This window comes from Brachypodium distachyon, chromosome 2 (genome assembly GCF_000005505.3).
Source record: "Brachypodium distachyon strain Bd21 chromosome 2, Brachypodium_distachyon_v3.0, whole genome shotgun sequence".
Lineage (NCBI taxonomy): Eukaryota > Viridiplantae > Streptophyta > Magnoliopsida > Poales > Poaceae > Brachypodium > Brachypodium distachyon.
This window is the reverse complement of record NC_016132.3, coordinates 38,327,979-38,460,441: the sequence shown is the minus strand read 5'-3', so window position 1 is coordinate 38,460,441 and position 132,463 is coordinate 38,327,979. Positions and strand designations below refer to the sequence as shown.

The window sequence follows — 132,463 nt, the reverse complement described above, 5'->3', positions numbered from 1 at the left end:
CGTGATGATAGGTCAAATCGTGTCCATGCAAATGGGGCGCACGCGTGTCAGACCATGGGGCCGGGCCGCCTCATGAGCGAGTAAAGCTTTGCAAGTGTAGGGTTTTGTGTGCAAGGTTCCATCCATACCTATGCTAGCTATAATTCTCTCTCTCCTCTATGTCTCGAGTCTACACTCTAGAGCCTAGTGGTAGCTGCTGCAAATATATGTAGACTTTGCAGGCAGGCCGGGCCGGTGATGGAACTTGACTTGAGAGGGAGCTGGAATGGGTGGTGGCTCTTTGGGAAAAGAGTGAGAGAGAGAATCTTGCTCTTGCATGCATGTTGGGTAAATAAACACCGGTGCATGCCCAATGGTGAAGTTTCTTTTTTTTGGTGGGGGCAAATGTGATGTTATCGAAGACTTATTTTGCTGGTTTTGCAACAACAAAGAAAGAGAGTGCAGATTTTGCTGTGGTTTAACGCCTATTTTGTTCCCACACAATCTCCATTTGATATTTTTGTAAAGCTATATGTGAGCTCTTGCTTGAATTAGTTAGTTCTGCTAATTATTTTTTGCGGTCTGTGTTTTTAGCAGTTTTTTTATGTGTTGTTGATTGATTTAATTTTTCATCGTCGAACATTCCCACAAAAATTAATTAAGATTTTTTGTGGCATTTGTGTTGCATACCTCGTGTAAATGCAAATGCAGTTTTGATCCATCGTCATAGGGTTTTAGGTTGGACTTTTGTCTAAAGATTAAACTGATGATCGAGTCAAGGTGTTAACAATGTTTTGTTCAAGTAACAACCATTGATCTGTCCAAGACTTTCGAGCACAAGTAGTCAGATCCAGACTTTTTATAAGCAAAAATGTTTATAATAAATTAAAATTTTGTGAGTTGTGGAATGCATGCTTAACGGTGGGGGTTTCGTGAATTATCATATGCCGAGATATAGCATAGTTGTGTGGTACACATTATTATTCTTACTAGCTAGGGTGTCTCTGTAATCTGCATTATTATTTTTGAGGAACCTTGGATTTGATAAGTTCATTAAGATCAGGTGTTATTGAGAAATGTACTACTAGCTCTTTCCATCATGCATAGATGAGTTTGGACTTTGGAGTGGTGAAAGCACACATGCTTTTGGAAACTTCATGTGTTTGATAAAGTCCAAAAGGACATTTGTTACTGTGAAGACTATGACATTGTAAACATGCATGTGCCTGGCAAACAGTGGTGGTTGTGGTCAAAACAGTTCATGTTTTGTTTTTCCTGCCTTACTTCTGGTATGTTTGGTCATACCTAGCTAGTGGAAATGTACTGAGTGCTACAAAGGAGCATGCAACATGATCATTGCAAAGTAAACTTCTGTTCCTACTTTACTGTCAATGACTGGCAGTTTTCAGCATCTCATTGATGAGGCCATTTTACTAAGCAATGGAAAATTAGCCAGAATGCATTTTAAATCACTCACTCGTTGTAATTTGAGCCATGGTTTAAAATTTCATTTTGGACAAAATTTCAGTACCCACCGAAATGTCCGAAATTTCAGGAACTATTTCTATTTCAGATTTCCGTGTGTGAAATTAATTATAGCAGAACACAAATTTATCCAGCTCAAGATAGTTTCTAGGTTCTCATTCAAAAAACAAAAACGGCATACTCTAGGATAAAGAAAGTTTACGTGAGCTATTTGGACTAATTAGGTCACATATATGAACTATCACTTAATAGCTGACTATGTTTGTAATGGTAAATTCTCGCAGAATAGTCCTCATTAAGAATGCACAAATTAACATGCATAGTTTGCTTGTATTGAACAAAGTTTTGGAATTACTCATGTTCTGATTTTTCTAAATACTGTTTCTGTGATTATTCTGAGTAAGATGAGGTCAAATGATCCATATATGACATAGAAATGGCTAGAATTTCCATCTGTTGATTTATGCCTAATTATGTACCCATTGTTGTGCTTGACTTACATTTCTGCCCCGTATGTTTTGACTTTGTTAATTGGGTCTTACATCCTTTTGTATCTCTTCGACTGTGTCCCTTCCATCAAATAGCTATCATAATCTGGGCTCCAGTTTATTACCCATTGGCAATTTTGATATGGCCAAAAACTACGAACATGGTCAGCTAGGTGTATCATCATTAGGGTCATATGATTCCCGCATGATACATGATTATACTTCCTAGTATTTAACATCAATTTTAGGAATCCAGTGGGTACTTTAGTGAAGTCCCATATTTAGAGTTTTGAAAGATCCACTCAAAATTTGTTAAGTTGAGACAATTAAGTGCACCGTAGATCGTCTAGCTATGTAATTTTTCCTTCCAAATATTCATATGTCTTAAATGAATTGCTAATGTACTTATGAGAATTGGGTTCTTTGTACAATCCAATCATAGAGCTGTTGGAATTACATATAACCATTTGACAGCTAGCGCTTTTTGCTTACATTGTTTAGGCCTGGATTTTCTTCAGTTTGTCACACGAATAAGTTTAGCTAGTGTCAAAAGGATTCTTATGTTACAGGTTAAGTGCAAAGGCCGACTTTTCTAGTTCATCAAATTATATTTAGAGAGGGTTTGCAGTTTGTACTTTGTACTGCAGATGTATTTTGGCTTGCCATCCAGCTTACTGGGCTTGATTGCTAGAAAGTCTAGGAATATTAGCTGAAGACAAAACAGGTCCAAGAAATCTCCACCCATGTTAACCTTAGTCGAGTCGAGATATGAGATAGGCTGAAGTACAAGCTGTCTTTTTTTTCTGACAGCTTGAGCCTCAAAAACTATACATAATACAGATGAAACCCAACTAACACTAGAAAGAGAGATGGTGTTTTCAAAAGATACACAGGCTAAAGGGATCTGCTCCATGAAACACCGAGTCGTCAGTCGTGCTAATATAGTGTTAAACTGGTCTCTGTTACTGAAGAACAGACTAAACTGGCCAGTTTTGATACTAACAGATACTATTTGTTGTTGTAGAGTTTGTCAGGTAAAATTGGTCTGCTTTTGATTGCATTTTGTCAGATGCATTGGGTGTTGAAGAACACATTTACATTAGAGATTATGGACTAACCACTATGTATTTACTAACCAATCAAACATCTGTTTGCATTTTCGGTGTTTTATTTGAATAATATTTCTGTGATAAGCGTATAGCGCATTTTCATAGAGAAATTCTCAGTGCTGAAATATTCGGTATTGCCTATTATTGAGACAACTTCAGTAAACTTTTTTGCCCGGAGTGTTGTTTTAAAATTCTTCAACAGCGCTGTGGGTTCTGAATGTGTTTCTCTGTTGTTGCTATGCAAACAACAGCTGATTATCTGCATCTGTATGTTTATTATTGATCCCTTGTTCTAGTTATTTTCTGAAGAAGTTCCTGTTTTTCACATTCCAAACCAGGATCTCCTACACTATTGTACTACCATCATAAAATCTGAACCTGATGGCATACATTTTTTTTTCATAAAGCCTTGTCTGATTTGTGGTATGTGCATCATGCAAGATGAATTTGTGGGGTCATCGGAGGACGAGCCGTGCTCAGGAGACGGCGACGCATCCGAGGCGGGCATGCAAGAGCACACCTCCCGGTTGGCTGATCATGAGCTCAAGGAGATGCTGCTCAAGAAGTACAGCGGCTGCCTCAGCCGCCTCCGGTCCGAGTTCCTGAAGAAGAGGAAGAAAGGGAAGCTGCCCAAGGATGCCCGGCTAGCTCTCATGGACTGGTGGAACACACACTACCGCTGGCCTTACCCTACGGTAAACACCTAAGTCGCGCTTTTCTTCCTTCGGCATTCAAAATGTCCAACTCCTACTCTGAAAAGTGATATCCGGTCATGATCGGTGTGGCGATGTTTGCAGGAAGATGATAAGGTGAGGCTTGCGGCGATGACGGGCCTCGACCCGAAGCAGATCAACAACTGGTTCATCAACCAGAGGAAGAGACACTGGAAGCCTTCGGAGGACATGCGGTTCGCGCTCATGGAGGGCGTCAACGGAGGAGGGGGGTCATCCTCCGGGACGACATTGTACTTCGACACGGGCACCATCGGGCCATGAGATGATATCTCTCTCATTTTCAGCTGGCTGGCGTAAAGTTTACTGGCACTTTTAAGTTTTAAGCAGGCAGACACGGTGGCTGTGATTAGTAGTAAGGGATAAGATCAAGATACTAAAGATGAATTAATCAATCAATCAAATGGATGAATAGCCTCATGACCATTTTGTGGAAACTGTTGTTGTGTATATGTGCGCTGTAACAGGACAGAACTGAGGTTACATGTAAAATCTTTTCTGAAGCTACTGCAAATAACATTAATCAAATTTGTTGTATCTGTAGCGATTGCCCAGTTCAATCATTCTGGATAGGAAGGAAGGGTATGTCACTGTCTTTGCATGCTGTTGCAAAATTTGCCACAAAGTTGACAAGAGGAAAAAAAATGAGTTGGTGTGACGGCTCAGGATGTGCATGAGCTGAATTTTAAGACTGAAGCTGCCGTCCTCTGCTTTGCATCTACTGTTGATGAATGATGATACGGTTCATGTCAATCATCAGCCGGAGCAACATAGATTAAAGATCAAGTTGGGTTCTTAGCCCAGCTAGAATCTAGCCTGAACTGTATAAAGAGTCTCGTTTCTGAGCCCATCTTAATTGGAATGTTGAAGTTTTCTGAAAAAAATGCAACATACTCTCTCAGTCCCATATTAATAAGTGACTCAAATTTACTCAAATAGAGATGTATTTATGTCTAAAAAGCGTCTAGAGACACGTAAAAAAGTCACTTAATATGGGAGCAGTACTGTTTCTTCTTATCAATGTACCGTTCCCAAATCCCAATCCCTCTCCTTTTTAATCAGATACTGTATATAATATCGTGGATGCATTTGTAGTCACCAATGCTCAACAGATGTTTATAAATTATGGCTGTACCTATACCACAACAATTTCCTCCGGATTCAGAAGCTGAAGTGGATGCAATGGATAATCTTACTAATTACTCCCTCCGATCCTAAATTCTTGTCTCAAATTTGCCCAAATATGAATGTATCTATTCTTAAAAAGCGTCTAAATACATGTAATATTTCGACAACAATTCAGGATAGGAGGGAATATGAATTAATCCTTGCGAACTGGATTTCTTACTCAACTGGTTTTTATTTACGAGCTATTTATCTCCAAAGACGGTTGAAAATAATCCAAGAGGTTACAAGTAAGAGACACCGAAACCAGAACAGAGAACACACTGGAGACTGGAGCTAAGGTTTAGCCTAGTTTTGCATTACTGGTGAACCCGACATCTTCCATGAAAGGGGTAATATTTGCTAATCTCCAATCGTGCAAAGTCGTGTAGAAGATGATAAGTGTCAAACCTAAGGATGTATGCAAGTTTGTTGCCTTGTTTTTATTCCTTTTGAGCAATTTCCTGTGCATCGTGTCAAAACTTTTGTAAACAGGGGATAATTAACCAGTCTAAGCTAATTTTAGCAAATAGAGGCATTTCTGTGATCATGCTTTTGATAGCAGAATTCGGTCAGAATCGCCAATTAATCTGGAACCATCTCATACAATTCAATCATAATCATAGGCTTGCGAATGCAACACAAAGTTGATAATGCAAACATATAAAGGTTCCAATGTCAAGATATTATTACAAATCATCTCAAGCCATTATCCATGTGCCCCATCCACACACATGAGTCACATTTGTTCTTATCCATCCATAGGAAATTTCTTGGTAGGAGCACATGGCATCAGAGGCAAGATTACAATCACAAAACACTTACTAATAATGCTCTAGAATTACCACAAGCGACATGAATCAAACCATAATTAAACATTAACCAACACAAGCTAATAGCAGTAGACTAGCAGTACTCTTCTTCTTCAGCAGCAGCAGTAACAGTAATCAGCAAACCCCATCATGATCCATGGCAATGCCATGGCATAAGGCTATGTCTTGTCTTGGGGGGAATCTCAGAACTGGAAGGCGTCGGCCATGGCGCCGGCGGCGGTGGCGGGGATGAGCTGCGGCGCGAAGGGGGACTGCCACGGGCGGAGCAGCGGGTCGGGGATCTCCGGGATGTCGACGGGGGCGCCGGCGACCTGGAAGATCTCCAGGACGCCGCTGAGCGCCTGCAGCCGCCCGGCGAGCTCGCCGTGGCGCGCCCGGAGCACGGCGTTCTCGCCGTCCACCTTGCTCAGCTCGGCGGCGTAGGCGCCGACCTGGGCCTCCACGCGCGCGTTCTCGGCCTGGAGGCGGCTGGCCTCGGCGATGAGCTCCTCCACGCGCTGCTGCTTGCGCGCGCGGGACCGCCTCGCCGACTCCCTGTTCGACAGCATCCTCTTGCGCTTCCGCTCGTCGCCGGCGGACCCGCTGCCGCTGCCGCCATCGATGTTGCTCTCCGGGCTGGAGCTCCGGCGCGACATGGTCGGATTTCTCAGAGAAACTTGGCTCAGGAACCAGGCGGGATCTCTTTTTTTGTTGGTGGGAGGAAGAGGATTCAAAAAAACTAGAGAGAAAGAAAGCGAGATCTAATCAACTAGAGACTGGATCGAAGGATGCGGCGTGTTCCCGAGGGGCGAAGAGTTCATGAGAAGTCGTAGAACCAGTAGAGGAAAGCGACGGAGAAGGAGTGGGAGCGGCAGCGGACGCGCAGCTTCATCGGAGGACGGCAGCCGTCAGAGGAAGGGGTAGGTAAACATGGGCGAAGCTACGGTTCTCTATCTTAGACCAGATCTGCGGACTCCTCCCAGGAGGAAGAAGAAGGAGCGGAGACTAGAATTGGACAGAGCTCAGGGGCTTGGTTGCAAGAGAACGAGGAGTAGACTGGAAATGAAACGGAACTACAAGGACCGAAATGAAACGAAAAGATTGGGAAAGGAGAACTTAGCTGCCAAATGAGGACAACTCCGGTGGCTCTAATGCATAAGCAGGTAGAGGAGATGGGGAAGGTTTAGCTTGGCCGTGGGAGGGCCTTATTTATAAGTGGAGCGGGGGGCAATTCGGGAATTTGTGAAACGAGGAAGGTGGGTGGCATTTTCATGAGGACAGCCTGTCATGGCCTATTCTTTTAGTAACTTTTAATTAGATATCTTTTACAGTTTTGCAATTCTACACCCGGCAAAGGGGATATTTCCATTTTGACAAAAAATTGGATATTTTGCACCAGGTAAATACCGCGGCTCGCTAGTTACACAACAATTCTACTGTTTCCGCCGACCATGCGACGCTTATTTGATGCGGGGTATTTTGGCATCCAAGCATAAGGCACACAGTTATCCTGATTCGAGTAATACGTTATCACATGTATTTACCGAGATTGATCGAGCATCCGGTGAAAGGGTGGCATCTCCGACAAATTATGACCGTCATTGTTATTAGATCGACTTGGCTCAATCAAAGGGTAACCGTGACTCAATCTAGGTAGCTACTCTCGAAATCTCTGATCATTTTTACATATACAAAAATATTGAATTTTGATCAAACGGTCCTTAAAACATGATTTAGAAATAGCTATCTCGATTTCTTAGAAATAACAAAAAAAAGTAAAAAAATAGGTAACAAGCCTTGCAAACCAAGCAAGAAAAAGGAATAACTTTACTACCCTCATATCCAAATTAATTGCCGTGGCTTTGTCTATATACATGTGTATCACGTCTACATACAATGTATCGGAGATTACAAAATTGTACTATTACATACCAGCTGAGCAATTTCAAAATTTAAGAAGGGCAAAAAACACAAAGACAGCACAGGAAGCAAACTAGCAAAGCAACCCATTGATTGGCCGAAACGACGCGGACAAAAAAAAAAGAGCTGTGACGGTGACGCGTTCACGCATACAGGCGCCCAGCTCGTCCTTTCTGGTCATTAAAGCCCTCCTAAAATTAATCTATTCAAGAAATACCAAATTTGCCCACCGATTACATGTTTCAAATGCAATCCATATCCTCCATTAGATGGACCAAAGTCCAAAGAAGATGGCAGGAAAGACGCCCAGCCAATCCAAGCCAAGAAACGTGAAGCATCTGCCAAGTGCCACTGCCAGCCATTTGATATTTTTTCTTGTCCTCCCACATATAAAATCGCCTCAAAACCAGCAGAGAACAAACACAAACAGCTGTTTTGGCTTGGGATGAACAGAGGATTAGATGGACCATTGACCAACAACCCTCTCTTCTTCATAGAAAAAATCACCTAGCAAAAACTTAACTGGATACTACTATGTCGTCACTTTTCACTGAACGCGGTTACTCAATAATGAATGGGGGCATGCATGTATATCCAGATTGGCTGGGGTTGAAAGTGACATTGTTTCTCCTAGAGGATATTCTAGTTCTAGATGCTCTCTTTTTTTTAGTCTTTGAGTTTATCTTGAAGCTAAGTTGGTCTAACCACAAAAAGGGTTCTTGAAACCATCTGCTTTACCTTGTGCCGCCGCTGGTGGTCTTCTTCTGTGACCTTGATGCCAGGGCTGAAATGGAAGCTTCCCTTGTAAAGCACTCCGTGTGAGTGAGTTAACAATTGGTGATTGTCGTTTTAAGGCTAAGCATATGGCTAATTAGTTAACCTCTCGTGGTCACAGCGTCGCATCGTGCGCGCAAGGTGCATCGACGAGGAAGTTGATATAATTGCTCTCTTTTTTGTACGGTCTATTGGCTTTTGCGAACTCTAGTGAAAAAGTGTCAGTATTTTTATTTTGCAAATAAAAAGTGGAACACAATAAACTCGGTGTTACTATCGTGTCTTGGAATGGTAGAATTAGACATTGTTGCGTAGCAGTGATATTCCTCCGTCACGGATATATAATGTACGTGTTTTCTAAGATTAAATCTTGATTACAATTAGTTATGTTCAGCCGTATGAGGATACCTAGTAAATCGGAATGCGTTTTTTGATGCAATCAATTTTGAGGTAATCAACACCGTCTCTCTGTTCCCACATACAAGAAGTCTTATGTTTGTTCTAAGTTTCAAGTTTGACCAAAGTTATAGAGAAATCTAGTAATATTTACAATATCAATTGAGTATGTTATGAAATCATATATAATGACATATTTAATAAAACTAGTTTGGAGTTCTAAATGTTGATAAGATTTTCTACAATTTGGTCAAAGTCGAAGAAATTTGATTTAGGATAAAATTATATTGCTTATATTTAGGAACGAAGATAATATTATTGAAACATGCCAAAGGAACGTCTTAATTACAAGCATAAGACCCATGCGGGGTTTGAGTACCTTGGCACGCACCTACCAATTTCGACCTAAACGAACTTTTTTGCAAAAAAGGTTTCCGTTCAACTTTATCAGAAATAAAATTTAGACCCATAGGATCAATATTGTGTGCCACATCACATCGAAACGGACGCAAGGCGTGCACTCATAACATTAAAATATTAAAAGCTTTTGTGTTAACAGTTTAGCAGGCGTTTTCTTTTTCCTCCTTCTTTTGGTTGGCATCAGAATTCTTCTACCTATTCCGTCTAACAAAGTATGTCTCAAATTTGACAAAATTTAAATGCATCTGTATACCAAGTCATGTGTAGATACATCCAAATTTTGATAAATTTGAAACATCTTTTGTTGGACGGAGGAAGTACTGCCATTTCCTTTTGAGGTATACTCCAAGTTGTGACCTTCTTAACCATCTCTTTTGGTAACAACTATAGTTCTTTTGTCTCTGATTATCGTTCAGAACAAACTAAATTACAGAAAATGCACCACGAACCGGTTGCTGTTTTTTTTAAATTTACTCCTCGGAACATGTGTTGGTGTACTTTGGTGGGTTCAAATAATGGGCAGCACTAGTAGTATACCAGTAATGCTCTGACAAAGTGGGGCCCACGTAAAAGGGAGACGGACTAAAACTAGACCTGGTACAAAGACGGCGGGCGGGGGACAAGTTGGTACGACGTCCACCGACGGATGACTGGGCCGCCCCGGCCCGGCCCGCACCACGTGGTATTGGACGACAGCCTGCTTGTACAGGAACAGCTCACGGCAGCAAAAATCCCACGTGCACCCCTGTACCCCCGTATCTTATCATATCTTCTCTCTTTTAACTTTACTGCTCTGACCTCTCTTGAATCTTTTTTGACCTCTTGTCATGTCAAAAATTTTACCTTTTACGTTTGTCCGTTTGACGGATTCTGTAGATACGCACTCGCCTTGTTTGCTTTCCCTAAAATCTCACACGATTTTGTTCAGAGAAGTGGCAGGCAGTACAGTGATGAAATGCTTTGAAATCTTTTGGATTATCCCCATATAAATAAGCTAGCCATTGGATCTGAACTATAGAGGGGAGGATTTGAATTTCTTGACATGGTCCAGTAAATTTGATTGAAATGGATGGCTTGTTAATCTGGTTTAGGACATTTAGGGTGTGTTTGGAGGGCTTCACTCCACCTAAACTCCACTTCATTCCTAAAATTCACTCCACTTCAACTCCACTTCACATAACAAAAGTGTTTGGCACACAAATTAGCTCCAGATCCAAATTAGTTTTTTTCTTTATCGAAAATTAAGTCCAGATCCAAATTAGTGAAACGTTGTACTCGTGCACTCTAGTAGAAGAATCGATCGATTAGTTTGCCCAAGGATTCAATTGATTGATTGTATCACCACCGTTGTGGACGTACGAGCAGCAGCAGCAGCCACGAGTTGCGTCCGTGTCATGGCTGCGTAGATCGAGCCATCGAGAGCAGCAGCAGTAGCCCCGGACGAGCAGCAACAACGTCCTCGAGCACCGCTCTGCAGCCGCTCCAGACTCCCTCGCTACCTCAGGTAGCCGCAGCTGTGTGCTGCATCCGCGCCATGACCGGGTATCGCTGCCTTGAGCACCGCGCTGCAACTGTCCCAGCCGCCCTCTACGATGATTGCGACCATGACGGGAGTAAAAGATGACGCCCGCGGCGGGAGTGTGAGACCCGCCCTCCCGACAACGGAGCTGCGACACCGGTGGCAGGCGGAGGGAAAACGCGGGCTCGCCGGAGATGCGACGGAGGATGAGGGCGTGGGCTCTCCTGAGATGGGAGCAGCGGCGGCGGCTTTGTACTGGTGGAGTAAATGGGTCGGTGGAGAAGGAGTGTGGGCTCGCCGGAGATGCGACGGCAGAGGAGGAGGACGGGCTAGACGGAGATGGGATGGAGGAGGAGAGCCGCCATGGGGAAGATGAACAGAACGGAAAAAAATCAGACCTCGATGGTGGTCAGTTGGGGGTAGATGAACAGAACGGGAAAGAAATCGGACCTCGATGGTGGTCAGTTGGGGGTAACTTGGTGGCATTGGTGGTAATTTTACCCCAACTCATTGAAGTGGAGCAGGTGAAACACCTATTTCTTGACTCCAGTAAAATGAACTAGAGGGTTGTGCTGCTCCACTTCACCTAACATATGAAGCTGAAGATGTTTGGGACAACTTCACCTACTTCAGTGGTGAACCTGTGAAGTGAAGCGGCATCAAACAGGCTCTTTGAAAGACCTTTTATGCCGACGGACCCAACTAAAACCCCAATAATACACCGACACGATACTAGCACATTGCTTGCTTAATGCAAGTTAGTCGGCTGCATATCCTTTTTGATGGACACACCCTCGCTGCAAATTATTAATGCATATAATATCAGCTCACCGAGCTAGAGAGACAAAAAAAAAATCAAATAATTACGTGTACTGTAGTATATTTTGCTGGCATCAATGTGATGGAGCACTTGGTATGGACCGAGCGATGTGACAAATTTAACATCGCCATCGCTCACCGGTGCACTTTCGTTCATTCTCGCGGTGTCCTCCGCCCCCACTAACCTAACTCAAGCATAACCATCGTCATTCATTAGTTGCGATGTCACCATACAAAGCTAGTACTCCGTAGTAAATTACGTTTAGATTAAGGCACTATAGTTATGTGTCCATCGTGGCTGATGTAAGCAGTCATGTAGACGAATTGTGCCATGCTTGCTCGGCTTTGATTATCTTTGTCTTTGCTTTACACGAGAGACGAATGGACATTAGTTTACTTGATCGTCCGTCGACTTTTCTCACCGGCTCATTTTGAGAATGGCCATTAGCGGCTCGCTGTGGCTATTGTCAACCTTTGGTCGGCCTAACTACTGTTTATCTTCTGAGGTTTGCAGGGGTGGCAATGAGATTTCAGAGGCCCTAAGTGGAATTTCCAATAATGGGCCTAGCATTACTACTGGAGTAAATAAATATTTGCTTACAAACATTCACGGTGTACAAAAAAAAACACTACGAGCAAGAATTTTCAAAATAAAAAAAAACTAGGAAAAAGGTTCCAAAAACATAGCCAGAAACCAGCAGCAACACTCAGTACAGTTGCCAATGGACCAGCCTTGCTTTCATTTTTTTTTGAGAGAGCATGGACCATCATTACGAAAGCTGTGCTCGCGGCGTCGGTGGCCCAGCTCTCCGCGCCGTCCGCTGCGGGGCGCGTCCACCGAAATGGGCCGGAAATCCTTAACCAGCCCAGCCCAGTCCAGCAAGCAATGGCCCCCTCGTCCGCCGACGCGTCTGCTTCGTGTGCGGATCTCCTCACCGTCGTCCACCGCGAACACGCCGGGACCTTCTCCTCGACGACGTGGGACGCGGGTGCTCACCCGCGCTGGCGCGTATGTCTGGGCCCACGTCGTATGCGTGGCTGAGCCGGCGTCGCCAGGGCCGCGTCGGCCGTCTGCAGCTGTGCCCGTGCGTCTTCCACAACGCCTTCAGCGGAGGCGTGTGGGTGATGGGCGACGACGTCCATGGCGGCGCATGCTCGAAACGGAGGCGCGGCAGAAGGTCCACAGGCGCCCCGTTTGGCGGCGGCCGCGGCCGCTGCTGCTATTCCAGGTACACACCAAATTAGGACCACTGTTATTCCAGGTACAGATAATTCTGATACTGAAATATATATAGTAATCACAAGGCATATACACCGAGCGATCTGCTCCAGCTGCTCCATGTCCATGAATCACGATGCAGTACAAACAAAATCTAGCAGAATTTGGACGAATTCATTGATGGGGCGCGTAGAGATAAACAAAAACTTTTCCTACGCGAACTCCTAAGATCTAACCGAGGTAGAAGGCCACGAGGATTACCACTAGACGCGCAGTTGCGGATTATCGATGCGGCGCCTTAATGCAGTGCAGTCCCTCGATCCGATCCAGCCGATCCAATCCCTCGATCGTCGAAGTGCTGAACGTACAACACCTTTGCCGGTATCCACACTGCGAGGAGGAGCTCCGGCGGCGGACTGCTAGGTCCGGTGCGACGGTTGGACTGAATAGGGCTATGGTTCTCAACGCATGAGAGTGGAAAAACCGTGCCCCTAAGGTATCCCACGCCCCTGCTTATATACCGAGTGGAAGTGGGCTCCAGCACTTGTGGCCCATCCACTCTGCGAGTCCAACTCGCATTGTCAGCCCAATTCCAGTTCGGGTCCAACCCGACCAAATACTTGCTCCCGCTCTTAAGTGTGTGACCCCGCAGGCTCATAGCGACTTGGACATGATTGGAGTCCGACTCTCAATCGATCAATCGGTAGCGGCTCCTAGCAGAACGTGCCGACTCCCAAGTACCATCGAGTCATGACGACGTACCTTCCAATGTGACATACGTCTTAGTCCCTTTTGCCTCACGATATACCTTGTCGAACTATAGGCGATTAATCGTCATCCCTTTAATAGTTCAACTCTCTTCTTGATCTGTGATATACGATTCATCTGACTAACTCTTAGTCGATCGACCCGGTTAACAGTTAACCAAGTCGCGCATGGCCATGCTTCCCGAATCATATCACTCGAGAGGGCCCAGAGAATATCTCTCCAGTCGGAGGGGCAAAATCCCATCTTGGTTATCCACATCACACAGCTTGATTCTCAGTCAACCCGAACTCTGCCTTTATAACTGCCCTGTTACGGAACAACGTTTGACAGAACCTAAGTTGGTGATCCACAACTCGGATTGTGCGATAACCTCAGGTCTAAGGATTACATTGATTGAGACATGCAAATGACGACCTACTCGTTGCATCTCAATATGGGTCAGTCCGACTCGCTAAACTCTTTAGCCGAGTCCGTGTAAGCTGGAATGACATCACCATGCCCATGACAAGTGGAACCGAGTCATCAGCCAACTTTCACATTAGTCTAGGTTATGTGTCCAGCACAACCTCAATGACTAAGAACAATTTAGTATGAACAACATGAATACATAGTTCCACAATCAAATCACATATTCAATGATACATATCAGATGTTCAAACAAGGACAACTTAATAATATTTATGAATACATTGGGAATTACATCATACATGATTGCCTCTAGGGCATATTCCCAACATTCATAACGTGAATGGATCTTATTGGGAGTATATATATGCATTGGCACAGAGCTGAATTCGTAACAAAATGAATGCTACGGATCAGTTACCATACGGAACATGAAGAACAATGAATGTCATAAGAGGGATTTCAGAACTAAACGTTACACATGTTCAACTGCCAGGTTGTTGTCTGCGATTCTGAATATGACTTGTTGGATCAAGCTCCACTGCATCAAAACTTATCGAATCGGCCGCAAGACAAACTCTGCAGTCGCAGAAGTAGATGCTTACTATCATTCTAGACATCGTCGGTGTCTATATATGGAGATCCCGGAGGAGGTGAAGGTACATATGAATTTAGACCTGCAATGGTTATTGGTTTGTCCAAACTTAAAAAAAATAATCTATTTCTTCATCCGTTTGTGAGAAAGTGTGACAAGAGCCAAGAGACTTGACTTTTGGAATTAAACAATCATAATTATGCTATTATACATATGAATTTAGAATTAGCCAATGGAATGGCTACCATCTTTTTTTTCGATCAACAGTGGTCAGCCCCCTGGCTCCATTTCACATATGAAACCAACATGCCCTGAATACTGAAACCAAACAGCAGATTTCAAAAAGCCTTACAACGACTAACAAGTTCCAAATACTCCCTCCGTCCCATATTAAGTGACTCAAATTTGTCCAAATATGAATGTATCTATGCCTAAAAAGCGTCTAGATACATGTAATAGAAAGTCACTTAATATGGGATGGAGGGAGTAGATGAGTACTAACAAAACGGAAACAGGGTCCCTCTCCAGCCATTTTCCCTGCTAATTCTCTTGTCTTGGTTCCAACTTCATATAAACAGATTGACCTATGCCTACTATCTTTTCACCACAAATGATTGAATATTCAAATTGCAATATCGATGAATTATATAAATTCATTTAAGTAGGACAGCCATTGGTACTCCCTGTCCTGTAAATCTAGTACTGGTCTACAGTTTGCACATGGATTACCAAGGCAGCAATGTTAGGGAGTTCCTACAAATTAATGGACGTGTAGTGCTTGAAAGAGTGGACAACAACTGTAGCCTACAATCTTTCACACAAAAAGATACAGAAGACATCACCAATGGATATCGCTCCCTGCTGGGAGAAGGGGGATTCGGTAAGGTTTACAAAGGAAGATTATTAGACAATCAGCGTCCGCTCGCAGTAAAGAGATACAAAAACGGAACCAAGAAAGAAGAGTTTGCCAAGGAGTTGATAGTGCATTCCCAAATAAACCATAAGAATGTCGTTAGACTCTTGGGTTGCTGCACAGAGGAAAACTCTCTAGCGATTGTTATGGAGTTTATCTGTAATGGTAACCTGGAAAATATCCTTCACTGCTGCAATGCTAATAGTCATGCCCCCTTCGCTTTAGACAGACGTTTGGATATTGCCATCGAGTCAGCTGAAGCATTATCATACATGCACTCAATGTATAGTCCTGTTCTTCATGGTGACATTAAACCTGCTAACATACTGCTGGATGAAAATCTCCGGCCAAAGATATCTGATTTTGGAATAGCGAGATTGCTTTCTGCTGACGAGGCTCAGCGTACGAGAACTGTCATTGGTTGCATAGGTTATATGGACCCTTTGTTCTGTCAGACTGGGATCCTAACTCCAAAGAGTGATGTTTATAGCTTTGGAGTCGTTTTGCTGGAAATGCTCACCCGAAAGAAAGCTGCAGGAGGTGACACCAATCTTACCCAAAGTTTTATTGAGGCTCTCAGGAAAGGGAAAAAGGTGAGACAAATGTTTGATGGGGAAATTGCGAGTGAAAAGGGGAACATCAAGTTGCTTGATGGTATCGCAAAATTAGCAGCCGAATGCTTGAAAATGGAGGATAAAATACGTCCAGAAATGGTTGAAGTAGCAGATAGACTTAGGACAATTAGAAAAGTTCTCCAAAAGCGCAAGGGCAGAAGTTCTATAGGTAAGATGAGAAAATCCCTGTTGGCATGTCAATCATGTAATAGTTTTCCTCTGCTTCAATTAATGTTGGTAAATTTATTGTATATATGCCATGAAAATGTTTTGTGATTCCTCATTCATTTTGTTCTACTAGGTTTCTTACTGGTGGTTGACTGGTTGACGTCCACATGGTCAACCACACAGAGAATAATTTGATTCAAATAATTTCACCAAAGGAATTTGTTGATACATAGTATTTGGTTTGCTAAATATATACTCCTAAATACTCCCTCCGATCCTAAATTGTTGTCGAAATATTACATGTTTCTAGACGCTTTTTAAGAATAGATACATCCATATTTGGGCAAATTTGAGTCAAGAATTTAGGATCAGAGGGAGTATATAAATAATGTTCCTGAACATATCCTCATATTAGATTTTAATTTTAGTTTTCTGTCAATGAAACTGACAAAATTTCACCATCTGTAATACCGACCATTTCCACAGACGATCGGATGGAAATAACTACCAACTTTAGCAATGATCCTCTAATGGTGCCGACCATTTCCTTGGCCGAACTGAAGCAAATAACAAGGAACTTTAGGAATGATACTCTAATAGGAGGGGGCTTATACGGTAATGTTTTCTTCGGAGTGCTGAAAGATGGACAGAAATCCGCCATCTTGAAGCTTGACCCAAACTCTATTGAAGAAACTTTTTTGGAGGTAATGGGCTCTGTTCCTTGCCTTTTGTCAAAATTTCGGCTAATACTCTTCATCTTTTTAGTACAACTATTTGTACTGTCCTGTTCTTTCCTTGAAAGGAAAATTGGTTCATGCCAGCTTTTGCCCGACCGTAGTTCTGTCATAAACAAGGCTTGCTTCTAATTACCACACTTCTGATGCAGTTTCCGGTGGTCTCAAGATTTAAACATGAGATGTTGTCCAGCTTCTTGGATACTGTTCTGATCGAGACAATTGTGTTCTTGCTTATGAGTATGCACCCGGGGGATCCCTGCACGATATTCTTCATGGTGAGTTGTTCCTTCCAAAACTCTCAATTTTTTAACAGTTTATGAGCTTTGTGTGCTGCCCGGTCTCATGTCGCTCAATTTTTCTAAAAAATTAAAGTATGCCTTTTACCCCCTAGTTGTAAGTTTATGACAGTTTTTACCTTGTTTAAAAAAATGTAAGATATTTTACCCTTTAGTCCAGTTGACAACTTGACACCTTCTGATGGTTTTGATCCTATTTTATTATTTCCCGGAAGTGATAAGCTAGACCTGCATAACAGGATGACTTACAACTCAGTGGGCAGACAACACGGAGACATGTAATCACTAAATTAAGCTAAACTCTATCAAGATTTTTACAATTTTGCTATATTTCATCAAATTCTAACACTAAAGTGGCCATTTTTCTGAAAAATATCAAATTTATTTAGCATAACATGATTTAATATAACTCAACATGATTTGATATGCCCATAACGATTATGGGTTTGCCAAGATTACTGCTACAACATTGTCATGTGGGTCCAGCTTGTCATTTGGGGGAATAATAAAATGGGATAAAAGTTGTCACAATGTCATAACAATAGAGTAAAATATGACATTATTTTTGAAACGAGGTAAAAGTTTTAACCAAATCACAAATAAGGGGTAAAAAAGGTGAAATTCTCTCTTTTTAAAATAAATGCAACAAGTATTTGATCAAATTGCCGGAATGTTCTGAGTATAGGCATAGAAAAAACAGATATGCTAGAAAGAGGGTACCCCTCTAGCAGCCACTTGCGAGCTCTCTTCGCATGGCACGTGACACATTTGCCTCTATGCCACATGCTAGCCATTCAGGGGTGCACATGAGTTTTCCACACAAGGATAGTATCCAAACCATGAACCGTTTTGCCGGTATATATTTCTCCTAGGGAGATGTATGAAACTAAAACTAGACCCCCATTTGATGTATTTCAGTGTCTTTCTTATATCATTTTTTTCTCTCCAATAAAATTAAAAATATTTTGACAAAAAAGGGCTGATATTCTGCTTGTTTAGGACCACAGGTAACAAGGGTGTTAGGGGAGCCCAACCAGGACCTGTTCTGTCATGGGGGCAACGAGTGAAGATTGCCCTAAGTGCTGCAAACTGGCTTGAGTTCCTCCACCAGAAGGCACGGCCTTGCGTTATCCATGGTGCAATCAAGTCCAGCAACGTACTTCTCTTTGATGACGATGTTGCAAAGATTGGCGACATTGGTGTTTCGAGACAGGCCCCTTATTCGGAAGATGATATTCTTTTGGATCGTATTTCCCCCATTCCTCATTGTGGGCCTTGTGGCGCACCTGAGTATGCAACAAAATGCTTCATTCTGTCACATTCTTCCACCAGGCTTGGAAGATGATATATTACTCTCCTACTAATCTAATCTAAGGTTCTGTTAGGGAATGGTTTATGCAAGAAAAGACCACAAAGAGTGATGTCTACAACTTCGGTGTTGTGCTGCTGGAGCTTGTAACCGGTCGTAAGGCGTATGATCCTAAACTGCGCCCTGCTCTCCTCGTGGCATGGGTGCGTATGAATGCATTTAGGAATTTCATTTATTGAGTAGATGCAACAGCAAAACTCTTAGTGCCATTGATATGCAGGCTAAACCAAAACTTTCGGAATCCAAGTTGCACAGATGCGTAGATCCGAGGCTTGGAGGAGGTTACCCTCTTAAGGCTCTTGCCAAGGTATATTCTTGAGCCTGTGTATTCTGCCATTCTTTTTCGAGTTAGCGGCAGGAGGCATTGCCTTTCACTTGGAAGAAATAGAGCAAGTTACAGATATTTACAAACGGCCAGAAAACTGGTGCAAGACCAGGGACCCACACGATGACATGTGGGTTACTCAGGTAAAAGGAAACTATAGGAGTTTACGACTGTCCGCTAAAGCCTGGTCTAACACAGCAACACCTCGTGAGTATTCTGCCATGCTCTACCGTGTCACTAGTACGAAATCTTTGTGGCAGGTTGGGTTCAGGGACGTGCGGGCAAATCATTTGGAATCTTGCCAGTATAGACGTTTGTGGTTTTTTTGGCCTGTTTGGAGTAAGTCAATCTTTTGCCTATATCTCAAATATAAAAAAGTAGAAAACTAATTTTTGTTGGCTCACTCGGCACAGAACTAATCTAAGAGCATCCGTAGTGACATACCTATCTCAGCCTTTATTCTAGAAATGGCTATTGTTCGCAATAACATAGCCATCATGACCTCCATATTACCCTTTCTCATCCTCTTTTGCTACTACCGGAGAGGTTGAGAGCAGCTCGTTAAAATTTGACTAGTGGAATATAGAGACTGAAATATGGATATATTGTTGTAGATGCTGGTCAAAATTTAGCTAGTCGGATTTTTAGATTTCTATACGAAGGAATGGCTACTCACACACTATGAACGAGCTAACAAATGTTTCTTTATTCTCGCCGTACGTTGGAATAGCAGATGGCTGAAATTGCGGCGCTCTGTGTGCAGTACGAGATGGACTTTCGGCCAAACATGAGCGAAGTCGTGGAGGCCCTGAGGCCGTTATTGCTCAGCAGCTCAAGCAATCTCCCCAGCGCCGCCGAAGCATCTTGAGCCTGAAGCATATATCATCATACTTCTTCAGTCTTCGCTAGCAGCGCCCGCGATACTATACCTATCTTGTTGGCAGGAGATGAAATCATGAATTCAAAGATCTTATGTACTATGTCAGTGGGTGTAGCTAGCGCAACTAAACAAGAGTTTGAAACAAAAAGTTCCCTTCTTCGTTGGCCATATTTCCTCTCAACTTTGGGAACGAACGCATTTTGCTCAGGTAACCTGCATCTGTATGCATGGGATTTGGTACTTCCGCTCCATTTTATTGTTTGATCAGGATGCATTAGACTGAACCTCAGAAGCTCTTTTACGTTCCTGACGGAGAACCTTGGAACCGCTGGACGATGAGCCGAGCAAGCTGCGGATGGTGCCGTTGAAGCTCTCGGAGTTGACGAGGGTCTTGAGGCTTTGAGGGACCGATGGTGCCAATGTGCCATGGAGTTCAGGTATTTGGAGACTGGCAGTGGCAGATACAGAGCGATGTGAAGATTGTCAATGTACAGGGAGGTGGTTTCTGCCTCATCCTGCTATTCAACTCGAAGGTAGGCTGCCATCCTGCTCCCACGGAACTCGATTGTCATGCCGCAATACATATATGGACGCCTGCGAGAGAAGAGAATTATGTGTGGGTCGGTGAATGCGTGCCACCATGTAGTAGGGAGTTGATCTAGAAAAATCCCTTATAGGGAGTTGGGCAAACAATTTTGATTTTTTAGTACTACATGATTCATTAGCTGCAGGCAGTAATTAATCTTATACCAGATTTAAAAGAAAAATAATGTCACAGCTATTTATAGTACCATAAATGTTTTTGCACGTGTGAACTACTAAATGAAATGGTCTCAACAAAATTCCTCGATTCATGGACAATAGTTAAATCATAGCACTCTTGTTGGTGACTCGGTGCCATCGGGTAGGAGGGTGGTGGCGGGCCGCAGAAGGCTATAGGTGGCATCCTGTCGATGGAGGCGACGGTGTTGGGGGTGATTGGGCCGCCAAACTTACAGTGTTAATGTGTTGAAGGCCCTAGGATGCGTGCTCATGTATGAGGACAACTGTGATGAGTTCAGGGTCACCATCTCTAGGATATTGGAGATCGTGTGGATGACATTGGACGAATGAGGGGAGATTAGTTAGTTGAGGAATTTCCCAACCCACGCTCTCTCTCTCTGTGTGCGATAAGAGAGCACCCACATCGACTCCACCGCTTCCTGGCTACTAGCGAGTCTCATCAACTGTCCCCTCCCCCTTCCTAAGTGGTACTTTGGAGGTAAGGAGACCCTAGATTTGCGCGCACAACACATTTAGGATTAGGTGTCGGTGTCGGGTGCTATTCTGATGGCGGAGACAACTATGTCAAATAATGGTACCCCAATTTGAATCGCATCGCGACAATGTCGAAGAGCTAATTAAACAAGTGTCTCTTCTTCAAGCCTGTGCTCTGGCGTTCTGTGTCATTGTTTTGGGCACCAGTTTGTTTGGTCTTGGTCTTATCCCCTTGCGGTGTTTTCTTTTAGTTTGTGAAGATTGCTCCCACTCCTGGGCTTTTGCATAATGGGTCACTTCTTTCGACAGGAGATGGTTGTGTGTCTGTCGACATAGATCAGAGAATGGCATCGATACAACTTCTCTTCCCAGATATCGACGATGAGAGTTCTTCTAATGGTCTATGTGGTCGACTCAAAAGTCGTCTTTGTCCTCACCTCTAGCGATTCGACGGTAATAGCACGACAAGCAGAGGATTTAATGGAGAAGGAAAACTCTTAAGGGCTTTTTTGTAACCCAATGTTTTTCAAGGTCCTTTATGTAAGGTGGAACAACTTTCCCAGTTATGAAGTATCCATCAATTCATGGACCTCTGCATTTATTTCTGTACGGTAGCACAACTTTTCCAAGGTCCTCGGAGCCCGTACAACGCCTACATGGTGCTTAGAGAGGTGTTTAGAAAAAATAAACCCGTTTTTTCTTAAGCACGGGTTCCTGTTTATATGGGGCAGGTGCCAAGTTTGGCACGTCTAATATAAAATTAAGCACTGGTGCTTAAGAATAAATCGGTTTAATTTTATAGGCATCTACTTAAACTCCTTACATTGTACATGTTCCTAGTATCCAATAATCCATGGTTCCCCTGCATTTATTTTCCTTAAATTGGTGCTTACGAAAATAAACCAAGCATCATCAGTGCTTATTTGTACAGTAGAGGTGTCAAATTAGGCATCTGTCTAGCACCATTGCTTAAAAAATCGGGTTAATTTCTCTAAGCATCTGGTAAGCATCTTCGCATGCAAGACCAGGTAAACCATGAATCCTATTCCGATCTCCTACAATGATCAATTTAGTGAATTAAATCCATATTTATACGCCAGATGATACTGATTTGCATTACTAGCTTTTGTTATTTCAAGCCCACATATCTCCGCGCCGATATCAGAAATCAATACATGCCTTATCATGCATTTCCGGATTTGAACGCATGCATTTATGCAGGATTTACTCACCATTTTTTCGCCAGCCCGTATAAATACTCCTATAAATACTCCTATACCGTAAACCGTACACGAGCACGCTTCAGTCCACTGCACCCATTAGTAACCGATACACAACTAATTAAGCAGTAGTGGAAGAAGAACAATAAGAAGAGGAGGAAGAAGAAGAAGAAGATCGACCATGGCGATCATGGCTAGGATAGTATTGCTGCTCGCTTTAGCCTTGGTAGTGTTTATGGCAACCCCGGCGGCGAGCGGCGCCATCGACTACGCCGCCGCCCTCTCCAAATCGCTCCTCTACTTCGAGGCCCAGCGCTCCGGCCGCCTTCCGGCCACCCAGCGCGTCCAATGGCGCGGCCACTCCGCCCTCAAAGACGGCGCCGACCACGGCGTAAGCAGCACCGAATCCAGTTAAGCTAAATTAAGCTCCTGCTGATACTCATTAACCAACATTCAACAATGGCGGTGGCTTGCAGGTGGACCTGACGGGCGGGTACTACGACTCGGGCGACAACGTCAAGTTCGGGCTCCCGATGGCCTTCACGGTGACGATGCTGTCGTGGGCCGTGGCGGAGCAGCGGGCCGGGCTGGAGCGGGCCGCCGAGCTGGGCCACGCGCTGGACGCCGTCCGCTGGGGCGCCGACTACCTCGTCAGGGCCCACGTCGCCGGCAACGGCGGCGACGGCGAGAAACTGTTCGTGCAGGTCGGCGACGGGGACTCGGATCACAAGTGCTGGGAAAGGCCGGAGGACATGGACACGCCGAGGGGAGCCTACGAGGTGAACGCTACGCACCCGGGCTCCGACGTCGCCGCCGAGACCGCGGCGGCTCTCGCCGCCGCCTCCGTCGTGTTCAGGGACGCCCACGCCGCTGGCGGCGGCAACTACGCGGCCACGCTTCTCACGCACGCCAAACAGGTGCGTGTTACTACCGTGTATGAATTACCACATGCAGAGATTAATTGCGCTACTGCATATTTTTGACACGTGTGCATCAATGAATGCACAAAATTAGTACGGAGTAACAGGTTTGCGTTTGTGGAAAATATTAATTTGGACGTAATGACACTAAATGTAGTATGTCAAGCAAATCTTTTCAGAAAATGGCAACCATATCAATGTGCACGTACAGCTGAAGTTTATGTATGAACTGAATTAATTCTTTTGACCGTCTTGCTTAATTTTGCAGCTGTTTGAGTTCGCGAAGAACCACCGTGGTCTCTACCACAACAGCGTGCCGTCAGCTAAAATTTTTTATCCTAGCGGCGGCGATCAGGTACGAAGAAATCCGCATCTTGCAGTAATCACTTTGATGAAAAAAAAATCAAAGGCATTTTTACCATCTTTATTTATTTATGCAATCTGTGCAAAAAACACATATATCCTGAAACTTGTTTGCATCGCTGGAAATGCAAAAAGGACGAGCTGCTCTGGGCGGCTGCCTGGCTCTACATCGCCACCGGCGAGAAGAACTACGAGAGATTCATCGCCGACGGCGGCAACGGCGGGGTTCCGCCATTATTCACCTGGGACTACAAATACGTCGGAGCTCAGACACTAGTCGCCAAGGCAAGTTATAAATCACAGACCATTATTGTACCATGATCCTACTGAATTCTCTTCAAAGCGAGGCAACTTCTAGTTTCGGTAACTGATAATTGCCGGCAATCGTGCAGCTCGTCCTCCAAGGGAAGCTGCCGGACTCCGGCAACTACGGGGCGCTGAAGAGCAACCTGGAGAAGTACCTCTGCAACATCATGCAGCACGGCGACGGCAGCAGCGGGAAGCTCAGCCCGGGCGGCATGCTCTGGGTGCAGCCCTGGGACAACCAGCAATGCGTCACGGCGGCGGCATTCGCCCTCGTCGCGCACGCCGATCACCTGGCCACGGCGGGGGGCTCGCTCCAGTGCGGCGGCGTGAAGCTACCGCCGGCACAGCTGGTCTCCTTTGCACGGTCACAGGTGGACTACATCCTTGGGAAGAACCCCCAGAAGATCAGCTACATGGTTGGGTATGGAGACAGGTACCCGGAGCAGGTGCACCACCGCGGCGCGTCGCTGCCGTCCATCAAGGCCAGCCCAGCGAAGATCGGCTGCAGCGATGGGTCCGGCTACTTCCATACGGCGAAACCCAATGAAAATGTGATCGTCGGCGCCATTGTCGGAGGCCCTGACGCCAACGACCGGTACAATGATAGTCGGGGGAATTACGTGCAAGGCGAGACGTCGACCTATACCGTCGCGCCCATTGTCGGAGTGCTTGCAAGACTTGTGCATAGTTAGAGAGATTTTTCATTGTTTTTTTCAGTCATGAGATGAGAAATCATGATGCCATCCTTGTTACGGGAACACATGAGCACGTAATAAATCAGTTTTGAGTTGCACCGAGAACATCGAAAGAGTGCTCGGAACATGAGAATCAAACATGACCGTATTTCCTTGAAACTTTTGAAAGCAACTTTGGAATAGAGAACTCATCGTCAGAGTGCTGGCAAGGCTTCTGCATAGTTGAGAGACTGTTCTGTTTTCAGTCATGAGATGAGGAATGATGCTGCCGTCCTCGTTATTGGAACACAGGAGACAGTACCTGATAAATCATTTACTTACACCAAGAACAGTACTCAGAACGCGCTGACTCAAACATGACATTATTTCCTTCCAATTTTTGAAAGAAACTTCAGGATACATATCTCATTATAGCGGTAAGGAACAGCAGATATCCTTTACACTACGAGGCAGGGGTGTCGAGAGCAGGTAGACATTCCCTTATCACATCTGCAGCTTGCTCCAGTTCCTTCTCCGAGATGATGAGCGGCGGCACAAGCCTCACAACATTGCCTTTTCCGGCTGTCAGCAAAAAGACACCAGCGTCCAAGCACGCTTCGACTAAAGGACCAGCCGGTACATCGAGCTCAATGCCAACAATGAGACCAAATCCCCGGATCTCTTTCACATGAGGGTTTCCACTCAGCTTGGTACGGAGCAGCTGCTTGAAGTTTTCTCCTTTCTTGGTCACCTCTGCTAGGAAGCTTGGCTTGTTGATCTTGTCCAATACGACTAGTGCAGCCGCACATACAAAAGGGCCTCCGCCAAATGTGGTACCATGGTCGCCATAGTTTATGGCAGCAGCAACCTTTTCAGTGAGCAAGACTGCACCAATAGGAAGGCCGCCGGCTAGTGGTTTTGCCAAGGTCATCATGTCAGGTACAACTCCAAAATTCTCATAAGCCCAGAGGGAACCTGTGCGCCCAAGACCACATTGCACCTGCGATTTCAGACAGTAGATTATTTAGATGATCTCCACTTTTTAGACCAAACAGAGGTTGAGAGCTTCACGGTGCAATCCAAAATCCTTTCTTCATGGGGAATAAGTATGAAAATCCTAAATGCAATCACGAATTTGCATGCAGGATATAGAATAAATAAATAAAATCACAACATAAATAACATTAGTAGAGGCAACCTGTATCCTACCTCATCGAAGACCAAGAGTGTCCCAGCCTCATCACAAGCAGCTCGCAGCCCCTGCAAGAACTCCTTGGTGGCGCTGTGAATTCCACCTTCACCCTGCACGGGCTCGACAAACACAGCGGCAATCTTCCCCGACCGTATCACCTTCTTGGCCTCCTCCAAGTTGCCGTACTCCGCAAATGCCGCGCCAGGCATGACCGGCTCAAAGGGCTCGCGGTACTGCTGCTTGCTGGTGAGCGCGAGCGACCCCATGGTCCGGCCGTGGAAGCAGTTGGAGAAGGACATGAACTCGGTGGGCGCGCCCCCGCCGGGGTGCGCGACCCGCTGGTACTTCCTGGCGAACTTGATGGCCGCCTCGTTGGCTTCCGTGCCGGTGTTGGCCAGGAAGGCCCTGTCGGCGAAGGATGACTCCACGAGCCGCTTGGCGAGCACCGTCTGCGCGAAGGATGACAACAACAACGTTGAGATGGAGAGACTAATGGGGCAGGCAAAGCGTCGAACACCTTGCGGACAGTGTCGAACGAATTGCGGGTGGAGAGGAGGGCGTACCTGGGGGACGGTGTAGGCGACGTTGCTGGCGTGGACGAGCTCGCCGGCCTGGCCCTTGACGGCGTGGAGCCATTCGGCGTCGCCGTAGCCGAGGGCGTTGACGGCGATGCCGGAGGACATGTCGAGGTACTCGCGGCCGTCGATGTCGTAGAGCTTGCACCCGCGCCCGGAGACGAAGACGACCTGCGCGCGCTTGTAGGTGCCCACCAGGTACTTGGCCTCGTCCGCCATGACGGCCAGGCTCGCCGCGGACAGCTCCCGCCGCTTGGCGGCGGTAGGCGCCGGCGGCGCCGGGGTCGCGAGGCAGGCGGAGACGCGCGCCCATCGAGAGGACGACGACGACGGGAGCCTGGCGCCGGCCGCGGCCGGCTTGACGGGCGCGACGGCGAGGAAGGACTGGAGCGAATTCATGGCGAAGTGGGATGCGGATGCTGGAGAAGTGTTCGAGGGATCAAGTACGGGCTGGATTTGGGGATTTGGTTTTTAGTTTTATTCGAGTCAGTGGTCTTTTGGTAGGCGTAGGAAGGAGGTTGGTTGCGTGGAGGCGGCTCAACGAGCGCGTGGTCTCTGTTCCCTTCGCCATGGACTTTCTTTCCGTCTTGGACTTCCTTCCTTTTGATAGACTTTTTTCCGTCTTGGAATTCCTTTGTATCTATGTGTTGTGTTGTGTGGCTCTTCGGAATTGGAGTAGTACTGTACCTGTGTTATTTATATGTGTCATATAAATACCACACATGACGTGTTTAATCAGCCTAATTGCTGTTAGAACTAGATTTTGTGATAGTGCCAGGAAATGATTTGTAACATTTTTTGCTACGGAGACAGCATTACTCCATTTCCTAGGTGTAAAGACGAGCAAGGGCACTAGGGCATGTCGCCAGGTTGGTAGTGGCGTGCGGCTTGGTCAGAATAGACTTCAGCTGCGATTTTTCTTCAGATAAAGAACGAGACTCGCACTTGGGAACAAGCACGCCGCACACGTTTGGTTTTGCAGTCCAACTATACTACTCCCTCCGATTCATTATGGATCATCGCACGGCTGGCCGTCAGTGGCATGCACAGAAGCAACTATTGGAATATAAACAACGGAAAGCTTTGACCCTAGACGAAGATGAAGATCCACCACGAAAATATAGCAGGAAACAAACGGATGTCAGCAATGTTATTTGTCCGTATGAAACATTAAGCTTCTTGTACTATGATACTCGAATGCTTAAGCTAAGATCGGACTACAAACGTATGGGCATTTTCACAGGAATAAATAAAACGGCCAGGAGCACGATAAAGCGCTTTAACTCGCGAACACTTCAAATTATTTTCTGCAAATCAGGTTCCTTCCATCATACACCAGATGGATTTTATTTGGATACAGCACTCATCAGGAAAAGAAGAAACAGGGTCGGTACAAACACTGGTTTGTTCCAGCTCCCTGGAGAGATTGGGAAATAAAAAGTTGTAAAAGCTCCCAACGACTGAAACAGAGAAACAAACATGTTAGCCCTCCTGGCTTTCGGAATAGAATGGAGGATGGGGTTCTTGTATGGGGCAATCTGAAGACTCCCATCCAGTGATCGGTGAAGTTATACAGGATATATTTCTCAGCATCAGTATAACAACTCTTGAAAGACAGGGTCCACACTGCGCTGCCACTTCGTCTCGTACAGGTTGAGAAGCTTCTCGGCAGGCGTCACTCCTGCAATAGAGTAGGTTGAGATTTACCGATCTGGAGCAGGTTTAACTCAGAGCCAACTGTGGCAAGCTAATCGTTATCTCAATCGAATGAACAGAGAATGCTAAATGTGTCACCTGTTCTAACCACCTCGTCAACCTCTCTCAGGAATCCAACCTCCTTGTATCCTCTTCTTTCTAGTCCACTCTGCATTGCCGCAATAGGATCGTTATTACAAGCAACATGTTTATGCGTTTGGGAGAAAGACCAGTGTCGAAACAATGTTACTAACCTTAGCCAACTTGAGAACATCTTCAGCTAGATCTCTTACGTAACCATCCCGGAACGGTGTCTTCAAACCAGTCACTGGTACCTGATACAAGAAAACACAACATGACTGACAATTCAAGTAGCAATTATGCTTCTCAAAACTGAAAGGTTTCTGCAAAACAGATGTAGCTTTCAATCAACAATAATTTCTACCATTTGGAAGGACAAAAAAATACGCAAATATCTTAAGATACCTTCCGCCTTAACATCTCTCTTTCTGCGTTTGTCCAATCAGCAGTCATATCCAAAATACTTTGTAGTGATTCCTCATCATATAGCAACCCCACCTATAGAGAAGGACCAATCACATGCAAAGCTGATTCAGAATTTTGCCAAAAACATGAAGGTTATTAATTACTACTGTAACTATATTGGACTACTAGTAAAAAGCCCGTGCTTTGCTACGGAAGAAGATTTTAAAAAAAACATGCTATAGGTTAATTTTCAAATAGTGGCGTCTTTTACATTGCCGCTCCATTTCCACGAGAAGGCAAGGCAGAGGCACCCTCTTCTCTGCCTTCTCTTTCTCGTTTTCTCCCATACCACCTGTTGCTCTCAATTCTGCCTTTGGCTTCATCAACTTACCATTGCTCCACTCTACTTTGTGTTGATCTTGATTCTGGATTCCATCATCTCTTATAGCACATTATTTGTCTAGTATGATATGAATAGAAATAGAAACATTCTTACCGCATTTAACAGAAACAAGGGCAACCAAAAAGCTTGGGACATTTATTTAACAAATGGGCTGGATGGCGGCTGGGCTGGCTTGGGCTTGCAGGGCTGCTGCTTGGGCCGGAAGGTGGAGATGGGCCAAGGGGAGATGGAGTTGGTGGGCCTGAAGGGGGCTCGGGGTTGCTGCAGGGTCGAGGCTACGGCGCTGAAGGGCAGCGGCGCACGGGGAGCATAGGCGGGGGAGCGAGGCAGAGAGGAGGTTCAAGGCGCGGGAGCAAGGGGAGGCAGCGTCGGCGAGGTTAACGACGAGAGCAGCACACGAGGGTGCTGGGCTGCGACGGTGACTGGAGCTTGGCGACGGCGCTGGCGGATTGCAGCAGCGAGGGAGAGGAGAAGAGGGCACGACAAGTAATGAAGGCAGGAGCGCCAGAGAGAGAGAGAGAGAGGGGGGGGGGGCTGGACAGAGGAGATCGGGAGGGAGAAAGGAGCTCGAGAGGAGAGATGAAGGAGCACATGGGATACCGTGGAGGACCGGTTGCGTGGTTGGGTGGACGGGCAGGACAAGAAGAGGGGACGAGAGCGAGAGGGATAGGGTTTGAGGAAGCCCGCATCGGCTAGGGCTCGGGGGTTAGACGGATGTTTTTCGGGACCGAGGATGTGCGGTGGCATATTGAGCGTAATTTTAATGAAGTGACGTACCGCGACGTCCGTACCATCAGCACCAACTCCAATTTAATATATTGGTATAGATTCATACTACTGGCAGCTTGTCTTTATATGGTAAATAGAACGGTGTAGATAAACAAAACAAACACAGAAGGAGTCAGGAAACAAACCCAAAATGCAGGCAAAGCACACAGTCTCCTCCATGGACCACCATCAGCACCTCTCATCTCTATGTATCTCTTCAACCTAACCTGCAAGAAGGACCAAAAATAGCAACTAAATATTGCAGTAAATTAACAATGGTTAATATCTTACCATGCTAACCAAATCAAAGGGTAAACCTCAGGAAAAATTGTCGTTAGGTGGTTCTCCCAATCATTCAAAGTAGGTAGCTCCCCTGGAACCTGTGGGAGCTTTCCTACCATAAAATCCTGCAAAATAAATATAGACAAATAAGAATATATGAATTACTAATAACTAATGCCATGTAAAGTCAAAAGCTTGAAAATACACTAGCATTTAATTTTTTTTCACAGCATATAAATTGCAAGTACTAAGATATCAGAGATGGGAAGAGACCCGAAATGACATCCCGGTACAGTCAATGTATTGTTTATTCCGGTATACAAAATACATTGGGACATCTAATGCATAGTCCACGTATTGCTCAAATCTGCAGTGAAAAACAAACTATAATCAGAACTCGTTAACAAGAAAATCCTCCTTTCATGTACTCCTAGGAATTATATTTCAGCAAAATGAGGCATGGGTTCATATGAATGCTAACCCGAACGAGTCATCAAAAACAAAAGGAAGCATCCCTGAGCGGTTGTTATCAGTATCTGTCCAGATATGGCTGAAAATTGATGATAATGATGTTAGCAGCTCCACACATTGAAACATCATATGCACGGCAGAAAAGCTACAAAGCAGTCACCTTCTTAAACTGAGAAACCCATTTGGTTTTCCTTCTTTGAAGGGAGAGTTAGCAAATATTGCTGTTGCGATCTGTTAAATGAATGGGTGAGGTTCATGTGAGACCATGGTAGCAAAGTACATTGTCAGCAAAGATAATACGAATACAAAAATACCCACAGGCTGCAGCGCGAGGCCAACACGGAATTTATCTATCATATCTTTCTCTGAACTGAAGTCGAGATTAACCTGCATGCCAGAATAGAAATCGAAATTGTTTAGTAAAGTCGCAAACATGTTTTCTGGTCGCTTTGAGATGGAATCGATAAAGAGCAACGAGTTTCAAAAATGGTACGTGAATTAAAAAAATGAAACTCACCTGTACAGTGCATGTGCGGAACATCATGTCAAGGCCAAGAGAACCAACTTTAGGCATGTAATTCCTCATAATTTCATACCTTCCCTACAAAGTAACAAACTGTATCATCAGATTAAATAGGAGGCAGTAACAGTTCAATGGTGTTGCGTCCGGCAAGTGTATGCATAACTTGCAAGTGAGCGACTGAGCATGCGTAAAAAGAAGTGAGTTATCTGTCATTTTGCGCAAGTGCCCGATACAGTTGCAGTGGAGGTTTGTCGTGACGCATAATGGCATGCACCAAAAGCCAGCATTTATACCAATACAAGAATCTTGGGAGTATTGATGTACTAGTTCCAAAAACCAGATTTGCAGGTTCATTCCTTTGCAACTAACGGAACTGGAATTAAATGAAAGTGACAAAGCCATTTATGAAGAACCACTACAATTTTGAAGTGACTATATATTTACAAGGTTTAAGGATGGTCATGACTGAATTCAGGTGGACGACACAGCTTAATGACAGAATTACCTTGGGCATTATTGGTATATCACTGAGTGCCCACTTTGGCTGAAAACCAATTCCAAGAAATCCAACTCCCATTTCCTCTCCAACTGCTTTGACCTGCAACAACCGGCTAGTGTTGATACGTAGTATAGAACTGAGTAGGTTTTGCCAAAATAAGAAGAAAAAACAGCATGGTACAATTATACTTTGAGGCTAAAGCAGATAAAACCTGGATCACAATATACAAAGAGAAAATGTAATAGTTTGATTTGTTTTTCATGAGACCTAATGTTGCAGGGAACCTGTAAGATAATACTCATAAATGCAATGCTATGCGCTTCTAAAGTTACCTGATAAAGATGTGAATTGACCTCAGCACAAGTTTGATGTAATGTTTCAAGAGGAGCACCACTAAGTTCAAACTGGCCACCAGGCTCTAGAGATATGTTTTGCTTTCCCTGCATCCATATAAATAGGTTGATACAAAATTTAAAAGTGACCTAGTGAATGGCAATATGATCATTTTTCTTCCAGTCACAGTACCTGCTTGAGACCAATGACATGGTTTTCTTCCATTATCTTATCCCACTCAAATCTCTCAGACAGCCCATTCAGTATGCCACTAATCTGGTCATACGTTATAGGGCGCAACGTTTCAATATCAAAACCAAACTTCTCATGCTCTGTGCCAATTCTGTAAATCAAAAATTTAATGACGGGATAAACTAAATAATTAACTCAAATACTCTGTAGAAATTATGCAGAATAAAACTTCAACAATAACCAAACTATATTGTCAGATCACAAGTAATTTGGCACAGCACCAGAACTATCTTCACTGGCAGAAGATGAGCATACCAGTTATATTAACAGGACGCGTTCCTACGACGCTATAGCTTTTCTGTTTCCACTTATACAATATGACGAGCAATGTACACAACAGAAAACGAGATTATAAAGCGGGCAGAATAACAATTTTGGTCCTTCCATGCTCAAATTGCAATGTTGCTACTTCCAGCATAATACGAGTGCATAAGCAGCGCCTTTTCTGCCACGACACAACATAATGTACCCCGATTTAGCTCCTGCTCCAACATAACGATGCTAACCATTGCCAATTGGTTATCTTGGCGTACAATTCTATGAATGGCGGTAAGCTTTCTTTGCCAACCATGCGCTAACTAAAGGCCCCCAAGCCGTCCACCCACGCATTGCTAAAATTAGAGTTACAAACTACTCCAAACCAGTTCGTCACGACAAGGCACCCATTCGTCTGAAAACTTCTGCCATTCCACGAGCAACTAAAACCTAAAACCTCAATTGCAGAGCTAAACAGCAAGCAAGGTAATAACTAGTAGTAAGAATCACCCATTTCCCTCGAACCAACTCGAGAATTGCGTCTCGACGCGAACCATCCAATTCCAATTCCAGCAGTAAAAGTACGGAAGCAGTAGCAAGACGAAGCTGCTCACCTCCAGTTCTCCTTTGGCTTGCACCCGGAGACGAGGTAGGCGACGAGGTCGTCCTTGGTGAGCGGCTCCGTCATCTGCGCCGCCTCCTCCGTCGGGGGACTAGCGGCCACAGCCCCGCCGCGCTTGCTCCCTTTCCTCCCCGCAGTGGGGACCGCAACCACCGCAAACCCCGGCCGCCCCTTCCTCCTCCCGCCCGCGCCTCCCTCCGGCGCGACCACCCGCGCCACCGCCAGCCGCGACGCCACCGCCATCACGCCCAACCCCTCTGTCTGGAAAAAAAAAATCAAAAACCCGAGAAAGTAAAAACCCATACCAACGAAAAATTCAGCGAGGAACTGCGATGGTCGCGCTCAGGAGAAAGAAACCCAACCTCGCTAGGGTTCGCTCGCGCCAAGACCCGACGAAGACCAACCAACGCACGCCGCCGCCGCCGTCCGCGGCCTCGACTCGGGAAGAAGCGTTAGGAATGTGGGAGGGGGGCAGAGGCGAGGGCGTCGGCCGTGGGTTATAAAAGCGGTGGGGGCGGCGGGGCCCGCGGGTCAGCGGCGCGGCGCGGGGGGCCGACGTCAGCGGCGACGACTGCACGCCTTGGAGTGCGCTCTGCTTTCTGCTTTCTGCTTCTGCCGCTGCTGCCGCTGCGCGCATCATCCAATCGGCTCCCTCCGCAGCTCTTCTCTTTCCCCCGGCTGCAGGGGATGATTTGGACTGCTCACGATGATTTACGACAAGAAAAGGCAAGAAAAGAAAAAGGGAGCGGTTAATAAATTTTTTACGGTTTCTTTCTGAGTGGTGGGGTCCGGTGCCTGGACGGATTATGGCTTGTTAATTGCTGGAATTATAATTAAGGTTCCCCCGATGCTTCCTGGCCGGTGAGTGTACATCGTGACGTCGGCGATGATGCTCGGGATGGATGCTTACTTACGTGGTGATCACCAAGACTCGGATTCTATGCGAGCGGTCGAGGTTATGGAGCGGATTTACGAGTTTGCTACGGCAAATCCGTCCTTGGAACCTATACTTGCTTCGGATTTTAGAACATTGTCCGGGAGACGTGTGAGGAATATATATGTATCCACGTTTGGTTGGATGGTCACATGATTTTCTTCTACTCTTGTCAATGACGTGACAGCAATTTGTCCAGTTTGTCTTTCCTACGCAACACTACTACTCGTACTGCAGTACTAAAAATGAGGGAATATGATGTAGCAAGACCTTAGTGTCATGCCGCAGCCCGCAGGAAATTTCTCCTCCTTTTACTATTTTAGGGTCCACGTATACTGTAGAATTTTGGAAAGAGGATAAGAATGTTGTAGACACAAAATGTGACGTTCGTTGCTTCCAAAAATGTGCAGATAAATGCAGTGGGAGTAAAGCAGAGAAGGCGCAGGTGCTAGCTACAGGCCTCCGGGGCACCGTCCGACGAGGGATGGAGGGACGGGATCGCTTCCGGTAGCGGCACATCTGCACATGCACATTGACACTGGCACCGTTCATGGATCAGGGTGAACCTGCCCCGTTTTCACAGGCAGGTTCAGTATCTGCTAGCACCTGGATGGATGATTGTCCTCCAGTAATCAGGGGTGCTGCCACCTGCTGTACTACCGTGAGCATCGGAGCATGTGGGCTTTCGGTACTTGTTTAATTAGCTCATTCTCGCTGGAGGATCTATACTTAGGCAAAAATTAAGAAAATATGGGGTAGCCACGTGCCAAGACTGTGCACGTGTTGTACCGGCCGTGTTAGGCTGTAAAGTGTATCATCGGGAGATGACAGATTTCATAATCCAGCTTCTGGTTTTTTTGCTAAGTAGCACATTTCTCAAGTACTAGTAATCACGAGCGCGCATTGTGGCCCTCGGGCCTGTCATTGCTTGCCGATGGTAACGGGCCACTCCTTCCGAGGCCCATACTGGGTCTTTCCCTCTACTTTTTTTTTGAGCTATACTGGGTCTTTCTCTTCATAAGACTATAAACTCAACTGAATCTCATGATGTCCTTTTCTCCATGTAAAGTGTGGGGATGAATACTGATGCCACCGTAACCTAAATCAAGGGGCCACTGCCCACGGGTTTCACATTGTTCATCCCAGACCTAAATTTAAATTTTTTGTTCTGTTCGATGCAAATTTAACCTACAATCATTATAACTAGCAAATGTACCATTCAACACTTTTTTTTTTTGAGAAACTGTACCATCCAACACAAATTTCCCCTCTAATTTTTTTTGTGAAAAAAAGACAACCGGTAGTGATAGGGGCTTGCTCCCAACACAAATGACCTATGATGATAGGCCCAGCAAACGCTTTCGCTGAGAAGAGAGACGAGGGCTTGCTTAGCGGGTCCTCCTTTGTGTCGGGCCCAGCAAGTATCCTCGCTCCTTCCACCTCCATCTCGTCATCCCAGCTGTGTCCCCCTAGGCCTGGTTCACGAGTGACAGCCACGTCACTCAGGACGAGAGAGCGAACCCCGTGTTCCTTTTAAGTCGCACGGCCCTAACGTAATCCCGCGGGGTGGTACTAAACTCTCTGGTGCGGCCCAGCGATCCGTCCGAGCTGAGAAGTCAGGAGCCCTCCCCGTCCAGCTGAATGGGCCGAAAGCCTTTTGTTGGCCCAGTAAGCTTACCGGCCGGAAAGCCTTTTGTCGGCGCGTATCATTGTGATCTCGCCTTCCGACGTATAGAGATTTGGAGGTTGTGGAACTGTCGATTGATTTGGAAGAGTCTGGAACGTGGCTACAAGGACAGCCCAGACTATGGCAAGAGATCAGAGATGTGTACCGTACGTCAAGACAATTATTTGGATTTACTGTCTCTTGACGGTGATGGTACAATGTATCTTTCTCCACATATTCCAAATATTAGGTCTATTTAGATCTCGTGTTGTCTCTTTTATCCCAAATTAGAATCCCGAATTTCATATAATTAGCACATTCCTTACGTATCATGTGGTAGCACAATTCTGTCGTTTGGAAAATATGGTGCAAATTGTACTCCCTTCCAAATTAAGTGACTCAAATTTGTCTAAATATAGATGCATCTATATCCAAAAAGCATGTAGATACATGTGATATTTCATTACTTAATATGGGACGGAGGAGTACATGATTTATAAATGAAAAAATTGGGCGTCATGAAATTATTTACATGATTTTTTTTGTGCAACTACAATTGCTTAGACACACATTTTCTAAAGCTAAAATTACGAGTAATTTTAGGGAGGTGGCATGGTCGCACAACAATGGATGTTGTCCAGGAGACAGTTGGCGGAAAGAGGTAGTGGAGTTGGAGGAAGACGCATGCGGCGAGAGCAAGAGACAAACTCGCCGCTGCCATAGAAAGATAGAAAGACAAAAATATAATCAGGAAAAAAGAGGAAACATGCCAGAGTAGGAAATTTCATTCCGACTTAGGATTGGATCGATATTACGGTAGCACGGGCTGGAAGTAGAGCGATCGAAGAACCGTTTTTCAAATGACAAAACTACGTGTTAGATACGAAATCCAGAGCAACTGCAAATGGTTCACATTTCCAAAGCTAAAATTACATACAATTTCGAAAATATACAAATAACTTTACTTTTTCGTGACAAAAGGTCCACATTCAGGATCTTTGACATGGAGGTGAAGATTTCAACCTACTACAGGTGGTGCATTTTCGCGCAAGGATCACATGCGCCATTTGTTTATTCTGTGGATAGTGGTACGCAGTTTACTTCGTTCATCTAATCACCTTGAACAACAGAGGCGCTACGGTCCAGCACGAAAGGCCACTAACCCCAAAAATTTAACCAAGTTTATCTGCAAACTAACGTACGCTGAAACGAACTTGCCTGACACTATAGCGCCTGATACTCCACACATTTGCGTCATTCATAAAATAAAAGGCGTGGCAACATATTTTACAGTACGGAGTACTACTAAATTACTCCTCGCTCGACCTGTCGACCATTGTACTGCTCGTGCTACTCTGTCACTGATTGTCTCCCCTGTTCCAGAAAGGGACTGCTCTGTCCTTCCCCGACATGATTAGGGGGAAGACGGAAAGGCATTGGGTCCGTGAAGAATCTACTGAAGTTTAGGTGGAAAGGGCCTGTGGATATGTGTTGTCCAGATCAGGATTTCACCGGAAACGGACAAAGATGGTAATGTAATGGAATAATGGATGGAGACCCGGCTGAAAATAGTGCGCGTCCCTTTCTCTGCTAGCTCGGCCACCGTACCGTGTCATCTTGCTACAAGCAGCAGCTGCCTAGCTCTTAGCTGCTGGTGTCTCGATCGAGTGATGATCGAGATGCAATCATATGACCGGCGATTAGTGAGTGCAAGACGCTTTTTATCTCTAAGAAAAGAATAGAGAGCTGATACCTACTGTACTACTAACTGTTAGTGAAATCACGGTATTAAATACATAGAGATTCAAGTATGGAATCTCTGTTCCTAGTACCATGAATGAATAGAATAAGAAACTGAACTCTGGCAATTTCTTGCATCGCATCCACGGCGGTCGTGCGAATTGCGATCACGCTAGGCTAAGCTAGCTGATCCATCCCCTTGCCTCTTTTGTCTGGCTCAGCTCAGCAACTGCTTTATAAACAGAGTTCCGTTGTTCGTTTCATTTCGAACATGAATTCCGAGTCGTGTACTCCCTCTGTAATAAATTAACGACACTTATTATGAATGGGAATACGGAGTAGCAGTTAACTAGCAACCCTACCATTCAACATGAATTTCTTCTCTTACATTTTTCCAGAACATTCATCATCAACATTTTTCAAAACTTTTAATTTGCTGTTTTATTGCCGACTTCTTTTTTATCAGACAACAGTCCGCTAATGTACAACCTTACGGCTACGATAATGCTAAATTGTTAAGTTGTTCTACAGCTCCGGCAGGACCAAGTTGTCACCATCAACAATATGCCCCGGCTCGGCGGCTACAAGTCAAGAGATAAAGATCTGGCCGAAGTACCAAAGATGCAAACATTAATACATATTCGGACAGAGGGAGTGGTAGAAAAAAGATGAAAGCCGAGAAAGCAACGTTCGAATGCGATCCGAGGCACATTCCAAAAAAGATCCTAGGGGTAGGAGCCTAGGAGGCCCGGACCCAGGGGGGGCTCCACGTCAGCACGGGGGAGCAGTTGTCATCCGTCCCGGCACGCAAAGTTACCAGACTGCCCCTCCCATCTCGGTCCAATCACGACACGAGACCTTCCCCTTTTTCTGTCGGACGCAAATTTATCAGGCTATCACACGCCTCTCCTCTTTCCTCTTTCCTCCTGACTCCTCGTCATCATCATCACCAAAACCGCCTCTCCCTCTCTGTTCCATCGCGTCTCCAGACTCCGCGGCGGCGGCGGCGGCGGCGGCGGGTACGGCTGCCGAGCCCCCCTCCCTCCCTCCCTCAAGGTTAGCGCCTCCCCTCTGTATCCCCTCCCCTCGTCTCGTCTCGCTGGTTACCCCTATCTGAAGGTGGGATCGCTTCTCCAATCCATAGGTTTTTTTTTGCCTGCTTCGTTCCGTTCCGATCAATGGAGGACGATTTTGTTGTGTTCCCTGTGGTTTATTCATGCGCTCTGCACGGGCTCCAGTTTCTAGGGCGTCTCTCCCCAGGAATTTCGTGGTGGATTGTTTTCCGATGGGAGGGGAGTTTTGAGTTATACGGATGGTTGGGGGGTGAGATCGGCGGGGGCGGTTCGGGTCAGACGCCGGGGGCGGGGCGGAGGGAGAATAGAAGAACGACCGGGAGAAATCGGATCGCAGCGCAGCAGGGTCGCTGTCTCCGCAGACCCCGTACACGGTATTATTATTGTTTTTGTTGGGTTGCGCGTTGGGTCCTTGCGTCGGCGGCGATGCGATGCAGATACGAATCTGCAGGTGGTGGCCTGATTCAATCAATCTCCGGCGGCCGCCGCGTCGAGTACCAATTTGTGTACGGTTCTCTTGTCATTCCACGCAGCATAGTGTGGTTCGTGTAGGAGCTCTTCCTGCATACATGGTAAGGATGGATTTGCTATGTGCATCAGATTGGAAAATCTGGAGGCGTCGTATGGTTGTTGTTCTCTGGTGATCTGTTTCATGTGTTTGAGCAGTGGGGTAGATCATAGATGTCATGTCTGTCTTGTCTAGCTTGCAGTTTGATAGTCTTGAACTCTTGATGAATTGAGCCGTGCCTGTTTATCAGTGTAATGATTGCCGTTGAGGTTTTAGGCGGTCTAATTTGTGGGGGAGGATAGGGAGGAAACCAGTTAGTATGGCGGGAAAAGTAGGGCGTGTATGTACTGAGCAGAGGCGGTACAACACGACATGCTTCCAGCCGTCCGATTGCCTCATGGAGCTGTCCGCTCGTGTTTGTGATGTGAGGTAGGCTGACGTGGAGGGAGCTGCGTGGCAGGACGCGTCATGCCTGTGGCACCGTTGTGGATTTCTTAGTTTTGCAGTGCCTGTGTAATTGTTTTTTTATGTGATGACATATAAAATTGATTTGATGCACTTGTTGTTAATGCTCACTTGAATTTGCTAGATGTGCCCACTTGAGTTAATTCGCACCTGACGAGGAAAGACAGTAAAAACCGCTTTCATAAATTTGAATGCATATGTTCTTTGTGCTAGCAAGCTCTAGACTTCTGCCATGCTCTTCATAACTATTGAATACTCACTTTGCCTTAGCTGACCCATTCATAACTACTAGAAATTGCTTTAATGGCTGTTATTTGTCCGAATCGATGTCTTGCCTTTTTTTACTCGCCATCCCGTGATAGTCTTTCTTATACTCGTATGGATAACATAGTTAGATGTTTTAAATATTCTTTCCACTTTGACTGCTTGAATGTGCTGTTTCAGTTCTTCCGTTACTAATGGCACAAAATGGTATCCCTTGTCACTTGATTTTTCCACACTAGTTCGAGTAGTAAATGCAGACCACACATTTTCTTATATGTAGTTGTAGATCTAGCATCATTATTGTACTTGTGTAATTGACTTTGATTTTTTTCTTTAGATGGACGGCCATGATTCAGCGGTGCCCCATATCCCTGAAGTAACATTGGACATCACACCTGCTTCTGGAGCAGCTGGGAACAAAATGTGTAGAGGTGCGGCTTGTGACTTTTCTGACTCCAATAACACCTCAAAAGATGCACAGGAGAGATCTGCGTCCATGAGGAAGCTCCTAATTGCGGTGATCCTTTGTGTTATATTCATGGCCGTGGAAGTGGTTGGAGGCATCAAAGCAAACAGTCTTGCAATCTTGACTGATGCAGCACATCTTCTTTCAGATGTTGCAGCCTTTGCAATATCTTTGTTCTCTCTCTGGGCAGCTGGTTGGGAAGCGACACCTCAGCAGTCATATGGATTTTTCCGTATAGAAATTCTTGGGGCATTGGTTTCCATTCAGCTTATATGGCTCCTTGCTGGCATACTTGTGTATGAAGCTATTATGAGGCTCATTACTGAAAGTGGCGAGGTACAGGGCTCCCTCATGTTTGCTGTATCAGCTTTTGGTTTGTTTGTTAACATCATAATGGCAGTCTTGCTTGGTCATGACCATGGGCATGGCGGACATGGGCACAGCCATGGTCATAGCCATGGACATTCACATGACCATGATCATGATAACTCAGGCGACCACCATACCCATCATGGAGATCATGAGGAGGGCCATGTGCACCACCATGAGCACAGCCATGGTAGTTCTATAACCATCACAACCCGTCAGCACTCTCATTCCAGCACTGGACAACATCAGGGTGCTGAGGAACCGTTGCTTAAGCATGATGGTGATTGTGAGAGTGCCCAGCCTGGTGGTAAGGCTGCCAAGAAGCGTAATATCAATGTACACAGTGCCTATCTGCATGTAATTGGGGACTCCATCCAGAGCGTCGGTGTAATGATTGGAGGGGCTCTCATCTGGTACAAGCCTGAATGGAAGATTATCGATCTCATATGCACACTCATCTTCTCCGTGATTGTACTGTTTACCACAATCAAGATGATCCGAAACATACTTGAAGTCCTGATGGAGAGCACTCCTCGTGAGATCGATGCTACAAGGCTTGAGAATGGTCTACGTGAAATGGAAGGTGTGATTGCTGTTCATGAGCTGCACATCTGGGCTATCACAGTGGGGAAGGTGCTCTTGGCGTGCCATGTGACGATCACGCAGGAGGCGAATGCTGATCAAATGCTTGACAAGGTCATTGGGTACATCAAGGCAGAGTACAACATCAGTCATGTGACCATCCAGATCGAGCGCGAGTAAGTCATGTCAGGTAGTGGGGATGAAAAGCGTGCTTGGAAACGGTTTATCTTATGCGCTCAAATGTTTAGCTTTGGACTTGCAAAGGCGGTGCAGGTTTATCTAGATGTGGTATCTGCTGGAGAAATATTGTATGTCGTGTTACCATTAGCCCATTAGGTGAATGAACTATTATCATGTTGGTCTAGTCGTTGTATTGGCATGGATGCAATTTTCAAACAATTTTCGATCCTGCTGTGAGTTCATCAACCTACATGTGTAGTTCAGCGGCACTCTGTTCCATCTCTTATGTGAAAGATCTGCTGTGGCACATATGTTGTCATGTTTCTGTTTAGCCTGTTGTGGTTTGTTCTGAGCTTGCGTCCTAAAGTTGAATGAGGAAGGTGCAAGTACTCCCTATTTTTGTGTGTGTGTGAATGTGCAGTTTGTATTATCTGTGCCATTGTCTTAAAACTGTGCGTAGGTGTATGAAACGTAGGAAGATAAAGATTGGCAGGTCACCATGGTGCCTGAAGCGAAATGCACTGCCACAACTGTAGAGTTCGTCTTGCAAGTTCCAAGTGGTTTTGATGCAGTGAATGTGAAGCGCTGGAGTTTGATTCAACTAGTTATATTCAAATTTTCGTTCTGTTGTAGATTTGGAGAGTTCCCAAACCATTAAGCCAATCAATCATCTTCATGGTCCATGTAACTGATGTGTACCCTAGTTTGCATCTTGTGGTACAAAATTTTGAGCAAAATTCAGCTCAACGCCAAGGCAATTCAGGTAGTCAGGTTCATCAAACAGTAAGATCCACGCTTGTCTTTCTTACTCCACCTTGATACATGTTGCCTCTGAAGCAGACTGCTTTGACCTGTAAATGCTACTGTAGTAAAAATCTCCCACTCCCAGTGTGGGCGTGTGTGGCACTGAAAAGCTACGGAGCCAAATCCTCGCACAGCCTGTTTGGCAATATTAGGGAATGGGAGTGGGAATTCAGAGGAGGGAGTTTAGATGAGATTAGACGTGGAAATGGATTTTTAGTCTCAATCCCTAGTTTGGTATGGAGTGAGAAATATACGTGAGAATTAACGAGGAAATTCTGTTCTCGTGTTTGGTTGGAGGGAGTTCACGGGGAATTAGCTTAAAGAGGATAACATAAGTTATGATGAAGGGTTGAGATCATTTCTACGAAACAATTCTCTAAAAGTTCCCACTTCTCCACCTGTTATTGAAATGGTGTGAGTTGGTCTCTCAAATCCCATGCCCAATCTCTATTAAAATCCAATTCTCTCTAACCAAACGAATCATTTAACATCACAAACCCCTTAACTCCCATTCCCTATCTCTAATTTCCCCCAACCAAACGAGCTGCCAGTTCATTAGTAGAGAACTGAATGCTTTTTTAATACTGTGGCCATCCTATAATGTACCATACCCTTATGGTACAAAGATTTGTTAACAATGCTGAAAGTGAAAGAGCTTTTTACTATGATCTGGAGGCTGGCTCTGTTTTGCTCTAGTAATAGGTATTTCCTCTATAACAAAACCAGGTCCCTTGAGCAGGCTGAAAACCATAGCACAGTTCAGAACAAAGAGGCTTGAGATGAATAAAAAAAAAGCACAGGCTGAAAATCACACCATAGTGCTGAACAAAGAAACTCGAGATGAATCAAAAGCACAGATTCACAGCCATGTCTTGCCTGGTTGGCCGTGGCATTGATTTGAATCCAGCTCGAGTTGGACATGAAGAAACATATACAGTAGCAAATTCAGCAGCACAGATGAAAACCAAGGCGTCCGTCCGAACTTCTATTCTACCCCAATGTTTCACGAGAACAGCAAAACTCCTAAATGTGACGCCGAGCGTCAGCCAAACTTGCGTAGCCCAGTGACATGTGAAAAACAGGTGGACTGACTCCACTTTCAGGAGGCACGGTAGGGGCGGTCGTTGATTGTGTCGGCTCATACTTAATCCAAACGTGTACGCTCACACAAATCTATACAAATCTATCGATTGCTAGTTGCCTAAGATTGCAGCTACGATGAGGAAACATGTTTTAATCGATCGAAACTCCGTAGTTGCCTAATTAAATTGATTGATTTTAACTGCGATTGGACATCATGCCGCGATTGAGTAGTGATTGAGTAGTTGCCTGATTAACACGAGCTGCGGCAAGTCAGCCATGGAGGAGGTGCTGATGATGATCGACCCCAAATTAAAGTTGGAGATAAACTCAGATCCAGTGATGGACGATGCAGATGCAGGTACCAATAACCAGGCGTCCAGATCCAAATCAGACAAGACCAACACAATCCCTGAACAGGAAGGAGAAGATCTCATAATTTCCTCCTTCATGATGCCCAACGACGATGATTATTATTACGCCGATGCTGCTGTCGATGAGATGGACAGAGGCAAACCGGACGCACAATTAGCCGCCGAGAAGGATGAATTGGCCTACATGGAGTGGAACCTCACACAGTACCGTTCTTTCTGGGAAACTATATGGGGCCGAACCAGCGGTTCCTTCTCAGATGTCACGACACTGAGTTCCATGCAATTCACACACTTGACACCTCAAGGCACCTCTCGTTATGATGTTGGCACCGAGACCACCTTGCAGATCTTCACCATCAAACTCACGGACATAAAAGGTGGCTTCAGATGGCCCTTGTCCGTCTACGGCTTGGTCGCTGCCCGAGACCACGTGGACGGCAATCGCAACCTTCTCTTCTTTCGTGATTCGACGGAGCCCCAAGAACTTTGGGAAGACGATCCTTTTCTGCGCTTGAGAGATTGGCCCATCTCGTGCGATCGTGTTGACGGACCCCGTTGATTTTGAGATCCAGCTTAAAGCGAAACGTAGCGCAAAGCCGGATCGGTTGTTGATCACCGATATATGGCATTACACCGAACGTTGTCCAGGTGTATCCACCTTCAGCTTTAGGAGCTGTTTCTGCACAGCTGAGGTATGTTTGGAGCAGGTTAGACGCTCGGTCCAGGCCACTGTTTTGGGTCTTCGTGTTGTCAAATGTGGGTCATGGCCTTCTGAACATGGCTGTCGAGTTGCAGCATACCCTTCAACAAGGACAGTTGCGAGCTCTGTTGTTGATGGAACCACGTATCATGCTAATCCCTCATCGGGGCCAGTTCTGCTGCTTGATTCGAAAGATGGAAAATTGGCCAAGAGTTCTGATGGTTACCTGAATCTGTCGAGGCAAGTTGTTTCTGTGCAATTGGCAGGTAAGTTGGAGGTGGTTCATAGAGGCCTACTCACCATCTGGTGGTATCGCTGAACGAGGTCTTGTCTGCTTCAAGGCCAAAGATTGCCAGATAAGTCAGGATAGATGTCGCCTTGGTGATGCTGTGGTGGAGATTACTGTGGCCTGGTCCCTTCTTGTTGAGGAGAAGCAGGATATCGCGGAACCGGATTTCCTGGATGGCTTTTGAAAATGGCAGGTGGAGGGTAAGTTCTGAAGAGGAGTGCTGAAAAGATATGCCCAACACCAGCCAGGCCTTTTTACTCAAGGACTATATATCGGTCTGTCCAAGTGTCTTTAGTTTTTCTGTATCAGTTAGCCATGTAAGAGGTGTCCAACTATAACTTTCGGTATCCAGAAACTACTACCCCGTTTCATAATTCTTGTCTCAAATTTGTCCGAAAATGAATGTATCTATTCATAAAAGGTGTCTACATACATGTAAGATTTCGACAAGAATTATGAAACGGAGGGAGTATTTGTGTATCGGCGGTAATTACTTTTAAAAAAGAAATTGTCTAACGTTTTGCTAAGGCAGTTGCTCTTTTTTTTAATGCTTGATGTCATGCCATATATTTATTGTTACATGCACCAGCTAGCTAAAACACTGTTTTGGTTCCTTCCTATGACATGCATGCCCACCAATATACTGATCTGCCAGTTGTTAAGTGATGCCGCAGATATATGACTTCGTGCAAGTTTCATCTATATTGTTGTAATCTGGACCAACTATGATCATTGGTGCATATACTCTTGTCTAGTGGCCAAATGATTTCATGGACTAATTTCTTGTTACTTGAATAACATAGTTAGATCAATACACGCAAATACAAATATTGAAAACATGAGAAATTTAGTCTGACAAAATGCCCCTGGTCAGCTGCTATAGTCCGGATTGATCAGATAATCGGCATATAGTTCAAGTGCATACTATTGATTGGAGCAAGAGGCTTGTAATTTAGGCGCAGATGATAATTACAATGAAAAATAATCTTTACATTCTAACAATTGGTGATTTGATTTGCTTCCGTTGCTTGATCGCCCATTGAATATGCAAGTAGCATTGCTAGCAAATTACCGATGCTTAATAAAGAACTGAACATGAGGTAGCAAGCAAGAGAGGCTGCACCAGGGCACGCCCTGTCAGGTCAGCTGTCAATGTTTTTTCTTCAAAAGAAAAAAATAGTACCGGGACCGCGTTTTGGGCTGGGCCTGAATCGCATACAGGCCGGTACAAGCCATATAGCCCATATAAGTTCTTATTGGAACGCTACAAAACGGTGGCCGTTGGTGGTACTCTTTGGGTAACTTGACGGCCGCGCTAGCTTCCTTCCCTGAAAACAAACTTGACGGACGAATTACGTGCCAAGTAAGAGCGCGGCTATATAAAGACCAATAAAACTTACCCCAAATGAGGCAAAGGGACAGCGAAAGGGGCATTGATCCAAGGAAGGAAAAAGATGCAGATCTTCGCCAAGACGCCGGCCGGAAAGACCATCACCCTGGAGGTCGACAGCAGCCACACTCTCCAAGATGTCAAGGCCAGATCCAGGCCAAGGAAGGTAATTTTGATCATCAAAAACACATAATTCTCTATCGATCGGTCAGTTAATTTGGATGCAATATTGTGTTGGATGATCCGCGTACGTACGTAGGCGTGTGGGCGGCGGACCAGCAGCAGCGGGTGATCTTCGCCGGGAAGCAGCTGGAGGAGGAGGAGGACGACGGGCGGACGCTGTCGGACTACGGCGTCCAGCAGGAGTCCACGCTTCAACTCGCGCTCCGCCTGTCCGGGGGATTCCGCGGATGCTTGTATAGGTTCGAGCCCAGCCTCCGAGCCCTCGCCGAGAAGCACAACTCCAACAAGATGATCTGCTGCAAGTGCTATGCCCGGCTGCCTCTCAGAGCTACCAACTGCCGCAAGAAGAAGTGCGGCCACAGCAACCAGGTGGAACTCTTGATATTTGTGTATTCTCTTCTCCCTGCCATGTAAAATTAAATTAAAAATGCCATGTTCTTCCGACGACTTGCGATGAATCCTTGTTGCATTTCTTTGATCTGACTGACGCATGTGTGTTTTGCACGACCTGTATATTGAACAAGCGCCATGCTTCGGAGGATTGAGTTATATATATTCCTAAGTGCTCACGTACTCATGCCAGAGTCTTCATCAGAGTTGGGGCTTTTTAATTATCTCGTTGTAAGAGTTCCACTGGATGTGTTGAGCCTTGATTACTCTCTTCAGGTTGTGTTGATGATATGGTTGATTCCACTTAAATATTCTCGCAAAAAAATTAATCCCACTTAGATATTTCTAGCACGAGATGGCGCTGGGACGCCAAAAGCATGACAAAAGAGTACTCTATCTTCTTTCAAAGGAAAAAACATAAACAATAACGAGGTCAAAATCAAGCACGGCTCTAGCATTATGTTTTTCAGTTCGCAAAAAAAAAATGGCAGCCCAGCGAGCCTAACCTAAGCCCACAGTGTCCATTAATCATGGGCTTCACGAGTGCTGCACCAAACGAGCGTATCCACGAATCCTTCTTTTTTTTGCGAGAAGAGCGTATCCACGAATCCAAGCCCAGCTCTGCTACTCCACGATCCCGGCCCACCTATCGAGCCCATAGTCCTGGTCTTGCCTCCTCCGGCCCAGGAACTCGTCCGGACTCCCCCACGCCCTTTCTCGTAGGGCGGAGCCGCCATTCCCCGTTTATCCAGCTCGCCATTCAGTTCAGAAAACCTAGTTCCCCATCGTCACGTCTCCGGCGACCACCCTCCGCCGGCTTCCTGCTCAACCGCGCCGGCGGCCCACGCGTCCCTGGAAGATCCCGATAGGAAACACAACCCTAGCCTAGCGGTCGTCCCTGCCGCGGCGGTTGCCGCCGTCCTCGGCGACCCCCTAAGGCTAGCGCCCTCCTGACGTCCGCCCTAGAGCCGACCTTGTCCCATCCCCCACCTCCGCGGCCTCCTCCTCGTGCATGGCGACATTATCGCCTCTCGGAATCTGAAGCGCCCGTCAGGCCCTATTTCGTGTCCCGGGGTCGTCGAGTGGAGTGGTCAGGCCGGAGGGAGGATCACCGAGAATGGCGTGGCGCGTGTTGCTGCGAAGAAAGGTAAGTTTCGCCTCTCTTTTATGAATCTCGACGCATTTTCTGTAACATGGAACTAACAATCAGAGACACATTTTGCAGGATGTCCACACAGGCCTTTTGAATTTGGCCTTCCGCGCTGGTGGAACGGAGTGTTTCTCCAGTGGAGCTGTTGCAAAGCCATCGCGTAAGTTAAAGTTCCAGTCATACCATGATTGCGTAGATTGATTTTTACTTAATTATTGTCCAATGATTATTTCAGCAACCAAAGCTCTGTTCTCTAGTAAGAGTTGTACTATATGCGTTTCTGATTCCAGCATTCCAAGCTGCCCTCCAGTAGGCAGTATCTGTACGGCATATGGTTTTAGTGAAGAATGAATAGAATATAGCATTGAAGAAACCCCTCGGCAGATTCTTAAGCTGTGAGAGACTCAGGTTTATTCGATCCGGAAAATGACCATTGAGGTTGGATCTGTAAATGACCTGTGAGGTTAAATCTGCACCCAGCCGGCATTGTGACTCCACTGTGCACCCACTTCTGAGCTATCACCCAGTTATCAGTGTACGGTTTTATCGATTAGGTATTTTGTAAGTTACGTGCTGAACAAATGGGCTTAGACTCTAGCTTGGCATTTCCTAGTTTCTCTCAGCTGTCATAATTGAATGCATAGAGGTTTGAAAAATGCTTTTACTATTGAGTTTAGTAGTATGTGAAATTTGTATAGCTCATGAATTCTTATCTGGTCACTTTTCTAAGAGGAAGTACTATTTTAGTATTTTGTGTGTACCTCATAAATATTATTATTTTTCATTTGTTTTTACTTCTCAAATGCAGAGTTCATACATTGCAATAAACTCCAAGGTGCTGCTAACTGTACGATCTTTAAACACTACCCTATCAGGTATCCCAATCCATGCACTCTTAATATTCTGATGGCTTCAGTATTCTAACTACATCGACGTATTCAACAAACCATGAGACATTGAGACGGACCTGCTCGGAAAACCTAATATATCATTTGAATTTGAGTGTTATATTGCACTAGGAATCTGAATCTTATTTCTTTGGAGAACCTGAACTAGACATCATGTTACTTTTGTGCACCCCATTAAATGCTGTTGCAACTTCTGCATGGAGTTCTTGCATTCAGTTCTCATCTTATTTGATTCTTTTTTGCAGAAGGCACTTACCTAGCTTCTTATTTTTACCATATTACATGTATTCTTGTTTTTCCCATTTTCTGATTTTCTTAGTCTTTGCTTCCAATTTTAGGCATTGTTTTCATAAGTATCTTTTTTTTACTATACTACACATATTCTTGTTGATCTCATCTTCTGATTTTTTAGTCTTCACATTTTTTTTGTCTTTAAATTTTAGATATTGTTTTGGTAGGTATTTTAGGATTTATAGATTAGGTGACAATACTATCTTCTTTATAGGAATTTTCATGCAGGTGTGTATATGTTAGCATGGAGTCGGAAAAAGGAGGATGTTGTAGGGTTAAAAGCACCGAAAAAGGAGAAGCGGGTAAGGAAAGAAACTAGGACTCAACCTCCGGTAGAAGCGCCATATGTTGCACCAAAACCAAAGATGACCATCAAAACATCACCGGATAAAACTGTTGAGATTTTTGATGGCATGACACTGCTCGACCTATCTAAACGATCCGGTGCAACTATCAGTGCACTTCAAAGCATACTACAAGATCTTGGCGAGAAGGTTGAATCAGAGTTCGATTCTATCAGCATTGATCTTGCTGAGTTAGTTGCTATGGTATGTATAAATTGTTCCTTCTTAAACATCTGCATTTCTTGATACTACACTGAAGCATATTAGTACCCAGTTATAGCATATCTGCATGTGTTATGTTTTATCATGTCGTATGATACTATAACTCAATGTGATGATAGCTGAATTCACTCTAGATGTTGCTTTTGATCTCATCTAACAAAATCATTCTTTTGCACTGTGTGATAGTATGATGCTAAAAAGTACTCTTATCTTCAAGTGTGAGTACTGTACTCTTATATTTTTTTCATGCTTTTATCAAGAAACTTCAAGTGTGGACGGTAGTTGCAGTTTCATCAATACTACTGTGCCCCTCCATCTTGCTGTTCTATCCCAGGCCTGGTCTATCCAATTATCCGTACAAGTCGTGGTGTGAGAATGGATGGATGGATCCACTTTTGTTCGATAGTGGATTCCCATCTAACTGGTTTTTATATTGTATTGCCATTGGGTTACAATGTTTTGTTTTCCCCATGTTTTCTTTTTCTTTTTCTTTTTCTTTTTTGCTTTGTTTTATTCTCAAAATAAAAATGGAATTATTACTAGCTTGATGATATCATTATATTTGAGCAAACATACATGTTAAAACTCTAGTTATACTGATCTTTTATTAATTGTATCTTCTATTATCTCCAATATACACCTAAGTTTTGTCATCATAAAATATTTAAGAAGCTTTAGCGAACCTTCTGTTTCTTATGATATGAAACCATACGTTTCTTGCTTGTTCCACAGGAAATTGGTGTTAATATCAAAAGAATGCACACAGGTGAAGGCACAGTTGAACCACGGCCTGCTGTTGTAACAGTTATGGGTCATGTTGATCATGGTAAAACATCACTTCTGGATTCCCTACGGCAAACATCTGTTGCAGCTAAGGAAGCTGGCGGGATCACTCAGCATATAGGTGCCTTTGTTGTTGAGATGACATCAGGAGCTTCTATCACGTTTCTTGACACACCAGGGCATGCTGCATTTAGTGCAATGCGGGCTAGAGGTGCAGCTGTTACAGATATTGTAGTGCTTGTGGTTGCAGCAGATGATGGTGTGATGCCACAAACACTTGAAGCTATGTCACATGCAAAAGTAGCAAATGTTCCCATCGTTGTTGCTATAAACAAATGTGACAAATCTGGGGCTGATCCTGAGAGGGTCAGAATTCAGCTTGGTTCTGAAGGATTGCTTTTGGAGGATATGGGTGGTGATGTACAGGTTGTTGAAATTTCTGCATTATCCAAACTTGGTTTGGATAAACTGGAAGAGGCGTTGCTCCTTCAAGCTGAGATAATGGACCTGAAAGCCAGAACAGACGGGCCTGCTCAAGCTTTTGTGGTGGAGGCAAGGGTGGACAGGGGCAGGGGACCACTAGCTACAGCTATTGTTAAGTCCGGCACATTAATCAGTGGGCAATACATTGTCGTGGGAGCAGAGTGGGGAAGAATTAGATCGCTTAGAGATACGGCAGGTAAAGTAACAGAGGCTGCAAAACCCGCAATGCCTATTGAAATTGAGGGGCTAAGGGGCCTTCCTATGGCTGGGGATGATGTAGTGGTTGTTGACTCCGAGGAAAGGGCAAGAATGCTTAGTCAAGGGAGGAAGAAGAAACAGGAGAAAGATAGGCTTAGGAAGATTGATGAAGGTATGACAGAGGAGGCAGAAATTGCAGAAGAGACTCCTGAGAGAGTTGAGATGCCCATTATTGTCAAAGCTGATGTACAGGGCAGTGTTCAAGCAGTTACAGATGCCTTAAGAAGTCTTAATAGTCCACAGGTATTTTCTCAAGAACATTTTAGTTTTACATATGGAGTTAGTCTTGCAAAATTTGACTACATGCACACAAGCAGTGCTAAATTGCTGTTAGCTTACATTGCCTTTTAGACCTCATATAGGTGTGTTCCAATTGCTGGATGTGATATATGTTCTTATTACCGGTTCCATTATTTCTATCGAATTCAAGTCATGCCATATTACCTTCTTTTGTAGGTGTTTGTGAATATTGTTCATGTTGGTGTGGGCCCAGTAAGTGAACATGACATTGATCTGGCACAAGCATGCCGAGCATACATAGTTGGTTTCAACGTTCGCAATCCACCGAGTGCAATCACTCTAGGAGCAACACAAGCCAACATAAAGGTACAATGTTTATTGCTACTCTAATGCCTGTCTGACTTCTGGTAGATTTTCAGCACCGTCTCTTTGTGGCCAGTGTAAGATGTACATATGCCTTCCGGATTCCATGCAGAGAGGCTAGATCTTATTGTACATAACACTTCCTCTTTCCGTGGTTTGTAGTGTTGCTTTATACGAGGGTAGACGGTCTGTGCCGTAAATCACACAAACGAAAGATACAACATGCACTGATGATGCAAATTGTAAGCAAATTGCCATTAAACTTTGATCCTAATAGGAATCAGCAGCATCATAACGGTAGGGCACCAAAAATAAAAAACACCTTGCTAAAGATCACAAACCCTTGTAGAAATCAGAAACATCGTAACCTTCATCAAGAAGAACTCCAAAGTGGCACATACAAAAAAAAACCTTTGCTAATTCCGTTGAACTTCCCTCAAACAATCAAATCTTTAAATATAAAAAATCAGACCACCACATAAATCACAAACCCTAGTCATCTGTGCTAAAAATGTTTACTCATCATCCCAAAAGCACGAGTTTTCACCATCGAAATGGCCCAATATGTACATAACCCTACTTTCACATTATCCTGTGTTTAGACTAGCCTCATTCAATTGTTCCACAAGCATGCAATACATATGTTCCCATACAAAAAAAGACAATATATATTTTAAGTGTCTCATAAACATGTAGGTTGATTTTTTTTGGCTGTCTTTTACACAATCTGGAACTGCAACTGAGTTTAGTTTAGCTGACTTGACCATGTCTGCTTTTCAGATTTTGCTGCACAAGGTGATTTACCATCTCCTTGAGGAAATGGGAAGGCTGATTGTGGAGAAGGCACCAGGGGTTGCTGAAACCCAAATTTCAGGGGAGGCTGAGGTTCTGAACATATTCGAGCTGAAAGGGCGTAGCAAATCAAAAGGGCCAGACATCAAGATTGCTGGCTGCCGGATAACCGACGGACACTTCAGCAGATCTGGAACCATGAGACTATTGAGGAGCGGAGATGTCGTCTTTGAGGGTCCATGTGCATCTCTGAAGCGAGAGAAGCAGGATGCTGACACTCTCGACAAGGGTTCCGACTGTGGGCTGGTGATTGAGGATTGCGATCATTTCCAGGTTGGGGATACCATCCAGTGCTTGGAGCAGGTGATCAGGAAACCCAAGTTCATATCCACACAAAGCGGGGCAGTCAGGATAGAGTGCTGAACTGGTGATTGATAGTAATTGTTTGCCGATGTCATGATCCTATTGCTGGGAATTCAACCATTTTTGTTTTGAACTGACCAAGATTTTGACAATGTAGCGAGATAAAAGTGACAGGGGTGGAATGCTTACTATTTTCGCTCAAATGACCAGTTGCAAGTTGCAGCCACACTGAACACCCATCCAATGATTTGTTGGAACAAAACCATCTCATCTAGGTGCTTTGAGCTATGAACCATTATGAAGCATGCGTACTTGAGAAGGAAGCTAGGTTTGTGTATACTTAAGTTTCCATGAGTTTTACACGCAGTCGCATGGTGTATCTTTATGCCAGCCTTGAAATAGGTTGGGGACACTATACAGTGCTTAGTTTCAACCAATGTTCTTGTACTGGTAGTGTTTAGATGCGTTGGGACCTGAGAGTGTGCCTTATATATTCAATTTTCCTTAATACTCCGGCGCGCCAAATCGCTGGAAGCTGGACGCAACTGTCTGACACTGTAAGCTCCAGTAAACATTGGCTCGTGCTTGCCCGAATTCGCTAAATTCACAAGATTTGAAAGTAGAAAATCACGAGAAACTTGACAGCCAAACGCGCAAATCAGATTCCCTTGGACGGCAGCCTTTTCGTGCAGTATCGCTACAAGCTGCTGCCGCTGTTCCTGAATCTGCTTATCCGGCTCAATCCCTTGAATCTGCTTATAAGTTATCCATTTCGAAACAGGACCCAGGGGAACCAACCCAATTATGCCGTATCAAAACCTCAAATAGCTGGTTACGAAGAATGTGGTCTAGTACGCCCAAAAGCGAGCAAACCATTTTCTCCCCTTCCTCTTCATATTTCGCACTTTGCAACCATAAAAAAAGCAAGTTCTTCTCTAAGTTAACACTGCCTCTTTGACATTATATATTTTTATATATGGTACATTTTATTTGTGAGTTGTGTAGCTTCCCGACTATTAGTGGCGCTCAATATTAGCGAGTGCCAGATGATGAGTAGCATAAAATTTACAACTTGCATTTCCCGGGAACACACGATACGAAGGTGCCATCAGTTAAAAAGGGACCACGGGCAAAATGTGTGGCAATGGACTGAACGAAAAGGAATCTAACATCAGATATTAAACACAGAATGTTTTAATTAACAGAACACAAAGGAATCTAACATCAGAAATAAACCATTTTGAACTCGGTAGGCAACAAATCACCAAGGATACCTTGAAGATAACATCATCTCTTCTTCCATACTGAATTGTCTGGACGATTCTTCGGTGGTTATTTGATCTTCAGTTTGTGGACAATTGATCACAATACCATTCTCCTCAACTCCCTCAACCACTGTTAGCTGACACACCCTGATTGGATGCTCGAATGGCTTCAAGAGTCAACTCCACTTGCCTCATGACCGGGCGATCCTCTCCACTTAATTTTACACATGTTACTGCAAGTGTCGCAACTGCTTCCAGTTCTTTGCCTCCCTCGTCCACAACTTGTGGGTCTAGTATCTGCAACAAATTGCCTTCTGCAAACAAGGTAGCAAAATGTGCAACGAGACCATCATCTTCAGGTGACATGTATGAAAATGGCTTCTTTCTAGTCAACAGTTCAACAAGAACGACGCCAAAACTGTAAACATCGCTCTTCTCCGTGAGACGCTGTGTGTAGAAGTACATGGGGTCCAGATATCCTATTGTGCCTTGCACCATTGTTGTTACAGCCGATCTATCCACCGGAACGTACCTTGAAGCTCCAAAGTCGGCTACCTTTGCTGTCAAAGTATCATCCAAAAGTATGTTAACTGATTTGATATCTCTATGAATGATAGGTACTGAAGCTGTTGAGTGAAGATAAGCTAGAGATTTAGCTGTTTCAACTGCTATCCGCAGCCTATCGTCCCATGACAAAGATCTTGATTCACCTGTGTGAAGATGCTCATAAAGGGTACCATTGGATATGAACTCGTAGACCAATAGAGGAACTTGTGTTTCAAGGCAACAACCATAGAGTTTCACCACATTTCTATGGTTGATTTGTGACAGGATAGCAACCTCGTTAATAAACTCATCAATCTCCTTTTGAACCACCATCTTTGGTTTCTTGATGGCTACGACATGGAGGTCGGATAAGATCCCTTTGTAAACCGTGCCATGGCCTCCACCACCAAGTTCACGTGCTTTATCAAAGTTGTTTGTGGCCTTCTCTATCTCTTCCAAGGTTATGATCATTCTTTCTGCAATATCAGCTCTTTGAGATACCAAATGCCGCAACAATTGCCCACGGTTATTCTCAAAGAACTGTCGCTTCAATATTTGCGCTCTTCGGTGTTTGAGCTTTTTCGAAACGGAGGATGCAGTGAAAAGGGAAAGTATGACACCCGCCCCAATAGCAACTACTATAGTGATGTATTTACCTGAAAAATATTAGGATTAATTTATTGTGCGTGTGCGTGTGTGCGTGTGTGTGTGTAGGGGGGGGGGGGGGGTGGGTGGGTGGGGGGGTGCATGGGTGCTTGCGTGTGCCGTGCGTGCGTGCGTGTGTCATAACCTCGATTGATATATCTACACTTGCTAAGCAACGAAGTAAGTCAAGTAATCTGTGCATATATTGAGAGTTAATGACATTAGAAAGGAGAAATTTGTTAAGAGTTTGAGTGGATTGAAATTAGAATACGAGTATATGTTTCTGGGAAGCTAGGGAAATACTGAAAAGACAGCAGGAGCGGCGCCTGCGACTGCGAGATCCCCAGTATTGAAATTGCTCACCTGTAGTAGCGAAATTGTTGCGACCTGGAGATATATAAAAGGGGCAGAGCAATTAATAACATATTGTACTGTGCGCGTATTAGAGGAAATAATAATTATATAGTGCAAATTAATCAACAAACTAACCTCGGCATCCGCCGGAGACGTACGGGTTGGCGTCCGCTTCAGAGTCGTAGCCCTTGCTGCAGTGGCAGGTATAGCCGCCTCTGCTTCCTCGTTTGCAGTAACTGTGCTTGCTTTTGCAGAGGCTGGCGGACACCTCCCGCGGACAATGACAATCCGAACGGGAACAAGACTTGATGATGTCGTGAGCAGCAGCACTGCTGGAGAATACTTCCCACTGGAGAAGAATGGGAACCTGGAGCAGAAGCTTGCTGTCCTTGTCGGGGCCCTGATCCTGATGGAACCACCACCCCTCCTCCTCCACCCGCCCCTGCTTGAACCACCCCTCCTCCGCGATGAACGCGTAGGCGGGCGGCGATTCGCCGTCGTCACCGTGGCCCTTGTTGAACCATTTCCATTTGCAGATGAACTGAGAGGGCATGTTGCTTTTGTTGTACGTGGAGATGCGCGACCTGCAGCAGCCCATGCCGTTGCACTGCTGGTGCTTCTTGGAGGCGCAGACGCTGAGGATGCTCCCGTCGCTTGCCCGGCTCAGCTCTGCCATCAGGTTGCACCCAGTAAGGATGAACTCGTTGCGGGTCGACAGGGAGTAAGGCATCATCTCTTGGTCCGTGTTGAATGTGAAGAAGAAGTTTTCCTTGTCGCCCCCCGTGGTGGTGTTGGTGCTGGTGCCATCCGTTGGCCTCCAGATCCCGCTGGCGCTAACGCGGGTGTCGAGGACGCGTGCCGTGTTGTTCTGGATTGAGATCTCCAAGACTTGCATCGTCATCTTCTTGTCCAGGAACAGCCGCGGTGGCTCGTGGCCTGTGTCGTTGCACGTGAGATTGAACCCTTCCCGGTAGCAGCCATGGCCCTGGCCCACGCCGAATGGGTACGGCACCGACACGTTCCCGCAAGAATGTTGGCACCCACCTGCATGGCCGGAGCATTCAAAACAAAAAATAAAGGTCTTTAATTTCTTTCCTTTTTGTCTTCAATAAACCAGCATATTGGCCTTCGCAAATGCGATAGAGAAGTCGTCTATCTCCAAATGAAAGACAAATAATTCTATTTAATTAATTATTATTTTCCTCTATTTTAATTTCTTTTGTCTTTAATAACTTATTTGAGATGGTTTCTCAATTGTTAACAATTTTTTCTTTAATAAAAATAAAAATTACCATTTTCCAAAAACTTTATTGGAGGTTCATTTGGAATTATTATTTTTTCTTCGATTTATTTGAAGAATCTTAACTGATGCCTTTATGTGGAGTTTCAAAACCTTATGAACTTGAATACTACTTGTCTAGTTTCTCATCATGAATCCAATCTTAATGATCTCTCTCATCTATCTTGTCTAGATATAAGAAATCATCAAATAAGAAACTAGAAATCTATAAAAATCTGATTATCAAAATCCCTCTCTTAAATCCAATATCCCTTAATCATTTTAATTCAAATAAAAATACATAAACCGATTAAGGAAATCCCAGGAAAATTCAGGGTGGAGAATGATTATAATAATTTTAATTTCTGACCAAAAGTGATATTAATTAATTAGAAAATTTGCTGGAGTACACCGTTATTTTGTGGCACACCCACGGCATGGGGACCCCGAGTGGAGGAGGCAGGAGGCAGCGGCGGGGACCTCCTCTACACGCCGGCGACGAACTCGTCTCCACGCCCGCCGCGAGCTCGGAACTCCATGCCGGCGGCAAACTCTTCTGCAGACTGAAAGAGACAGATCCGGGAGAGTTAGAAAGACAGAGAGAGATGAACCGAGAGACAGGAGGGGGGAGTTCCGAGTAGACCTTCACCCTCCTGTGCACGGGATCCGGCGGCGGCGGATCCAGTGGCGGCGGGAGGGCCGGCCGTCGGGCGGAGGAGGATCCGGCGACGAAGGGCGGGGCCGAGGCAATCCGGTGGCAGCGGGATCAGGCGGACGAGGCAGGGAGGAGGGCGGCGGTTGCCTGCGTTGCCGAGGCAGGGAGAAGAGAGAGGTGGGGAGGAGGGAGAGATTGCTGCTCGGAAGGGAGGTGGGGAGATCGATGGTCACTCGGGAATTCGGGATGTGAGCAGAGAGAAGGGGTCGATCCAGGAGAATGAGAATGGGAGCAGAGAGGGGGAGATCAACGGCCTTGGGCGAGACATGTCATCGATCCAATGGCTGCAATGCTCCACCAATCGCATGCAAGCACGCAGGTTCCCCGTCTTTTATTTTAGACCCATGCGGGTCAAATTGTGATGGTCCTGAAATTTTGGTTTTTTTTGTCTTTACAACTATAAAACAAGGAAATTTGTAAATCTCTTTGGCGACATTGTTTGGCACTGCAAGACGCACCTTTGTGCAAAAAATGAGAACGTTATCATAAACTAAAACATAGAAATGACTAGTATTTTGGTCATTTGGCTTCAAGGACATAAACATTCATACCTGATAAGCTATTTTGTGAAGGGTTTTTTTTTAACAATTGTCAAAATTCAAGTTTATCATTTTTCATGTCAACTAGTACCGCATATAAGGACTCCATGCTAAATAACCTACTTTTTTGACTTTTTTTAATATTGTTTGACTTTTTTTTAAGATGAGGTGAAAATTGTCGGCACATCTTATCATGGCAAGGTGTTGAATATTTCAACACCCTCTTTGAATCTTACTTGGGTACTTTAAAATGATTTTTTGGAAAAAAAATTGGAACGAACTATCACACACTTGTAGTTCAAATTTGAATAACTTTTGGGAAATAACAAGAAATTCATTTAAACGGAAAAAAGTTGCTAAAAAGCTAGAAAATTCCAAAGTTTTGGACACTAGCAATGAAATATGGTCTACTTCGTGTGGAAATTGGATAAGGGCCATTTTGAGACATAACAATTGTACTTGCTTCATAAAATACTTTATTTTTTGCATTTAGAAAATGGAAAATCATTTTTTAAACCAAATTTTTTTTATGTATATTTGGTAATATTGTTTGGCATGGCAAGATCTAACTTTAGAAAAAAAATCACATTTATTTGATTTTTTATGAATTAGTTATGAATTTTTTTTCAAATTTCAGCGGTCTTTAGGAGGGTATTAGTGGCGGGTTTTTAATTAAAAACCGCCACGGATAGGTGTGTCATCAGTGGTGGGTTTTGGAGGTAAAACCACCAATGATAGCATAGCCACTGATAGGGGGTTATCAGTGGCGTATTTTGGAGGAGCCGCCATTGATGGGTCGTTTTTTTTTGTGGGTTCTCGAGGGAGCCATCGGTGGCTGGATTTTTGGACCCGACACTGATAGGGGGTCATCAGTGGCGGGTTCCTAATACCCACCACTGATGGTGGTCACCTATAGCCTGTTTTGTACTAATGAACTTGTGTTCCAGTGGCAGAGTAGTTTCAAATTCAAATTATGGCTAGTTTGAACTAGTTTTCAACTTTTTTGGAACCTTTTGAACTCAGGAAAATGTGAGACCACCACCATTTGAACTAGTTCATCACCCAGAATTCAAATTAATATGCAAAAACTTGGAGGCGCACAATTCAAAATCTGAGCCAATCAAAAATCTTAATAATGCTAGTGCATATAGAGTATCAAGTACTCCGTATATATGTTGTTGTTGTATAGTGAAAATGAAAATGGAAGCCTCACTAGTACTAGCAGGTGTGCCCGTGCTTTGCTATGGAACACGGTGGCTGGAATCAGCTGCAAGGGGGTGCGCAGGTGTTGGCGAAGGCTGGGAAGGTCGGGACGCTTAGGGCGCTGGGGGATGCGGTCATGCGGCTGCACCGAGTTGCGAGGTCTAGTGAGGAGTTGACGCGACGGGCATAATGAAGCAAGTAGCTCATGGCGCCGTCAAGGTCCGCCATCTCCCACAAGTCCGGCGGCTGGCGGCGGCGGAGGTAGTGGGAGAACAGGTGAAGCGGGCGGCGATGTGACGGCTTTGCTCGGAGTGCCGTGGCGTCGGTTGGCCTCGGTTGTAAGACGGAGGAGGAGACATCGGGCTGGGGGTGGAGGGGGAGGCTCGGGCATGGGCTCACATGGGTGCGGTGGCGTCGGTAGTAAGGTGGAGGAGGAAGAATCATGAATAAAACGGGAAGGAGAGGAAATAACAGGAAGTGACATATTTGTTGTAATTTCAACAAAGTTGACCTACCGCGTCCGTGGCAATCATCACTAACTCCAATTTATTAGAAAGTAATAATAGATAAGTTTTACTGATGTGTGACGAGACCGGTGCAGCCGTCAGGCCGGTAAGGGTTGCCTTGGGCTCCTAGCGGGCACGTGCAGTTGTTGGCTGAATCGTTTAAATCACGGTAGTAGCAACGATCTGCGGCATGTTCATAGTCATTTTCGTGGTCTCAAATTAGTATAGTTACTAGCTAATCTAGTCCAATTGCAGGGAATGACAGACATAAATCAAGGAGTATGTATATATTAATTCTAGAAAAAGAGGGGGAAATAATTAAAAAACGGTTTTGCTATATATTTCTAAAGGACACTCATGAAAAGAAGGTAATACCTTTGCAGCCGTGGGTGACATAGGGATTTCCCTGGAAACCTTCATGACAGGAGCAAGTGTAGCCAATTGTACCCTTGCGGCAGGCGCTGTGTTTGCTCTTGCAGACTCTGGCAGCTGCTTCCTCGGGGCACCGGTAAGCCGTGGTGTTGCGCCGGTAAGCCGGCTCCACGCCGTCGCCGACGACCTCCCATTGCAGCCAAATGGGCACCTGATAATGATCTTCTGCTGTGGCCGTCGTTGTTTCGTTGGAAGCGAGCCAGACATGCTCGAACCACCCCTTGTCGGCGAGGAAGACGCGAGTGGGGACCCGCGCCTCGTCGGAGCGGCGGTTCCAGCTCAGGTACGTGAGCTCGACATGGTAGGACGTGAGGTAGCCGAGCTGCTGGCGGCGAAGAAGACGACGACGACGATGCTGGCGGTTGACGATGATGTCGGCCTGGCAGCAGTGAGTGCCGGAGCATGGCATCGGCAGTGAGTCGCGCGTGAGGGCGTAGGGCGCCGTGGTGGTCTCGTAGGTCTCGCAGACGGAGGAGCAGCTGGCCATGGTGGCGTGCCGTTCTTGAGCGTCGCCCGGACGTTGCAGCCAGTCAGGGTCAGCTGGTTCTTGCCGCTCCACAGCTTGAAGGGCATGCCGTCGATGGTGCCGCCGGCGGCGGGGCTGCGTGTCACTAGCAGGAAGGGATACGTCAAGTAGAGCTCCTGGACTTGGAGTTGTTGTTGTTGGAGGGTGCCGTTGTTGCCGTTGTTGGCGAGAAGCAGCCGTGGGTGTTTGCCGGTGCGGTGGTCGCAGGTGATCTTGAAGCCAGGCCAGTAGCACCTGGACGGGCCCATGCCGAACGGGTACGGCACCTTCAGGTCGCCGCAGGTAATGTCGCAGTTGGGCATCCCAATCGCCTCCTCTGGTTCAACTACTGCTCGTGCTCCCACAAACGACGACGACGCCATGGTGGCCAGCAGAAGCAGCAACATCACTACCGGCGCCGGCGACCTGGCCGTCATCGATCGATTTAATTTGGCCTGCTGCAACGCTAGTCTTTCGATCAGTCTCCGGCCGGCGCCTTATTTTAAGGTTGCATTGCATGCGTTCCGGCAGCCCGGCAAGCAGCAGCGGAGCCTTCAGATCTCCTACTGTGTCTGTCTCTCATCTGTGTGCCAGAAAGCCTCATCTGCAAGAGGAAATAAAAAATATATCATACTTGCAGCGTTTTGATCGATCAAGGGGTCGTGTCTTTAGAATTTAGTTTAGTTCTCAGTATTATTATTGGCTGGTTCGCAAAGATTCGTGATCAGGGATTTCGTATTATATATTATTGGCTTGGGGTATATATACACTTGCGAGTATCCCGCATTTCCAACATCGCGGCAGTATTTCAATCCTGTTACCAGTGGGCCACTTGGGTTCCACAATGCTTCGAATATCCTGTTCCATTTTCTCTCCCCGAGTTCTATTCTAGTATTTCCCTCGTCTTCTTCCTCCTCGAGTTCTTCCGCCTCCTACCCCGCCGTTGCAGTTGGTGAATAAGCTAGGTTGTTTGCGAGGGACTTGACGGCAAGAAGCTTTTCGTTTTCCCCGACATTATCGAACATATCTGTAATTCTGTATCCATCGTCAGAAAAGTGCTGCGACGACAGCTAACCTTGAAAAAACCCACAACCGTCGGTGGGGGGAAGAGGGAGAGCTATAACATTAAGGTTAAGGAGCTCTGACGTTAAATTAAGAAGAAAATGAATACATCTAGCTTTTGTTAAACGGGTCAAAGCTAGAACAAAAAAAGACCACACACAACAATGAACTACTCACGCAAAATTTGAACACCTACGATTGACGGTCTCATGGCCATCCTGAACGCCTGAAACTCCTCGTAACAAATAAAAACAACACGCTCCTCATCCCTGTCTTGATGCTGAAAAATACGGTGATTTCTCTCCTTCCACACGTTCCAACAGGTATAAATGATTAGGCCGTCGAAATATCCCTTTATGGCTTCATGCTCCCACCATTCATCGACAGATGAGGTGGTCTCGATTCTGGACGGGGAATCAGCAAACCAGAGCCTCACCAAATCCTAAGCCTACATAGTGAAAGGGCAAATTCTGCAAAGGTGGCCAATGGTCTCAGATGCATGATTGCAGAGCACACATAACTCCTCGTGGTCCCAACACCTTGCTAGGTTAATGTTTAGATTGAAGATAAAATGTATGTTGTCGAACCACGGTGGATTATGAACTAGTTGATGAATTCTATTTTCGAAATCTAGTGTCGTCTAGTTTTTTAAAATTGATGGTGCTTGTTTTAGATTTATGTTCTGTCCGGACCAAATTGAAACCATTTTTAGGTAAACCGTATAAACGTTTTAAAAACCGGCGATTTAAGAGATCTGCTGGCTTGGTGCGGTGCAACTACTAGGATTTTTTTATAATCCGTCAATGGTAAAAATGGAATTTAGCTCCTAGTGATCGACCACGAGAGCTTGTCCTTTTCTTCAGTCAGTTGAATATCAAGGCAGAGAGCTAGCATGTAGTTCATTCAGACCACATGACAGCTAGCTCTCCACAAAGATTCCTCCTTAAAACATGCACTACCCGAGGAAATAACTCTGTTCAGTGACTTGAGTAGATCACATTAATTGTGGCTGAAAGTGATCAGGTTACAAAGTCTCTGGCAAATTTATTCTCAAAAAAAGAAGTCTGGCAAATATTGTGACAAGTGACAACTTTGTTTACTTAACGAGAACGTGATTGATTCCAAAGGCGTGCCCCAGTTGGCATCCTTGCGTGCTCCGAGGATTGAGCACTCATCGATCAAGCCATGCATATATCGCAACTGGCGCGTACGGTAATACTGTGGTACTCTCTCCGATTCATATTACTTGTCTCAAATTCGTTCAAATATGAATGTATCTATGTTTAAAAAACATTTAGATGCATGTAATATCACGACAAGTAAATAAATGGATATGAATACTGTCCTGACAATTTTGCGGCAAGGTGTTGGGACCACGAGGAGTTATGTGTGCTCTGCACGCAAAATTGTCAGCCGTGAGAAAGTTTCCTGAAACATGGTCCACACGTCTGATATGTTGAAGCCGCTGTGTATACTCCATTAGCTGTCGACTTTCAGGAGATTTCATCCGCCACATGCAGAGGCTGCAGTTGAATTACATCAATAATCTCAACGAGGCAAAGCGAAATTGACGAGCTTCCGCCGAGCGCACGGATCCAATTATAAGTGTAACTCGTTTTTCTTTTTACCGGTGGCCACTTTGAAAAGCCTAGGGGAAATTGATTTGAGGTTAGTGCCGTTGATCCAGCTGTCATGAACATTAACCTAGCACTAAACCTAACAAAAGACCCGAACTCCTCACCAGAACTTTGAAGTCGGACGTGGCCTGGACTGCAAGCTCCCTGGCTCACTTGGAGAGGGAGGAGATGCAGATGAGGGTTTGCATCTCCGCATCAGAGCACCAACTCCCCGCCCTCCTCTTGATGAGGTTCTTCATCCTTGTCTGAGCTCCCCGGCTCCGACTCCTCGTTGGCGACAATCTCCATCTCCTCCCGGCTGGCAACGGTCGGCGAGGACCTGCTCCAGCCCGATATCGAGACCGGCCCAACGCTTCCTGGCGAGGGTGATGGGCTTGCCGGATCTTCTGGGGGAGCGCGGTGATTTCTTGGCGGCGTCGGAGGCAGCGGATGACGCAATGAATATAAAGAGGTTGTGAAAGGAAAACCTTACCCCTGTATGGGTTTTAATGAATGATGACAACTTTGTTGAGGGACTAGTGATTTACTCGAGTGTTTCAGATAGTAAGTTCCTCGGAGCATTGATTTAGCCGCCCTACAACGCCTTACCTCGGCCCCGACCTTCGCCTCCCTCTCGAGCCCGTGTTGAGCATACTAGTTTTTTCGTAGCCTCTCTTCGTCACGCGTTGTATGTTGCGTTGCCGGCCGCTATCAGCCAGACAACAATAGAGCCGCCACCGCCTGGATACTTTTGGTCCGTTTTCATCCGGATTTGAATGGTGACTACTTTTTTACTCCACGTGGAAAGGTTTCCCCATAAAATTTCACGTCGGATGCCATGATGGCGTCAAGTTCACCCTAGAAATGGTTCGTGAACTCAAGACCAGTCAAATCCGCAGGTACAAAAATTGCAAGTATCCGGTTTCGCCAATCGAGAGACCAAATATATACGGTTTCGAGTTGATGGATTGTTTCTAAACTATGCTGCCAATTGATGAACCAAAAATATACTTTTATCAATTAAGTAATGCCACATAGGGACATATGAAATGTATTCCCCCTTTTGCATCAAAAAGGTGAAAACCATATGTGACGCACCAAATATATATGAAATCCTTGACCTTAGGCTTTGGAGTTTATTGTGGAGACTGGAGATGTCATGGTGAACATATATTTAGGAGAAGTAAAGATGATTCAGTTCTGCTGTGTTAGGAATTTTGGATCTGGGTACCATCAGGTTCAATTAAGATCTCAACCGCTAGATCAATTTGACTTATGTACTCTAAGTCGAATTGCCCATGTCTCTCTATAAGATCGCATGGTACACTACATTGGATACACTTCATTTTCTTGAATTGTCGCTGGCTTTTGGTACGCAGTTGATGCGAATCATTATATCCCTGCAACTCCAAAACAAGCTGAGTCGCAGGCTTCGTCGATCTCAGTCGACTCAATAATCCACCTGCGGAAAAAAATGATATGGAAATGTATGCACTAGAAAGAGAAAAAGAAAAAAAAGGTTGTGTTGCGGTACATCCCCACCCTAAAAAAAAAGAAATTTTCTCTTAATATCGTCATGGATCGAGAGTCATTTTTATGAGTAAGAATAACTTCACAAAACATGAGTACAATGATAGCAGAAAATATTGCTTTCGTGATGATGAAGAATCAATACACCCTATCTACTTGGAGTGCCTCTCTTGGTGTCACTTTTTTCTTTGACATTCGCTCTCCTACCACCTTGAAGTATTCCTGTCATGTTTAGGAACAGACTGTTTAGGAATTGGTCTTTGGGAACAGATAGATATTTTAAGGCTGAATTATTAGGAGGGTATGCTTTATATCAGACCATGCGTAGTACTATGGCAACAATATAACCTCTACATACGAAGATCTTCGTCATCTATACATTTGTTACCCGATCATTTTTTTAGGGAATGTTGCTCGAGCATTACAGTTCTTGATGCCCTCGTGGCTCATGCGTGGGCTGGACTGTGGGAGGTAGTCTAAATGATCTAACAGTGATCTTCGTCCTTGGGTAAAACTTTTGTCAGGTAATACAACCATTCTTTTACTGTGGTATTTTTTTACGCGCATCCTTCTGTTTAGGAACATCGCATTCTTTTTAGAACTTTTTTTAGAGGAGCATTCTTTTTACAACTAGTTTTTGGGTAGTTTTAATTACAATACTACTAGGCCCAGTTCCGTGTGTGGTGCTCTTTATATAATTGAGCCCAGTTACCTGCCCGCCCATCCAGTCCAGTACTGAAGAGTTCAGACTTCAGACCAGAGATCTGAACTTGCCTAGCTTCCCAAACCCTGAAGACTAGTTTCGCTCAAAAAGAAAAAAAAATCTGAAGACTAGTAGACCTAAAGCCCCATTCTGACTTCTCTGCCCTCCGGCCTAGCCGCCGGCGGAGATAGAAAATAATGGCGGCGGCGGCGGTCGGGGAAGGCGACAACGTCGCGCCGGAGACCACCAGAGTGGAGGCGGCTTCTCAGCCACAACCGCGCGCCTCCCCCGGCTCCACCCCCGGCGCCATGCCGTTCAAGGAGTGCGTCGCCGGCATCTCCTCGGCTCTCAAACGTACGCGCTTGCTTTGCGCCTCCAGCAGTTTCTTTTCGACGGTTCTGTGAGCGCCATAGCTGATTCTCTTTGTGAATTTTTGATGCGTAGATCCGACGGTGCGGTTCCTGAAGGAGCGGATGGAGAAGGCCGGATGCCCCGTGTTTCCGGGGATCATCAAGGCGTCAATCTGCTCCAGTGCTGGTGGCTACGCTAGCCGCCAAGGGGTATGCTGCTCCTGTCCTGTCCAGTCCTGTCCCCGCCCCTTGGTTCCGAAGAACCGGACGCTTATATGATTGGCACTGCACTCGCAAGGGTTTATGTTGGCAATTTGATTTGCATTGCCGCAATGGTTGGAGCTAGGTAGCGTGTTTGGTTGCTCGCAAGCCATAACAATTCAATACAAACCAGACTACTATAAGCATTTGATAAATTATAGAGTTTTAGTTGTTTGAGAACATGCTTTTTCAAAAGATTAACTAGGATAGTGTTTGGTTGTCAAGATTCGTCCATGATGTTAGATATGTGAGGAGATAAATTGTCTTGCAGCACTCGCCCGTTTTTGGAAAGTCTTAACTGGAAGGAGCAACTAAAATTATGAACTTTCCTCACCTGTGAGGATAGTTAGAGTACTGAAAGTGTTCAAAAAGATCAATTCATCTGTGTTTTAGGTGCATGGAGTTTGGCTTTGGAAATTCCTGTCAAATTCACGTCTGCACCTCACTTGCCAACATTTAGAACAAGGGTAGACAGGGCTGGTTCCTGTTTTCTGTACATGTTGGCAGGAGTTACTATGGGTTCATAATCCTGTCAACAAGACTTCAGTATATGGGTGCATTATTGTGTTCTCTTATTATGAAATGCATGGTTTTCCTTTTACTAACAAGGGATGACCAAATCCTTCGTTAAACCTGAGTTTAAAGATAAAACTTCGCTCGATAGTACTCCCTCCGTCCCATATTAGCTGACTTTCTATTACATGTATCTGGACACCTTTTAGGTATAGATACATTTATATTTGGGCAAATTTGAGTCACTTAATATGAGACGGAGGGAGTATATTACTAGTGGCTAAGCCAGGGCAGTTGTCCAAAGGATTATTGTTTTCCCTCAAAATTCATTGATTGGCCTTCCTTCTTTCCTTGCGGGTTCTATTTTAAGTAAAGTGATTGATGCCTTCTTTTGTTGGGTACTCCCTCCGTTCCATAATTCTTGTCGAAATATTACATGTATCTAGACACCTTTTAGGAATAGATACATCCATTTTTGGTCAAATTTGAGACAAGAATTATGGAACGGAGGGAGTACTATCTAATGACCATCCGTCCTCATACATAAACTGCTTTGATTTACCAAATTGTTTTTTCCAGGTAAAAGTTTGCTGTAATCACATGCTATATCAAGATAGTATAGAACAGACCATAATTCATGAGTTAATACATGCTTACGACGATTGTGTTACCAAGAACATGGACTTGAAGAACTGCGCTCACCATGCTTGTTCTGAGGTAGCGAAGTACTTGTCATATGAATTTTAGTTATTAGCATGTTATTGTGACACTGAAGCTTATGCTCAGTTGTGACTTACATTGACAATTGACTAATGTGGTTCTATATTCTTAGATTCGAGCTAATCACCTTAGTGGAAATTGCCATTACAAACGTGAATTGTTGAAAGGCTTCATGAAGATCAGGGGGCATGAGCCAGTAAGTGTTATTTTTTCGTGGCCAAAGCAAGCAACTGCCTTTTGCTTCTTCTTTTTTTGCGCTGGAAGTAACTGCCTTTTGCCGTATTGTTTGTTGAACTCATACCTAAACTTACATATGGTTTTTGTTATCTGTGATCTGATGTCAATCCTAATCTATCATAGCGTCCTTTTAGGTTCCAAGTTCCATACATCCGTCATCTTTTCTTCTAATCAATTCAATCAAACTTCTGTTGGCAAGAAAATAATTGGTTATAAACTTAATTAGAATAGGTAAATATAGAGGTACGAACTATTGAGATTGTTTTGAGTTTTCTCGTGGTTCCTTGAGTTGTTAGCTAACGAGTGTGTTTTTCTATATGTTTTCCTTTTGCTAAATGAATTTGTATGTCTGTTGTGACCTTTTCTGCATTTCTGAAGGAATGTGTCAAAAGACGTGTTCTGGAATCTCTCAGGAGCAACCCTTACTGCTCGGAGACGGCCGCAAAAGATGCACTTGAGGCTGTGTGGGATATATGCTACAATGACACACGGCCATTTGATAGGGCTCCATGAAGTGCAAGTGTGTTGGGATAGTTTTGTTTCCCCTCATATTGTAGTTCAGTAAAAGAGTCGCAATAAAGTCTAGAATTTTTGCGCCAGAGCAAAACTGTGTCACGAAATGAGTCCCAACAATGTAACAGGTTATTTCATGTAATTTAATTCTTTCACATGAGACACTGTGACAGTTAAATAATATCCTTCGAAAAAAGAACTTGATGTTACTGACTCATTCTTTACCAGGTAAATATTGCTTAAGATATTATCTGTAATCCTATATTCCTATCTAAGAATTCGAACCCTGTGGATAGGCATTTAAAATAATCAAAACCCAATGAGAGTTACTTTATCAAGAATATTGCCTGCATGTCGAGTTCCAATTGGCTTAATAAATACATCGAAATCGCTTCTTGCTCTATTCACAATATCATCATAAGAGTAAGTAAAATAAGATGATTTAAGCAGACTACAAGAGTTCAAATATCATATTTTTGTTTAGTTGGAGCATTGGAGGAGAGAGAAAAGAAGCAAGCTGTAAATCAAGAGTGGGGTGTGACACAAGCTATTAGAAACTTTGCCAGAGTGATGTGAGACAAGTATTAATAAATTAGTACATGCTGATAGCTGATTACTATACATATTGTTTATTGGGCTGGATATAGATGACATGGCAATAAGATATAGCCAGCACTTGGTTATATTATTATCTTACTCTATGGTGATTATAATCAGGTCCCAAACACAATGCATTCCATAGTCAAAATGATTTTAATGATACATTAGCATAGAATGAGTTCCTATCTACGTAGATGTTAAGGTACCAATTTGTCCAATTTCAAAAATTTATGGCTAGTTCTTATTGTCCTGTGTTTAGACTAGTCTCATTCAGTCTGCTAATAGCCTCATAAGGTTGATTTTTTGGCTCTCTTTTACATAATACATAGGTTCCCATACAAAAAGGTAGTATGTTAATAGCCTCATAAGGTTGATTTTTTGGCTCTCTTTTACACAACCTGGAAACTGCAAATGAGTTTAGCTGACTCGACCATGTCTGCTTTTCAAATTGTGCTGCACAAGGTGATTTACCATCTCCTTTAGGAAATGGGAAGGCTGATTGTGGGGAAGGCACCAGGGGCTGCTGAAATCCAAATTTCAGGGGAGGCTGAGGTTCTGAACATATTCGAGCTGAAACCTGAAAGGGCGTAGCAAATCTAAAGGGCCAGACATCAAGATTGCTGGCTGCCGCTGGATCATTTCCAGGTTGGGGGTACCATCCAGTGCTTGGATAGAGTGCTGAACTGCTGATTGGTAGTAATTGTTCGCCGCTGGCATGATCCTATTGCTGTGAATTCAGCCATTTGTTTTGAACTGACCAAACGCCCAAACCACATACTCCATTACTGTTGGTATATAGTTTACAAGATCTGAAAGGAGAACATCAGAAGGAGGAACTTGAAATCCAAACGCCCAAACCACATATACAGTTTTATCAGATTCCTTCGGACAGCAGCCCTTTCGTGCAGTAACATTACCCGCTGCTGCATTTCCTGAACCACCATCCGGCTCGATCCCCTGAGCCTGCTTATAAGTTATCCATTTCAAGACAGGGACGAAGGGAACCAACCGAACTAGGCCGTATCAAAACCTCGAATAGTTGGCTACGAAACATGCTGTCTACTTTGCAGCCAATCAAAAAAAAAGTCAAATAAAAAAACATTCTCTAAGTTAACACTGCTTGTTTGACATTATATAATGTTTTACAGTTAAATAAATGCCTGAGTGTGCTAACATCAGAATCTAAACACTCAATGTCTTACAATTAACTGAACTCAAATGAAGCTATATAAAATCAGAAGCTAAACTGTGTTGATCACCAGTAGTCAAGCAGACCTAACGAGGATACCTTGAAGATAACAACAGCTCTTCTTCCATACTGACTTGCCTGGTCGATTCTTCAGTGCTCATTGCATCATCAGCTTGTGGACAATTTAGTGCAATAACATTCTCCTCAAATTTCTCATCCCCCGTGCTGGCTAAGCCATCCTGATTGGATGCTCGAACAGCTTCCAGTGTCAACTCCACTTGCCTCATGGTAGGGCGATCCTCTCCTCTTAATTTTACACATGTTACTGCAAGTGTAGCAACTGCTTCTACTTCTTTGCTTCCCTCGTCCACAACTTGTGGGTCTAGGATCTCTGACAAATTTCCCTCTGCAAACAAGGTAGCAAACTGTGCAACGAGGCCATCACCTTCAGGTGACATGTATGAAGATGGCTTCTTTCTAGTCAACAGTTCAACAAGAATGACGCCAAAACTGTAAACGTCACTTTTCTCCGTGAGGCGCTGTGTGTAGAAGTACATGGGGTCCAGATATCCTATTGTACCTTGCACCATTGTTGTTACCCCTGACCTATCCATGGGAACGTACCTTGAAGCTCCAAAGTCGGCTACCTTTGCTGTCAGAGTATCATCCAAAAGTATGTTAACAGATTTCACATCTCTATGAATGACAGGTACTGAAGCTGTTGAGTGAAGATAGGCTAGAGATTTAGCCGTTTCAACCGCTATCCGCAACCTACCATCCCATGACAAAGATCTTGATTCACCCGTGTGAAGATGCTCATAAAGGGTACCATTGGATATAAACTCATAGACCAATAGAGGAACTTCTGTTTCAAGGCAACAACCATAGAGTTTCACCACATTTCTATGGTTGATTTGTGATAGGATAGCAACCTCGTTAATAAACTCATCAATCTCCTTCTGAACCACCATCTTCGGTTTCTTGATGGCTACGACATGGAGGTCAGATAAGATTCCTTTGTAAACCGTACCGTGGCCTCCACCACCAAGTTCACGTGCTTTATCAAAATTGTTTGTGGCCTTCTCTATCTCTTCCAAGGTTATGATCATTCTTTCTGCAATATCAGCTCTTTGAGATACCAACTGTCGCAACAATTGCCCACGGTTATTCTCAAAGAACTGTCGCTTCAATATTTGTGCCCTTCGGTCTTTGAGCTTTTTCGAAATGGAGGATGCAGCGAAAAGGGAAAGTATGACACCCGCCCCAATACCAACTCCTATAATGATGTATTTACCTGACAATATAGTGCATATTAATATTAGGATTCATTTAATACAGCATGTGTATATAATATCCTCAATCGATCTACACTTGCTAAGAGACGAAATAAGTTAAACTAAATTTTAATTTCTCAAATAATTTGTGCATGCAGAGTTAATGACATTAGAAAGAAGAAATTTGTTAAGAGTTTCAGTGGATTGAAATCAGAATACCAATATATATTTCTGGGAAATACTGGAAAGACAGCAGGAGCAAGATATTAAAGGCCGGGTACCCCATTGAAGTCCCCAGTAGATCCGTTGCTCACCTGTAGTAGACAAGTTGTGACCTGGAGATAAAGAGAGAAATATTTAAATACATACTGTATATTGTTACAGTATTAAGGAAAGCTAGGAAACAATTAGTTCAAATTATTTAGGCATAAATACTAGATAGAATAGAATGATAGACTAACTAACTAACCTTTGCATCCATCGGAAACGTAGGGGTTGGCGTCCGGTTCACCGTCGTAACCTGTTCTGCAGTGGCAGGTATAGCCGCCTCTGCTTCCTCGCTTGCAGTAGCTGTGCTTGCTCCTGCACAGCCGGTCGGATACCTCCCGCGGACAATCCGAACGGGAAGACTTGACGACGCTAGCAGTGGAAAAGCCACGCAATACTTCCCACTGCAGAAGAATGGGAATGTTGACGGGCTCCGACGGAAGCTTGCTAGAGATCTGCCCCTGATTAAACCGCCCCTCCTCGGCGATAAGAATGTGGATGGGCGCCGATTTTTCTCTATCGGGGGCTGTGTCGCCCTTGTTGAACCATTTCAATTTGTATTTGAATTGAGAGCGCATGCTGTTGTTGTACATGGAGATGCGCGTCCTGCAGCAGCCCATGCCGTTGCACTGATCGTCTTGCTTGATGTCGTTGTAGGAGCAGAAGGAGCCGCAGACGCTGACGATTCCCCCGTCGCTTTCCCAGCTCAGCTCCGCCATCAGGTTGCACCCCGTAAGGATTAACTCGTTGTGGGTTGACAGCGAGTAAGGCAACTCTTCGTGGCCATAGGTGCTAAGCTCGAAGGATCCCTCAAATTCATCCGTGTTGCCCTCCGTTGGCCTCGAAATATTAGTGCTAACAACGCCGGTGTCGAGGACGCGCACCGTGTTGTTCCGGATTGAGATCTCCAGGACTTGGGTGACCATGTCACTGTCCAGGAACAGCCGAGCTGGCTCATGGCCTGTGTCGATGCATGTGAGGTTGAACCCTTCCTGATAGCAGTCGTGGCCTTGGCCCACGCCGAATGGGTACGGCGCCGACACGTTCCCGCAGATATGTCGGCAGCCACCTGGAGCATTCAGAACAAGAGGTGAAGCATTGACTCTTTAATCTCTTATCATTTTAAAGTTTGGTGTCTTATCAAATCCGAAGCATCACTAAAAGCGCAATAAAAATAACCAATAACCACATTCAACACTCCCGAACCAAATATATAGATATCTGACACCATTTCTTTAGGTATCATGTTGCTAAAGGAGATATAACTTTGTGTGGTGCTTCCGACTAGCACAGAAGCACAAATAAATGGCAGTGCTTCTGTTTGACTTCAGAGTCTCTAAATTGAACTCATTCGATGCCTCTGACCGATGCCGGCCTCTCGGCTGCTAGTTGATACCTCTGACCAATTTTGGTTCGGTGCCTCCGAACGGACTACATTTCATATTTACTTAAGTGCCTCCATGTTTTTTTGCTTTTTTGGGGGGTTTCATTAACCACACTTCCAACCCCGTGCATGTGATCTAAGAAATCGCCTCCGTAGTTGCCGCACCTCACCAATCCTTTCTAGACCAGAGCTGTCGAATCGACTCCTTTGTCGCTCTTAGCCACGTCTCAATGCCCCCCCTCTGCCATAGCCATTGCTGCTCCACCAGGGAAAGCAACGGTCAGAACTACTTCAAAACTTAGTTCCGGGGTCCAGAACTTCTCTTACTAGGTGCTCCCTCCTAGGCAAACAGAGCGTGCGTGCATAAGACGAGAGATCATGCACAACAGGAAAATAAATATGATAATGATACGCACTCGATAGATTTAAAAATATAAGTGCGACCGAGAAATAGAGTTGGGAAGTGATGGGCGTAACTCACGTCATAGATCGATCATGAGAATCAGACGGCAAACAGAGCGTACGTGCATAAGACAAGATCACGCACAACAAGAAAATAAATATGATAATGATATGCACTGGATAAATTTAAAAATATAAATGCAACCAGAAATAGAAGAATCTTAATAATGCTATAGTGAAAATAGAGTATCTATAGTGAAAATGAAAATGGAATCCTCCCAGAGTTGCATAGTTTTACTGACCAGTGATGAGACCGATGCAGCCACCACGCTGGTAAGGGTCGCCCTGGGTTCCTAGCGGGCACGTGCAGTTAGCTGTATCGATTAAATCACCGTAGTAGCAGCGATCTACATGCACAGGCAACCATTAGTTCATAATCATTTTCGTTGTCTCAAATTATAGTAGTCTCAAATTATCTAAAGTAATATAGTCCAATTTGGAAATGCATATAAATTTGAGGAAAGGCAAAAAAAAGGATGATAAATTGATAATAAATGATCTATTAATAATACGAATAAGAGCTAAGTACCTTTGCAGCCGTCAGTGACATACGGATTGCCCTCGAAACCATCATCGCAGAAGCACGTGTAGCCTACTGTAGCCCTGCTGCAGGTGCTGTTGTTGCTCTTGCAGATTCTGCGGTCCGCTTCCGCGGGGCACTGGACAGCCGTCCTGTTGCGATCAGCTGGCTCTATGCTATCGCCGAGGACCTCCCATTCCAGCCAAATGGGCACCCGCAATGTCGCATCCTCTGATGGTGTCCGGTTTGGCCGATCAGGGTGGTCAGTAGCGAGCCAGACCTGCTCGAACCACCCCTTCCTGGCGACGAACACACGCGTGGGGACTCGCGACTCGTCTGAGCTCCGGTTCAGACCGAAGTGTGTGACTTCAACGTTGTAGGATGCGGCGTAGACGAGGCGATCCTTGCCGCGGGCCATGATCTGGTTGATGATATCCACCTGGCAGCAGCGACTGCCAGAGCATGGCAACGAGTCACGCGTGAGTATCTCCGGAGTCGTCGTCGTGAGGCCGTAGCTCTCGCAGACCGACGAGCAGCTGGCCATGGTGATGTTGCCGTTCTTGAGAGTCACTTGTACGTTGCAGCCTGTCAGGGTGAGCTCATTCGCACGTGATGCCAGCGTATAAGGCCCGTCTTCCCCGACACTGCTGCCGAGCGCGCCCTTGCCGGCTGCATCGATTTCGACGCTGCCGGTGCGTGTCACGCTCAGAAAGGGACTCCGCAAGTAGAGATCCTCGACTTGGCCCAGGGTGCCGGTGCCGTCGCCGAGCAGCAGCCGCGGGGTTTTGCTTTTACCCGTGCGGTTGCAGGTGAGCTTGAAGCCTGGCCAGTAGCACCTGGCAGGGCCCATGCCGAACGGGTACGGCACCTTCATGTGACCGCAGTCGATGTCGCAGTTGGGCATCCCGATCGCCTCCCCTGGATTAAGTTCTGCTCCGGCTAATGACGACAGCAGCAGCAGTGGTGCCACCGCCATCACTACCAGCGACATGGCCATGAAGTGTTTGTGTGTGTTGGTTGATTGGCTACCTTGCTACAGTACCAGCAGGTAGTCTTGGGTATCCGGCCGACTTATAAGGTTGCATGCATGCGCGTTCCGGCAAGCGAGCGTTCAGATCTCACCTACCGTGTCCACGTGCCAGAAAGCCTCACCTGCAAGCGAAAAATAAATAAATACATAAATATATGCTTGTAGCCTTTCGAACAACAGATTATACTAAAGATTGTTTTTAGTTAAACCTGACCATCCAGCTTTGCATCAACAAAGTTGTCGTAATTAAGTGTGAACTGCAGAGATACCTTTTGGGAATTTGAATAGTTAAAATAACCGCCCCGCCCCGAGATGATGGAGCAGTCTGGATCACAAGTGTAATTAACATACGCGCCAGTTGTAATGCATGGCTTGGGGTTGAGAGCTCAATCCTGGGAGCCTTGAACTATTCCAGCTGGGGCACGCCAGAAAAGGAGCATGTTACCCTGGAAAAGCAGTGCGTAAGTACGTACTTCAATTCCTACAGGCATCAATCACGTTCTCGTTAAATAAACAAAGTTGTAAAGCAGCACATGGAGATCACAGAGTGTTACGGTGTAAAAAAAGGTTCTCCCATGACAGGGGTTATCGTGGATTGTTCATCAACTCGCCTTCGGTGAGGTTAATTGCATACGGCTCCAGTTTTGATTCGTCATTAATTTCACAGCAGATGATTCTCTCCTAGAGCATACAGTGCTTACTGTACCTACTTATCATATACGGCTTCGTGACTCCTGCGACCAGAGCCTGATTAGCAATAACCAATCCTCCATTAAGAATGATCAATTTGGTTGATCTATAAGGTATCTTTGCTAGTCCCATGTGTACACTCACTACAAAACAGGGATCTTAAATAAGGTGAAAATCATAAGATTCAGAATATGACTGTTAACAAAGTTATAATCTGACTGGGGAGGAGACTCTTGCTGCAAAATTTCCCAGACTTTATAATCTGACTGTCAGCCACAATGTGACTGTCAACAAAGTTATTTCCTCAGGTGGTGCATGTCTTTAGGAGGAATCTGTGCAGAGAGCTAGCGGTCATGTGGTCTGAACTACATGATATCTGCCTTAATATTCCTCTGACTGAAGAAAGGACAAGTCCTCCTGGTCACTAGGAGCTAAAGAACTTACCGTTAAGTCCATCTACAATGCTCTCCAGTCCAGGGCACCTAAAAAAGTTTATAAATTTTATGGATTTTCTTACGGGGGTGAATCCTAACCAAGAATAATCCCCTGGACAGGAGATGGAAGGGGGATCCTCTGTATGTTCTGTGTTTCTGATGAGAGCATAGATAATCTCCTTTCAATGTCCTGGCGTGTTGCTCAAGTGGCTTCCAAGGATATTTTACCTCCTTTTGATTTCAGGGACCAGAAAGAACAGCTGTAAAGATCTTTCTTGCGGTTACTTTCTGGCCAATCTGGAAAACCAGAAATTTGGCCTGTTTTGACGGCAAGTTTCCACATGAACCAATCGGGATCATTTTTCCCATATGTCATTGCTTGATTATTTGAGTGATTTGCAGAAGACGGTCGCTATGGAGATCTACAACAGAATCATGCAGCTCGGCTCCTCTTGGGCCCAGAATAGCCAACTGACTGTGTGTGGGCCTCCCTGGTGGTTTCTGTTCTTGCCATACAGCGTTAACTGTGGGCAATGCTCTCGATGGCTGTTCTCGAGTAGGAGACTGTAGAGCGGAATTTGTTTCCCCTGTACCTTCCTTTCCTTTTTTTTCATTTTCGTTTTATTTGCTATTTTGTTTCTTGAAACCTGTGAGCTTTGTTAATAAAGCTGTGGGTACCCCCTTTAATAAAAAAATGATTCAGAGAAATTCGTCTGTAGAAAAAAAAAGTCACTAGTATAATGCAATATAAGTAACATAATCTAGCTTCAGACATGAAGGTCTGATGATAGCTATCATAATATATACTCCAGCTAGTTAAAACAGAGGAAGAAACAGTACTCCCTCTGACCCATAAAAAGTGTCGCCCATTTTGTACTAAGTTAAGTGAACGACACTTTTTATGGATCGGAGGGAGTATATATCATCATGATTGCATCTCTGTAACTTTTCTAGTTATCATAGCCTCATGGGAGTAAAGTACAGTTGAAAGAGTTCCGGTGGTACTTAGACTAGCTTGTCTAGAACAACCAATTTGATCGGTAAACACAACATGAACAAAAAATACTGGCAGGTTCTAAATTTCCTTGTGCAAAGTTTGTGTAAGGGACAACCTGATCCTGTATTATGCGCAAATTGCACTGCCTGTGTTCCTTACTGTAAATGGAGTTGAGAAAAAGCTGAATACCTGCTAGGGAGCTCCACACTGCACACACATTTTGGGTTTGCCAGTAGCTTTCTGGTCCAGCAATAATTTCTTATTTAGGAGAGACCAGCCAGATGCCATTTCTGGCGATTCACGACCCTTAAGCTTCCAGTAGCTCCTCCTTGGTGTTTCCATAGCTGCATTCTAATTGCATATCCATTTAAGCATACTACATTCATAACAATATAAATTTACTATTCAATAAATGTGAACAAAAAAATTAATCAATATAATTGTGTTAGTTCTTGTTGTACTCCATTTCAAAAGAAGTGTTGTAATGCATCTCTGTGGTAAACAATCTTGACATTGTTCACTGCAAGATTGAGAAACTTATTGGAACACTTTGCATAGAACTTTGAAGTATAACTAGTTAAATGTGACATTAGTTGTTTTGGCGGCTCACACTCACAGTACCTGCAGATTTTTTTTGTCATTCTCGGCATTATACTCTCTAACTCACATAGACTGTCTGTTACTGAAAATGCTATATATGGTCAACTTTCACACATTTGTGTTCACGCGAAAAGAAACTTGCCACATAATTTTTTATTCTCCTACCCCAGACCTAATATTACAACAGTATGCACATGACTTGCTTCAGGTTGGCTAGTTGAAGTAGCTAGTCCATAGCCATAGTTGCGAAGTCAAACTCTAGTAATACATCAAATTACAAATTCAGTACAGGCCAGTCACCTTCTTCAGAAAACTACCAGGTCACTTGCAATGTCACATGTGCAAGCATACAGATTGCTTTTGTTCACGTTAAGCTGCACATAAGATCTGCAAAAAAGGAATGCAGGTATAACAAAGTTAGAAGATAAAAGTAGTTGTTGTCATGTACTGGACACTGTAGTTCCACTGCATATAACGCAACTATATTTGAATATTGAGCCGGATAGCTTTAACCTACAAACGAAATGGTGATTATTTTTTAGATCTACAGCAACTGCTATGGCCAGTAAAAGGGAACTTGAACTGCTATAATCCAAATCCACAACAGCTGCTATGGCTAGTAAAAGGGGAACATTAATAACACAATGGTGCATAGATAAAAGGGGGGATCGAAAGAACTTCCTGAGCCTGTAATTACATATGCACCAAACTATTCAATATTCAATTGGTAAACATTCAGACAGCTGAGGGACAAAAAACTGCAACCATCGGTAATTAACTTTATCCGATTAATACTGAGGAACTAAACTTTTTCCGGAACTGGAAACCTGACACTGATTGTACATTTGAGCACCATCCTGACACTTAATTTCCAGTATGGAATTATCTTGCACCATTCAACTGTTCAAATGAGTCACGGTAGCATTACACTATGCAACCACCACGAAACAGCACATTGACTTATCCCACTCCAATTGAACTATATCCAACTAAATCACCAAACAAGAGACCAACCCAACTGTCGTAGAATTGGCTAATTGCAGAAGTATATATGTATAGATTGTAGCCGATGGAACTGGAAATTGTGGGCGCCTGGGTCACCTAAGAGCCGCTGAAGGACGATTGGGCCGGGAGGGCGAGTCCGGCACGACGAGCGACGGCGCTGCAGGTCGGCCTCGGACTGGGAGGACACCTCACCATGCCCAACACGATGGCGCGCTCCATCCCGGTCCTGCAGCGCGTCCCGCCACCGCGGTGGAGGCGTGGCGAGAGGGAAAGAGGAGGGCGCAGCGAGGGCGTGGCAGTGGAGGGGGGAGCAGCCGGCGTACATGGAGATGGAGAACGGGAGTGCTCGAGGGAGGCGGCTGGAAAAAAAGTTTCTTCTCTTTTCTGCCGCGGGTTGGAACTATAGGCTGCCAACGAGCCCGCCCGGCCCGTATCTTAACGGGCTCGACACAGCCCAGGCCTGCTCCGGTGAATTCCAGGCCCAGTAGATCGGCCGGACTAATTTGTGCCGGTCCGGGCCCGTTTAGCCCGGCGGCTCGCGAAGAATATACAAAGAGAAATACAAAAGGAAAATGCTGAACGGGACGTGTTGTGCTGGCCTGCGGGCGACTGAGCCCAGCAATGGGCCGGACACGGTGGGCTCACGAGCTTTTTGAAAAAGCCCGGTCAGTTTGCAGGTGGGCTCTGGCTTCGGAAGCCGTGGACGGGTAGATGGGGTCATGGGGCATCTCGAGAGCTCTCACGCGATCTGAGAAGATTTTCACATTTCGTTAATGTTTCGATCCGGATTTACTAAAATTCCATTCTAATTTTACTAAAATTTGGCAATCTAGTGTAAAGCCTCATGAGGTTCATTATCTTTTGGTCCAAATTTAGCGAATTTTAATAATCCGGTGAGGGGCCTCAAAGAGGAGAACGCATCAAGAATTGATACATTACTAGTTTTTTAAATTTCTCTTGAAATCAGGAGAAGACATGGTTGCGATTGTAGAGTGCACAAAACCGCATGTTCCGAGGTTGGCAGCCCCACAGTTAGTTGTTCGTTGTTTCGGTCTGCTGTGAAGTCATATGAGTACAAGAAAAGAGAGTGTTAGTCACTCTGTTTCTAAATATTTGTCGCTGTTTTAGAAACGAAGGAATTACATTACATATGTGCGCTCACCTGCATATCATACACTTTTGTTCCTTAAAAAATTGAAACATGAACAATGATTTTATGTAGTTATTTCTCTTTTGGAGGGCTTCTTAGTAATTTGACTCGAATGGGGTCGTTAGATTGCAGTGATGGCACCATTCATGCCCGCCTTGTCACTCCTCGTACAGCTTTATAATGGACAACCCCAGCCATCGAAATCATCATTCAATTATTCATTCCCCAAACACTGCCACTCCAAGTTAACTGAAGCAACAAAGGCACCGCAGAGCAGAGGAAGCAGAGCTCCACCTCGAGCTCAGCAATGGCCGGCAGCACCTGGGTGATGGTCTGTTCTTCTTCCCTGTTCCCTCGATCCCCACCTTAATCAATCTCCTTAATTTCTTGATTGAAAGAATTTGCTTTAGCTTTCGCTGTTCTGATCCTTAATTTCTTGGGGAATCAACGATGCACGCACGCAGCTGGAGCAGAAGGGGGCCGGGCCAGGAGCAAGGAGCTCCCACGCCATCACGCTCATCGGCGGCACGGCCTACTCCTTCGGCGGCGAGCTCACCCCGCGAGTCCCCGTGGACAGCACCATGTACGCCTTCGACCTGAAAACCCAATCCTGGTCGGCTCTCACCTCCGCCAGCGGCGACGTCCCGCCGCCGCGGGTCGGCGTGACCATGGCCGCCGTCGGCGACACAGTCTTCGTCTTCGGGGGCCGCGACAAGGCCCACACGGAGCTCAACGAGCTCTACTCCTTCGACACGGCCACCGCCACCTGGTCCCTCCTCTCCTCCGGGGACTCCGGCCCGGCCCACCGGAGCTACCACTCCATGGTGGCCGCCGACGACGGGAAAGGCGGCGGGGTCGTGTACGTGTTCGGCGGGTGCGGGAACAGCGGCAGGCTGAACGACCTGTGGGCGTACGACGTGGGCACCCGGCGGTGGGAGGAGCTGCCGGCGCCGGAGAAGGAGATCTGCGCTCCACGTGGCGGGCCGGGGCTGGCATTCGCGGCGGGGAAGGTGTGGGTGGTCGGCGGGTTCTCCGGGGACAAGGAGCTCGACGACGTGCACAGCTTCGACCCGGCCACGGGCCAGTGGGCCGCCGTCGGGACCACCGGGGAGCGGCCCAGCCCGCGCAGCGTGCTCTGCGCGGCCGGCGTCAAGGGGAAGGAGAAGGGGACGGAGTACGTGGTGGTGTTCGGCGGCGAGGTGGATCCCAGTGACCTCGGCCATCTCGGCGCCGGCAAGTTCTCCGCCGAGGCCTTCGCGCTGGACACCGAGACGGGGATTTGGGCCAGGCTGCGGGAGGAAGAAGAAGATGATGAAGGCGGCGCCGAGCGGCAACACCCGGGGCCTCGGGGCTGGTGCGCGTTCTCGGCCGGGGAGCTTGATGGCCGGGCCGGGATGCTCGTCTACGGCGGCAACTCGCCCTCCAATGACCGCCTCGGCGACATGTTCTTCTTCGCGCCGCTTCTTTGATGTCTTGATCAAATCAGCTGTCGTGATTGTGCCTGGAGATAATAATGATGTTCTTGTCGTATCCCACCTGCTGACTGCTGTGCCTGCTTTACGGAGCACAAAACAAAACAATGGGCGCAAGACGAGATGTCACCGTATGTAGCTGCTCCACACGTAAACACCACTAAGAAAGTAGAGCACTCCTGATGATAAGTTTGATTGCTCGCTTAGTTTATTATTCTCCTGGACCTGTGTGTTCGTGTGACACTGTGACGTGACTGCGTCTAATTTTTATTGTTTCGATGAATCTGGAGCTTCATGTGTGTCAGATCCTAGTTGACATCGTCCTGTCCTATCCTATTCCTATCTTGGTTGGCAACTACGCGAATTAGAGAAGCGTAATTAGGTTCTCAAAAAAAAAAGAGAAGCATAATTAGAAAACACAAATCCACTGTACAAAACAGAGCTTCGGTCTCCTACGGGGCGGGGCGGGTGGCAAGATCCGGAAGAACCAAAGCCCCCGAAAAACAATCGTTTCTGGGCCAACTGGGTCGCCAATTGTGTTCTCCTCCGAAAAGGGCCTGGCTCTTTCTTGGGCCTAGTTTTGCCCGGGCCTGTTAATCAGCAGGGAGCCCCCGCTCGGTTGCTCGGTGCCTGTTGGATTCATCACAGCGTGCAACGCCCCCCCTGAGCTGCCGCCTCCCTCCTCTACTCCGCCACGCCTGCGCCTTCCTCCGCTGGCCTCGGCGTCCCAGAGCGGGATGGAGCGCGCCATCGTCTCGGGCATGGTGAGGCGTCCTCCAGTACGCCTCCGGCCTGCAGCGCGGTCTCTCGTGCCGAACTCGCCCTCCAGGCCCGCTGGTCGGTCCTTCAGCGGCGGCGCTTAGGTGACCCAGCCGCCCACAATTTCCAGCTCCATGGCTATAATAAATACATGTATATATTCTTGCAATTCTACCGCAATTTCTTTGGTTTCTGGTTTTGTGATTAAGTTGGGTAGCTCAATTGGAGCGGGGGATAACTCAATGTGCTGTTTTGTGGAAATTGCATACTACGATGCTATTGTGGCCTATTTGGACAGTTGAATTGGTTTATGATAATTCCGTACTGGAAATTAAGTGTCAGGATGGTGCTCAAATGTACAATTGGTCTCAAGTTTCCAATTCGAAAAAAAGCTTAGCTCCTCAGTATCAATCGGATAAATTTGATTACTGAAGGTTTACTAAAGATAATATTGAATAATTCAGCATCGATTTGATGCCTATGTAATTACAAGGTTAGGTAGTAGCAGTTCTTTCAGTCTCGAACTTTGAACAATTAGTGGTGCGTTGATGCTGTTAAAAGTATTATTCATTCAGATGTTTCAATGGAAAATGGGTTCATTTAGATACCTTATTAGTTGATGCAATGTTCGGGTATGTTTTAGTAATCTAAGTCGGTCTCTCAGTGCTAACAATTTAAATTTCATGGATGGTAGTATTTGCCTCTCACTTGACTTTGTTTTAGGACACTGCAATTTATCGTCTTATTGGTAATGCTGACATATACTCCGTATGTAGAGTCCTCCAAAAGTTATTTTATTAGGATGTGCATGATAGAAGATGAGGACATGTTGCCCTTTCAAGATTTCTCTTATTTATTAGTAAAACAGAAACCATTCTTTTGTATAATTTCTTTTGTGACAAGACATACTTCCATCCAACTTTGTTTGGAGCTCCCTTATGCTGCATGTTCATGCAGTACGTCATGGAAGATATATATTCCTGCGAGCATTAGTAAAAAAGAAACCATTCTTTTGTATAATTTCTTTTGTGACAAGACATACTTCCATTCAACTTTGTTTGGAACTCCCTTATGCTGCATGTTCATGCAGTACTTCATGGAAGATATATGCGAGCATACCGTGAAAGGTTGCGAATGGCCAAAAGTGGCATCCAACTGGCCTCTCCTGAATAAGAAATTTTTGCTGGACCAAAAAGCTTGCCTGACAAACCCAAAATCCGTGGGTAGTGAAGCTCCCTGGCAGGTATTCAGCTTTTTCTCCACTTCATTTACAGTACAGACCACAAGGCAGTGCAATTCGTATAACAGATGATCAGGTTGTCCCTTCCACAAACTTTGGAGATCAAACAATTAGACAAGGAGATTTAGAACAAGCTGCCAGTTTTTTTTGTATATGCTATGTTTAGAGATCAAATTGGTTGTTCTAGACATGGTCTAGCGGTCTAGACACTGGAAGTATTTCGACTGTACTTTGTATATATGATAACTAGGAAAGTTATAGAGATGCGAACATGATGATATATATTTGATTATGTACAGGTACTGTTTCTTCCTCTGCTAATTAGTGGAGTATAATAAATCACAGACCTTTTATGTCTGAAACTAGATTATATGATACTTATATTGCACTGTCTTAATGACTAATTGTTTTTTCTACAGACTTATTTCTCTGAATCTTACGATTTTCACTTTATTTTAGATCCCTGTTTTGTAGTGAGTGTACACATGGGACAAGTGAAGACACCTTATAGACAACCGAATCGATCATTTTTTATAGAGGATTAGTTATTGCTAATCAGGCTCTGCTTGGAGGATCTTGGATGGCTCTTGTTAGGATGCTTGGAGGATCTTGGATGGCTCTTGTTAGGATGCTTGGAGGATCTGCGATCGCTCTTGTTAGGAAGCATTCTATGATAAGTAGGTAAGCACGGCTGGCTCTACGGAGTGAACCATCTGTAGTAAGTTTCTAACAACTCTAAACTGAAGCCATATGCAATTAACCCGTCCGAAGACAAGGCTGATTAACCATCCGCGATAAACCGTCATGGAGAAGCCTTTTCCTACATTGTAAGTGGGTTATCTCTATCTGCTGCTTTACAACTTTGTTTAGTTAACCAAAACGTGATTCATGCCTGGAGGAATGAAGTACGTACTTACGTGCTCCTTTTCAGGCATTCACCAGCTGGAATCTTTGCAGGCTCCAAGGATTGAGCACTCATCGATCGAGCCATGCATGTGAACTGGTGTGTACATTAATTCCACACATGATCCAGACTGCTCCATGTCTCAGTTCTTTAACAATTCAATTCCCAAAAGGTACCTCTGTCGTGCACACTTAATTAACGAGTTAGTTGATGCAAAGCTGGATGGCCAGGTTTAACTAAAGACACTTCTTTAGTATACTCTGTTGTTTAGTCGATACTAGTAATTATTATGTCCACTCTACAGATGAGCTTTCTGGCACGCGGGCATGGTAGGTGAGATCTAACGCTCGCTGCTGCCTGCCGGTGGCCGGAACACGCTCGCACGCAACCTTATAAGCTGGAGACCGGCGACGCTGTGCCTGCCAGCTGGTACTGTAGCGAGCTAGGAAGGTAGGTAGCCTTGCTTGCTCGATCGATCAACCAACACTAGTTGATGCCATGTTGCAGGTGGTGATGCTGCTGCTGCTGACATCATTGGCCGGAGCAACAGTTGAACCAGAGGAGGCGATCGGAATGCCCAACTGCAACATCACCTGCGGCAGCATGAGTGTGCCTTACCCGTTCGGCATGGGCCCTCCCGGCTGCTATTGGACGGGCTTCAACCTCACCTGCAGCTACCCCACGGGCACTGGCAAAGGCGAAACCCCACGGCTGCTGCTCGGTGACGGCACCCTCCAAGTCGAGGATCTTGACTTGGCGAATTCCCTGCTGCAAGTGACAAGTACCGGCGGCGTAACAGTCGACGCTGCCGGCAATGGCACGCTCGGCGGAGGTGTCAGGGACGGCATGCCCTACACGCTGCTGACGGGCGTGAACGAGCTCACCCTGACAGGTTGCAATGTGCGGGCGACGGTCAAGAGCGGCAACATCACCATGGCCAGCTGCTCTGCTGTCTGCGATGCCTACAACACAACGATGCCAGACATACTGACACGCGACTCATTGCCATGCTATGGGAATCGCTGCTGCCAGGCGGAGATCATCATCAACCACCAGGTGGTAGCCGGAGAGCTCGTCCCCATCACGTCCTACGACGTTGAGCTCATATACTTGGGTTGGAACCGCAGCTCGGATGTGGCGCGAGTCCCCACACGTGTGTTCATCGCCAAGAAGGGGTGGTTCGAGCAGGTCTGGCTCGCTACCGATCACCCTGATCAGCCAAACCAAAGACCATCGGAGGATGTGACGTTGCCTGTGCCCATTTGGCTGCAATGGGAGGTCGTTGGCGACGGTGTAGAGCCAGCAGATCGCAACAGGACAACCCTCGAGTGTCCTGAGGAAGTAGCTCGCAGAGTCTGCAAGAGCAAGCACAGTTATTGCCGTAAGGGTACAATAGGCTACACGTGCTCATGTGCAGATAATTTCCAGGGAAATCCTTACATAACCGATGGCTGCAAAGGTTAATATCTTTTCCATCCCAGCTTTTTCTCTTTGTCAAAATATGTCACTCCCAGATTGGACTAGAGCTAGTGGTACTACCAATTTGGACAACAGAAACGAATACTAATTAACTTTTGGCTGTACATGTAGTTGTCGACAAGTGCAAGCAGAATGGGGATCATCGCTGCTATGGTGTCTGTACCGACACAGGTAACTGCACGTGCCCACCAGGAACCAATGGGAACCCTTACCTGCCCGGTGGCTGCGCCAGTTCCGTTGCTGGTGAGTAACTACTCTGCAACTTTGGGAGGATTTCCTCTGTTTTCCCTTACGAAATGACTTAATTTATAGCTTCATTGTTGAAGAGTGGATTGCCTGCCCTTTCCATCAGATCGGTCTTTTAGTTGCGTTGGCTAGTGCATGAATCTTGACATCCCTTAGCACCAAAGAATTAATTGATGTGGCGCTAATAAATGAAATATGTAAGTTAGAGTACAACAATACATATTGAATGAGAGAACAAAAAAAGCTTAGTGTTAGTTGCTAAGTTTGGTTGTGGTGCTAATTAAGCTTTTTGAGCTTATAACTATACCTATGTAAGTTAGAGTACAACAATACATATTGAATGAGAGAACAAAAAAAGCTTAGTGTTAGTTGCTAAGTTTGGTTGTGGTGCTAATTAAGCTTTTTGAGCTTATAACTACACCTTCTCACCTTTGTTTCTTCTCTAGCACTGCTTAATTTAGCAGCTAGCTCAGTCATGGACACTCTGTTTTTATTCTATGATCATCTAACTCCGTGCTTTTACAAGAGACCGTGCACAATTTTTAGATGTAAAAATGTGCAACTCACTCGCACACACATACCTAAAACTAAAGGTGCACATAATTTCTAGAATATTTGTTGGATAATGAATCAATGGTTCTCTAAGTCAGACTTAGAAACAGACTTTTTGTACGTAGAAGATAAAAACAAGAAAACAAATTCGATACTTCACTTCACTCATTTTTTTTTAACGAGTGCTCCAGGGAGCTGCAGCCATTCCTGCGGGGACGTGTTGGTGCCGTACCCATTTGGTGTGGGCCAAGACCACCACTGCTACTGGGAAGGGTTCAACCTCACCTGCCACGACACAGGCAATGAGCCACCGCGGCTGTTCCTTGATAACAACATGACCACCCAAATTGTGGAGATCTCCACCCGGAACAATACAGTCCGCACCCACGGTACCAGTGTCATCAGAATACCAAGGCCAACGGATGGCACCACGGGTGATGGCAACTTAACAATCGATCTTACCATCGACGGCCGCAGAGAGGTGCCCTACTCACTGTCGGCCCACAATGAGTTCATCCTCACGGGGTGCAACCTGATGGCGAAACTGACCGGGGACAGTGAACCGAGCGTTGTCAGCGCTTGCGCCTCCTTCTGCTCCCCCGAGGACACCAAGAAACAGAACGATCAGTGCAACGGCATGGGCTGCTGTAAGGCTCCCATCTCACTGTACAACAACAGCATGCCTACTGGAGTGAACTACAAATGGTTTGACAAGGGCTACGGCGACGACGAATCGCCGTCCGACGCCTACTTGCTTCTCGCGGAGGAGGGGTGGTTTGATCAGCGGCGGGTCTCCAGTGAGCTGCTACCAGAGAGATGGGAATTTGAGCTGCGGACTCCAGTTCTTCTGCAGTGGGAAGTATTGCATGGCTTCTCGTCGATGGCGTCAGTTGACGCCGTCAAGTCTTCGCACCCGAATTGTCCTCCTGAGGTGGCCAACAGCCTATGCAAAAGCAGGCATAGCTACTGCAAACAAGGGAGCAGAGGCGGCTATTCTTGCCATTGCAACAAGGGTTACGATGCTAACCCGGATTCCAACCCATACATCTCCGACGGATGCCGAGGTTTGTTAGTACTCCCTCTGTTCCAAAATATAAGGTGTATTTATTTTCCTTTGACCAAAGAATTACTCCATTAACAGGTGATTTTTGTGATACAAATCATAATCATAAGTACTTTTGAATATGAATACAATGATATCGATTGCATGTCACGTAGATTATACAATGATAACCAAAAGTAAGTACTTTTGGAGTATATGTCTATGCATGTACTGCTAATTAGCTTGCACTAATTAATTTGCTCTCTTCATCTCCAGGTCGCCGCAAGTCCTTTACTACAGGTGAGCAACAGATCAACCAGGCCCTTCAATTTCTTGCTCCTGTCTTTCAGTATGTTTTGAAGCAATATATTGATATTCTGATTTTACTCCACTGAAACTCTTGACTAATCTTTAGAATGTCATCAACTCGGAATATTATGCACAAATTACTTGAGTAGTTGAGACATTAAATTGTTGAGTTGATTTGTTGCTTAGCAAGTGTAGATCGATCAAGGGTATTACAAAACAATCATTAGCTTCATCGTTTTTCATCTATATATAATTGTTTAGACACACATGCTTGCTGGATAAAATGAATGCTAATGTGTAAATATTTTCAGGTATATACATCGGTACAGGAGTTGCTATTGGAGCTGGTCTCATACTTTCGTTTTTCACTGCCTCCTCTGTTTTGAAAAAACTCAAACACAGAAGGGCACAAATGTTGAAGCAAGAGTTCTTCGAGAAAAATCGTGGGCAATTGTTGCGACAATTGGTATCTCAAAGAGCTGATATTGCAGAAAGAATGATCATAACCTTGGAAGAGATAGAGAAGGCAACCAACAATTTTGATAAAGCACGTGAGCTTGGCGGTGGAGGGCACGGTACAGTTTACAAAGGGATCTTATCCGATCTCCATGTCGTAGCCATTAAGAAACCTAAGATGGTGGTTCAAAGGGAGATTAACGAGTTTATTAACGAGGTTGCCATCCTATCACAAATCAACCATAGAAATGTGGTAAAACTCTATGGTTGTTGCCTTGAAACAGAAGTGCCCCTATTGGTCTATGAGTTCATATCCAATGGTACCCTTTATGAACATCTTCACACCGGTGTATCAAGATCTTTATCATGGAACGATAGGCTGCGGATAGCAGTTGAAACAGCTAAATCTCTAGCCTATCTTCACTCAACAGCTTCAATACCTATCATTCATAGAGATGTGAAATCTGTTAACATACTTTTGGATGACAGTTTGACAGCAAAGGTAGCCGACTTTGGAGCTTCGAGGTACGTTCCAGTGGATCGTTCAGGGGTAACAACAATGGTGCAAGGTACGATAGGATATCTGGATCCAATGTACGTCTACACACAGCGGCTCACGGAGAAAAGCGATGTTTATAGTTTTGGCGTCATTCTTGTTGAACTGTTGACTAGAAAGAAGCCATTTTCATATGCGTCACCTGAAGGCGATGGCCTCGTTGCACATTTCGCAAGCTTGTTTGCAGAAGGAAAATTGCCGGAGATACTAGACCCACAAGCTATGGAAGAGGGAGGCAAAGAATTGGAAGCAGTTGCTACACTTGCACTCTCATGTGTAAAATTAAGGGGAGAGGATCGGCCGGCCATGAGGCAGGTGGAGTTGACTCTCGAAGCCGTTCGAGCATCCAATCAGGATGCTTTAGCTAACCCGTTGGTTGAGGGATGTGAGAAGAATGTTATTGCGGTAAATTGTCCACGAGCTGAAGATGGAATAAGCACCGAAGAATCGACCAGACAATTCAGTATGGAAGAAGAGCTGTTGTTATCTTCAAGGTATCCTCGTTAGCTCTGCTTGAGCACAAGTGATCAACAGAGTTTAGTTTCTGATGTTAGTTTCTTTTGCATTCAGTTAAGAAAAATTGTTGCTAGGAAATGCAAGTTGTGCTGAAGTTTAGGATACTCATCGTGTGGCACTAACTAATTACTGTAATGCTGAGCGGCAATCATAGTCGATAATTTAGGCCACTCACAAACAAAATGTGCTGTATGTATAATGTCAAACATGCAGTGTTAAATTAGTACAGAAGAAGGAAAATGATGGACTGCAGAGTGCAAATAATTAAGGAGGAAGGGGAGAATGGATTGCTCGACTTTGTTCTAGGTGTGCGTATATCATTGAATTGAATGTTCTGTGTGGCTGCACTGCAGCTGGTCGTCGTTGGCGCGAAAATAGTGAGCAAACCAACCTCTATATTTTTTAAAAATCTTGGTCAGTTCACAACAAATGGCTGAATTAACAGCAATAGGGTTATTGCAGGGGCAAACAGTTACTATAAATCAGCAGTACTCTTAACCGAATTTGGAGGTTTCCTGGTACATGCTCCAGGCACTGGACAGCATCCCGGACCTGAAAATCATTGCAGCCATCCACAGTCAGAACTCAGAAGTCAGAACCCTCCCTTGTCGAGCCTGCTACAGGGAGAGCGGCAAGAAGGTGAAGAAATCCCACCTGGGCACCTGGCTGGCGAAGCAGATTTTGGTCCATTCCACAGCTCACATCATGGGTTTGCAGATTTTCACTGAATTTCGGTTTTTACTCGATACTTGGCCATATAATTCAGTTTTTACTTGATACTTGGCCATATATAGAGGTGCAAGATAATTATTAAAGACTACAAATAGTTCAATGCCATTTGCAAACTAAGGCGCACTTGGTAACAAGTCGAGTCATTTGAAGAGGGGAAACACATGGTAGCGGCGGTAGAGCTCGCGGAGCCAGCCGGACTGGTGGTGCTTGCCGAGCTCCACCTTGGCGCCGCTCTCGAGGTCGTACTGCAGCAGGAGACTCTCCACGTCCAGCACGATGAAGTCGCCGCACGCGCCGGCGAAGTCCTCACCGGCGTCTCGCGGCCGAACAGCATGTGGAAGTACCACGTCGACATGTCCTCCACCACCGCCTCGTGCACGCGCCGCCACGGCCCCGAAGGAGGGCTGCCACCGCCGCCGCTCGTCGTCGCCGCGCCGTCGTCCTCCATGACCCACGCGCCGTGGACGCCCTCGATGCCGTCGTGCGGGAGCTGCGACACGCTCTTCTCGTCGTGGACGTCGAACGCGCACAGCCGGAGCCGGCCGCCGGCCGACCCCAGCGACCGCCCCACGCGGCCCTTGGACTGCTCCGCCTCCGGCGGCTCGCCGAGCAAGGATGCCGCGCCGGCGGCGGCGTCCTAGCGGAGGATGCGGGCGCGGACCTCGCCGTCGCCGCCACGGGCACGGACCCGGCGTTGGTGGAGCCAGTAGAAGCTCTTGCCGACATGGATGCCGGGGGAGAGCGTGGCGCCCAGGCAGCCCTGCGAGTCCAGCTCCCTGGCCTCCCACTTGCCGGCCTCCGACGAGAAGGTCTCCACGAGCGTCCGCCCGCGCCCGCGCTGGACCAGGAGGACCACCGTGAAGGCGATCTCACCGCCGGCGGTTGATTCGTCGTAGTGTAGGCCGGAGTTGGTGTGGCGCGACGGCGGACGGCGGGAGCTCGGCCCAGCGGTTGGCGGCCGGGTCGCAGACGTAGTAGCGGCTCCGGCCGCGGCATAAAAAGAGGCGGCCGTGCGACGCCGCGATGGAGATGTCGAGCTCGGGGACCGTGCGCTCGAAGAAGACCTCCCACGGCGCCGGATCCGCCGCGGCGGCTAGATCCGGCGGCGCTTGGGGTTTAGCGCGGACGTAGTCGGGATTAGGCTTCGCTGTCGTCTTGTGGGGCGGCGGCGGCGGAGGGTCGACGTACTTGGGCTGGAGAGGGACCTTGACGGGGACGCGGCCGGCGCCGGGGTCGAGGGCGACGAGGGTGAGGTGGGTGAAGCGGCCGACCTTCTGCAGCGGCTGGATCACGAGCGCGTAAGGGCGGTGGTGGGCGGCGAGCGGCGGGGGCGGCCGCAGCAGCTGGGAGAGGTGGCGGTGGGAGAGAAACGTCGGCTTGGAGAGCACGGCGCGCCACCGGCGGCAGACGGCGGCGATGCGGCAGGCCTGATCCATGGTGGGCGGCCGGTACAGAATCTCTCAGAGACGATTGCTCCGGTTTCGGCTTCGAACGCTGAGATCGCGCGCTTGGACTAGTAGTAGGGATAAACATGCGTGTGATAGCCCGTTTTATTTTCTGAACGAGGATTATTGATTGGTTAATTTTTGTTTTCTTGCTTCTCACGGAAGAATTGTTTTTCAGAACGGTTTTCTTGCTTCTCATATTTTCTGAGGCAGGGGAAGAATGGGTGGGCCTGGTCGGCCCACTCAAGGCCGATATAAGAAGGCCCAAGGAGGACAAATTACGGAGACGTTGTTGCAGTTAGTGGATTGAGTCTCTTCCGTAAAAAAGAAAAGAATTGATCGAAGGACCGGACTAATGCGCGACCGTACGCGCTTTTTAGGTCGTCGCGCGACCGACCTTCCGGGAACGTTCGCGCAAAAAGAGTAGCTGCGCTGCGCGAACGCGAGCGAGCCCAGGCTGGCGCAGGCTCGAGCGGGAGCGCGTGGAGGCGCGCGAGCGCGAGACGGACCGGCCCAGTTTCAAGCAGGCCCGAGCGGGAGCGCGAGGCAGACCAGCCTAGATCGAAGTTGCCTTCCCCCAGACGTATAAAATACCCCCCGAACTGATTTTTCTCCATCTCGCTCGCCCAGATCCAGAAGTCCTTTTCTCATCGAAGTGGCCAGCAACCATGGGGATTACTATGAAAACAATCTCAAAAGATAAGTAGACACTTTGCAAATCCCATCAGAAATCCCCAACAAATCAACAAAATCACAGATAAGTAGACACTTTGCAATCTACAACGAGAAGACACGCATGATGAGATTTGGCTGGGCGCCACAAACACAAAGGAGAAGAGCGAGCGCGGAGGATGAAGGCGGCGCGTTTGGCCCGGGGGAGCTTCGCTCGGGCGTAGCTCGGGCAGGCCCGCAGGGGAGAAGAAGGTTGCAGCGTCGCAGCAGCACCGCCGCCCGCCAGCGTCTTGTTGAGGAGGAGGATGCTCGCGTCGCCCGTACCGTCATCATCGTCGCACTGCCGCCAGCCGCTCCCGCCGCCCTCTTCTCTTCCCCATCACTCCTTGGCTGAGTACGACCGCCGCCACCTCCTCCTGCGACAGATCTCGCCGTCTCACGCCGATGAGGACCTCGCGAACCTAGCGTGGCGACCGGCGACGAGACGTTGGAGCAAGGGCCGCGGTGGCCGGCGACTGCAGGTGGGGAAGCGGGCTCACGTTGCCGGGCGCGGCATCTGAGGCGGACGGCAGCGGGCGGGCAGGCGGCGGTGGCTGCGAAGCGATAGAAATGGAGGCGGGGTGCCGTAATGGCGTGATGTAGCAGCTGCAAAAAATCGAAAGAAAATGGCCGCACGTCTCTGGAAAAGCCAGTCCGAGGTCACGCTGTAGCCAACCTGGCGAATCGTACAGCCACGAGGACCCGAACCATCGGACGGCAGAGAAACGGTCGCGCAAGAGAGCAAGATAAAGAACTTTATAATTTATAATTTAGGTTGATTGAATCGATGTGCGGGCAGCGAGATGACCCGACTAGTCTAGACTTGCAGGCAGCAGCAATAGCAGCAGCTGTTGCAGACTTGCGACCTGCACTGCTGCTGCCACTGTCTGTCCTGCGCCCGATGACTTGACCCCATCAATCCAATCCATCTGGCGAAGCTACGTGGAACCAGCCTGCCGGCCGGGCCCAGGCCAGACTTTGAAACAGTGGGCCGGGGCCCACCGACCCACCAAGGCCCAGACCTTTTGTCAAACCCGTAAACAGCCTTCCTTTCCCGGTTTCCCCTGTAAACGGGAACGGAAGCGCCGGAGTTGCCGTTGCGATGTTGTCGCGTAGTAGCACCTTTTCTGCCTTTCAGGCCCGTCCGTTTCAAACGCGAAGCCCGCCCGCAATGCATTTTACCCTTTCATTTTACCTTGGCGCCTTTCCACACCTGCTTCTTGAAAGTTTGTTACAGCAAAGGGGTACTTGGTTGAAAACTTGACGTGTTGTCCTCCTTTCCTTTTGAATGCTTATCTCTTCAATTAGTAAGAACCTGGCTGGGTTCAAAACTATCCTGCCTAGCTCATTCATGGCAGACACCTTTAAAATAGCAGTCCAGCAGTTGGGGGCTACCAGTACTATGTCGGTGAAACGGAAAGGAGTACTCTACGGAGTAGCAGGAGTAGTAAAAAATTTACAACTGCTGGCTGCAACGCAACCTTTTGCGTTTTACACGAGAGTAGACCAGGAGTAAAACGGGAACAGTAGTGGAGTAGTAAAGAGTAACCCCGGAGTTCCACTCATTTACTGTCTCTTGATGAAGAACAAAAGCTTTCCTTCCTTCGATTCCATTGGCTGCTTTCTCGCTTCCCTTCCTTCTTCTCCTTCTTCTTCTTCCCTCCGCTCGCAATTCAAAACGACAGCCGCGAGGAAAGGACAGACATTCATTCCCCCTCCTAAAATCGACTAGACTTCCATGCCGAGCCGCGCCGATCTTTGACTCGCTATGGCGAAGCTCGCCGCGCACTCCTCCTCCTTCGCCCTCGGCTTCCTTCGCCGCCTCCTCTGCGCCCACACCGCCGGTGAGTCCGCCGACACCGCACAGAAGCACCGTGGCGGCGGTGGTGATGCTGCGGCGGCGCCGGAGGAAGGGGCGGAGGCGAGGAGCCCCTGCATTGTGGCCAGGCTGATGGGCCTCGACGCGATGCCCACGCCGGCCCGCGACGACAGCCCAAGGCAGCTGCGGCGGAGCCGGTCCGCGAGCTCCGCCGAAGGCCGGTCCTCCTCCCCGCCGACGCCGCCATGCCGCTTCTGGGATGGCCCGCGGCCCAGGGTGGTGAGGACGACGTCGTCGTCGTTCAGGGACCGGCCCGCGTACCTGCGGCCGGAGAACGACGAGTTCCTCCTCCTCAGCTTCAGCCCCGACGACAAAGACGATGACGACAAGGCGGCGGAGGAGGGGTTCTTCCAGGTCGCTTCGGCAAGGTACGACGGCGGCGACGAGACAGGCAAGATACAGAGGCGGGGCCGCCGGAGAGTCTCGCGGCGGCGGCGGCGGTGCGGCGACGAGGAAGCGGAGGCGGGGCCTGGCCGGAGCAGCAGCAGGAGGCCGGCCACGGCGGGTGGCCTGCAGCAGCAGAACTCGAGCCCGGTGTCGGTGCTGGAGGCGAGAGACGGGCAGGAGGAGGAGTCCACTACCACCATGACCACCACCACTTCCTCGTCGTCGTCTTCTTCCATTGACGAAGTGGAGCCAGCAGAAGAGCCGTGGTCGCCCACCTCAGGTAATTCGTTTCGTCGTCTTCCGGTCGGTCCTGCACCAAGCTTAGTCTCTATGCATTGATAATAGAAAGAATGTATTTAAAAGTTCGATACAACTTAGCACTCGAAACAAGAACACGATCAACAGCCATTAGACTAAAATTACAACCAAACAACCTCAGGCCTAAGTGCCAAATACACAAAGTGCGCCGGTCTCGCAGAACTCGAAGACAAGCCCGTGAGTCGTCTCGTCAACTGCAGAAGCCTCGGGCCGCCGATCACCGCGCTCGTCCCGAACATTGCTCCACCGTATCTCACCACTTCACTGTTGGTCACAACAAACATCCAGCTTCGTCGGTCGCTACCTGTCGAGTGAACCCATGCGATCAAGATGCAGCAGCACGGGATCCTCCGCTAACCACTATCCTTGTCATCCAAGGTGGCGCACTTGCACGATGTCGGTGTGCCTAAAACCTGCTTGCTAAAGCCAAGAGAAAATTGACATAGTACCACTATGAGAAACCAAAAGTTCTAAAATACCACCCAAATAACAAGGCTCTCCAAAATACCACTGCAACTCAGTTTTCCACTCCAAAATACCACTATTGACTAACATCCTCTAACAGCCACAAACAACACCAAGGAACAACAACCTTTAGTAAGGTTTCACAGGAAACACACTGGTAGCAGCAGTTGGAGGACGCAGCAGCACCATTCCTCAGTAGCAGAGGGGGCCGAGGACGCTAGAGCAGAAGGGAGCAGCGCCGGCAGTAGCAGCTGCTGCTTCAGGTTGCCGGAGGAGGATGAGGGCGGTGTTGAGCGGGTCAGGGTGAACGGAGGAGGAAGAGCCCTGCCGGCCTTGCTGCTGTAGTCGTCGCCAAGGAGAACGAGAATCGTGCCGGAGCCGGACAGCTGCTGGCGTCATGGTGAAACCCGTCGGCGAGCTCTGCAGCGGCGGGGTCGCCGTGCAATGCAGCAGCGGCAGCGAGCTCTGCGGGGTCTGGCGGAGCCGAGGGCGTGTCCTATGGAGTTGTTGCGCTGGAGCAGGAGCCGCCGCGGGCGACTGCGCTGGGCGGTGGATGCGGGCGCCGCCGCCATGGCTGGGACGAGGGGAAGGAGACGCAGTCGGGTTTGGGGTACGGTTGCCGAAGGATAATTTCGGAGTAAGATAAAAACTGACAACTTCTTAACGGTTTGACTAACGGAATAACATTGACACATAACGGTGGTGGTATTTTGGAACCAGAAAACTGAAATGTAGTGTTATTTTGGAAAGGCTTATTGTTTGGATGGTATTTTAGAACTCTAGGTTTCTTACAGGGGTATTGTGTCAATTTTTTCTAAAGCCGAGGCGTGTGCCAGCGGAACACACTCCAGCCAAGGGTTATCCTTCAAGAACAACGCCTCCAACAATGGAGCGACGTCACCAACGTCGCCGTCGTCCGATCCGGCAAGCCACATCTGGATTTTCACCCTAAGGATTGGACCACAGGGCATGAAGGTTAGCCAGGGCTCCTCGACGACGCCACCATGGAGGGAACGACGCCCAAGAACGTCGCCGACGTCGGCACCGACAAAGGTCAGGCAAGGTTTTCACCCGGAGCGCCACGAGCAAAACAGATGTAACCAAGGCAACGCAAAGGAATAGCGGCAAAGTCTAAACAACGACGATAACCGCACTAGTGCAAAAACCTGAATGGCCCACCGTCCCGCCTTCAGAGGCCACCACACGTCGTGCAACTTGGCGCACGCACCAGCCACAATACCAACCCCGGAAGGCGTTGGCACATGGCCCAAACGGCTTGTGCACAGACTAACCCAGACCCGTAGCGAATCTGAAGTTAGCAAGCAATGCACACGACAACACCCCGAACTAGAGCCCGGCGAAGCACCCGCTGCAAGCCCCGAGGTACTACCGGATGGGCGCAAAGGCGCACGTCGCACAACCTGCGACGCGGCATCAGCTACCACATCAGGCCACACACCAACACCCGCCTCTCTTCGGGCACTGGCCAACCACGTGCGGCCAGCAAAGCCGACCAACACACACCAAGCACGCCTCATGTGCCATCTCCCGAACCACCCGCAACCTCCAACCACACCCTCGCAGGCGCGGACTGCCGGCAACGAGCAACATCGCAGCAGCGGCATATGCCGTCCGGCCTGTCGGGGGCAGCGCCCTGCACACGCCAGGCGCACTGTTCAACCAACAGTGCATCACCAACAGCAGGGGCGCTCGCCGTCCAGAACCGCCACAGCGCCCAAGCACGCGTCTTCCGGCCACAACACGACCGCCACTGCCTGCACAAGCAACCGCCACCAACAGAGTAGCGCAAGGCGCAGCAAGCCCATCACACGACGCTGCCGCACGCGCGCCTGCGTCGCCGCGGATCAGGCCGCCGTCGCCGGAACCGTGCTGCCGCGGAACCACCGCGTGCTTGCACCGCCGCGCACGAGACCACGCACCTGCGCAGCAACGGGTCGATCCACCGTCACCGAAATCGTGCCGCCTCAGATCGTGCCCCTGCCGCCGGAATCAAGCCATCACGCGAGCATGAGGGAGAGCGAGGGAAGAGGACGGGCGGAGAGGAGGAGATGGTGGGGCGGCTGGAAGGCCCTGCGGCCGCCGCGGGCCGGCAGCTGCCGGCGGCGGCGGCAGGGGGAGAGAGCGCGGGGGAGAAGGGAGGTTGGGGTGGCGGTGGGGGGTCGTCCCGTGAGTCGCAGGAGCGGCTCGCCCGGTCCTGCATCAGTAAGCTCCTTCTTCAGCTACTCTTTCTTAAAATCCCCAAGTTGAAAATGGAGAACAAACTGTGACTTCGATGTCCAGAGAAAAAAACATCATGAGAGTGACATTAGATGTTCATAGAAAGAAAAGTTCAGAAGAATGCAGTAAAACAAAATCACATTCAGAAATCAGAAACAGCGCAAGGCTTCAGCATTGTGCGGTAAAATAAAATTACATTCAGAGAGAAATGAAAATACCAGCTCCAGGAAAAATTGAGACTCTGACCTGCAATGACCAGTGGCCTTGACATCTGAACTGAAATACTAGTACGGGTAAAGTAGGAGAGTTCAGGTATGGTACAAGCTTCATGAGTGACAGCTCATTTCCTCACTTTTTTTTTCGGATATATTTGACAATAAGTCGCCAATAAAAAGTGATTATTCCTGAGAGTTTTTTATGCACTAATAATCAAATAAGTACCCAAGAAAATTTACTTCTTTTCGACTTTTTGCATCAATCAGTTGCAACAAGGACAATTTTGTGGTCCATTTCCAAAAGCTTTATGATATAAGTACTATTATTTCAAAGTCAGATGTCATAACTAGTGTTCTAATTTTCCTCAATAAAGAAGAAAAAAAGCAAGTGTTCTAGGCCTCTGTAATCTGAACCCTCGTCTTCTTGGGCCCCAATAGTCACTGATCCGTGTCCACTCTGCACGCTGCACAACCACTGGAGCCAGCCCCCTGATTGCAACGCATCACTGAGACCTTAGCTTCTTGCAGAACAAAAACCTGAGAGCTAAGCTGCACATACTGTAGCTAATAGACACTTGACTTGGTCCTGAAATTCATTTCAGTCAACAAGGAAAGAGCGAAATAACAAGGCGCAAACAAAGGACCAATCGATCAATTCGGGGTGTACGGCGATATTGAGTTTCATGGACTAACCAGTTCACCCAATGATGTCACCGAGTTTCATGCACCAACCAGTCAACCCACTAATGAATCTTCAGTTGCACTAGTGCAGGCTTGCTGAACTCGTAAATCCAAACTGGAGTAGAATTCACCTTCAGGGTAAAGAAAAGAGAGTTGGATTTGCAATGAACTGTTAGACATCTGAAAAACCTGGAAATTTCAGGTTTGCAACAAACTTCCATAGAATGAGAGCTCATTTCCTCACCTATTTGCAAATAATGCACCAACAGAAAGAGTTTGTTTCTGAATTGATATACTAATAAAGTCATACAACTAATTACCCAGCAAAAAAAATCTTTCCAACTTTGTGCATCAATCGGTTGCAATAAGGACAATTTTGTGGTCCAAATCCAAAGCTTGATCATGCAAGTACTAGATATTTTTTCTTTCTAGAACACACATAAAATGTATGTCATTTTGTATTGAGGAGGGTGTCTGTCGTTTTTTTTTAAATAGGACCAAAAACAAAGCTCAAACCAAAAGCCAGAGAAAAGAAAGATAACTCTATTATTTCAAACCAAAGCCAGATTACTCTAGCAGGACAACAAAGCTGAGAAAGAAACTAACTACAACTCAGGCAGAGAAGGAACCATGTTTTGAGCTAGCTATTATTTCAAAATCATAATTACTGTTCTAAGACGCTGAAACCTTTTCTTCCCGTGCCCTAATCACAAAGCCGCTAACCAAGTACTGATCGGTCAATTTGCGCAAACTATTATATTGAGTTTCATGTACCAACCAGTTCACCAAATCCTGCTACAACAGTGCAGCATTTGTTTGTTCATGTTACTGACAGTGCAGCATTTGTCACTGAATGTACCAAGTGCAGGAGAAAATTGGCTGGCGCTGAGGGAGCATCAGGGCTTAAGGAGGAAGCTGCTGCAACCCCACTCTGAAGATCTCAGCGGTGGCCTGCCTCCTGCTCCTGCAGTGCCAAGGACGAGCCATGTCTCTAATTTTTCATATGGGGAGAGAAGGGGCATGAGATTGCTGAACAAGGTCGAAGTGATAGCCCCAGATGCAACCAGCATCTGGCGAAACATCTGCAGGCTACTTGAGAAAGATATCTGTGGCATGAAATGGGAAGCTAGGGATGATGGAGACCTTGCAACCGAGATGGAGCGGGAGATCCTTGATCAGCTCATCTGTGAGGAAACAGATGAGCTGATGCAGCTAATTATGGTCTGAAACTGTACATGGTGACCCATTCTGTTGCTTCTGCAAGCACCCATGTTGCAGAAATCTTCAGAATAATAGACTACTGAACAAGGATGAAGCAATCGACCGCCCCAGATGCGGAAACGTTCTGGTTGTAGATGATGATGATGATCCCAGCAACATGACTACATGAGCTGAATTGCCTATGCATCAAGAAGTTCTTCAGGCTGAAGGTCTCAAGAAACGAAAATCATGCTCCGCTCATACAGCCATGCTATGTAACTGTACATGCTTTTCCTCCCCATTTCAGCACCATGTACTAGTCCCTGAATAACCTAACAATATATTACTGTGAGTTAGTTGACATAATCTTGTGTAAACCTTGCCCTGATGTGCGTATAAGAGCTGTTTTACAGTACTGTAATGAATATGGGCCGTTCATTGTTGAAAATCTAACGATCCAGACGATAATGTACTGCTGGGCTGAATATGGCAGTATATCAGTATATGATACTGCTGGATTGAATTAAGCAGTATAGAGGGTATTTTAGAAACATCTAATGCCCACGTTTTGCTCCCGACGGCCCACACTGACATCGTTGGCTATCCTCGACGGAAAAGGAAAAGATATCGTCTTCTTCAAGTCCGGTAGAAGAATCCATCTTTCATCTCGCTCTCCGATGAGTGAATTCCCTTGCCACCACTCACAGCCTCACTTCGCTATCCTCGTCAGCTCGTCCGGTTTTGCCATCCCCTAACTCTCTCTCTCTCTCTCTCCCTCACCAGACCCCTCCCCCCGGCCCCCGCGAGCTTCACATAGCCTCTAATGGCTGCCGCCGTTCTCTAGGTTTCAGGAAAATTAACAGGGACATACATGGAGAGAGAGATGAGGGTCAGGACGCACGAACGGATCATGGCTCCTTCCGATCTGATCGTCGATTCAGTACAAGGGAAAGAAGATGAATTCGAGGTCTCATGTTGCAGCGGCGGGAGGCCGGATTCATGCTGCAGCCGACGGCCACGCAGCGTAGATCTCATTTACCTGTACAGGGCTGGGCAATCGCAGCAAATGGGCTTCAGCTCATTACAATTTGTTATTCGCGTAAAAAAAGGAAAAAGCTTTCGCATTTAATTTTTAAATGACAAATGTCTATATTACCCTTGCCAAATCAACGGCGTGGATTTATACGCTGCTCCCTCACCCTTAGCAGTACAGAGGTACCGTAAAATCTCTCGCGTATAACCTAGTGCATAAACCCATAAACCCAGTCGTGATCAAGAATACAAGTAATATATTTCCTGATAGCACGAGATTTGTTCGGGGACTCCATGGATCTGAACAGATCAGATTCGAAGAACAGCTTCTTGATAAGATGCTGAGTGTTCTTTGAAGGAAATTTTCGGAGGTCGGAAGCTTTGATTTTTTCTTCTTCCTGAGACAAACAACAGCAGAAAAATAAAATTGTCGGAAAGTTTCAGCAAAAAGATCAGGTCAATGATGGAACCATTGCACAAGAAAGGTCTCACCATGTCAACATCGACGACAAACGTGATGCCCCAATGAGAAGGACATCTTCAGTTTTTCTAAACTCAACGGGAGGAAAGATGCTCATTTCTTAATTAATCAGGGTATGGCGATAAGAACTCGACGTTAGATGGGACACCGCGTGCCAATCTAAAACCTATCTGGGACAGGATTTGTCGTCGTTCATCGAACCGATAAATTAAGTTTCGTGTTGCTTTCAGAGGAAGGTTTCAATGTCTCACATGTAAATGAAGACCAAACTGCAGCCAACGATAGCCAATCCTCCTTGTGACGCAAGTAGGTTTTGTTTACTCAATTATCATAACATTCGGGCATCTTACTCAAGCTAGCTGCCTTAGTCTTGCAGAGTATGGTTTGACTTCATCCACATTAACCCCATAAGCAAGCATGATCAGAACAAACTTGTAGTATACTTGGGTTCTTAATCATATAGATTACTTGGATCATTAACCGGTAGACAGATTCCAAGGGTGTTCTCCTTGTTACAGTTTAGATTGCAGGCATATGAGTGATGGACATAAATTAGACAGGAAACACTTATTTTAAGAAAAAAATGTGGGGAGGCAATGAAGAATAATACAGAAGTCAAGTAGAAGTAAGTACACAAGAACACATAAAAAAAGTAAAGCTATGAAAGTCCTGAGATTCTGTTGTGTTTATGTTCAAGTCAGTGTGGAAAAGAACTATAACAAGGGAGTATATTACTCCATGGTCCATGTATAAATAAAGAGAAAACTAAATCTAGATAATTTTTCTTTCTTATTCAATGAAGGTCGACTATCAGTTCATATGTTTTATAACACAACACAGAATATATCCGTTTTGCAACTTGAATGAGGAAAAGACAGGCATCCAAACAACAGATTGTCTAAAAATTCTCGACAAAGTTATTATAATGCATTTTAACGCCCAAAAAAAGCCTCGGCACACAGATTACACGTTGCTAGATGGATAAATAAATAGCAGCATCAACAACAAAGAGAGGTTGGACATTACATTATTAATGGCTCAGACATCTGGATGGGTATAGACTTAGAGTAATCCAAAATCTGCTCCAACTGCAAGAACAATACTTGAGCATGATTAGGGATTGAATACAATACAGCTGTAATAATCGGGAATATCTAGGCATAACAGCTGCACTTGCATACAAAAATAAACAAGAGACAGCACGGACATCAATACTAGTTTTAATATATTCTACCCAGAAAGAGAAAAAACAAACAAGGAAAAGAGATACTCCAGGTCCAATGTTCTAGAAGGAAATGTTCTTGTGGAAGAAAAATCAACATTGGCAACATTAAGAAAAGAGCAGATAATCTAAGATTATCCTTTGCGGCACTCATGCCCAGATTTTTTGGCCTAATTTCTGTGTTCTGTGCCTAACCCACACAACCAGAATAATAATTAGTTAATGTGTGTGCTTGCTTTAGGTGCATGGCTGTTTCCTTTCTGATATAATACTGACAGCACTAATAATAATTGGTGCATGACGCCTCCATCTCCACTAAACTGTTCTGTGATTGCCTTGCAGTTTACATCCTATGACCCACCAACCACTTGAGAAGAAGCTCTATCAAATTGTACAAATGCCAATGGTCTGCAATCCACTCCTTTAGGGAATGGAATCAAACGAAGCAAGATGTGCTCATGGGAGAACCCAGAATACTTATATTGATAAACACATCCAGTTGATGTACTTGGCATGAGAAGAGTACAACTTCTCATAGTATTTATCTTGAGACAGGAAGCACATGAAACAAATCTGTCTGGTCTCCAAATATATATAGATATCAAGTAAATAAACTCTTGTTGGAATTCTTGTATACAACTATTTATAACCGAAGGGGAAAAAAAGTAATATTGGCTGTTCATCATCAATCTAAGGCTCCCTTTGGGCATCCAAGCTTCTTGTTGATGAACAATATTATTTTTGTGAACAGCCTATATGTACTAAAGAACCATCTCATATGAATCAAATTAAGCAAATAAAAAGGGAAATAATTGAAGGAAAGAACTTTGGTCAGCTAGATGCTATGAGCCAGTGATCATCGATCAACGGGATTAGGCCACCATCTGCTCCTGCTCCAGCCACTGCGCAAAATGGTCGCCGGAGTGGCCATCCTTGACAAGAGAGTTCACCCACGACACATCCGGCTCGGCCTGGGTGGCTTGGGAGGCCACAGGCATGGCGGATTGTGCGCGGAACCCGAAAGAAGCCGATTTGCGGAACTTGTGCAGCTCATCGCCCTGGACGCCCCAGTCCAGCTTGCCACTGGGAGAGCCCCAGTCCATATTATTGCCGCTGGGAGAGCCCCAGTCTGTGAGCATCGATGGCTCACCCATCGTGGCCGGCGACATGAGGGAGCGTGCCGCCGGAGCCCGTGCGCCACGGTCGATGAAGCTCTGGCTACGCTTAGCGAACGCCGAGGCGCGGGAGCTCATGATGGCCTTCGCCATGGAGTGGTCGAGGCCGAACGAGGTGTTCGCGCCCACCATCGGTGAGGTCGGCATGTGCAGCTGCGTGTCCGGCAGCGAGCTGTAGGGCGACATGTCGCCGGCCTGCTTCAGAGACAGGGCGTGGAGCTGGGACAGCATGGCCGTGTCCATGGACCCGAGGAGGTCGCTGTAATCCGGCATGTTTCTAGGCGGCGCCTGGGCCACGGCGTGCGGCGAGCCAAGGCCGCCGTTCGCGGCGCCCCAGTTTGCCCTCGGCGATGCCGCGTTGGACACCTTGTCGAACAGCTTCTGCTGGTACTGGTCGAGCGCGAGCATCTCCAGGTCGAAGTCGAGCTCCCGGGCCGTCTTGAGCCGGCTGCTCGCCGGGGACGACGGCCAGGCCGGGTTGAGCATCCCCATGTCCATCCCGTTGGGCGGAGACGATCGCGGGGACGACGGCTGCATACCGACGGAAACGGCGGAAGGGTTGACGGCGCGGAGCTCGTCGCGCTTGTGCGCGAAGAAGCAGATGCGGCGGGCGCAGCCGACCTCGTCCTTGCAGAGGCGGGTCCGGTACTGCGCCGGGTGAAGCCAGCACTCAAACACCCCGTGTGCATACTCGCAACCGTCGCCCTTGCGGCACGAGCCCCCCTTGCGGAACTCCGGGCAAGGGACGCAGCTGTAGGAGTAGCGGCGCGGGTCGCGGCGGCGGGCGTTCTCGCCGGGGTGGACGAAGGGGCACTCGGTCCAGTCGTGGGAGTAGGCGCGGGAGCAGGGCTTCACCTTGAAGCTGTACATGCGGAACTCGTCGGTGCTGAAGAGGCCGCTCTTGAGGTCCGGGAGGGTCAGGTCAGGCGGGTACTCCTTCCTGGGCTCCTGCGCCATCGCCATGGCCGCCGGCGGGGACGCGGATTTCTTGGGGGACGAGGAAGGCGACACGGCAGGGGATTTGAGGAGCACGCGGAGCGGCTTGTCCGCGGGGCCCGCGGCACGCGGGAGGAGGTCCCCGGCGCGGAGCCCGGACGCCGAGAGCGCCTCCGTAGACGCGCCGGCGGCGAGCAGCAGGTGCGTGGCGGCGACGGCGCCGGCGGCCCCGCCGGCCGCCGCCATGTGGAGCGCGGTGGCGCCGTCCGTGGGGGACGCGCGGCATGCCTCCCGCGGCGCGGCGGACAGCGCGTACGCCAGCACGCCCGTGCTCCCGTACAGCGCGGCGACCATGGCCGGCGTCCGGCTCTCCATCCCCAGCCGCCGCCCCACGGCCGCCGAGGGGCCATACCACAGGCCCGCGCCATCAATACACGCCTTGTCCTCCTCCACAGCCTGCCTGAACCCAACCACGTCGTCCGCCGCCGCCAGCTCCATCAGAAGCTCGGCCGAATCCCTCGGCGGCGGGGGCGCGGTCGGCTTGCGCGTGCCGGAGCACATGACGGCGCTTGTAAAAAGAAAAGACTCCGTTACCAAGAGTCAACACAGAATCGCGTTCTCGTTAAGAGGGAGGAACAATCCTCAGTTGTTCTTCTTCCAGCAGGTTCGGGACCAAGAAGAGGAGGGAGGAGGGAGGAGGAAGAAGGGTGGGTAGTGGGGAAGCGGGGAGAATGGGTATATGTAGAGAGGAAAAGCAGAAGGGGAATAATGGAGGATGGAGATAAGGGAAGTAGGAGACGAAGGTGTCATGGCTTTCGCTCTCGTGTGTCTGCTTCCATGAATAGTTTAATTGAACACGGAAAAAGATTGCATTTTTAGTTTCAATTTTCTGTGTGTTGCTGCGGTCGCGTGGTCAAAAGATAGGAGGAGCCAACGCGCACAAGTCGTAGCTTCTCTCTTCTTTCCGTTCCTGCATTAATTTATTTATTTTGGTAGTGTTTTTTCTGTGGAAGGAATGAAGCTGCGGGTACCAATACCATGGGTTGGAGTACACACGATTTGCTGCATCCTCTTCTTTATTTTTTCATGAGTGACATCCCATGAGGTTATTTGAGGAGTTTAGGATCCCGCATTCGGTTTACTGGAGAGTGGTGCCTTGAGGATAAGGGTTTGTGTAATATTGTGGTTGGGATTGATGGATTATTTGGAGAGGAAAAGTATTTAGCGATCGGCAAACTAGGTTGAACAATTACGTGTGGTTGAAAAAATAATGTGGCTGCCACACTTGTTGGGTAGATAAAATCATGGACGGAGATGGCAAGATCGTTGTTGTCTCGACCTTTGAGAAAGTGAATCAACATTGACAAACGAGAACAAGGGAACAGATAGAAGGAGAGATGATGGGAGATCAAAAGAGAACGATGGTTTATGCAAACGATGTGGTTATTTTTGCTTTTTTATGAAGTTGGCTTGCTATGATTGGGAGGTTAATTGCATGAATCAAGATAGAAAATACAATGTGAGCACAAGTTGTAGTAAACAAGTATGTACGATACAATATAGTGCTAGGTCCAACTTTTAGGAAGAAATCTACAATAGTCTTTGAAGCAAAGATAATTTCATAAGAAGTGGACAAATTCAATTCAAAGAAACTCCATAAATTCAAATGCAAGGACTATTTTTGTATTCCTACAAGAGTTTGAATCCATTCTCCTCACACAAAAGTATGTGAGTATTAACGAGTACTTTGATGTGATTTTTTGTGCCGTGTAATTGCCGACAAGGCATGACGGTTAGGTCATAGGTTTGTCGGTATTATATACTCCAAACAGGGTTCTAAGGGTTTGTTTGAACCTTACAAATACCATCAACCAATTAAGTTGCATGCCCTAAATAAAAATATGACACGCAACTTATTACAACCTCCTTTTTTTAAAAAGAAAGTATCAAGATCTCCATAGTATGTACTCTATTCGGGGCTAGGAAAAAAAAGGGCATCAACATTAAAAGCCAAATCAGTTTAGTATTATTTTTTTAACAAAACAACATTGTATGTTATTTATTGCCAAGGAGGTCGAAACGAATTCAACCAGAAGGAATATAGAAAAACAGAACGAATAATAGGAACTAGCAGCTGGAGGGGAAAGGTTTACTTTTCCAAATACTTTTTTCTTGATTTTTTTGATTCACACAAGTTTCATAGCAAATTAAACACTCCACCAAGAGTCTGTAATACAAGCAATCTGACTATGAATACTACTCCCTCCATCCCATATTAAGTGACTCAAATTTGTTCAAATATGGATGTATCTATGCTTAAAAAGCGTCTAGATACATGTAACAGAAAGTCACTTAATATGTGACGGAGGGATCGAGTAGCTATTAGCGACGGGGATACACTTGGGGCAAATGGGGCTATTTCCCCGGGTGTACACCAATTAGCTACTCCCTCCGCCCCAAATTAAGTGACTCAAAGTTGCCCAAATATGGATGTATTTATACCTAAAAAACGTTTGAATACATGTAATAAAAAGTTACTTAATATGGGACGGAGGTAGTATTGTTCACAGTGCTCTCTCCGTTCCATATTAAATAAAAAAAATTACATGTGTCTGGATGTATTTTGGTATATAAATACGCTCATTTTTAGACAAATTTGAATCCGTTAATATTAACATGTCATTTTTGTTAGATTGTCAAGACATAGCCCCCTATTTCCAAGTCCGGTTCAGTTTTACCTTAGTTGTAGCTAGCTCTAACCTTTATTCACCAAGGCACCACCTCATCTCATTTCTTGTAAGATCGTGCGTGTGGCCGTACCAGTCCGCAGGGCCACGACTGGCAAACATGGCCCACACGGGCAGCCAGCAGGCGGAAGCAGCTGATTGGCTGATCCTACGTCCTCTGGCGCGTGGGGCCCCCCGAGAACCGAAAGGCAACGAGGTTCACGCGTGTACGTGCGAGCCAATCGCAGCGGACGCTCCCGATGAGACCTCCGTCTCCGTGTGCGTGGATCTGACATTCTGACGCCGTCTGCCCCATCCCTCCGTTAAGCGATGACGTGTCCTCCAGGACCAATTCAAACCACCGGCCTATTATGGGGCCCACGTCTGACGCGGACCGCGAACTCCCAGTCGCAGCCGCACACGTCACAGACGGTGCCGGGAAAGGATCGGACGGCCGCGACACGTGGCAGCGGGCGGACGGTTCCCCCCTCCACACGGCCTTGTCCTTGGCGCCCTTGGCCGTAGCGACCGCGTTTTGTTTCGCGTTCGGTCCGACCGGCAGTGAACCGTTAACGATACCCGCTTTCTTTTCCGGTTCTGTTAGCTGATACGGTTTCGCCACCGAGACGACGACCCGGTCCACGCCCCCTGTTCCTTCTTTCTTTGGTGTCATTTTTTTAAAGTTCGAATTTCCCGTCAGCATATCACAATAGATTTTTATACGGATCTCTTATGTCGGACATGGTTTGCCAGTGGGGTTTCCGTGGCTGGCTTATCCGATGCCGATCTCCACTACCGATCGGGCAGTGTTTATTACAACGTGCGTCTTGTTTAATTTAACCCCGTGGGTGACGGGGCCCACTGTCGTTGCTATAGATGTCGAATATACAGATCCACGTACTTTGCATTTTCCTGCTAGCTGGAGCGAAACCATTTGTACATTTTTCTGAGTGCTGCCGTGTTATCCGAATCTCATCGTGCGTGGGAATATATAGAAGATCCCTCCCGGGTAAAAGATCAGATGCATGCGAAAGGGAAGAGATAAAAGGAATAAGAGGAGGTTAATTAATTAGCACATTGGGCTGTGGAGACTGGTGTTAAAATTGATCCACATGCATGCATGCATGCATATGTGTCGTCACTAGCCACTGAGCTAGCTAGAGAACTTTTTGAGCTGAGCGAGACCTTCACTAAATTTTGCCGTTCGATGTTGAGCATGCAGTAACTAGTGGTGATCGACCCGACTGTCTGTCCCTGGCTGTCAATTACGAGTAATTAATTCAAAACTGACCTAAAGGTCTGCAAATTAAGAGCGAGAAATTAAAGAAAATTCCACGGTGGCATGTATGCAGCTTAATTACAGGCAGGAATAGATGGACGAACAGTGTCGAATCATCCAGAAATTAAACAAAGCTATCAGCTTAATTAAAGGTCTGCAAATGAAGCGTGAGAAATTAAAGAAAATTCCACGGTGGCATATATGCAGCTTACAGGCAGGACTGGACGGACGAACACCAGAAATTAAAAAAAGCTATCAGCTTGATTTCGAGGCCCAGGACCGAAAGCACCCCACGGTCTGATAGACCCAAGCTGAACTTGTTTGCTGGAGAAAACAAAAGAGAGAGCTATATGCTAAATCAATTATTTTCTTCCATAAAAAAGCTGGACACTGAATTTCTTGAAGAAAACATGGTATATGCAGTGGAGCTGATTAGCTGATTGATGGAGGGAGCAGGCAGGCAGGCAGGGCCGTGTGGTGGACTTTCAACGACAGCAATAATTGAGCTGGACAGGGGAAATAAAGGTGCCCTGGATGGACGGCAAGATGCAGCACCCCGTCGCCATCAGGAAGGAGGCTCTTGGATGCATTTCCTTGCATCCACTGAAGTGCACCCACTTGCTTGGTTGGAAATTAAAACAAGTGCACGCGTGGGCGCCGGTCAGCGTCAGTCCCATGAATTTCCTCCCAACCACAGCCAGGCTCATTGGTCACAGAGGCTTTGGTGGAATCCTGATCTCGTATTTTTTGTAAAAAACGTAGTACAAACACATACGCTCACATTCTGTATCTGGTATTGGTATGTATGTCTTGGAGAGACATAGACACTGGCCTGGCTAGTTTGTAAACTATATTTGCACTGGCTCTTTTGCGGATTTTTTCTTCTCTCGGCCCGTTTGGCATCCATTATTTGGTGTTAGAATTGTGGAATTCATTTTGAATTCTGAAAACTAACTTGTTTGGTTGACACGAAATTGGCTACTGTACATGAATTCAATTTGCAATTACATGGAATCACACTACAACTAATCTCAATTTCTCTCTAAAAGCCATCATTTCTCTAGAATTGTCTCCCACTCTACAAATCCATGTGGTAGAAAAAAATGATTTTTGAATCCGGAATTCAAATTCGACCAGATGAAATCCTATCAAATATTACATTTCATTTCATTTCTACCAAATGAAATGAAAGGAGGGTTGTCAAACGAGCTGTAAACGATTATGTACTCCCGCATACCATTTTGGAAGATCTGGAAAATTCTTTTAATTAAAAGTCTATCAGAATAAATCCCCCATCTTCGATTTCTATAGAAGAGGGAAATGCTTTTATCGAAGGAAATAAGAAGAAAGGGTATGTTGCTACTCTTTTGAAAGAAACAAAGAATAGGAATTCCCGAAGTAATGTCTAAACCCAAGGATTTAACAAATTAAAGATAAAACATGCCCGAACAAGTAAACACAATTTTAAATTGTTCTTAACAACAGAATTGGATCAGAATAAAGAATAAAAGTCAATTCGTTCGAAATGAGACAAAAAAAAGAGTTTAGAGACAACTCAAAAAAATTAGAAGGATTTTACCTTTAAAGTCTGTCTGTCCAAATTAGCCAACTTGAGTCATGAGTATAAATGTAATTAGGTGTACGTGCTCTAATAGGAAAATACCCAGAAAATCAAAGTGCCCAATGAAAATCACAAATAAAAGTCCTGAATTACGGTGCAAGCTAGGTACTACTAGTAATATTAAAGGAGGACATGGGATTCAATGTATAGGCAGATCTTGGCCGTTTACATCCCATCGGACGCCTCCAATTGTGATGTACACGCTGGGTTTATCCAAGCTCTCATCTGGTAATCCAACCCAGCCACTCCTTTTCCACTTACATTATCCAAACTCCCTGGTTCCCTTTGCACCGCCCGTGAATGCAGCCGCGGAAGTTTCAACTTTTTTGACGGACAGGAGGTTTCAACTTTCAAGGAACTTTCAAAGTCCAAACTCCGAGTCCGAAGGCATGCTTCCATTGCATATTTGCATGTGTACGTACGGTCAGCAGTCAACGATGGAACTCCATTGGATAGATCTGTATATATACGGAGCACTTCAGCGGTCAAAGAGCCATTGATGCCTTGACAACAAACAGCCAAAATTAGTACATCACTGTAGTCGTACTATACGTACAATCGATCGTACGTACTTCGAAAGTTAGGCATGCGAGAGATTGATGAAGATTATGTGAGAAAGAAGCAAAGCACAGCCGCAGCAGCACGTTAGACAAGCGACCTTTTTTTCAAAAAGATAATTAAATCTCATAGACTGGTTGTTTGGTTTATATGATCGAATTTCATTCCGTATAGAATTTTTTTAAGGATCATACTGAACTGCACTGTGAAAGAAATCTCCGATCATTCGAACCTCGCCATAGAATAGAACAAACTTCTGTGTGAATTCAAAATTCTATAGCATACTTTCATGCCTATTATGCGTTTACCACATCACAATTCGGCAACCGCAAACTGAGCTTAAGCAAGCAGAAGCAAGGGGGCTTCGAAGACAGACCATCAAACACACCTTGGCCGAGAATTTATCGTAACAAATAGAAGACACTACAAAAAAAAATACTCTAAAACAGCAGGGTCCCCACACGCAGAGAAAAGGTGAGTTGTTGGATCCGGACCAAATTAGAATTTATATGCCCAATCACCTATTCTTGGGATGTTTTATGTTGGCTTTCCAACAAATAATTTGTACACCTTGCTTTAACTTTAGAATTATGCTCAATAATTGGCAATTGCAGTCAGCTCTCGCTGCTAGCTCTAGTGACCCTACGCATAATGAGCTCCATCTTTCTTGGTGTTTTCTGTGCGAGACACTAGATAATTCCCACGAGCAGCATTCTTGGCGCCGGCCGGCTACCTTCTCCAATCAATAATTAAGGTTTTGCTTAATGTTGCTTGCTAATTTGGGCTACGTGTTGACCGAAGCAGACATATGCTGAAACAAACAGGGTGATAAAGAACATGTAGCCGATCAAACTGCCTTCTATCCCGCTTTGCTGGTGTGATTTCCTGAACATGACATATGGGTTTTAGATCGATGGCACTACCTCCGTCCCATTAAATGACTTTCTGTTACATGTATGTAGACGTAATATGGGATGAAGGGAGTACATGTCATTTTTTCGTGGGTGGAATTAATAAAAAGGGCTGGCTAGTTTGTGGCTAAGATGTGTGCTGAACCGTGGAATTAATCCAGTCATCAACTCATCTGAATGGTCACGTACTAGCTCCAGCACGATGATTTCGTTGTTGCATCTAATCAACAAAATATGCTTTCGGCTAAAACGGTATATATGCACATGCATAAATCAAATTGAGCCAGTGCTTTTCAAAAGCCACATGCATAAATAAAATTGAGCAAGTGCTTTTTAATAAACCCCGTTCGTCAAAATAGCTTAATTTGGGTATCTTACCGTTTTGTGTCATAATTGTGTCTACATCCATATATGCATGTATTCTTTAAAAAAACTGAAATATTCTGAGCCAACTAGGCCTTAATTGGACATGTTTAGCAAGTGTCCATAACTAGCATCATACTGTCATGTACTTAACAAATTCGAATTAGTTCCACACACGACACAAACTGATGATCGGTCAACGCGCCGATCGATCATTCTGTGGTTCGGATAATAAAAAAGACATTATTCTGTTCGTCTCCATTGGATTGATCATGGTGATCTGGGTGCATGAAAAAGGCAAGTAGCTAGTCATACCTAACCCAACTTGGATCTGGCCGTGTATGTACATGTTGTTCTGTGTGGCTCAATTGGCCACTTTCTGTTTTCTGGTCGCATGAGCCAACCCCACTTAATCTCTGGCAACATATCATGAGAGGGTGCCTCTAGTGTTTGTTAGTGGATTCGACCATCGTGGTTCCGTTGGTTGTGCCGCTCGATCGATTGCCTTATAAATTGATCAAATTCCTCAGCTTTTACATGAACCGCGTGTTTGCGATCATTTATGATGAATGCTATTATGTCTCTTGGTTCATCCTCGCTAGCGCCTCGGATAAGATGCTATATGTGGACTCGGTTCAAAATCTACCTATTTGCGCTACGTCATGGTAGTACTGCATGCACTTTGAAATGCAGCATTTTGACTCGAGAGTGTGTCAATTCTGGGCACTTAAAAAAGTGTACAATATACGCATGTCGGCAAAAGTAGTTTGACTCACTTTTGTTTATCGGTTTTGCTATTGATAGATCGTCTGTTTTTTAGTTAGAGATCAATCGACATGTTAGCCATCGATACGATAGCAAGTGAGAGATGAGAGAATGGGAATGATCCTCAGATCTTAATGCAATGGCTCTGAAACGCCGATTGATATTTAATGCTCATTTATTAAAAAACATGCGACTCAAAAATAGCCACACCCTTTGTTTATTGCATCTAAGGTTTCAAATTTTCGCACTTTTGACAGTGTCATGAATTCAGTGTTTGGTACACTTCTAAAACTGCTTTAAATTCATAATAGACTCGCTTTGAAAATAGTTGCTAAACCAAATTGCCAAGACTTAACAGAATTGCCAACAAATGCATTTCGATGCACTCTAAATAAGCGAATTGCCAAGACTTAAACAGAATTGTCACCAAGCTAAGGATAAAAAAGGCAAAAAGGTTGCTAGAGCAAAATCTTCTCCCGATCAAATAGATGGTAAGACTAATTACAATATTCTTTATGCACAGGGCACAGTTTCCAATAGACAATAAACACTTTGATGCGAAATATGAGTTGGAACTTGAAAATTTTGAATGATATTTAAATATGTGGGCCAATTTTAGATGGTAATATGAAATTCTCTCTGCACGTACGTATCATACACCTATCTGTCGTATCCCCGCTAGATGGCTATATACCCATCAGCAAATTCCAGCGCAAGCGCAAACGAATCTAGTACTCCCTCTGACCGGTATTATTTGTCTCAAATTTGTCCAAATACGGATGTATCTATGTGTAAAAAGCGTCTGGATACATGTAATATTTCGACAAGTAATTCCGGCCGAAAGGAGTAGTCCCTTTTCTTATTTCCAAGGCATTTCTGACGGCAGATCTAGATCTTCTCCCCAGCCACGAAAAGGATCGGTAGCTACCACAGTGGCGATGCTGTGGTAGCTGCCGCCCGGCCGGCGAGCGACGGAGCAAAGCAATCCAGCGAGCAAATCGTCTCGTCTCACACTCTTTACCATTACCATACACGTATACTATGTGCTCCGGTCTTCCAGTGGCATCCGGATCATGTTGACATGATGTACTGTCCTGTCCGGGGCTTTTTTCCATTGCCACAGGAAAATTACTGGCTATCTTTTCTTTTCTAGCTTGATTTTTATTATTCTCTTCTCCTTACCTACAAGTAGTTGTGGATTTTGCCTATTGCACATCCAGCATGCCCAATATTTTTATTATTCTCTTCTCCTTACTTACATGTGGTTATACAAAGAATCTGCATCACCCAGATGCTCTATTTCAGGACGGACGACAGGCCCCAAAGCTAGAAGCAACAAGTATCAGCACATGCAAACCATTCTTAAAAACAAAAATCATCAGCAACTTCAAGAACAAGAAGTGTTCTGGATTCAGAAGGAAACTTCGCCAGATCCGCCTTCCTATTCCTGACGATCGAAATACTTTCCGTTCCCTTTTGCTTGCTTGAAAGCAAGAAACAGAATGGCACTCAAAATACCCCCTCTAGCTCTTTTTTTTTTGCTTGTCTCTACATGCTCGATTGGCTGCAAGTGGTTGTAATTCCGTGGCCACACTCTCGTCAGATATTCTAGAAGGGCATGGTAGCAGACAAAAAGGAGTCCCTTTCCAAACAAGAAATAATTCGGAGAGAATATTTACTTACCCCTCAAGTCAAATTTCTACAGCAGCTCTGCTATTTGCCTGCTTCTGATGAGATTTTGCAGCTGTCGAATCCATGGACTTTGTTCGCCGGATCACATGCGAAGAAAGAAATCCCTCGGTCTGGAAAAATAAAAATAGGAGCTTGAATGGCTTTCATGGTGGCAATCTTTTATTTATTTTTATTTTGGTTTCTCCGATTGGTCAGTGTTTATAGTAAAGAAGAATAGAGGAAATGGGCTGTTGCATTGTTGGCATCAGAGAGGCAGGATAGGTCATGAGAGGGGTGCTTCTGTCTGTGTAACCAGGAGATTGTGTTTCTGGATCCTGTCTGTCTGCCATTGCGTTGAGCCCCTTCTCATTTTGCTGTCGTTGATGGCAACAATTGCTAATGATACCAGTGGAGTTCAGCCCACCACCACACCTGCATCAACACTGTTCTTTGCTTTCGGTGTATGTATGTTCCTATTTCTGAACTTAGCAACACATTTCTTTTCTGTTGAGAGCACTACTAGTATGAGTTTGTGGTACATCCCAGATAGATGCTGTCTTCGAGAAGAACTGTGGACACAGTTATTTAATTAAGGAGTTTGTGGTAGTTCATCCCAAATACATGCTTTCTTAAAGAACTATGGACACAGTGTATAATTAAGGAATCCTCTTTACTAAAGGATACAATCAATAGTGGATTCCTATTGGGTCTACTCCGACCAAATAGACACATGCCAGAGTTTTTCTGATTATCACTCCATTCTGATCTTTGGTAACACTGTCGGACAAAAAAAACAAGACAAGAGTCTGAATTTCTGAAGGGCCTTTCCACGGACCACGCTGAGTGAGTACTACGATTTGGTGGTAGTCGTAGCTGCCGTTTTTTTCCTCTTCCTCCTCTTGACCTTGAGCCGGACCTTACCGTCCGACTGCCCCGCAGCCGCCGCCATGGATGTTCCTTCTTCTTCTTCTTCGTCAGCGGCGCCGGCGGTTCCGTCTTGGGCGTCGGGATTCATCCCCTTCATGATCACCGCGGGGAACACCCAGTTGGACACGAAGTAGAAGAGCAGCATCACAGCGCTGCACATTCCAATTGTTAACACACCACCAACATATTCAGAATTCAGAAACAAATAGATTGAGCCAGGGTTTGGTTCTAACGAAGATGAGGGAGCTGATCGATTACCTGATGGGGATGAGGGAGGAGACGTCGCCGGTGGCGGCGGGCGAGCCGGGCACCAGCTTCGGGGCCAGGATCTCGGTCAGCTCCGCCGGCAGCGCGCGGAGCCGCCGCCGCTGAGGCGGCCCGGGCGACGAGCGCGGCGCGGCCGCTCTCCGGTGAGAAGGAGCTGGAACGGGAGCGGCGGCGGCGGCGAAGAGGCCGCCGCGCCGGGAGCCCATAGTCGCGGACAGAGCAGCCGCCTCCATGGTGGCACGATGCGATACGATTCAGAGGTTTTAGTTTACTGTGGCTGGCAGCTGAGCGATGTGTCTAGGGCTGGGGCGCTCGCGCCGTCCGTTCTGGATGACGAACTTCGCCGCTCATCTATTGGTCAAAAAAAAAAAAACTTCGCCGCTCAGCCACTCTTGGTTTAACAGGCCCAAAGTACGGAGTACATTTTTTCTAGAGAAGGCCCAAAATACTCAGGCCTCGCAAACATTTTGTGTATTTTTGTACAGCAGCATGGACTGATGGACCCCCTGATGAAACCTGGGCCTCGGGCCGGGCTCCGTTTTCCATAACTTAAAAGCCTAATCTAGTACGATGTACGGGTTGGGGGCCGAATCCTCGCCGTACCCCAATACAGGCCCATGAATCACAACGATCTCTTTATTTTTTAGGAGCCAGATGAATTCCTTTCTTTTCTTTTTTCACAGGAGATCTTTTCCACAGAAGCCTGCTAGTATCTTTTCTACTCACATCCCCTTTTGAAATTTCTGAATTGCTCGGTCAATCCACCCAAAATACTACCACGTGCATACCACCCGTGTGCTTACGTGCGCGGTGGACGATGGGCTGTACGCCGACGTAAACGCCTGGATCCAGCTAGCTGGTCGATCTCTTCTCACGCGTAATCCAGTGTGGATCGAGAAGTAGTTGACCAGGACATGGATCGGTGGTACGTACTATCTCCGCCATAATTTTTGTCTCAAATTTACGCAAAAATAGATATATCTATTCTTAAAAAACATCTATATACATGTAATATTTCGACAAGGATTATGAAACGGTGGATGCATCGTTCCTTGTGAAGGGTTCAGGCAACCAGGCAAACTGGGGCAATTAGATTCGCAATCGACTTTGTCTATTTGTACGTTGGTCACATCAATCGGCTACCGTCGATAGAGCAGAATATATAGAGAGAGTATTGCTTCCGAGTCAGGTGGTCTCTCTCTCTCGATTTTGGCTAAACATGCGAGCGATCGAGCCATGCCTTTCACACCTGGGCCAGCAGCATATGGACGGATGGACCCCCTGATCGAGATCATACATGCATGCACATAAACTATTTGATCGGCTGATTTGTTTATGCATGATTTGTGTAGATCGACACGTACTGCAGCGGCACGTCGATCGATCAGTTCCTTCCCATGCAATACTTCCATACAAGTGGCGGTATATCCTTTTTGGATTACTAGTACATGAACTTATTTTGCCAGGGAAATTAGTACATAAGCTGGTATGAAAGCAAGCTAGCACGAGCACAATGATCACCCTGATTAATCTGCACGCCAAGTATGAAATCGGCTGACCGTAATGACGGCTGTCATATGCTCCTATGCACCAAAAGTATGATGAAAATAAAAGTGATGCATCCACATATGTGTACATAATTTGGTTAAAGATATGGCTAGCTCAGGTTACCTTTTGTCTAAGAAAGATATACTGCTTAGCTCGAGATGTGTAAACAATTTCGATGTAGACCGGAAATCAAATCAATCAACAATTAATCAATACTTTTGCTCAATCATTCATATATAACTCACGTATGTTTTCGCCTATCTGATAATGTTTTGACGATGCAAAGAAGCATTCACACAAACGACGAACATCTTCCTCTCACAGGTTCGGAAAGGAAAATTTGTCCTCTCACTCGATCTGATTGCTTGTTGCCATTGTGAACACACAAGATCACACGCACGGGCTCATCAAATGTGAACAGTGATCAAGATATTTCAATGAAGATCGATTAACGTCCCAATTAACTAGGCAAATTGGAAAAACAAATTTTGTTTTCCTTCTCAGGACGCCTTTGATCTTTTTTTCGAATTAATACATAGCCGCTGGTTCCATACATGAAAGCAAGCTAGCTAGCACATAAGCACAAGCAGTATGATCAGCCTGATTAATCGATCTGCACGCCAAGTATGAAACTGCCCGACCCTAATGACGGCGCCATATATGTGCCAAAAGTATAAGGAAAATAAAATTAATGCATGCACATATGTGTATAAGGTCATATTAAAATTATAGTTAGCTAATAAATTTACCTTTTGTATACTTAATATAAGAAGCAATCAATGTCGATATGCAGACTAAAAATCAAATCAATCACCGATTAATCAATACTTTTGCTCAATCATATTCTATACATTTGTTCTCATATACTCCCTCTGTCCCATAATTCTTGTCTCAGATTAATTTGCCCAAAAATGAATATATCTATTTCTAAAAAACGTCTAGATACATGTAATATTTCGACAAGAATTATGTAATAGAGGGGAGTACGTTCCAAAAGAAAATTTGTCCTTAACTCGGATTGCTTTTTGTCATTGTGAACACTCAGAGAACAAGCCCAACTAGCTAGGCAAATTTCTTAGAAATGAGAAACTACTTTTTTTTTCTCATTCATCTAATATATTAAATAATCCTACTAAAATTAAAAATATGCTGACATCTAGGTATTGCTGGTGAGGAAAAAAAAACTCAAACGAAGAAGACATATTTTATCACTTTCAGTGTGATATTTACAGCTACACATATGCTTGTAAACCATTGTACGAGGCTAAAACAAATTTGATTATAACCTTCAGTTTTAATATATCCTCAACAAATATGAAAAGATCAAGTGCATACCAATTTTGTCAAAAATAGCTATACAAATGCTTGACGTTTTTCTCTACATTTGTTGTTGATACATCAACCTGATTTAATTACCGGTAAAAGAATCATGATCTGCAATTACCTTCTTTCCCACAACAAACTATTCTTGTTGACCAAACACTATATATGTTGAGTATGTTAGAAGCTATATGAACTACACATGCACTCAAGTTAATTAACAACTTGCATGCATGGAGGCTTTACTAGAACCTAAAAGTCACACATGTAATTGATTTCATCATGTGGCTTTCACTGTTTCACACAAAGATGCCACGCGAGTATATTTTGAGTTACGTTAGGATGCTTATAATTTTGCAATAGAAATTAAATTGTACTAGTATTAAGTTCATTTAATTGCACTCTACTATTATTTTTGCTAACTAAAGGCATACCAAAAAATCATAATAAATAAATTATGTCATTCAATTGCACTCTGCTAGTATTACTTTTTTTAACTACACGCATACAACAATAAATAAATTATGTCATTTGATTGCACTCTAGTAGAATAAAAAGGGCTTGCAGTTTTCTTTCAGAAATGAATGTATCTAGCTTGCATTCATACTCTACTTTTCTGCTTACACACTGTGTAGGTCCATGGTTTCATACCATGGCATCCCTTAAATTACATCTCAGCATATTTTTTTCAGTTAATCTTCAGTCAATCACCGCAGCTAGCATGCACGCTTCTATGCATATGCATGCCACATTTCGAGCATCCATATATTCAGGCAGGGAATCAATACCCGTTCTACGGGAAAAGCAAAAGAAAGCAAAATCAAAGCAGCTGCACGGCCCATCATGCCTGCCTGCTTCTCTTTCCCCTCACTAGAAAACTTTTCAGATGCAAATCTCTTTAGAGCATGCAACCGAAAAGAAGGAAAGATGTATCTAGATAGAGCCATGCAATGTTGCGCAAAAGCTACACACGCACACAGTGCAGAGAGATAATCTGAAAAAGTAAATAATGTAAAGCACTCACGTTCTGAGATTTCTACAGAGTCCACCTTGGGGATGATGAGGAAGAAGAAGATCGTCCGCGGATTGATTGACTGATTGATCATGCAAAGCCATGCATGCATCCATGCATTTGGAAAGCTGCCTTAGCTCATGAAGCTGATAAGACCAGGGAGAGTTTGCAGTTGCAGGCAATGGGCTTAGTGTAGGTAAAGATGTTGCAAGCAAAACCCTTTTCCACTACATGAATGAAGCACATCTCCTTTCACTGACTAACCTCTCACTGTCTAAAGAAACCCTAGCTAATTAACAAAGGCATGAGCTACAACTGATCTAAACGGCCGGCAGGGCATGGCACACGCCCTTCTTCGCGGCGATGGATTGTCCTGAGCAATTACGAATCCAAGAATTACGATCTCCATGGGGATCAGGAAATGAGAAGATTATTTGCGAGCATTACAAATTGGCTAGGCTAGTGAGATGATGCATGAGCTAGCAGCCTAGGAGCAATTAATCAGTCGATGAAGAAGCGAGCAAGCTAGTGACTTTGATCCATACCAGGATGTGGATATGGAACTTGGAACGGATATGGATATCAGGACGTGTCGCCGCCGCCGAGCTTGGCGAGCAGGGCGGCGATGAGCCGGTGGCGTCGCTCCTCGCGCTCCTCGGCGCGCGCCCGCCACGCGTCCTCGCGCTCCCGCCAGCGGCGCACGAGCGCGAGCCGCTCCTCGCCGAGCGCGACCATGGCGGCCCGCCACTCCTCCTCGCGGGCGCGCCGCTCGGCGTCGCGCGCCTCGGCGGCCTCCGCCCACCGCTCATCCATCTCCGCCTGCCGCCGCATGAACTCCCGCAGCATCGCCTCCACCTCGCCCTGCTCGTTCCCCGCGGGCGCCGCTGTTGATTTCCTCCTCCGCTTCTTCCCAGGCCCAGCAGCACCCCTCGTCGTCTCCGCTGCCCGACTCTCCTCTTCTTCGTCTTCCAGGATGTCCGCCTCCTCGTCTTCTTCCTCGCCGGCCTCATCCCCTTGGCCATCGTCGTCGGCATCATCCGGATGAAGATGATCGTGCCCTGACCGCGCGTGGTGCTTCCCCTTGGCCTTTTTCGCCTCCAATGCGCGCGCCCGCTCGACCCTGGCGTCGAAGATCCGCCTCATCTCGTCGTGGAACGGGAAGCCGCCGCCCCTCGCCGCAGACGAAGCGCCGCCGCTGCCGCCGGTACCGGGATGGTCACCCGGGTGGTGCTGGTGCTGGGGCGTGTCGGCGGCGTCGGGCGGCGGCGGGGGGTGGGCGGAGCCCTTGAACCTGGTGACGAGGTTCTTCCACTTGGACTTGCACTGATCCGGTGTACGCGCGAACCCGCCATGGTCATGGAGGCGGGCGGAGACGGCCTCCCAGAGCGCCTTGTTGCGTTTGGTGGAGAGGAAGGAGCGGTCGAGGTCGGCGCGGATGGCGAGGAAGGCGGCCGTCTCGGCGTGGGACCACTGCGGCAGCCGCTCCCGCTCCGGCGGCTCCGCGGCCGCGGCTGGCGGCGGCGGGAGCGGGGGAGGGTAGTGGGGGTGGGGAGGGGAGGAGGAGAGGAGCGGGTGGTAGGGGTTGGAGAAGGCGGTGTTGAGGTGGTGGAAGGGATCCATGGCGGCCAGTGGGATCGGAATTTTGGAATGGGAAAGCGAGCAAACGTTGGGACGAGAAGGAAGATGAGAGGAGAGAAATGGATGGAACGGAAAGTCAAGCGGTGGATCGAGAGAGAGAGAAAGGAAAGGGAAAATTGGATGGGGTTCTTCCGATTCAACGCGGAAACGGCTTGCTTTCCCACAGCTTTTGTTTTGAAATCCAAGATCTGGATCCTCTGTGCTGAGACCACAAACCATCTTCTGGTACAGTATGCACGTAGCAGTGGAGGAGTATATTGATTGGTAATACTCCCTCCGACTCGTTACTTGTCTCAACGTTGCTTAAATATGCATGTATCTATCTTTAAAAAAAATCTAGATACATGTAATATTTCGACAAATAATATGGATCGGAGGGAGTACGTATCTTTGGTCCCTTATTTCGACTCATATTCCTTCCGACGACGACGACGATACAAAGGTGGCGTGGCATTCGTGCATTGCCTAGACGATCCTCTCAACGGCGACAATCAGGGTAAGCAACAACTTGGGAGTGGAAGATGGTGGTGCCGAGGGCGAGGCTCGCGCAGCAGATAGTACGTCCTGCAAGTCGGCCGGACGTGCCGTGCCGCGATGGACCAAGGTACGTAGCGTACATTGTGCAGACCGTACACGAGAGAATACAAAGGGACATACGAGGCAAGGCAGACCCTTGCGTGTAGTTGTGTACGTGGCGCCGTCGCGTACCGGGCCCGAGCCCCAGTATGGGCCTTGCGCCCACTAGAGCTGCAACTTTGTGATCCCCAGAATATCTTTTGACTCTGCATATTTCAAAAATAAATTAAAATTTTAAATGACATAACTTTCTAAAAAATTAGTTCATTTGCTTGAACAAATAAACAAATAAAGGTGACGTGGCATTCATGCATTGCCTAGACGATCGTCTCGTTGGTGACCCCCTGGGTAGGCGACAACTCGGGAGTGGAAGGTGGTGGCCGAGGGCGAGACTTTGCGAAGATCTTGATGATGACACCGACTGCTCTTTAACATTGTCGCGAATTTCTCCGTGCCATCCCACGTGACAAATTAAAGCGCCATGGAAAAACCACGCAAATCTAGTTTGAATCAAAAGAGGGACTAAAACTAACTGATTATGTTAATTGTATAGTACGGAATTAGTCCATGGACCGTTTCTGAAGGACTGAGAATTTTTGTCTTCTCTTCTTCCAATTTTCGGGTTAGAAAACGGTGCAAACTCAATGGAACAAGGGCGTGCAACATTCATTCGACGGCCGACGGATGTGAAAGGCGGCGCTCCGATTTGTGGCCACACGGCGTGGTGTTCGCAGAGGATCAGTTCGAGGATGGTGAGTCTTGGGTCTGCCTGTGGGTCCAAGCGCGTGGGTGGGGCAGAGAGGATACGAGGGCATTGCGTGGGTTGTGGCGTCACGCGGACGACACCCCGGCGTATCCACCAAGGAAAGACGGCCTCCTCCTCTTCCTTTGCCCCGAAGCATCGATCGGCCGCCAAGAATCCTCCAGATGGATCCCCGTCCCGCGTCCGCGAGAGCCAGCCAGGCAGCCAAAACCGTGGAACCGGATGACCTCTGCTCTGCTACGAGCCCATCTTGCTTGCTGTTGCCAGGATGCGTTGATAGCGGGGCAAATGGTGGTCTGGTCGGGTTCCGACCGAATCGCGCGATTCATGTGTACACGCTTGAATGGACACGTGTAACGAGCTCGGCGTTTTGCGTTTCTTGTCCACCGGGGTTTTCCTTTTTTCTTTTCTTTTTCTGTTCTTTGTTGCTGTCGATCGACAAGAGAGGTTTAGATTCAGTTGACGGGGACAGGTCGACCGGTCTCGATTTCAGACGCGCAGCAGATAGTACGTCGTGCAAGTCGGCCGGACGTGCCGTGCCGCGGTGGACCAAGGTACGTAGCGTACATTGTGCAGACCGTACACGAGAGAATACAAAGGGACATACGAGGCAAGGCAGACCCTTGCGTGTAGTTGTGTACGTGGCACCGTCGCGTACCGGGCCCGAGCCCCATGTTTGTATGGGCCCTGCGCCCACTAGAGCTGCAACTTTGTGATTCTGAGGATATCTTTTGACCTTGCTTATTTCAAACAAATAAATTAAAATTTTAGAATAACATAAGTTCATTTGTTTGAACTTCTACACCACGTTGCGCCTCTAGCGCCCATGCGAATTCTAACAATATTCTCGTCTTCCGACAGATCATCATCACCAAGGATGCATGACGTGCTATACGAGTACGAAGTCGAGTCACACCTAGCGACTCTAGCTAGGGTCAGAGTACTGCCCATATATGGACAGACAGGACCAGAGTCATCAGACCGCACATGCCATCGTACATTCGTACTACGACGCAAGCTCGTACGTGCCCGTTCGTCAAAATGCGCGGCGCCCTCGGGTCTTGTGTGTTGTTGCACTTCAATTAATTTGTTTGTTTTTTCAGTCAAAGGGAAACATACTTTTCTACCGTCGGCTACTATCGGAGGAACTAACTGCAGGTCTCACTACTCGTGTCACCCAACCAAAGTTTTTTTTTTGAGGGGAGGAGTGTCACCCAATCAAAGGTGTGTCCCTCGCTCCCACCGTGGACCAAGTTTGTATGCCCACGAACGAACGGCCTGCAGGCGTAGATAAGGGCCCAAAAGTTGGATGGAAGACAAGAACAGGCCCGCACCGCAACGAGTCAAAGCTGGACCAAAAACATCTGGGTGCAGCCTGGGAAATGTAAGGCCCACTACAAACGACCGACCAAACCCACCCCACGGACCCACACGGTTGCTTAAACGAAAACCCACGGCCTGTGGACCATGTTTCCACGGCCCACGAGCCCAGGTAAACAACTACTCCTACTTTTTCAAAACCTGGGCACTTCTAAAAAAAATAAAAAAAAGCAGCTCCGGGGGTTAATCCCAGTTTTTCTATAAAGACATAATTATCCCAGTTGCTAGAAGAAGAAAAAGATAAAACCAGCTACTAACTGTTTGACTGTACTAGTGCAATTCCCAAAGTTTTTTCTTCTTCCCGCAAATAGATATTCACATGAGAAAGCCGGTTTGGGATAACCTGGCCAGTGAAGGGAAATACGAGAGAGACAAGGGTCTGACGACTATGTAGCACCAAAACAGTGCACAACAACCGCGGCCACGGATATATGTCTGGCACAAATGAGGCTCGCGATCACCGGAGAAAACAAAGGACCAACAACTGAAACAGCAGCCTCTTCGGATTTTGGAACGGGGTGAAATTCCAAAGACATGTTAATTATCTACACGTGCTACATATCCACTTACTTTCCCTTTTCGTGTGGAACAAAACTGCAAGGGTAGCTATATCTATATGCAGAGGGGAGGAGTAGGAGGAATGTGCTGTCCTAGCATTCAGAGCAGTCTATCCTCCTGACTCGGTCGTCCTGCACACATGCCTACTGAAAGAACAAAACAAAAGCGCATGCCAAACCCGGTGACCGTCTGGTAATCTTTTTGCCATCGTTGTTATAAGGACCGATCAGAGCACTTGGACAAGTAGGGTAACTAAAAAAAAGAACTGGTCAGATTGTTTCCTCAGGGACCAAAAAAAGACCATCACTTGGAATTTATATAGAGCTGCTTCATGAAGCGATTGTAATGAACAAATTAACTGGTGTAGTTGCCTTCAGAAAAAATCTGTGTTTCATGTTTCAGATTAATTGACTGATACTCCCTATAAATGCGCAGTAACTTTATCATTTGAACAAGTTCCTATAAATACACAGTAATTTTATCATTTGAAGAGGTACGAAAGGCCTGCAAAAGTTGCGAGGCCCTACATTTGGCAATATTGACACTCGGAGAGAAAAAAAAACCTTTGATCTATTCCGAACAAAATCATCCACCGGCAGGCGGCAGCGGTCAATACCTGTCAGACCCTTGTCACCCCTAAACTGAACCGATAAGGAGGGGGACGGTGATGGCCCATCAAATGTTTTATCGTTTCATTCCCCGACAGTACATGCATGAATTCTAACCAGTTTTGATCCTTTCCCTTCCCGGGCGTACGTGAACGTTTTTAGCGGTAACGTAGATGTGGTTCATGTTTGGAAATACTGCAAATTTTAAGTGCTGAAAATGTTACTGTACCAGTTAAGTAGTGGCCGGCTGTTGTCTAAACAAATTAACTCGCTCTCCGGGACTTAATTTACCCCACCTACTACTGTACTGTTTGCACTGATCGTCAAGGCATTTAACTCGTAACGAACTAACCAACCCAACTGCCACGCAAAGATTAAAAAATATTTGCACGTTTTGTTTTTCGCTTTTGCAGAGCGGCGGGCACAAGCTAGCTAGCAGCCAAGCCGCAGCAGCAGCTAGCGGCAGAGCGCTCCCACTGTCCCACATTCCCATGTATATAAATCCCCCCGAGAGAAAGTACGACAACGCCGGCCGAGCTAACACAGCGGTAGGCGGCAGCCAGCCAGCCAGCCACCGGCCGACCCCATGGCCGAAGAAGAAGAAGCCGCCGCCGGCGACGGCGGAGGGTGGCCGGAGCCGGTGGTGCGAGTGCAGTCTCTGTCCGAGAGCGGCGCGTCCACCATCCCGGCCCGCTACATCAAGCCGGCCCACGACCGGCCCACCCATTCCGCCACCTCCATCTCCATCCCGGTGGTGGACCTCTCTTCGTCGTCCACGTCCTCGACGGCGGCGGCGTGCAGGGAGTGGGGCTTCTTCCAGGCGGTGAACCACGGCGTTCCCCTAGACCTCCTCCGCCGTGCCCGCGCCACGTGGCGCGCCTTCTTCTCCCAGCTGCCCCTCGAAGCCAAGCAGCGGTACGCCAACTCGCCGGACACCTACGAGGGCTATGGCTCCCGCCTCGGCGTCCAGCAAGGCGCCTCCCTCGACTGGGGCGACTACTTCTTCCTCCACCTCAGCCCGCCTCGCGCCGCGTCGCCCTCCGACAAGTGGCCCCACTTTCCCCCGGACCTCCGGTATGTACGTATGTATGTCACGTGTTCAGATTTGAACTAAAACCACGACAAGAATTTAAAGTCGGAGGAAGTACTAAGTTCTAATGGCGGCACGTATGCGTATGTAGGGAGACGACGGAGGAGTATGGGAGGGAGGTGGCGAAGCTATGTGGGAGGCTGATGGCGGCGATGTCGGCGGGGCTCGGGGTCGGGGAAGGGAGGATGGCGGAGGAGTTCGGAGGGGAAGACGAAGCCGGGGCGTGCGTCAGGGTGAACTACTACCCGCGGTGCCCGCAGCCGGAGCTCACGCTGGGACTCTCCTCGCACTCCGACCCTGGCGGCATGACCGTGCTGCTCGCCGACGAGCACGTCAAAGGGCTCCAGGTCCGCTGCCCCGGCGGCGCCGGGGATGGAGGAGAAGATGAGTGGGTGACCGTTGACCCGCTTCCTGGCGCACTCATCGTCAACGTCGGGGACCAGATCCAGGTAACTCATTAACAACTTAAACACGCACATGCAGCTAGCTAGCACCGCCGCCGTTCTTAACTAATTCGCGCACGTGCCCGTTTCGTTTCTTCTTATACGCATCGATCGACTCTCTCATCTTTATCCCCCGTCTGATTAGAAATGGACGGTCGTCGTTGTCGATCGATCGACGTACGTCGCCATTAGATTAGAGTGCTGCAATTAGCTATAGACAAGTACTGTATATATTACGATAACGAGCGTGAGAGAGAGAGGTGTGTGACGTATACTAGCTTGGCAGATCTAGCCATGCACCTAGCTCGGTTTCGGCACGTCGATAGGTCATGAAGCACACAGGTAGCTACTCCTAGAAACACTAGTGTTTAAAACTTAAAAAAATCCTAGAAAACCCCTCTTACCAAACAGGGCCTAAAGCACCTGCCTCTGCTGCCACTAGCTAGTTTTCCCAACTCACGCTTGGCCCCGACCCGATAAATTAAACCCCGTCCCATCTTATTTTCTCAGGATGATGTGATTGCATGCTCTGTGTTTAATTCGACCAAAGAGAGAGATGAGTATTATTGTATGGGCACGTGCTGGAAAACAAAAAGATATGAGAGTACATATTTCCAAGCAGGGGTAGCTAGCTAGCTAGTTCGGCGGCCGGGGTCAACTTCGTGACGTAGCATTGTAGTATACGCTTGCCTAGGTAAGGAGGTTTTGTCTGATCCGTGATCGATTGCATTGCATATACAGCGGCATGCATGCACACACACTCATATGAATGTCAGGACGTACGCACGCGCGAAGTGTGCGTTTAAGCCTCAGAACCATCGACGTTGACACGTAGCCACAGCCACTTAAGACAAGCACGAAAACAACAACATACACCGGCTTGGCGGCTAGTAATAACACCTATAGACTATATATACTCCGTTAAGTGAGTTTTGGTTAATTGTACGTCGATCCACAAGCTATAGATAGATTGATTGAAGACTGGGTACGACCATCTTAAATTAAAGTCGAATGAGATAATTAAGTAAGGGAAAAGAGGATATTGATTACTTGCTCGCCTAAGGCGTACTCCCTCCATCCAACAAAAGATGTTTTAAGTTTGTCAAAATTTGGATGTATCTAGACATGACTTAGTGTATAGATGCATTCAAATTTAGTCAAAGTTGAGACATCTTTTGCTGGACGAAAGAAGTACTAGATCTCATGTACAGTAGAGTTTTATTTCCGTGAAAACGGCAACGTTGTGGGGGCCTAAGTTGTTGAAATGGATGCACGGATTCCCCGGGAGAGGAAAAGGAGGACGTACGTACATAGTACAGTGGATGGTAGTTGCGCACGTGCTAGCTGCCGTGGTCCAGCTGAAGGCGTATGCATCGTCAGACGTCTTTTCGCATCCCGAGATCCAGATCGCGCTCTTCTTTTTGGCCTGTAATCGGCGATTGTCATGTTCCCAAACAGTACCTAGTATTCGATTATAGCAGAGATGGAGCAAGATGAGACCATGTGTGTTCGATTTACGGGATTTCGTAATCATATGAATAGAAAAAGTAAAGAATTGAGATGTCATTGGCACTACAATTTTTAGGAATTTTCCATGCGGTCTCACCTAATGCGTAGAATCTTTTGCAATTAGCTCAGTTATGGCTCAATCATTAGAAATACATGATCTCAATTCCTGTGAAACGAATGCGACACATACAAAAAATTCCTAAGAAAGGTTGAAATCTTGTAAAAATCATCTAGATATTTTACGAACCGAATGAGCCATAATCAATCACGAGTACCTGTATTCGCTAATAATCCTAGTAAGATCAGACCATGTATAATCGACCACGAGCAGTACTGTACAGCCAGTAGGTTGGGGCCGGCACTGCGTTGGAGTAGTACGCAGGTAGATGAGGGGCAAAAAGGTAAAAATAATCAAACAAACAAGCATGTGTTGCTTGCTTGCCGTCCCCTCTTGATCCGCCGTCCACAGAGATGGTCCAGATCAGCCTGCACCGCAGGGATATGCCACCGTCCATGGATCCATCTGCAGCAGTCTTTCCCAGTTATTTCGCCTTCATTTTACTCGTATTCATGCCGGACCTTCGCTGTACGTACGAGCCTTACCGTGGATAACTAACTGCAGGTGCTGACGAACGCCGAGTACCGGAGCGTGGAGCACCGTGTGATGGCGAACGCGGGCGCCGAGCGGCTCTCCGTGGCGCTCTTCTACAACCCCCGGAGCGACATCCCGCTGTCCCCCATGCCGGAGCTGGTGTCGCTGCCGGAGAAGCCGCCGCTGTACGAGCCCATGACCTACGACCAGTACCGCCTCTACATCCGCCGCGAGGGGCCCCAGGGGAAGGCCCAGGTCGACTCCCTCAAGGCATCGTCGTCACAGGAGCGCCCTTAGCGTTAAAATTAATGGATAATTAAGCTCCTGGTAGTGGTAGGCTAATAAGAGGGAGAGGATGCCGGACTACTGCGTGCTGCTGTGCCCACTAGCTAGGACAGTAATAAGAGTGAATAATGGAGGGGTTAACTAATTAACTGATCAGAGCATGGACTGGTCAAAAAGAAAAAAAAAACTGATCAGAGCATGGTTGAATGGATGGATGGAAACGAGACAATCGATGTTGCGCAGTGCTTGGTTGGTCGTCCTGTTTTTATTTTTGGTCATTTGGTCCAAACTGGTTAGAGAACCGGCCAAAAAGAGAAGAAACGACATTAATTTCTTTAATCGATGATGTAATACTCCCTTCGTTGGGAAGTAAGTAACTTGGGAGTGCTACAAATTATGAAGGAGAGGTTGAAGAAACGACATAAATTGCCACGCCGAGAAGAGATAATGTCCAAGTCGAAGCTGCATTATTTTGTTGCTTGGACAGCGACTGAGAAAACCATTTGTTAAGATGTATCCATCCAGTGGATACTAGGACAGCTCTTATTCCCAATCCCTTTCGCACGTGAACAAAAAGATAGCTCCCATCGTAGCTAGTCTTCGTCACCTGTACGTACCCACGTGGCCATGTTGAATCCAAACGAGTAAAGAAAACAAGAACAGGTTCACATTCCACGTTCTGCGTAGTATGTGATCACATTTCACCTTCAATATTTGTAGGATTAAAATTGCATTTTTAAGGCATAGCGTCTGCTTCTGCTTCTCCTATCCAAAGGCCAGAAGCGGGGTCTCAAAGACTGCTTTTTTATGAAGCAAAAGCCTACCACGAGTTGTTTTTACAACAATTCAGCTAGAAACAGGCTTTGGCACAAGCCACCGCCATGCCAGAAGAGGCCTGGCCTAAATCTACCTCTTGCCCTGTACCATACTGTTGTTAGATATATACTCATATACAGTTACGTGTTGTCGGTAGCAACCGCGAAATCATTATCGGACTAAGGAATTAATGTAGAATGAAAATAAAGAACCCAAACAGAAAGAATGGCCTGACAGACACAATGGGAAAGCAAGATATATGCCGGGCGACAACGTTATACTAGTCTAAACACACGTACCGTTTTTTCTGTTGGCGTTTCCCGCCCTAGATCCCTGACAGCAACCTTCAGAAAGCGTCACCGTGTCCCGTTTCTGAATAGCGTCCATGTGTTGCAATATCCTCTGCTACAAGAGTTGGAAAATCCCATTTGTTGCAAATATTCTCTGATGGGAAATGAGAAGCAGCATCATGGGACCATTTTTTGTCTGGCAAAATCCTGCACCGACAATGAGATCATCGGTGTGATGGCCAGGGCGTATCTTTCTGGAAATTTACATCAAAAGGAACAATATATACAGAAAATCATGTGAAAAGAAATGGAAAATAGAATACATTGTAGTCCATGCACAATTGCTAGTCAACGAATCTTATTGAACTAAATGGTGAACCTCAGGTTGAACTAAATGCTGCCAGATCCTGTGGAAGAAACACGGCAAAATCTTTGACAGAAGAGCATTTGGTAATCTTCAAGAATGGCCCAGAAAACTGACTCCGACGTATGCATGATACAAGGACTGTCGCCTGTAACAAATATGCAACTGATAATCTGAACAAAATACCACCAATTGTGAACTTCAGAAACAAGGAAACATCAGATAATCTGGAAGCAAAGTCGATCAGCTGGGTGAACAACTACTACCCTGTCAGCAGTTAGCAATCAAGAGTGCAGTTAGAAATAGTAAGGAAAGCACGTGCTTTACACCAGCATGAGAATAGTGATTGTACATTCAGCCTCATTCAATTTCCAACTGCTTAACAAAAGGAAAAGAGCACAGATTTATATGGAACAAACAGCTAAGATAGAAGTTGCTGGACCCCTGCCTTTTGGTCAGCTGTTAAATTGGTGGGGAACTTGATCTGAAACTTGATCCTTAGGTTCCCTTTTTTAGACGGTTCCTTTGTGATCGGCATCCCTTCACCCTGCACAACTTCTTCATACGTGGGACTGACAACAGACTTTACGGGAATGGCTAAACTTCGGCCATCCAGAGTTGTCAGTTGGATGACACAACCAGTCAAAGCCTCCACGAGCGAGATTTTGTGTGTGTAAACAAGGTCATTCCCATCTCTCTTGAATTTGGGGTGTGCCCGTTCTTCTATTATGAAAACTAGATCTGATGGTATGACATTACGCGTCTCATTGCCTTTCTCAGGAAATGTGATCTTTGTGCCCTTCTTCCATCCGGGCTTGATATCAATTGTCAGGATCTCCTCCACACTCGTCGGTTTCCTAAAAATATAAATATGGAAATATTTTCTCAAAAAGAAAGACATGGAAATAATGAGATTACTTTTTTACAAAAGGGCAAAGCCTTGCATAACAATTGATTAGTTTACAAACACTTAACAATGAAATCACAAATACAGTTTGCAACAATCATCAATCACATAAAATTGATACTGGATAGGTGACGTGAGGTTCTGCATACCTTAACAAGCAAGATACACGGTGTAATTTCGCAAAGGTTCAGTTTTTCAAAGGTCCATTTATTTGCTTATCTTTACGTACAGTGCGTCACTTTTTTTGTGACACATGTAGATTTGGCACAAATCATAGAGATGATAACAAATTTGGCTTAAATGATCTAAGATAGTAGTAGTACAAAGTTCTTTTTAAACATGAATTTTTTTAGTCCGTACGCCGTAGCAAGACATGGGTATTGTGCTAGTTTTTGTATATTTTTCAGAAGAGAACTAATTCACTATCAGTCCTTTGTGGCCACGTTGGTTAATAGGGAAGAGATTTGAGGACATGTGAATAAGCTTAGGAGGCACCTAAAAAAAATGTGCCAGGTAAACTGGCACACAAATTGAACCAGTATACAACTAGTAGTTCTCAAGCATTGCTGCCCCAACTCCTTGAAACCAATACTTTAGGATATCCATCATCTCATATCCAGTCTCAATCCATTAGCTTCAACCCAAGATGATTGATATAACATATTAAATTTTAAAGCCTCAAGTGTGCATTGGACATCTAAGAAAGTTACATTTATACTGAACCTTTTTAGCTTAAACACTGCACCACGAATCCACAATAGATCTATTATGAGTTGTAAAGTTAAAACAACTGTCCACCTCTGACGATCTTCCTAAATCATCTCTCAGACTTAACTGCTTCAAAGCTGATCTTTTAGGACATAGCATTACACTTAAGGATAGTTCCCATTCTGCTGTTCAGGACTGGCTAGGCTTATTACAATATGTCACCTAATTCTGCCCTCTTTTGTGTGCCCTCTGTTGTTTGTGTCCTGTGTCTGGTGTCCTGGTAAATATTCGTTCCCTTTGCAATAATTTTATCTGTCAAAGACTCTCCTTCAGTTTGTTTCAAAAAAAAAAAAATCCATCTCTCAGACAGTTGATGCCCACTTGACTTACATAACTATGCAGGTCTCTAAACACTCTGATATCATTTGTGTAGGATCTGGGTTCATAACCAAAGGTTGAGACCTTAGCCTATTATTGAAGAATCTCACCATGCCCTCACCCTGCATTTTGGCTTACGGGGGTCTGCAAATCAAACCTCCCAAACCCGATTTTTAAGAGAATCCATTATT

The 132,463-nt window shown here is 46.2% G+C and overlaps 19 protein-coding genes and 2 pseudogenes across 41 annotated transcripts in view; 11 read left to right on the top strand and 10 right to left on the bottom strand.

Moving 5' to 3' along the window:
- The window catches only part of LOC100839205 (homeobox protein knotted-1-like 10), a 5,754-nt gene extending 1,399 nt beyond the window's left edge, over positions 1-4,355 (top strand). The window contains exons 4-5 of the mRNA XM_003569015.4: positions 3,503-3,756; positions 3,859-4,355. Of these exons, the coding sequence (XP_003569063.1) occupies positions 3,503-3,756; positions 3,859-4,056 (452 nt within the window). The 3' untranslated portion in view covers positions 4,057-4,355. The remainder of the gene's footprint in view (positions 1-3,502; positions 3,757-3,858) is intronic.
- Positions 4,356-5,591: 1,236 nt separating this feature from the next.
- Positions 5,592-6,974, bottom strand: LOC100838899 (ocs element-binding factor 1). Its single transcript, XM_003569014.4, has one exon. It carries the CDS (start codon positions 6,422-6,424, stop codon positions 5,972-5,974), a length of 453 nt encoding a protein of 150 aa, XP_003569062.1. The 5' UTR covers positions 6,425-6,974; the 3' UTR covers positions 5,592-5,971.
- A 7,701-nt stretch (positions 6,975-14,675) lies between these two features.
- On the top strand, positions 14,676-20,156 carry LOC100829586 (annotated as a pseudogene).
- Positions 20,157-22,572: 2,416 nt separating this feature from the next.
- LOC100838588 (endoglucanase 14) lies at positions 22,573-24,779 on the top strand. The gene is made up of 5 exons (XM_010233515.2): positions 22,573-22,773; positions 22,859-23,299; positions 23,571-23,657; positions 23,801-23,950; positions 24,058-24,779. The coding sequence occupies exons 1-5, from the start codon at positions 22,573-22,575 to the stop codon at positions 24,661-24,663; spliced, it is 1,485 nt and encodes a 494-aa protein (XP_010231817.2). The 3' UTR covers positions 24,664-24,779.
- A 135-nt stretch (positions 24,780-24,914) lies between these two features.
- Positions 24,915-26,993, bottom strand: LOC100838290 (acetylornithine aminotransferase, mitochondrial). Its single transcript, XM_003569012.4, has 3 exons — positions 26,401-26,993; positions 25,855-26,286; positions 24,915-25,645 (listed from the first exon to the last, which is right to left on the bottom strand). The coding sequence occupies exons 1-3, from the start codon at positions 26,809-26,811 to the stop codon at positions 25,109-25,111; spliced, it is 1,380 nt and encodes a 459-aa protein (XP_003569060.1). The 5' UTR covers positions 26,812-26,993; the 3' UTR covers positions 24,915-25,108.
- Positions 26,994-27,675: 682 nt separating this feature from the next.
- LOC100837682 (glutamate--cysteine ligase B, chloroplastic) lies at positions 27,676-33,629 on the bottom strand. Its single transcript, XM_003569010.4, has 16 exons — positions 33,364-33,629; positions 32,994-33,262; positions 32,065-32,215; positions 31,872-31,979; positions 31,546-31,638; positions 31,035-31,118; positions 30,836-30,904; positions 30,678-30,748; positions 30,528-30,596; positions 30,320-30,413; positions 30,082-30,171; positions 29,911-29,991; positions 28,594-28,686; positions 28,362-28,442; positions 28,207-28,276; positions 27,676-28,093 (listed from the first exon to the last, which is right to left on the bottom strand). Exons 2-16 carry the CDS (start codon positions 33,242-33,244, stop codon positions 28,005-28,007), a joined length of 1,494 nt encoding a protein of 497 aa, XP_003569058.1. The 5' UTR covers positions 33,245-33,262; positions 33,364-33,629; the 3' UTR covers positions 27,676-28,004.
- A 4,606-nt stretch (positions 33,630-38,235) lies between these two features.
- LOC100837990 (metal tolerance protein 1) lies at positions 38,236-41,582 on the top strand. Of its 2 annotated transcripts, none has more exons than XM_003569011.4 (2): positions 38,236-38,397; positions 39,989-41,582. In XM_003569011.4, the coding sequence occupies exon 2, from the start codon at positions 39,989-39,991 to the stop codon at positions 41,246-41,248; it is 1,260 nt and encodes a 419-aa protein (XP_003569059.1). In that variant the 5' UTR covers positions 38,236-38,397; the 3' UTR covers positions 41,249-41,582. The 2 variants fall into 2 exon arrangements, with proteins under 2 accessions (XP_003569059.1, XP_010231816.2); XM_010233514.3 differs by lacking the exon at positions 38,236-38,397 and adding an exon at positions 38,831-38,986.
- Positions 41,583-45,900: 4,318 nt separating this feature from the next.
- On the top strand, positions 45,901-46,601 carry LOC100828983 (ubiquitin-60S ribosomal protein L40). The gene is made up of 2 exons (XM_024458833.1): positions 45,901-46,051; positions 46,145-46,601. Exons 1-2 carry the CDS (start codon positions 45,901-45,903, stop codon positions 46,480-46,482), a joined length of 489 nt encoding a protein of 162 aa, XP_024314601.1. The 3' UTR covers positions 46,483-46,601.
- A 588-nt stretch (positions 46,602-47,189) lies between these two features.
- LOC100828379 (translation initiation factor IF-2) lies at positions 47,190-53,163 on the top strand. Of its 2 annotated transcripts, XM_003566623.3 has the most exons (7): positions 47,190-47,605; positions 47,684-47,768; positions 48,417-48,483; positions 49,022-49,355; positions 50,106-51,140; positions 51,354-51,503; positions 52,281-53,163. In XM_003566623.3, the coding sequence occupies exons 1-7, from the start codon at positions 47,576-47,578 to the stop codon at positions 52,713-52,715; spliced, it is 2,136 nt and encodes a 711-aa protein (XP_003566671.1). In that variant the 5' UTR covers positions 47,190-47,575; the 3' UTR covers positions 52,716-53,163. The 2 variants fall into 2 exon arrangements, with proteins under 2 accessions (XP_003566671.1, XP_014754186.1); XM_014898700.2 differs by lacking the exon at positions 47,190-47,605 and having other exon boundaries at positions 47,693-47,768; positions 49,036-49,355.
- Positions 53,164-53,748: 585 nt separating this feature from the next.
- On the bottom strand, positions 53,749-61,027 carry LOC100827765 (annotated as a pseudogene).
- Positions 61,028-65,640: 4,613 nt separating this feature from the next.
- Positions 65,641-68,366, top strand: LOC100837076 (mitochondrial inner membrane protease ATP23). Its single transcript, XM_003569008.4, has 5 exons — positions 65,641-65,909; positions 66,000-66,115; positions 67,259-67,396; positions 67,512-67,595; positions 68,015-68,366. Exons 1-5 carry the CDS (start codon positions 65,753-65,755, stop codon positions 68,147-68,149), a joined length of 630 nt encoding a protein of 209 aa, XP_003569056.1. The 5' UTR covers positions 65,641-65,752; the 3' UTR covers positions 68,150-68,366.
- A 1,474-nt stretch (positions 68,367-69,840) lies between these two features.
- Positions 69,841-78,954, bottom strand: LOC100827462 (wall-associated receptor kinase 3). 3 transcript variants are annotated; one of them, XM_014898697.2, is made up of 9 exons: positions 78,698-78,954; positions 77,897-77,983; positions 77,186-77,347; positions 75,145-75,321; positions 73,855-74,997; positions 73,568-73,672; positions 71,682-72,548; positions 71,494-71,547; positions 69,841-71,232 (listed from the first exon to the last, which is right to left on the bottom strand). In XM_014898697.2, the coding sequence occupies exons 5-9, from the start codon at positions 74,840-74,842 to the stop codon at positions 70,025-70,027; spliced, it is 3,222 nt and encodes a 1,073-aa protein (XP_014754183.1). In that variant the 5' UTR covers positions 74,843-74,997; positions 75,145-75,321; positions 77,186-77,347; positions 77,897-77,983; positions 78,698-78,954; the 3' UTR covers positions 69,841-70,024. The 3 variants fall into 3 exon arrangements, with proteins under 3 accessions (XP_014754183.1, XP_010231814.2, XP_014754184.1); XM_010233512.3 differs by having other exon boundaries at positions 71,527-71,547; XM_014898698.2 differs by having other exon boundaries at positions 77,186-77,340.
- Positions 78,955-79,931: 977 nt separating this feature from the next.
- LOC100836767 (nitrile-specifier protein 5) lies at positions 79,932-81,506 on the top strand. The gene is made up of 2 exons (XM_003569007.4): positions 79,932-80,082; positions 80,216-81,506. The coding sequence occupies exons 1-2, from the start codon at positions 80,059-80,061 to the stop codon at positions 81,218-81,220; spliced, it is 1,029 nt and encodes a 342-aa protein (XP_003569055.1). The 5' UTR covers positions 79,932-80,058; the 3' UTR covers positions 81,221-81,506.
- A 341-nt stretch (positions 81,507-81,847) lies between these two features.
- Positions 81,848-89,565, top strand: LOC100827148 (wall-associated receptor kinase 2). Of its 18 annotated transcripts, none has more exons than XM_024459715.1 (10): positions 81,848-82,135; positions 83,073-83,225; positions 83,682-83,903; positions 84,036-84,049; positions 84,154-84,225; positions 84,431-85,585; positions 85,717-85,848; positions 86,595-87,467; positions 87,722-87,745; positions 88,066-89,565. In XM_024459715.1, the coding sequence occupies exons 6-10, from the start codon at positions 84,625-84,627 to the stop codon at positions 89,271-89,273; spliced, it is 3,198 nt and encodes a 1,065-aa protein (XP_024315483.1). In that variant the 5' UTR covers positions 81,848-82,135; positions 83,073-83,225; positions 83,682-83,903; positions 84,036-84,049; positions 84,154-84,225; positions 84,431-84,624; the 3' UTR covers positions 89,274-89,565. The 18 variants fall into 18 exon arrangements, with proteins under 18 accessions (XP_024315483.1, XP_024315480.1, XP_024315484.1 ...); XM_024459712.1 differs by adding an exon at positions 84,299-84,356 and having other exon boundaries at positions 83,682-84,049; XM_024459720.1 differs by having other exon boundaries at positions 81,849-82,135; positions 83,682-84,049; positions 84,431-84,555; positions 84,634-85,585.
- A 1,317-nt stretch (positions 89,566-90,882) lies between these two features.
- On the bottom strand, positions 90,883-92,906 carry LOC112270947. The gene has a single exon (XM_024459722.1). The coding sequence runs from the start codon at positions 91,448-91,450 to the stop codon at positions 90,884-90,886; it is 567 nt and encodes a 188-aa protein (XP_024315490.1). The 5' UTR covers positions 91,451-92,906; the 3' UTR covers position 90,883.
- A 696-nt stretch (positions 92,907-93,602) lies between these two features.
- Positions 93,603-100,001, top strand: LOC104583252. Its single transcript, XM_014899857.2, has 2 exons — positions 93,603-94,716; positions 99,222-100,001. Exons 1-2 carry the CDS (start codon positions 93,939-93,941, stop codon positions 99,578-99,580), a joined length of 1,137 nt encoding a protein of 378 aa, XP_014755343.1. The 5' UTR covers positions 93,603-93,938; the 3' UTR covers positions 99,581-100,001.
- A 2,850-nt stretch (positions 100,002-102,851) lies between these two features.
- On the bottom strand, positions 102,852-105,140 carry LOC100836455 (zinc finger CCCH domain-containing protein 33). The gene has a single exon (XM_003569006.4). It carries the CDS (start codon positions 104,958-104,960, stop codon positions 103,161-103,163), a length of 1,800 nt encoding a protein of 599 aa, XP_003569054.1. The 5' UTR covers positions 104,961-105,140; the 3' UTR covers positions 102,852-103,160.
- A 9,711-nt stretch (positions 105,141-114,851) lies between these two features.
- On the bottom strand, positions 114,852-115,818 carry LOC100836149. The gene is made up of 2 exons (XM_003569005.4): positions 115,479-115,818; positions 114,852-115,372 (listed from the first exon to the last, which is right to left on the bottom strand). Exons 1-2 carry the CDS (start codon positions 115,718-115,720, stop codon positions 115,144-115,146), a joined length of 471 nt encoding a protein of 156 aa, XP_003569053.1. The 5' UTR covers positions 115,721-115,818; the 3' UTR covers positions 114,852-115,143.
- Positions 115,819-117,508: 1,690 nt separating this feature from the next.
- LOC100826845 (trihelix transcription factor GT-3b) lies at positions 117,509-121,075 on the bottom strand. 2 transcript variants are annotated; one of them, XM_014898248.2, is made up of 2 exons: positions 119,913-121,075; positions 117,509-117,677 (listed from the first exon to the last, which is right to left on the bottom strand). In XM_014898248.2, exon 1 carries the CDS (start codon positions 120,985-120,987, stop codon positions 119,950-119,952), a length of 1,038 nt encoding a protein of 345 aa, XP_014753734.1. In that variant the 5' UTR covers positions 120,988-121,075; the 3' UTR covers positions 117,509-117,677; positions 119,913-119,949. The 2 variants fall into 2 exon arrangements, with proteins under 2 accessions (XP_014753734.1, XP_003566667.1); XM_003566619.4 differs by lacking the exon at positions 117,509-117,677 and adding an exon at positions 118,943-119,740.
- Positions 121,076-125,363: 4,288 nt separating this feature from the next.
- LOC100826534 (probable 2-oxoglutarate-dependent dioxygenase ANS) lies at positions 125,364-129,197 on the top strand. The gene is made up of 3 exons (XM_003566618.4): positions 125,364-125,964; positions 126,072-126,429; positions 128,555-129,197. The coding sequence occupies exons 1-3, from the start codon at positions 125,477-125,479 to the stop codon at positions 128,819-128,821; spliced, it is 1,113 nt and encodes a 370-aa protein (XP_003566666.1). The 5' UTR covers positions 125,364-125,476; the 3' UTR covers positions 128,822-129,197.
- A 1,282-nt stretch (positions 129,198-130,479) lies between these two features.
- Positions 130,480-132,463, bottom strand: part of LOC100835536 (dnaJ homolog subfamily B member 13) — a 3,902-nt gene continuing 1,918 nt past the window's right edge. Inside the window, exon 3 of the mRNA XM_003569004.4 lies at positions 130,480-131,136. Within this exon, the coding sequence (XP_003569052.1) occupies positions 130,701-131,136 (436 nt within the window). The 3' untranslated portion in view covers positions 130,480-130,700. The remainder of the gene's footprint in view (positions 131,137-132,463) is intronic.

What these genes read in the sequence shown, in the direction of transcription:
- LOC100836149 (XM_003569005.4), bottom strand. Translation starts at nt 115,720, where the DNA reads ATGGAGGCGGCTGCTCTGTCCGCGACTATGGGCTCCCGGCGCGGCGGC. An exon ending in TCCTCCCTCATCCCCATCAG is followed by an intron (nt 115,373 to 115,478) that starts GTAATCGATCAG and finishes TGGAATGTGCAG; the next exon opens with CGCTGTGATGCTGCTCTTCT.
- LOC100827462 (XM_014898697.2), bottom strand. Translation starts at nt 74,842, where the DNA reads ATGGCCATGTCGCTGGTAGTGATGGCGGTGGCACCACTGCTGCTGCTG. An exon ending in TGTCACTGACGGCTGCAAAG is followed by an intron (nt 73,673 to 73,854) that starts GTACTTAGCTCT and finishes CTGTGCATGTAG; the next exon opens with ATCGCTGCTACTACGGTGAT. An exon ending in CTACTGGGGACTTCAATGGG is followed by an intron (nt 71,233 to 71,493) that starts GTACCCGGCCTT and finishes CTATATTGTCAG; the next exon opens with GTAAATACATCATTATAGGA.
- LOC100837990 (XM_010233514.3), top strand. Translation starts at nt 38,846, where the DNA reads ATGCAGATACGAATCTGCAGGTGGTGGCCTGATTCAATCAATCTCCGG. An exon ending in GAGCTCTTCCTGCATACATG is followed by an intron (nt 38,987 to 39,988) that starts GTAAGGATGGAT and finishes TTTTTTCTTTAG; the next exon opens with ATGGACGGCCATGATTCAGC.
- LOC100838588 (XM_010233515.2), top strand. Translation starts at nt 22,573, where the DNA reads ATGGCTAGGATAGTATTGCTGCTCGCTTTAGCCTTGGTAGTGTTTATG. An exon ending in ATCCTAGCGGCGGCGATCAG is followed by an intron (nt 23,658 to 23,800) that starts GTACGAAGAAAT and finishes AAATGCAAAAAG; the next exon opens with GACGAGCTGCTCTGGGCGGC. An exon ending in CTCAGACACTAGTCGCCAAG is followed by an intron (nt 23,951 to 24,057) that starts GCAAGTTATAAA and finishes GCAATCGTGCAG; the next exon opens with CTCGTCCTCCAAGGGAAGCT.
- LOC104583252 (XM_014899857.2), top strand. Translation starts at nt 93,939, where the DNA reads ATGGCGAAGCTCGCCGCGCACTCCTCCTCCTTCGCCCTCGGCTTCCTT. An exon ending in GCCGTGGTCGCCCACCTCAG is followed by an intron (nt 94,717 to 99,221) that starts GTAATTCGTTTC and finishes TACCAAGTGCAG; the next exon opens with GAGAAAATTGGCTGGCGCTG.
- LOC100827148 (XM_024459704.1), top strand. Translation starts at nt 84,625, where the DNA reads ATGTTGCAGGTGGTGATGCTGCTGCTGCTGACATCATTGGCCGGAGCA. An exon ending in CATAACCGATGGCTGCAAAG is followed by an intron (nt 85,586 to 85,716) that starts GTTAATATCTTT and finishes CTGTACATGTAG; the next exon opens with TTGTCGACAAGTGCAAGCAG. An exon ending in CCGCAAGTCCTTTACTACAG is followed by an intron (nt 87,746 to 88,065) that starts GTGAGCAACAGA and finishes AAATATTTTCAG; the next exon opens with GTATATACATCGGTACAGGA.
- LOC100826534 (XM_003566618.4), top strand. Translation starts at nt 125,477, where the DNA reads ATGGCCGAAGAAGAAGAAGCCGCCGCCGGCGACGGCGGAGGGTGGCCG. An exon ending in CACTTTCCCCCGGACCTCCG is followed by an intron (nt 125,965 to 126,071) that starts GTATGTACGTAT and finishes ATGCGTATGTAG; the next exon opens with GGAGACGACGGAGGAGTATG. An exon ending in ACGTCGGGGACCAGATCCAG is followed by an intron (nt 126,430 to 128,554) that starts GTAACTCATTAA and finishes AACTAACTGCAG; the next exon opens with GTGCTGACGAACGCCGAGTA.
- LOC100836767 (XM_003569007.4), top strand. Translation starts at nt 80,059, where the DNA reads ATGGCCGGCAGCACCTGGGTGATG. An exon ending in CCGGCAGCACCTGGGTGATG is followed by an intron (nt 80,083 to 80,215) that starts GTCTGTTCTTCT and finishes GCACGCACGCAG; the next exon opens with CTGGAGCAGAAGGGGGCCGG.
- LOC100828983 (XM_024458833.1), top strand. Translation starts at nt 45,901, where the DNA reads ATGAGGCAAAGGGACAGCGAAAGGGGCATTGATCCAAGGAAGGAAAAA. An exon ending in CCAGATCCAGGCCAAGGAAG is followed by an intron (nt 46,052 to 46,144) that starts GTAATTTTGATC and finishes GTACGTACGTAG; the next exon opens with GCGTGTGGGCGGCGGACCAG.
- LOC100828379 (XM_003566623.3), top strand. Translation starts at nt 47,576, where the DNA reads ATGGCGTGGCGCGTGTTGCTGCGAAGAAAG. An exon ending in GAAGTCTTAATAGTCCACAG is followed by an intron (nt 51,141 to 51,353) that starts GTATTTTCTCAA and finishes CTTCTTTTGTAG; the next exon opens with GTGTTTGTGAATATTGTTCA. An exon ending in CAACACAAGCCAACATAAAG is followed by an intron (nt 51,504 to 52,280) that starts GTACAATGTTTA and finishes TCTGCTTTTCAG; the next exon opens with ATTTTGCTGCACAAGGTGAT.
- LOC112270947 (XM_024459722.1), bottom strand. Translation starts at nt 91,450, where the DNA reads ATGGATCAGGCCTGCCGCATCGCCGCCGTCTGCCGCCGGTGGCGCGCC.
- LOC100837076 (XM_003569008.4), top strand. Translation starts at nt 65,753, where the DNA reads ATGGCGGCGGCGGCGGTCGGGGAAGGCGACAACGTCGCGCCGGAGACC. An exon ending in CTCACCATGCTTGTTCTGAG is followed by an intron (nt 67,397 to 67,511) that starts GTAGCGAAGTAC and finishes CTATATTCTTAG; the next exon opens with ATTCGAGCTAATCACCTTAG. An exon ending in AGATCAGGGGGCATGAGCCA is followed by an intron (nt 67,596 to 68,014) that starts GTAAGTGTTATT and finishes GCATTTCTGAAG; the next exon opens with GAATGTGTCAAAAGACGTGT.
- LOC100836455 (XM_003569006.4), bottom strand. Translation starts at nt 104,960, where the DNA reads ATGTGCTCCGGCACGCGCAAGCCGACCGCGCCCCCGCCGCCGAGGGAT.
- LOC100838290 (XM_003569012.4), bottom strand. Translation starts at nt 26,811, where the DNA reads ATGAATTCGCTCCAGTCCTTCCTCGCCGTCGCGCCCGTCAAGCCGGCC. An exon ending in TCGCCTACACCGTCCCCCAG is followed by an intron (nt 26,287 to 26,400) that starts GTACGCCCTCCT and finishes TCCTTCGCGCAG; the next exon opens with ACGGTGCTCGCCAAGCGGCT. An exon ending in CACTCTTGGTCTTCGATGAG is followed by an intron (nt 25,646 to 25,854) that starts GTAGGATACAGG and finishes CTGAAATCGCAG; the next exon opens with GTGCAATGTGGTCTTGGGCG.
- LOC100838899 (XM_003569014.4), bottom strand. Translation starts at nt 6,424, where the DNA reads ATGTCGCGCCGGAGCTCCAGCCCGGAGAGCAACATCGATGGCGGCAGC.
- LOC100837682 (XM_003569010.4), bottom strand. Translation starts at nt 33,244, where the DNA reads ATGGCGGTGGCGTCGCGGCTGGCGGTGGCGCGGGTGGTCGCGCCGGAG. An exon ending in GAGAGATGTTAAGGCGGAAG is followed by an intron (nt 28,443 to 28,593) that starts GTATCTTAAGAT and finishes TTCTTGTATCAG; the next exon opens with GTACCAGTGACTGGTTTGAA. An exon ending in TGACGAGGTGGTTAGAACAG is followed by an intron (nt 28,094 to 28,206) that starts GTGACACATTTA and finishes ACTCTATTGCAG; the next exon opens with GAGTGACGCCTGCCGAGAAG.
- LOC100826845 (XM_014898248.2), bottom strand. Translation starts at nt 120,987, where the DNA reads ATGGATCCCTTCCACCACCTCAACACCGCCTTCTCCAACCCCTACCAC.